The sequence below is a fragment of the Beta vulgaris genome, chromosome 7 (genome assembly GCF_026745355.1).
Source record: "Beta vulgaris subsp. vulgaris cultivar EL10 chromosome 7, EL10.2, whole genome shotgun sequence".
NCBI classification, from domain to species: domain Eukaryota; kingdom Viridiplantae; phylum Streptophyta; class Magnoliopsida; order Caryophyllales; family Amaranthaceae; genus Beta; species Beta vulgaris.
In genome coordinates this window covers 5,712,863-5,823,757 of record NC_079208.1, presented here as the reverse complement: position 1 = coordinate 5,823,757, position 110,895 = coordinate 5,712,863, and the positions used below count along the sequence as shown (strand labels likewise).

General features: G+C 37.0%; 8 protein-coding genes and 1 non-coding gene across 9 annotated transcripts; 5 read left to right on the top strand and 4 right to left on the bottom strand.

The window, feature by feature from the left end:
• Positions 1-11,038: 11,038 nt before the first annotated feature.
• On the bottom strand, positions 11,039-16,074 carry LOC104898486 (GATA transcription factor 8). Its single transcript, XM_010685570.4, has 4 exons — positions 15,794-16,074; positions 15,290-15,343; positions 14,240-14,500; positions 11,039-12,189 (listed from the first exon to the last, which is right to left on the bottom strand). The coding sequence occupies exons 3-4, from the start codon at positions 14,471-14,473 to the stop codon at positions 11,497-11,499; spliced, it is 927 nt and encodes a 308-aa protein (XP_010683872.2). The 5' UTR covers positions 14,474-14,500; positions 15,290-15,343; positions 15,794-16,074; the 3' UTR covers positions 11,039-11,496.
• An 8,904-nt stretch (positions 16,075-24,978) lies between these two features.
• On the bottom strand, positions 24,979-31,089 carry LOC104898485 (hypothetical protein). Its single transcript, XM_010685569.4, has 5 exons — positions 30,869-31,089; positions 30,427-30,627; positions 26,326-26,633; positions 26,058-26,243; positions 24,979-25,305 (listed from the first exon to the last, which is right to left on the bottom strand). Exons 2-5 carry the CDS (start codon positions 30,599-30,601, stop codon positions 25,246-25,248), a joined length of 729 nt encoding a protein of 242 aa, XP_010683871.2. The 5' UTR covers positions 30,602-30,627; positions 30,869-31,089; the 3' UTR covers positions 24,979-25,245.
• Positions 31,090-35,825: 4,736 nt separating this feature from the next.
• Positions 35,826-36,854, bottom strand: LOC125491764 (uncharacterized). Its single transcript, XM_048633851.2, has 2 exons — positions 36,690-36,854; positions 35,826-36,587 (listed from the first exon to the last, which is right to left on the bottom strand). The coding sequence occupies exons 1-2, from the start codon at positions 36,852-36,854 to the stop codon at positions 35,826-35,828; spliced, it is 927 nt and encodes a 308-aa protein (XP_048489808.2).
• Positions 36,855-40,371: 3,517 nt separating this feature from the next.
• LOC104898484 (polyadenylation and cleavage factor homolog 4) lies at positions 40,372-49,346 on the top strand. The gene is made up of 7 exons (XM_010685568.4): positions 40,372-41,192; positions 42,644-42,745; positions 43,323-43,583; positions 44,706-44,825; positions 44,933-45,346; positions 45,983-47,797; positions 48,193-49,346. Exons 1-7 carry the CDS (start codon positions 40,836-40,838, stop codon positions 48,205-48,207), a joined length of 3,084 nt encoding a protein of 1,027 aa, XP_010683870.2. The 5' UTR covers positions 40,372-40,835; the 3' UTR covers positions 48,208-49,346.
• Positions 49,347-57,464: 8,118 nt separating this feature from the next.
• On the top strand, positions 57,465-58,300 carry LOC130589441 (uncharacterized). The gene is made up of 3 exons (XM_057390701.1): positions 57,465-57,608; positions 57,691-57,790; positions 57,860-58,300. The coding sequence occupies exon 3, from the start codon at positions 57,872-57,874 to the stop codon at positions 58,298-58,300; it is 429 nt and encodes a 142-aa protein (XP_057246684.1). The 5' UTR covers positions 57,465-57,608; positions 57,691-57,790; positions 57,860-57,871.
• A 571-nt stretch (positions 58,301-58,871) lies between these two features.
• On the top strand, positions 58,872-60,467 carry LOC125491763 (uncharacterized). The gene is made up of 4 exons (XM_048633850.2): positions 58,872-58,973; positions 59,060-59,183; positions 59,329-59,625; positions 59,694-60,467. The coding sequence occupies exons 2-4, from the start codon at positions 59,088-59,090 to the stop codon at positions 59,868-59,870; spliced, it is 570 nt and encodes a 189-aa protein (XP_048489807.2). The 5' UTR covers positions 58,872-58,973; positions 59,060-59,087; the 3' UTR covers positions 59,871-60,467.
• Positions 60,468-72,224: 11,757 nt separating this feature from the next.
• Positions 72,225-74,418, bottom strand: LOC104898482 (phytosulfokines 5). Its single transcript, XM_048633707.2, has 3 exons — positions 74,196-74,418; positions 72,992-73,044; positions 72,225-72,481 (listed from the first exon to the last, which is right to left on the bottom strand). Exons 1-3 carry the CDS (start codon positions 74,296-74,298, stop codon positions 72,356-72,358), a joined length of 282 nt encoding a protein of 93 aa, XP_048489664.1. The 5' UTR covers positions 74,299-74,418; the 3' UTR covers positions 72,225-72,355.
• A 19,706-nt stretch (positions 74,419-94,124) lies between these two features.
• LOC125492182 (small nucleolar RNA R71) lies at positions 94,125-94,231 on the top strand. The gene has a single exon (XR_007268626.2). It is a non-coding gene; the product is annotated as a small nucleolar RNA R71 (small nucleolar RNA).
• A 13,143-nt stretch (positions 94,232-107,374) lies between these two features.
• Positions 107,375-109,168, top strand: LOC104898480 (PAN domain-containing protein At5g03700). Its single transcript, XM_010685566.4, has one exon. It carries the CDS (start codon positions 107,585-107,587, stop codon positions 109,076-109,078), a length of 1,494 nt encoding a protein of 497 aa, XP_010683868.2. The 5' UTR covers positions 107,375-107,584; the 3' UTR covers positions 109,079-109,168.
• Positions 109,169-110,895: the final 1,727 nt, after the last annotated feature.

Here is a 110,895-nt window from a genome sequence, read left to right as displayed (position 1 = left end):
ATACTCCATTAGACTTTGCTGTTGATACTTCAAACCAACATTCGCTTGTTGATTCTGCTTTGGTACAAGCTGTGTATAAAGAAATGATGAAAATGATCAAAAGTCAAGCTCCAGGATCTCATCCTTTTGATATTAATTCATCTGTGAATTTTGCAGGTATCATCACTACTTCCAATGTTAATTCAGTATCTACTTTTGCTGATAAATTAGCTTGGATAGTTGATACTAGTGCTACAGATCATATGATCTGGGATAAAGTTGTATATGCTTCATACATTACTCTAAATACTCGTATTAAAGTTGGTTTACCTGATGGTACAACCAAACTTGTTACCATATCTGGCACTGTTAATCTTACAGACAAAATAATTCTTCAACATGTTCTTTTGATCCCAGATTTTACTCACAATGTCTTCTCCGTCAGTGAACTTTTGTCTCAAAATAATCTAGTTGCTATATTCACTTCTTCTTCCTATCAATTTCAGGACCTTACAACTAAAGAAATAATCTTCTTTGTTACATACTAGCAATCATGTTAGCATTACTATTCTTACACTTAGTGTTTTACATGCTAGGTTAAGACATGTTCAGAAGATGTCCAAATTGTCCATACCACATAAATATAATAATACATCAGATTTTTCTTGTGAACCATGCATTTTTGCAAAATCACATAATTCTTCATTTCCTATTTCTATCTCTCATGCTGGTGCTATTTTTCAATTAGTACATGTGGATCTTTGGGGTCCCTACAAACATGCTTCTTTATCAGGAGTTCATTATTTTATTCCTATTCTTAATGATTTTTCAAGAACTACTTGGACTCATCTGGTTTCTTCCAAAACTCAAGTCCCTAAACTGATGACAAAATTCATTGTTTATGTTGAAAATCAATTTAATACTTCAATTAAAATTATTAGAAGTGACAATGGTACTGATATTTTTCAAGAAGCTTGCACTACCTTATTTGCTAGCAAAGGTATTCTTCATCAAAGAAGTCTACCCGGTAAACCACAACAGAATGGGAGGGTGGAAAGGAAGCATAATCACCACCTTGAAACAGCGTTATCAAGTTTCATGCTGCTCTTCCTAATAAATTTTGGGGAGAATATTTGTTAGCTTCTACTTATTGATCAATTTGATGCCTTTGTCTGTTCTTCAATGGAAAACACCCTATGAATGTTTGATGCAACAACCACCTTCATATGATCATTTGAGAGTAATTGGTTGCTTATGCTATGCTTCATCTAAAACATCTGATAGATTTGCTCCTAGAGCCAGAAAATGCATTTTTCTAGGCTATCCATATGGTCAAAAAGGTTATAAACTTTTTGATTTAGAATCTCACAAAATCATTCTTAGTAGAGATGTCACATTTCAAGAAATTGTCTTTCCTTATCATGTTTCCTATCTTCTCCTGCTATTGTTTCAGTTTCTTCTCCTAATACTATGGTTAGTCCTTCTCTTCATGATGATGACATCCTTGTTTTTTTCTCTACACCCTCTACTCAACCTTCTATTTCTCATTCTCCTCCTTCACCTTCTATTCCTACTGCCACTACTTCTGATTCACTTATTTCCCCCACATACATCTGATCTTTTTACAGATTCTCATCCTTCTATTCCTTCTCCTATTTCTATTTCTACTCATACTCCTTATGTTACTCCCATTTTAAGAAGGTCTATTAGACCACACATTCCTTCTATAAAGTTTAAAGACTTGTTGTTCCAGCTTCTATCTTACCTTCTATTTCACCTCCCAGTTCTCTTTTTTTCTCTTTTAATGCCTACACTTGCCCTGAATTATCTCATTTACCTACAGCTCATCTTGCTAGCCTAGCTAATGTCTTATCCAATGTTAAGCCTTTTTCTTATGCTCAAGCTAAACATGATCCGAGGTGGGTGGAGGCTATGGATAAAGAGATAGACGCACTTGAAAAAAATGGTACTAGGAAACTTGTTGATTTACCTTCCAATATCAAACCCATTGGCTGTAAATGGGTATTTAAAACTAAATTTAATCCTGGTGGATCTATTAAAAGATGTAAAGGTAGATTGGTTGCTAGGGGAGATAGACAAATAAAAGTCTAAGATTTTAAACATACTTTTAGTCCAGTTGCTAAGTTCACAACTGTCAGGACTATTCTTGCTGTTGCTGCTGCTTATCACATGGGATTACACCAATTGGACATTAATAATGCCTTCTTACATAGCTTTATTGAATAAGATTTGTACATGACTCTTCCCTTGAGATATATGAAGGCTAAACCAGGTCAAGTCTGTAAGTTACAGAGGTATTCATATGGATTGAGACAAGCCTCAGGGCAGTGGAACTTGGAGTTGACTAAGTTTCTTCTCAAGCTTTGTTTTCAGCAATCTAAGTATGATTACTCCATGTTTACTTTGCATTCTGGAGACATTTACACTATAGTTGTAGCTTATGTTGATGATCTTTTAGTTGCTAGTACACATCTTACAGCTATTCAGACATTGAAATCTCAACTTCATGCTTAATTTACAATTAAAGATCTAGGACCTTTGAAATACTTCTTGGGTATTGAGGTTACTAGAGACTCTTATGGTATTTTACTCAACTAAAGGAAGTACATATTGGATCTTCTTCACAATACTTCCATGACTGATTGTAAGATTGCAGTTTGTCCTTTACCTCCAGGATTAAAAAGCTTAGCAAACATGATGGTGATCTAATGACTGACCCTGAGTGTTACAGAAGGATTATTGGCAAATTATATATTATATTTAATCATGACAAGGCTTGACATTTCTTTTGCCGTCCAACAACTTAGTCAATTTCTATGTACTCCTAGAGTGTCACATTTCCTTGCTGCACAACATGTTCTAAGATACCTCAAAGGCACTTTGCATCATGGTATGTTTTACTTTTGTTGATGTAACATTGCAAGTTCATGCTTATTGTGATGCAAATTGGGGTAATTGTATTGATCCTGCTAGATCTTTAACTGGTTATTGTGTTTTTCTTGGTACTTCACTCATTTCTTAGAAGACTAAGAAACAAAAAGTTGTTTCTAAAAGCTCTACAGAGGCTGTATGGAAACATGAGTCACACAACTAACTAGTGAACTCACTTGGGTTACTAATTTATTATCTGATCTTAAGGTTATTGTTCCTACTCCTGTTCCTTTATTTTGTGACAACAAAGCAGCCCAACACATTGCAGCCAACCCTTATTTGCATGAGAGAACAAAACATCTACACATAGAGGTTCATCATTATATCAGGAAAAATGTAGAATTTGGTTTCATTGCCACTCATCATGTCAGTTCTCATATGCCACACATAGATGTTCATTATATCATGTCAGTTCTCATAAGTTAGTAGCCTTCAAGCTTGGTCTTGTTGTTTCTCCTTCTTCCCCAAATCCAGCTTTAGGGGGGGGGGGGGGTTGTAGCTCAGGGAGCTTCTGTTATGAATCATTGATTCATTGTTGTCTGTTATTACTTATTGATGTCTGTTAGCTCAGTGATGAGCTGGCACAAGTTGTTTAGAAGTTAGTTTTAGTTTGTTACATATAGCTTCTTATACAGTCTTGTATTTTCTGCTTGTATATATAGTTTTCTTAAGGCTGTAATTCAATTGAGATTCAATAAAATTAGATTTGTTCTACAGAATTCTTTTTTTTCCTCCCTGAGATAATATGATTATCTCCACAACCCGCAATATAATTAATGGTGTTGAGATTAATTTTGCTTAATAACAAAGATTTATACAAATATTTTATTTGAGTATAGATTGTGAAAAGTGACGTAGATGACCGAGTGGACTAGAGAGAAAATCGGATAGGGGTGATTTACTATTCACACCAGAGTCAACTCAAAACTCACCCGTGAAGCTGAAACCATGCACCAAGGACCACGCTGCTCCGGTGGTCTCAGGCTGACGCGTTATGACACATGCTAGCATGTGGTTCATGTGCATTCAACGCAGCAGCGTGCACGGTGTGTGCAAACAGCATAAGCACACTCACTCACTATGATTATAGTATTTTTTATTTCAAGTGCATAGAATTGGACTATTGTAGTATTATTGCCACGCACATCAACGCATTCACCTTCACAATCACACCCTTCTATGCTAAGAAACGCCACAATAAAAATGGGCCAAATCCAAACCTCCCACCCCCAAGTCAATGACCCCAAAAGCATGGTTGAAAAAGGAAGTTAACTATGATAGCCCATTTATGAATTAGGGGGCATTTCTTAAAATAATTACTACTATTTTACTTATCAATTTTTTTTTAAAAAAAGGAATTTAAATATTTAATCTTGTAGGAGTGAGATCTTGTGTTTTAGATTGATATAATAATCACAATTGCTTCCCTTTCGATAACAAACTTGAACTTGTAATCTAAATATATAAGTGAAAGTATTATGTCAGACCGTCTGACACAATACATTTGGTTGTCCGACCACTCCTCTCTCTCAATGATGCGCTAAACTCAAACTCAAATTTTTCTTTGTTCGACAAAAACAACAACGAATTTCGGCAAAACATAAAACTTTGAATCAACAAGATCCACCAATAAATCAGATAAAATCAAAAGTTAAAAAACACACACACACAAACTTACTCAGAAAAATCGTCGGTTCCTAACTGAGGCAGCGATGATGATGATTGTGAAGAGGAATGAGGTTGTTTGGTATGGCCCACTAAAGACGGCCATATAGTTGGAAGAGCAGTGAAGGTAAAAAGAGCAGTAAAAGCGAGCCACAAACGACGAGCACCGAAACCGGGTGGAGCAGGCCAGAAGAAATTGAGCTTGCTTTGAAGGCCAAGAGATATTAGACCAGTCCAACGAGGTCGCCATGACCAGCCGATCACCAACCCAATCGTAACGATGGCGACATAGGTTGTGGTGGTGGTGTTGTTTCTTTCATTTCTTTTGTTTATTGTTTGAGTTGAATGTTTTCAGTTGGTTTTATTTTTCTTTCATTTAGTCGAATTTTCCTTTTCAGTTAGTCCAATTATTCTTTCACTTTGTTGGTCTATTCTTTCAGTTGGTTGGTTTATCCTTTCAGTTGGTTACTTTATTCTTTCAGTTGGTTATTTTATTCTTTCTGTTGGTTCCTTTATTCTTTCAGTTGGTTCCTTTATTCTTTCAGTTGGTTCCTTTATTCTTTCAGTTGGTTGTTGGTTAGACTAGTCTGACCACTTCCATTGTATTAGACAAGTCTGACACAATACCTTCTCAATATATAAACTGAGATTCGTGGCAAATTTTCATTAACTTTCACGATAAAATAAAAGATAACAACAAATTCTATGTCACTGGTATAAATAATATGTGCTAAACAAGCACTTATGACACCAATTTCTTTACGTTTATAATTTCATGGCAATCCTAACTTGTGCCATCCTTTATGCTAGGGGTAAACTTGTCATGCAAAAAAACACTAAGCTGTGACCAATTTATATAAATAAGAAATATTTTATTGAAATAAGAGGAACACTACAAGAGAAAGGAAAGGGTGATTAGTATGTTACTAATGAGCTTTTTTTTTTTTGAAATTATAAAAACAATGAAAGGAACAAAGAAAATGCAAGAGTGATTTTTACAAGGAAAATGATATGGGCCCAACAGAAAGAAAAATTTCGACCCTAAAGGACTTTAATCGAACTCTTCTCACTATAGGCCAACAACCTACTATTAACTCAGACTTCTTCTTGAGTTCCTATACAAATTCAAGTTCCCAATAACAATTACCTCCACTTAGGAATGGCAACGGGTCGGACTTGGACCGGATTATGCATAATCCGACTCCGACCCTACAGAAAGTCGGATTTTAAATCCGAGTCCGAGATCCGACTTTGAAAATCCGAATCCGAATCCGACCTAAAATCCGAACATCCGACTCCGAGATCCGACCCGACTTAAAATCCGGACATCCGACTTAAAATCCGAACATCCGACTCCGAACCTGATTCGACTTATTTTTCTTCCAATTGTTTAATCATTTTTTCTGTGGGAAAAGCCTATATAATACAATTGGCTGAAAGTCGAAGTCAGATTATACATAAATAATACATTACATAAATAAGAAAAAAAGATTGATTGACTCAAAGTCGGAGTCGGATTCGGATGTCGGATTATTTTATGAGATCCGACTCCGACCCTCCTCCGACTCGGAGTCGGATTTTTTAAACGGAGTCGGAGTCGGATTCCTTTTTTGTCGGAGTCAACTCGGATTTTTTCCTTCGGATCGGAGCGGGCTAGGGTCGGATTCGGATTGGATTGCCATTCCTCCACTGTTGTCCTACTCGACTTCACTCGAAGCTCCTTATCTTCTCTCTTTACTTCACTCAATATCTCACTTATGTAGGAGTTCACTCAAACCTCCCTTAATCCCAAACCCGAAATAAAGAATAGTACTAATTGGAACAATCACAAGTATGGTAAATGAAAATGGAACTTGTGGAATCGATGTAGTATTGACCCAATTTTTGAAACTAAGATATTAGCTTTATATTATTTTCACTAAGCCAAACACATTTACATTGGAATATTAGGTTCTATTTATAAGGAGAAGACAACATTGGATACTCCTCTAATAACTAGCCATAACACTTACTTCATAAACTAGGAGTCTAGGACATACATCCCATGGTCTTTAACTTGGAAACCAAGCCTACATAACCGAATTATAATAACTGGTGAATGGTGATCGTGATACTTAGAACTTGGCTATGTGCAATAGTGGCTGGCAGTTGTTCTTATCCAGTTTCATGGTGGTACAGCGCCAATGACGTCGACAACAGTGGTGGTGGTACGGCGGCGATGATGGAGTTCGGTAGTGGTGTGGAAGAAGGGGAAAGGGGAAAGTGAAGTGGGGGAAGGGAGGAGAGAGCAAAGAAATGGAAGTATAATGATATATGTATTAAGTATAAAATATTGTATTTAGTAGGAAAATTTTAGGTCGTTAAATAGCAAAATCCAATATTTAACCCTAGATTAAATATAAGCAGTTGATGAAAACACCATCATACATGTCGCCTATCCACATAATGTGGTATAACTATTTTTTTAGATTGAGCGGGGCATCAAGTGAGAGAGAAGAACATAATTAAGTTCTACGTATGCGTACTAGATAATACAATAATCTCAGCCTCTTAGGCGTACACCAAGACATATAAATAAAAAGTCCAAAACCCAAAACCTATACTCTTACAAGTTGTCAATTCCTTTTTTTTTTACATCGAGAAATCGTACATAATTAAAAGAGAAAGTACATCCTAATACTAATACAATCCAAACTAAACAAACAAACAAACCTATAAAAGCCTTAGTAGCTCGTACATACCACCTGAAAACAAAAAAAAAAGTAAAACTGATACAAAGTCGCGTAGAAAGGGGGGTGTCGCTGGTCAGTGCATGTGATGGTAAATGCAAATCTCGGATGGCTGCTGATGGAAGTGAAAGATGAAGCGGATGACAAATACGATCCGGACAATGAACAGCTAACGACAAGCGTCGCGTCTCGCCGCATGAGCAATCCCAACGATTTGCCATCGATTAGAATTCTGCGCTGATGATCATGTGAGGAGTCACGTTCCATTGTGATTCATTACTCTCGATCGAGAGTATTTCAGGTTTCTCCATGAAGTAGGAGAAATGTCGATGAGTGGGCATGCTGAAAACCCCCAAATGCAACTAGGATGCCGCCTGTAGAATTGAAATTTTCAAGGCAAAGACCATTAAGATCAATCCCAAGCTAAAAAGAGAGCTAAACAAGTACTCCCTCCATCCTAGTTGAGCCCTCGAACACACCTACGGTTTTCAAAACCGAAAAAGATATGTTCCAATCATGAAATATCATCGCCTTGTCCCTCAGCACATATTCCCAAAAACCGACATACTCTACTATAACTACCTTGAACCACCAATAATCTTGACCCAACTGATAATTAATTGTCGATGGCCACAACTGACTACCACTGACAACTTTATCAACTCGAACACAACGCACTCCTTTTATTAGGAGATTAAACGCACTTTTTAAGAAAAAACCAACACACTAACATCCATCATAACTAGTTGGAGAGCCAAACAACCTAGGGGAGGGGTAGGAGATGTCAGACACTAACAGAGGGGAAGGGGAGCTCAACACAAATAGGGGGGGAGGGAAAAGGGGAGCCTAAAACAAATACGGGGGAGGGGGAAGGCCAAAACAAACACAATACTATGAGAATGGGGACAAGGACCATGGACGTCGGAACAAACAGACAGCGACTGGGAGTGAAACTGATCAACACGCAAACCAGAGACAAAGGACTCCAAAAATCGACAAAACAATGGATGTGAGAGAGGTGACCAACAAATCGGGGGAAGGGGAAAACTGAAACCCTAACAAGAGAGGATGTCCATAAGAGGGACGACGGCGAGTCAAGGGTGGGGCGGGGGACACGCGGGGATTGGGGAAGAACACGAGGAGCGAACACGGGGAGGGGAGAACGACTACTATTAACAGGCCAGGGGAGGGGGAAGGGGAGTCCGACGACGGTGATCGGGGGAAGGGGACGCGACTATTGCTAATAGGGGAGGAGAAGGGTAGGCCAACAACGGTGATCGGGGGAGGGGGAAGCTGAAAGACGAATGAAACGAACATACTGACCATAAAGAGCAGGACAAACGATGGGCACTAGCCATAAACGAAACGACGAACGAAGGGCAGGCTCACTGGTGATTGGGGGTGGCGCAGCGCTCTGGCAGGCCACCAGCGAGCCTGCGTTGGGCGGCGGGATGAGGACTTGTAGGGTTTTGGGGAGTTTTAGAGAGAGGCGGAAGAATTTTTAGAATTGACAAATTAGGAGGTTCCCCATTTATTCTTGAGTGGGATGTTATAACTACCTAGAAACACGAGTTAAACCTCTAGGATATTCCATTTCATGGCTCACGATTCACATGGAAAATTAATAGAGAGGGCAATGATTTAGTTATGGAACGTCTCGACCGAGCCTATGCTTCACCATCTGGGTTATTCGAATTTCCCTCAACACATCTTAAAAACTTCCCGATTATTCATTCTGATCATGCTCCTATCCTCCTATCTACTGATTTTATTGAAGACCGTCATACCAGAACCTACCAATTTGAAAATTGGTATTTGCGCTCCCACCAATTATGGATATTATCCGTAATGTGTGGTTCATTCCCATCCACGGATCTCCTATGTATACCTTATCCTGTCGAATTGGGCTAGCTGACAAGCGGCTTAAACACTGGTGTTTGGATAGACGATTATTTTGGGGTATTAATTGGAAACAATTGATGAGCCATCTCCATGATCAAAGCACTAGTGTCACATCCATTCACATGAAAAATTCCAATATGACTCAAAGACGGTCACTGATTCTTGAGACTCGGCTTGCTCATGATTATTGGACCCAGCGCGTTAAGGAACATAAAATACAATTGGCTGATCTTCCTTCCAAGTACTTGTTCAATAGAATGAAACAACGACAAGTCCACAACATGTTGTATATTCTCCGCAACAAGGATGGCGACTGAGTGGATACACCTACGGATATAGCCGATATTGTGCTCCACCACTGTTCGGACATTTTCAAGGTTTCATACCTGCAAGACCTCTTCAATACGGCAAATGGTGAAGCTATATTGACCTAGTACTCCGAGAAATGGATTTACCTAAAATCACTGCAGTTCAACAAGCTTCGCTTGTTTGTCCTTTTTCGGCTTAGGAAATCAAGCAGGGTATGTTTAGCATTGGTAATTTGAAATCCCCGGGAATGGATGGTTCTTTAGCAAAAATTCTTCAAAACTCATTAGGACCCTAGGAGACTCTCTAGCATTATTGTAATAACTAAATCTTCTTGTCAATGTTAAAGTCCTTCTACGACATATCTAGTTCATGGAAGTTGTAGATCTTGAACTCACATGGAGCATACAATGAGTAGTGATAAAACGTTCATAATGAGCGGTCAATCATTACCACTCACAGGGGTAAATGCGTAATTTAACAATTAAAAAAAGGATAAAGTGATAATTTAACAATTAAATGAAGTCAATATAGTATTAGGGAATTGACTAGGGAATGGAAGGGGGAAAGGGATACACAAACAGAAGTTGAGTTAACAAAAATATGGGTTGCAAACACACAAACAGAGGTTGATTTATCAATAACTAGGGTTTCAAATAAACAAACAGCAATTCATATCAAAAATCAATTTTACTTTTGGGGGGGGGGGGAAAGCAGAATGGAACATGCAAATCAATGTAACTTTTTGCTTTATGACAGAGATCACATGTTTACTTTTTCACAAATAGGGTTGAGTTAACAAAAACATGAATTTCAAATACACACACAGTTTACCAAAAAAAAAACACACAAACAGAGATTGATTTAACAATAATCAAGATTTCAAATACATACAAACATGGATTCTTAATTGTATTGTTTGGGAGAAACGTTCTCATTGTCACTTTTTGACTTAATATTATGTTAATACTTCCCACAATATTTTATTGATATTAATCTGTTTTTTTCCTGACAGAAGTGTCACACGCACCTTCTTTAATAATATATGATTGTGAGTAGTTATAGATTGCCGCTCATGATGAACGTTTTATCGCTCCTCACATACAATAGGGAAGACGAAGTAATTACTATCAAAAGCAAGTCAATTCTTACTCATGTAGTATTACCGACAGTGCTATAGTGCTATAAATCCCGACGACTATATATTGAGTGCGAAAGGCTGAGAACACCGTCGGTTATTAGATAGTGACAAAATTCCTTCGAATAGCTATTATGATTTATACAAGCCTCCTAATTCAACTACGAGTAAGAATAATTTGGGTAAACTACAAACATCAAGCCACTCTCATAATCATGATTATGTTGGCTAATTATGAGCGGTAAAGAATGTGCATTGCCTCTAAAGGAAAGCAACATCTCAATAACATATCACAATCATCACTCAAACTCATCATCAACACTACAAAATGGTGGGAGCCAGAAGATATAACTTCAAATACAAAACAAACAAAAAAAAATTAAGATTTTCATTTCAGAAATTTCCTGGCTGACAAATATTAACTGCAAAAAGAATATCCGTACAAATGGTAAATAAAAAGATGAATAAAATGGGAAGGTAAACAAGTAGAGACTCATACTTAATACCTAATGACCCTGAAAAACTAATTAAAATTTACCTACACCTAAAAAAAAAAAACCTTAAGAGGTCTACAAACTTTGTATTTTGCTGATCTCTCAACTCCTTAATTCCTCCTTTTTTTTCTTAAACTCCTCTTCTACTTAAGCTAAAAAATATGGTCATCTATTGCTGCTATTTCATCACATTGCTCCTCTGTACAAAAAAACCAATGAACCAAGATATATGTAGTGATACTAATAACTGAGAAACAATAACAAATGACACTAGAACGCGACCATTCCAGCAACGAAATAATGCAATGATCTCTACCTTCTTGATCACAATTCACATGTATGCGGTAGTTACCAAAGGTTTCTCCTCGGTGATCTTGGTTCTCATCTCGACGACTTTCTTGTGTGAGTTAGAGTGCAAGGACGGAACAAATGTGGGGCTTGCTGCAGGCCTATACTCTGGGAAGAGACGGCCTGACTTGTACCGGACACCACATGCATTGCAAAGGGTTTTGGGACCCATTGGTCCCGCCCTCCATTGTGGAGTCTTTGTGATCTCGCAATGCATGCACTTCCTCAGTGCCTGTGAGGTGGTGTTTGCATTAGGATTTTCATTCTGATTCTGACTTATTCCACCAGAGGGAGGTAGAATCTTGATCTTCTTTTTCTTCTTCAGGGGAAGAGACTCAGCAAAACTCCCTGACATCGGAGCATTAAAGGCGAGCAATCGATGAGGTGTTTGCAAGATGGAGGATGCTGGTGAGATCAAGTGAGCGCGAGGGTTGAAAGTAGCAGGACGAGGGCGCTTACTACGAGCACGTTTTTCATGACTGGCGGGGAGTGTCTTTCCTCTCGAGCAAGCGCTGCTACTCTCAAGGACCGAAATAGGACTGGAAGTCTGAAACTGATTTCGTGGGGAGTCCTTGGAGGAGGAAGTACACTGACTTTTCTCAAGCGTCAGGCCTCCACTGGCGAAGGAATCTTCCACAAAAGTCGATAGCCACTCGAGCTGAACAATGTCCTCATACTGCACCATAAGAATAGAAACCACTCGTTACAGAACAGAACCAAACAGATATTTTGGCACAAAATATCAACTACAGTAGCAAATCTAACACATACTGTAGTACTGTACGAGCAACAGACAACTAGTCCTGCACAAAATTACCAGCATACATAATTGCACTCTCACATTAAAGTTATCAACCAATGTAAATCCAAACTGTCAACGGACCAACTCAACCAAAAATAAAATTCCATAAGCTGATGGTTGAGGCCCCATGAATAGATCTATACTCTATCACAAACCTTCCAAGGGTGTATACTCTTCACTTAAATTACAAAATTCCAAATGTCAATCACGTCTAATCAAAGTTGATCCGGTTTAATCACGTGTAAACATAAAGTGTTATTAGTTTCGATTTAAAGTCGACTTTAGGTTAGAAAACACATTATTATGATCTAAATAGAAAGAGTAAACTTTTTTCTTACAAACATATTTGTGAACATGTAACATGATCATCCACTACATTAGCGCTGGCACGATCATAAGTCACAACTAACCTAATAATAATAATTGCTCAAACTATTTTTCCACTGTTATGAACACGACATCTTTTTTCTTTTTCTTTTTCTTTTTCTTTTTCTTTATAATAAATAAATGATAGGTAGTAGAGTGATATAAATGAAAGAAAGTACATCAACTGTTTTCATGTTACATGTATCCCCCAGGCCCCACCCACGTCTTTCGTAATTTCGTGGCGGCAAAGATGCGGAGACGAAGAGGGCTCACACAAAATTATTAATAATAATAATAAATTATTTCAAAGTGACAGCTGGCAACGTAAGCATATAGTAAAATTAAATTTTATATAAAAAAAAACAAAAACACCACTACGTGACAGCTAAGTTGGAAAAATAATGCCGTCGGTGGAATAGCATCCTCACATGATGTACCAAATTTTAAATTCCGAAATATCCTCCTACCACGTGACCATACTAAATACTCTATTATTGCGATTTATGTTATTATTAATATTAAACTAACAATATTTTATAGTGATTCTCGTTACTCTTCCTAGTACTTCATACTTTAATTAATAAGAATATACAAGAATAATCAATCACTAATACTTTTGATTTTTCTAGCCCAATTCCTAATTAGCTAAATTCATAACTGAGTATTCTATCTGTTTTAAAATATAAAACATTCACGCTTTACGAAAATTTATTTTGATCACAAATATCTCTTATAATATGATAAATGAAAATTATACTGTTTTCGACCTTGAACTCGTGACATGCCTTATATTTTGAAACAGAAGAAGTAACATTTTACCATTTTCGTACCACTCAAGGAAAAAAGAAAATTACCACTTTAGTAAATAAAAAAGCGAAGATGATTTATTTATTTTAAAAGATGTCAACTTTCAAATTACAAAATCCTTTCAAAAAAACACTTTCAAATTACAAAAGGTTTTTCACCTTCCAATTAATTTGAAATGGTCCTAATTTTTATGATTTTTTCAAAAACAATGACTCACTAATAACATTTACGACCAATAAAATCATGCCACGTGACACTTTTAAACGGTTTACCAAGTCATTTTAAGTTGTACACCATTACTAATTTACTAGAAACTATAACCTTAAAGTTAGGACCATTTCCACGTTAATGAAAAAGCAAAACGACTATAACACAAAGACTAGTAGTGTCAATGTCAATTTTTCCAATGATGGAAGTAGAACAAACCACGACCAATATTTGGTTCTGAGGTTGTAGAATATGCCGTAATTATTTCACACAACTCCCTCTAATTTACCTTAATTGTCTAATTAATACTTCAAAAAACCATACTTTTTATATCAGCCACGAAGGCGGTACAAAGTACAAAAAAGGGAAGAGGATTTGAACCTATGACCTATCGTTCACAGCACTTCAAAAACCATACTGACACAGCAAATAATCTTAATAATACAAATCTGGTTTACATCACTATACTTAACTGCGCTTAGTCGTTCATTTACACGAAATAATAAACAATACCAATTCATTAAAAAAGAAGAAAGGGACTCACAGGAACAGAGAGTTCAGCAGAGAGGTCAGACGCGCTGTTACTATTCGCCGCAGAAAAAACCGGCGAATTTTCCGACCAAAAAACCGGTGGAAAATCATTATACTGATGTTCAACTCCAACTCCATTATCAATCAAACCTTTCTCAACGTCGTCGTTTGGGAACTCAAGAAGGTCATCAATTTGGTCAAAGAAGTTCCCACAATCTATCTCCTCCATCAACTTTGTCCCACTCATTTTTGTTTTTATAATTAATTTCTAACTCTGTAAATTTCAAAATAACAATTATTATTATTACGTGCAGAATATTTGTGATTATACGAACTATACTTTGTGAGAAATTAAAACATTTCACATGAAATGAAATGGAAGCTTTTTTTTTATTTTTATATTATAAAGTTTTGAAATTTAACGTGACTTTATTGCTAAAATACGCGGTGTGTATTAACAGTCACAGAAATATTGTGATTGGTTGTAGTGACGTATCTTTAATTATATTGGCCAATAAGTTGACGCCACAGGCGCACTTTAGTCCTAGCTGGATTCTCATTTTATTTTTCCTTTTTATTTTGGGAAACTTAATAAATAAATTCAAGATAAAGCTCCCTTCTTTTAAAAAAATAAATAAATAAAAGTGACTCATTTAAGAAAAAAAATCCGTCATATCCAGAATGTAATAATTCCATCATTTCGTTTTAAATGCAAGAAATAAATATTTTATATATAATCAATAATACCTTTGTTGTATTTAAAATGAAATGGGGGAAGTAAGATTTTATATAAAAATTAATAATTATTTTTAAAAAAAAAAAGTTAATGACACTTTAAATAAGAGTGTTAGTAAAAAGAAAAACAAACAGTCCATGTGACGTTAGATAAAAGAAGATGATACTGCAAGTGCAAGCTGGTTCCCATGATTACTACTCTTTACTAAATTTCTTATTTATTTTTTTGTCTGAAAATATTCCACTGTAAAATTTATAATTTTCATTTTTTAAAGATAATTCCACAATTCAATAATTATGCATTATATTCAAAATTAAAGAAGCTAACCTTGTATTCGTCGAAGAAGTGAATTTCTGAGCTAAATTAAACTAATTTAACTACCTGCAAAATAAGAGAATGATTCAAATTCATTAATCCCAAAATTGAGAAATGATATAACTGTAATTAATGACATTAAATTAAAGTAAAGTATTACCCAAATTTTACATAAAAATGAATGAAAGTGCTACCGACAAATTAATGGCGAGACTTTCAAGAAAAAAATGGAACAATCACACAAAAACAGGCGCCAAAAAAAAGACAAAATTCATCCACAGTTTTTTTTTTCAAATTGAACAACGATTTTCAAACAAAATTAGTCACAAAAATGGAAAGTGAGCAAGAGTGACTATGGTGTAGTCATCGTATGACTTTAAATCAATGAATTAACGAATGAATAAGAAATAAGAGAAGGTATTGTGTCAGACCGTCTCTACTATTGTAGACGTCGTATGACTTTAAATCAATGAATTAACGAACGAATAAGAAAATAAATGGAATGAAAATACCAACCTGCTGGTGTTGCAAGGAAGAGAGGAGAGAGAGAAAATGAAATAATAGTGGAAGAAGAGTACTAACGTTAGAAAGAGAGGGGAGTTGTGTAGTGTTCCTTAATAAGAGAAATAAAGAAAAAAAAAAAACAAAGGAAGAGAGAGAAAATAAAGAGAAGGGTGAAGTGGGGAAGAGGAAGGTAGGTGTGAGACTTCGTTTCTACTCCTACTCTTTATATTTTTGCTAGCTGTTTTTTTTTATTTTTTTACCAATTTGCATTCTATTCTATCTTTGGTTGGCTTGATGTTGAAGTCTCTCTAACAATGGAGTACTTTTCTTGTTAATTAATATTTGTAGTAGTAGTAGTACTCCTCCACCCATAAGAAAAAAAAAGTTAGTAGTACTACTCTATTAGAAAATAAATGTAGGAAAATGATATATGCAGCTTTTATCCGTTTGTTTAAAAATGAAAATGTAAATATTTTTTTATTTTTTACTTGCAATTTTTTGATTTTTATATTGTTCTTGGACTTATTTTGTCGAGAATTTGTGAATAATATATGATATAAATTTTAGTATTTAAGATGGTGTTGAAATTTATCTCGGTGTATGTTTACAGGATTTGAACTTTTTAATAATTTTGACGAAATAAATTTTAGAGATTTTAATGGTCAAAATTGTATATTGGCAAAACATTGTAAGTAAAAAAAAAATGGAGGAAGTATTAATTAAATTGATTGTATGTTTACCGGATTTCAACTTTTTAGTAACTTTCACAAAATATTTTTAGAGATCTTAATGATCAAAATTGTATATTGGCAAACATGAAAGTTAAAACGTTATAAGTAAAAAAAAAAAACATTGAGCAAGTATTGATTAAATTGATTGTATGATAACAAGATTTCAACTTTTAATAATTTTGACAAAATATTTTTATAGATCCTTAATGATCAAAATTTTATATTGGCAAACATGAAAGTCAAAATGTTGTAAATAAGAAAAACACGGAGGAAATGTTGATTAAATCGATTGACGCATGATCATATTGTATATTCTTAAATTATGTATAATTTTAGAAAATGTATTTAGCTACTCCCATTTAAGTGCATTTTGAGAATTCAGTCAAAAATATAGTCACATAGGATTTTTTTTAGATTAATTCGAGATTTAGTTCTAAAATACCAACTTTTAAATTTATTTTACAAAATCAAAGATATCAATAATTAAAGTTATGAGATAACAAGTATGTCAAAAAAAAAGATTTCATATTAATAATATCAAATGAAAGAAGTATATACAACCTTAAAAATTGCAAAAATCGCTTAAAGAGTCACTCAAAAAAATCCTATAACGTAGAAAAACAGCCTTTCTACTCTCTAATCGCGTTATTCTTGTTTCCTCGTTGCCAAAAAAAAAAGTTGCAAAAAATCAGAAGCCATAGAAAATAAAAACAAAAGTTAGGGAGAGGTGAAGAAATTTATATTAGTCCAAAGTCTAAAGAGGACACAACTCAGAATTCATGAACATTGGACGGAGATCCATAAGTGGGACCCACAACCCATGCGACTAATCTATCTCATCTCTATCTGTCTTTGTTCCACCGCTCTTTTCAATTTTTTAAAAAATGGGCGCACATATTACTTCCTTCGTTTCATAATACTCATTACATTTTTTTGTTATTGAAAGTTTCACATTATTATGTTACACTTTCTTTTTTAATAATAAATTCTGTTTATCTCTTTACTTTTACATTGGTCCCTTTTATTTTTACTTTCTATCTCTCTCGTTCCAAAATTGAGAAGTGTAACGAGTAATATGAATCGGAGAAAGTATACTGTATTACATTATTATGGTCACCGTCAACGGGGTGTAAATGTAATGTAATGGATGTTCACCCGAATGCTATCTGTTGCCTTGCCGGAACCAACGCTTTTTTCTAGTACTAGTTTTTGTGTCCAAAAATATCTTAATGGAAAAAAAATAAGTGGAGTAATTGACGGAATTTTAACCCATCTTCATATTTGACTAACCGACAATTTGCCTCTCTTAGCTTCGATTTTTTCTTTGCTTGATTGACAATTAAGAAAAGCAAATTTTAGTTTCAGATTTTTTTTATATCACATTTTTTAAATAATAACCTTTTGTACATTACATTTTTTAAATTTAACTACTCTGGTTAACTTTCTAGTAATTTAACTATTTTTTTTCCAAATTATTAGATTTTTTACATTTAAATAAAATTATATTTTCATTGTAGTAGAGGTGATTATGAGCGAGCTTGAACGAGAAACGAGTCAGGTTTATTTTGAAAATTTTGTCTAACAGGTCGAGAATTGCAAAGCCATATACGTATTTTTTGTTGCAACATGCCCTTTCATTAGCACATGGACCCACGCGGGTAAACAAGCTTCAAAAGACTTATTTTAGGGGGGAAAGACACACGATTGTCTAATAAGCGGAACATATACACATCTCAATAAGAAATTAAACTTTTAAGGCAATGAAAATTAATGTTGAAAAATTATGTAATGTTCAATCATCAATAAGCATAAAAAAGATTATGAAAAAATATACTACCTCCGTACTTTTTTAGTTGCACCATTTGGTTTTGTGGCACTATTCATCAATCAACTTTGTTAAGCTATCTCGCATTATTATATAAGAAAAAACATAGTCAAGTGGGGTCTTGTTAGATTCGTCTCAATGCGAGGATTCCAAATATGAAATTTTTATATTTTTTACTTGCACCTAATAAGAGATATTAACGTTCAAAGAATCGTCTCGGCAAGTGTGAAAAAGCAAATGGTGCAACTAAAAGAATACAGAGGTAGTATTGATTAAAGTGAAAGGGAAGACATAAGAATGGAATTAAAATTTAAATTACACTCGGATGAACTTCAAGTAATGGAATTCAAATTATGCTTTAACACATGTCAACTAACTGTAATTGTAATGGTAGTAATATTTAACATAATTCATGAAAAAATATAATATTAAAAAGTTAATGGGTCGGGCTGGCTTGTCCGTTGGGGTGTTTTATTGCCGCTATTCGCCCATTAATGTTAACGGACGGGCTTTGCAGGTCCAAAATTTTTTATTTTTTAAAAAAAATCTATCAAAATATCTGATTTTGCGCACTGAATGAGTGAACCTAGTTGGCTATCTCGTCCATATCAAGCTCCAACTTCCTTGGTACAATTGTGCCTTTTATCATGGAATTGAAAATATGAAATTTCAAGTGTCATTGTAGTCATTATTTGGCATCTGCCTATGTAAATGCAAACATTGGGCACACTTTGTTCATTTTTCTTAGTAGAAGTAAAAGAACAGAGATTTCAATTTGAGAGATGTAGTTGGCCGGGCTGGTAAAAGTTGACTCAACTTGAGAACCCGACTCGAACTTAACCCAATATAAGCGGGTTTAGGATGAAATTTTCGACCCGTTTAACTAAATGGACCAACCTGAACTCGACCTGAAAACTAAACAGGTTAGTTTCGGGTTTGAAAATTTCAACCCGAAAATAGCCCGCATAATCCGTTTAAATTAATTGTAAAGCCATACTCACGAAGAAATAGAGTGTGAGAAAGAGAGAGTGGGAAGAAAAAACTCATAAATTAGCCTAATTCATATAATTGAAAATATAAGTCATTGTTTCACCTTCAAGTACTAAAGAAATCGAAGAAGTGACATATAGATTATACAAAAGGGTTATATTTTCAATAATTTGTTGCGTCCTTTTGTACAAAAGGATTATACAAAAGAAGTTATTGGAGAGAGAAAATTATGAGGTTTAGAATGTCACTTATGGAGGATAGTGGGAGGAAAGAGAGAAATAGAGAAAAAGTTAAAGACGTTAGGGTTGCGTTAAGAGTAAGGGTATTTTGAGCACAAACACAAACCTCAAGGGTATACGAGGAATTCCCTAAATGTGGGGTAATTTGGAAATTACGCCAAACCTCAGGGGTACTTGAGGAATTTTCCCGAAATTTTTTTCTTACATAATTCTCACCATAGAAAATTTGTCCTCCTATTCTTGAACCTCAGAAGAAAATTTTTTAAATCAGGTTTAACGGGTCGGATTCAGGTCAACCCGTTTATAAACAGGTTGGTTCGAATTGGAATTTCTTACCTGTTTAGGTAAACGAGTCGGGTTCGAGATTAGTGGTGTTGACTCGTTTATGTAAACAGGTCAACCTAAATTTGACCTGACCCGACCCGATTGTCAACCCGAATTCAGGCAAGCTTTGTGAATAATGAAGATTGATTTGAAGAACATGGAAAAATCTGTTTAAAATTAATAAAAGGGATGACAAGCTGAAAAATTGAGGTAGTTTAATCAATAAAACATTATGAAAGGTAGAAAAAAATGTGGTATAAGAAAGTTAGTTAAAACCAAAATTTTCTTACAAAAATGGGAATTGAAAATTAACAAGAAATGAAAAATTGAAGAGTAATTTAGTTGACATAGATATATGAATTCACATTTCGTAAATACTTCTCATGAAATGTATAAATTAACCCTAGCCTACCGTAAGTAAGTAGTACTTCCTTCGTCCCATATTATAGTGTATGATTCTATTTTTGCACAGGTATTAAGGTCTATATAATATGATAGGAAGGTAAATAGTGTTTGTGTACTGGAAATAAATTTTAAGGGGAAAAAGCTGATTTTAGGAGAGAGAATGACAATAAGTGGTGAAAAAACATTAAATATATGACTAATTCAACCCTTGGGTTGAATAATCAAAGCAAAAAACTATTTCCAATAAGCAAATAAATGACGGTGGTACAATTTTTCAAGGAAAATCATGAAAAAGCGTAGAATCAAAAAAAGAAACCAGATTTACATTTTGGGACACTTTAAAAGGAAAGAAGCACTATAATATAAGACAGAGGGAGTATTTATCATGGGTAATTTTATTTTCAGTATTCCGCCAAACAATTTTTCATACTTCTCATAAACTTTAATGTATGTGGCTTTGAAGTTTCTACATTTAACCAAACGATCACGTAGAGTATGCTCTCCTTACCTCAATTATTATATCAACTAATCTAACCCTTTATCGACTTTATCAAAACCTTCAATCTTCAAACCCACGACGACTCTAGTAACGATTTGGAAAAGTAGAAAGAAATGTATGGTCATCAATTACATAAGAAAACAAAATCTAATTAATTAGAAAAGAAACAATTAAAAACTACAATCACAAAGAATATATTTAATCAGCATTGAAAAAAAAACCATGAAAAATTATGTAAAATAAATTTAGAAAGGAAACAATTAAAATTGTAATAGGAATGGATATATTGAAGTCAAATCACCATTATTATTAGCTAGCTAGTTTAGACCAATATTTGATGATGCCAAATGATGAGTGGAGTATGGTTATGACGCAAATTAGATCCTACACTAAGGTGTAGGATGAGCATCATATACCTTGCCCATGTGGTTGGCTTTTGGCAGTATTTTTGAAAGTGGGCCAGCTTTTTCTCTCTCATCACCTGAAACAATTTTTTTGATGTACAAATGCATATGGTTTGGTGTACAATAATATACGAGCTAGTGTACATTTGGGGATTTTCAGTGATCAAAGTAATGACCATCAGTGTACATTGTGATTTATTGAATTTCGGTATGAGACTGTAATTGTACATATTGAATTTCATTAGTGAACAAACATCAATACACCAGTGTACAAAGATTAGAAATTACTCACTTGACAGATTTCAGTATGGGACTGTAATTGTACATATTGAATTTCATTAGTGGACAAACATCAACACACCCAGTGTACAAAGATTGCAAATTACTCACTTGACATCAGGTTCAGGAATTGGGTTACTTTCAGCTGGGGGGTTGTCATTGTACATTTTGATTTTGTTAATGAACAACCAGAAAGCCAAGGATGCACAAGGAGGTTGAGTGTGGAAAAGAGAGAAGTGGTGAACAGTATATGGGGGGAAATGATAGCAGTTGACATCAAATCAGTTATTAAATGGTGGACAGTAACTGTCAAATCAGTTACTTTTTGAATTTTCGACATGTACATTAGATGTAATGGGAATGTACATTGGCTGTCAAATCAATTACTTTTTGCATGTTGGAGCTGGTGCGTTTCATTCTTCTTGCCTTGCGTTTTGGAGCTGTTGTAGGATGGTCATCCTACACCTCATAACACCATCTACTAATTGTGGTTATGGAGCCTTCTTCTTCGACGTCTGGCTAGTGGACGATTATATGGGGGTGTTAAAGTGCTACCTAGGTTTAAGTTATTCGCATGGAGAGCGTGTCTCGAGGCCCTTCCTACACATAGTGGGTTACATATTCAAGTGTCAGCTATAGGGGAGAGTTTTGGGGGTGTGTAGGGCTGCAAAAGAGACGGGGTTGCATGCAAAACATCAATGTGAACTAGAGTAGTATATGGAAGCTAAGATTAGCTTGCTGGCGAGCTAGGTTTCGGAAGGGTGCAACAATGTGGTGGAGGGGTGGGATGTTGTCTCAATCATTTGGATGGGGAGCAAATGGATGTGTTCCTTATGTTGAGTTGGGTAATTTGGGGTGCATGATGTAAGGCAACAATGGAGAGTGAGTATAGGTGCACTGAAGAGTATTCTTGCTTATGCGCTCAAGATGGTGAAGGAGGTGAAAGAGGCTGCGAGTGGGAAGGCGAGGGGAGGGGAGGGGAGGCATTGGTTGTTGCCCATCCGGTTGATTGAACGATGCCTCTTGCGGGTTGGTTAAAGATTAATGTTGATGCTGGCCGGTTAGGGGAGTGGGGTATTGGGCTGGGGATTGTGTGTAGGGACGAGAAGGGTGATGTGTTAGAATGTGTTGCGGTGCAACATGGGGTGAGCTGGAAGGTGTGAATAGCAGAAGCTAAGACAATATCGAAGTTGGTGGTGGAGAGCGATTGTTTAATGATAATTCAAACTTTTAGAAGAGGTGTTTTAGGGTCTAGTGACTTTTTCGTGGTTATTGAAGATATTATTTTTTTGTTTTCTCGCTTTCAATATATTATTTGGTCTTTTATAAAACGGTCTGGCAACAAAGTTGCTCATTTTCTATCCCATTTCCAACCTGTGGAACTTTGTTGGCATATTGGGTGGACGATATTCCAGATAGCATTGTCAACATTGCTTATTATGATATAATAGTGTTGTTCTCTTATGGGTTTTTCCCCTTAAAAAAAGAACTTATTCTAGGCATAAGTTTTTTTTTATCTAATTAGGATTCTTTAATTAATTTGTTTAATTAAATCAGTTTAATAGTAGAACCACGTTTGGTTTACTATGCACATTCACACATTCAGCTAGTTATGATTAGTGGAGTAATGGTTGTTCTTTAGTGTTGTCTTGTTCCCAAATTATAATCATGTTTGTTTTAAAGCACATTTAAATTTGTTAGGTCATCTTTTCACGTTCAATATATATTTTCCCACGTTCATCAGTTAGTGGTCTTTGGTCATGTATGCTTGCTTCTCAAGTAAAGGATCATGGAGTAAATGTCCTAGTTTATAGGAGTTAGAGTCAATTATTGGAAGAGTATCCAATATTGTCTTTGTATATAAATTGAACTTCATATTCTTGTTAAAAAGTGTCTAACTAAATGGTAATTGGTTTACAAAGGGTTTAATTTGAGTTCCACTTATATTGAGTCAGCACCATATCATTTCCACAAGTTCAATTGTTTCTCCATTATACTTGTGATTGTTCCAACTAGTGAAGTAGTGATACTATTAATTCAAGTTTGGGTGAAAGGGTTGAGTGAACTTTTGTACTGGGGTGAGAAGTTGAGTGAGTTCTTGTATTGAGTGAAACTTGAGAGAGAGAGAGAGACAAAGAGTGGCATTGAGTGAAGCATAAAGTCAAGAGAGAGAACTCAGAGAGTTTGAGAGTTACAACTGTTAGAGGGAACAATTGTTGCAATTTTGAAAACTTGAGCTTGTAAAGGAACTCAAGTAAGACCGAGACTGTAATAAGTTTGTAAGAAAGACGTTTCCCTAGTATAATGAAGCATTTGAGTAAAAATCTCTTAGAGTCGAGGTTTTCACTTCCTATTAAGCTACGAAATTTTCCTCGAAAAACTATCTCTTGCATTATATTTGTTCCTTTCGTTGTTTTTACAATTCCTCAATTAAAACGCTCACTACTCACCCAATAATTCAACCCCTCCTCTCGTAATGTTCCTCATATTCCAACATACAAAAAAGTATACAATCCATCAAATTGTGTAAATCCAGTGCAACTTATTGATAGAGTAAGCCATTAGATTATTGTTGACCTATCCAACCATTTGGGGAATCACCCAAACCAAAAACAGATCATTATAAGTAAGAACAAATTATCACAAGACTTTCCCTACTCATAATATCTCGATCATGCTTCATCTCTCAATTCAGTTAGCGTGTACAACAACTCCTTTAACTAATAGTAATATCCTCCTCCATTGCTAGTTTGCTACTGACGAATGTGAGAGAGCATGCTGAGTGCTGAGATGCGATCTCAGAGAAAGGAGAGTTGTGGTCTTTTATCTTTCCTTACACGTGCTGCCAGCTATATTCTTTGACTACTAACATGATATACAGAGCAAAAATTCAAGCAACACTTTGATCTTTTGCTCCAAGTGCTTGATAGAGGAGAACGTGTGGGTTGGAAACTTTCTTTCTAGGAAATAGTTTTTAAATTTTGTGCTGTGTATGAGTTGAAAACAAGAAGATAGCTACTACTTTTTATTGTAGATCAAATGATGTATGCAAAATTAAGCATTGTGCGAGGAAATGTCACACAAAATCATATTAATAATTTGTTGAAGCAAAAACAACTATGTTACTTCGACACCTTCATTTACCTAAAAAACTAGGTATCGTGTATGTATCGTGTCCAAACACGATACTTTACTGGAATACTTCATTTTTTTACTATAACTTGACTTTTTTATACAAAGTAACTGAGCCGGACGCTTAGAACCCGTATCCGAGTAGACACTTGATCCGTGTCTAAGTAACATAGAAAAACAATGCATCAAAAAAGATTGATTGCTTCAAGACTTCCAGTTATACGATCACATTGATATGTTAGACAAGAAAATGACTATAAATTCTCATTTCTCATATCAAATGTCCAAAATGTTGGTTCTTGTATACCATATTCCAGGTAACGGAAGCAAATTTAATAGACATTAGAAGCAAAATAGTAAACATCGATATCCAAACAGAAAAATGCTGAAACACCTTCATTAAGCTTTTTCAGAAAGAGAAATTACATTTCGAATTTCTTTGTAGATTATTTCTGCAAAATGAAACAGATTTTTCCACAAGAACAAAGTTTTCACAAAAGATATGAAGCTTTAAGTCAGAGATGCCCCATTATTCAGCTATTTATTCATAATGTTAAGCATCTAAGCAGCTCCAACCGAGATTTTCTGTCTAGGATGGATACAGTCCGTTCCTCAGCAAGATTAGGTTTTTAGCAATTATGAAGCTCTTTGCTCGACATACGAACCAGAAATTCCAGAAGTTCCAAGGACTGTGACCTACATTTAGGAAAGGGTAATAAAGATAAAGATTGAATGGAATGTATAATGAGAAAAAAAGGTGTAGTTAAATCATCGCAAAAAAATCTTATCTTCTAAGTTTCGGCTCTTTAATCTATGTATCCATTTATAGTTTACACATCTTTCCTGCATTCAGACAACGATATGAAAACTCTCTTTTTTTTTTAATTGGTCAACACTTTCATTTACCTAAATTCCATATATATTTCCAGACTTGATAAAAGATGTTTAGAAACAGCAACTGCAACCTTAAAAGTTCTACCTTCAGTGACGCCTGCCACTATCACACACATCCCTCATTAGCAAAGTCATTACTACATAAAAACATGAAAGTTGTGCTTTGCGGTTAAATCCTTAATGTCAAGGACTAGCTTCAGAAAATAGAGGGACAATCACGCAGTTATAGACAGGCAAAGCACATGCAACATTGTCATAAAGTATAAGCCTCAGCAGTCACAATTTTTTTTTTGTGATTTTTTTAACTAACTTAACTTAATCCCACTTCCAACTTCTCGACTAGCAATAACATAGGACTCTAACTTTATGTGTTAGCCTATATTGAACAATTGTATTCTGTGATCAAATATTTATGTCCTTGACTCATGAGCAACACCTTATGTGTACTTCAACTATGTAAATCACTCCAGACAGCAAAAATATGGCCAACAGATATCCGATCCTACATAACACTTCAAGAATCTAACAGTAAAATTAAAGAGAGTATTTCGTACCTTTCCCCATTCAGAATTAAGACCACCGCATCTCATTTTTAAATGAATCATCCTCCTTCCCAACTCTGACTCCACTTTCTTCTTCAGATATACTTCATTAGGCCCAAATGAATCCAAATACTTGCTATAGCGATCATAGGCTGTTCTTAATGCTTGGGCATAGTGTTCAGGAAGCGGCTTCACATTCTACGCAATCAAATTGGAAATTAGAAGAAAGGAACCTCAACTCAAAACAAACCTGAATTAAATTTAATGCAATGCATAATACCTCGCCACTCAAACCAACAAGGTCATCGATGGCCATTTTTAAGGTCTCAAGAGTGCCAATGAACTCTTCCGCCGCCACAGCTGCACGAAAAACATTTTTCAAGGCCTCCTTACCAGCTTTGTCGTCGGAATCTTTAGACAATACCCCTGATGCATCACGTATGAGAGACTGTGGGAGTTCCCCCCAGTCTGCAGCAATGAAATTCTTCAATGCAACTTTTATTTCTGAGTCTTTGATGTCAGGCAACGGAGCTACATCTTGGCTAAAAGCACGAATGCTTCCAATCAACCTAAAGGGGGACCTGCCATCTGTCCGAAGCAAAGTAAGAACCTAAGTGAAAGGCATAGCTTCAAAACGAGAACTTAGCCATCATAAATTCATCACTGTAAGGATTATGGCATAGACAAAAAGGATAACTGGCTGTCATCTTTCAATTTTAGTTTCCCTGAAATCCCAGAACCTGTTATCTAGTTTCTAACACAATCCCCCCCCCCCAGTTTCTCTATCAACTTCTCCACAACCCAACCCCTGGAAACCACCGTCATATGCCCACAAACACCTCCACGACCCAACTATGCAGCCACCCAAACCCAACATGTTCCAACCCTCTGACCACCAAGAACTACAACCTAGACTCCACTAGTGTCAACCCTCTTGCACGAGACCACAACCTACCCACCCCCATATCCACAACCGAAAACCACCAAGCCCCAACCACACCACTACCTTAGCCTCATCAACAATAACAACAACATGAGCCTGACTACCAAGAGAAGAGAGAGAGAGTGAGAGCAGAAAAAGAAAACTTACAAAGATAGAGGATGAGAGCGAGGTAAGAAGAAAGAGAGAAAGAAAACTCACAAAAATTTAACATGAGCCTAACCCCTCCTTTCAATTTTAGAACTTTTGGTTTGGGGTTTTATGTAAGGTTTTACTAAAGGACTGACTACAAAAACACACCACGATGGTTGGATATTAGAAGGCATGTCAAAGGTTCATATTATGAAGTTTTGGATATGAAACTGCAAAGGAATGGAAACAAACTATGTAATTCAATCAAACCTGTATGTAGAAGCCAGAACGCCTCTAGCATGACTTCACTGAAGGGACAATTTCTTAATATAATAGGTAGTAAGATTCCAAGTTTCACTCCTTGATTGCAAGATTTTGGTGGGGTGCGAAAGATGAGGAGAGGAAGATACACTGGGTCTCATGGGACAAAATGTGTAACTCTAAAGGTGATGGTGGATTGGTGGTTTAGGTTTCCGCCATTTTGAATGCTTTAATGATGCGTTGCTAACAAAGCAAATTTGGCGGCTTCAAAAAATGCCAAACAGCATTGCTGCACAAGTTCTTAAAGCTCGCTATTTCCCACGAACCTCGGTGTTGGACGCAAAGGTGGGCTATAACCCAAGCTATATGTGGAGTATGGTGAGGGTTAAATGGGTCATTACAAACGGGAGCCTATGGAGGGTAGGGAATGGGTCTACTATTGCGGTTTGGTCTGATACATGGATTCCTATGGGTCCATCTTTGAAAGTAATAAGTAATAACTGCTAGAGGTATGCATGATGAACCTATGAAGGTGGAAGTGTTGATTGATTGGATGAAAGGTGGCTGGGATGAAGATAAAGTGAAGGAAATTCTTCTGGATTTTGAAGCAGATCGAATTTTGCAAATCCCCTTGAGTGAGTCCCCCTCCTTGGATAATTTGGTTTGGCATTATCCGAAGGATGGTGACTATTCTTCTAGGACAGGCGCTACCACTTCATTAGATGGTGCACAACGAATAAGAGACAAGGGTCTACCTCCTCAAGTAACTCACGGTGGAAGAAGTTGTGGGCACTCCTATTACCTCCTAAGGTATTTGGAGAGCATGTTCGCGTGCCTTGCCAACATGTAAAAGCCTTGCTCATCGAATACCACAAGTGGATGAAATCTGTAAGGGTTGTGATGGATGCGTAGAAGATGAGCTGCATGCTCTCATTTACTGTGCGCGTGTTCAAGCTGTGTGGGAGAAAATGGAGCTGGAGAATGGTGTGTTTAGAGAACGCAGATTGGATTCTTTCGCGGATTGGTGGTGTAGTGTGGCTATGATCTATAAAGGTGAAGACTTGTGTCGAATAGCAATGGTGTGCTGGGGTATGTGGAGGGCAAGAAACGAGGCTCTCTTTCGTAGCTCTATGAACGTGAGATTGTTGCTGGGGCTCTCACTTATTACGAAGCCTTCAAGAATGCAAATGAGCAATATGAAGATGATGAGAGGCAGCTTCCCTCTTCGTGGTCACCTCCCTCGCCGGGTTTGGTTAAGATAAATTGTAACGCGGCAGTTAGGAGAGAAAGGGTGGTGAGCTTGGGGGTCGTTGTGCGGGATGAAGATGTATGGTGTTGGCTGCAGCTATGATAGCTGGAGCAAGAAAAGTCAGATGCGTCTTTAGCAGAGGCGAAGGAGATGCTCTTTGCAGTGAAGGTGGTGCTCAATTGTGACTTCAATGAGGTGCTATTTGAGAGTGATTGTTTGGGAGTCATTAGTCATTTGAAAAGAGGTGTCTCAAACTTATCTTCGTTCTGAGTAGTGTGTAATGATATTTTTAAGCTTTGTTCAAGTTTTCTGTTGATTGGAGTCAACATAAGCGGGATGGCAATGTAGTTGCCCATCTCTAGCTAAGTCTCTCCTATTGAGGTTGGGGAAATATGCTCGTTGGGGAGTGGTCCAGACTTTATTGCTGATGCTGTAGCTTCGGATATTTGTGATGTGTTTGCTTAATAATATAAGTTCTCTTTTCCCTTAAAAAAAAAGATACCAAGTTTCTAACCACCTACTATCCAGAAAGAAAATCAACCTTGTAACCAAATTTTGACATGTGACATATAAGTGTGACTCCTTTAGTGAAAAAGGATCGTTTAGATCCGATCTGTCTGAAGTTACTCCATAGCCAGATCTTGGTTACACAATGTTGGTAAGGAAGTAGGCCGGTCTCTACCATCTCAATTCTCAAATCTGGGTCAAAATCCAATCTTTGGCTTTTGAAACCTTTGAGGTGTTCCAAGGAGAATATAGAACTGCAATTAGGTCTAGCACTAACCCATGGTCTAATGGCGGTTAGAATATACTTCCTCCATTTCATAATAGTTGCACCATTTGGCATTTGGTCACTATTCATCAACCAATTTTGACAAGCTTTCTCTCACTATTATATAAGAAAAAACATAGTCAAATGGGATATTGTTAAATTGGTCTTAATACGAGGATTTCAAAGATAATTTTTTTATAATTTAACTAATACGCAATTAGATATTAACATTCAAAAAAACGTCTCGGCAAACGTGGAAAGAAAATGGTGCAACTATTTTAAAGCCAAGGAAGTAGAACACAACTAAATGTCTGCTCTAACACTATGTTGGATAGGAAGAATTGGAGAGGAAAGGATGGAAGAGACGGTAGGGGATTTATTTTCTCTTGTTTAGACTTTAGAGATGACATAGGGTAAGGTAAGATAAAGAAATTGTTGGATCATCTTGCCCTTGAAATAAATCACATCCCCTCCACTACCGAAAAGATTTGGAATAAAATTGGGAGCTCCATCTTTCCCTCCTCTCACCTCCCTTTTCTCCCTTTTTCTCCCTGCCCTCCCTTTCTCTTCCCTCTTTTTACCTCCCTACACAAATGCTAACCAAACACACTATAATTAATAAAGTATATAACGTTGTACACATAATTCTGTTAGTATAATTTAGCAGGCTATATGGTCTTTTAATTTTCCTATTCCTATCCGAATTACTTGTATCTTCTCTAAATTCTTTCAAACACGAAAGAATCTAAAAATGTAGGCTCTTCAGGTACAGATTATATATGCTACGGCATGAGCGACCTTAAAATGCTACTGCTATTCTAATAATTTTCAAGAATTTGCACCAACCAATGCCTAACCAATAGACAAGCAAGTGCCGCAATACATTTCTTCTATAATTGAAAAAAATGCCACCAATACTGATACTGGAACTAGAGCTTCTCATGGAAATGAAATTTAAAACGAGCGAAAGTGGGTGAACAAACACTTTGGAAAGGGGAGTTAATATAAATAAATGATGGAAAGCAACCTGAACAAAGACGATTCGATGAAGCTGGTGAATTGCAGGGAGAAAGACTGAACAACGAACGAGACGATTGATGCTTGAAACCAGAACCATTAAGAATCCGATTACCCACAACTGCATAGTAAACGGATGATTCGGAGCTCGACAAAGAGCGGTAGAGGGACCTCATCAATGCCATTGCTTATCTCTTTTACCCAAATTGCACTGCACAAATATATATATTGGAGTTCCTTTAGCATATAAAAAACCTTGTATCTATGAGAAATCATATCATCATTTTTATTCGTATAAATTATATGCTATTCAGCTAGCTAAAAATTTGCAATTGTACTCCACATATAAGCATACTAGTGAATAAAATTAACAAAGGTCTTACTCAAATAGTAAACTAGAAGATTTAATTCTTGAGACTTATGATATACCGTAAGATCAGTCCTAAACAAACCTTCAATTTTTTGGAATCGTCGAAAGGAAAACTGGAATGAAATCTGTAATCTGCAACCTGTGATCTGCAATCTGATAAGAGAAATGAATTTCCCTTGTAATCGCAGGGGATGAGATGACAGAGTTAGAGCAAATTCTACGGATCGGAATTTGGAGTGTTAGGGTTATAAACTTCTTCTTCTCGAATTATGTTTCATCTTTTCTATTGTTTTTCTTTAACATCCTCACAATTTTTAAATATTGATTCATATAATTTTGTCAAATAACTTAAAGCTTAGATGGTGCACACGCTGTTATATAGACTATGGTATGCATATCAGTGTATGTACATGAATAACGAGTCAATAGAATACATGTATATGGATAACAAGTCAAATGAACATATGTATATGTGTGTCGGTACATGTTCATTGGTATTAGTCTTTGTGTTCATAATCTAGTCTTTCATATTCATCGTGTGTATGATTATTATCCTATGGACGTGTGTATGTACTAATTTGGGCGAATAAGGTAGATCTCAATTACTTCTTCAATTATTTTTTATCGCAACAATGAGATTTTTACACTATACACTTACCATCCTTTTAATTATGTATTGTGATTTTTACATGAGGAAGGATATAATCATGTGGGGACTTGCTAGATTTGTCTCGATATATACTTTCAAAATATCAAATTTGAAAGATAATGGAAGATACTAATAGTTGAAGTCATGTATTGGCATACTTAGTAACTCAATTGTTGCAATAGAAAAAGAACGGAGGAAATATATATGTTGATTAAAATTTAGGGGACTACTCAAAGGTTTTATATTAACAAATTATCTTTCGTAATCGACCATACAACAAAAAAACTATCATTTTGATGTTAAACTCTATTAAAGTTTTCTATCAAAAGAGAAAATTTATAATAGTTATTAAAAGTTACCTAAAATCTGCTCTAGAGTTTTCATAATTGACAAAATAAAAAATACTCCAATATATGGTTACATTGTGAAAATGAATTACTACAGTTCGTTGATCAGTATTATTATTTAAAAATGAATCCTAACGCAACACTTGAATATTGTCTAAGTTCCTCATTTGTTTAAATTGATCATTTTTTAAAAAAGCGATCATCAAATAAAAGTCGCTTAGCACTTATAGTTGCCCCTTACACAATCTGATATCTTAATACAAATATGAAGCACTTTTCTACTGATAACATATCTTTCGATATACTATGGAGTTATTTTAAATGTCTCTAAATCGTTCTTGATAGAGCTCCAACAACGATGTATAGTTGCAGAGGTCATAAGACATGATTAATCATTAATTCACATCAACATATTTGTAATATTTGTGTTTCAAATATGCTCCTTATGCTAACAAATTTTTAGTTCCACAAATCTACAAGATGAATCTTCGGTTACATCATTGCACACATAAAAGCAACAATAGAAAAAAAATCTCACAAGAAATGGGGAATTCTCGGCTCGGAGTGCGTACTACATGGAGCTTTCGAGGAGAAGATGCAAGCAAGCCTCGACATCAAATGATCATGCCGTCGCGCAGGTTTGGAGGAATCTATGGCAAGCACAAGTCCCAACCAAAATCCGCCATTTTGGATGGAAAGCTCTTCACCATGGCCTTCGCATGCGTGAATATATTTTTAGAAGGGGATGTGATGTTGAAAGGACATGTCCTATGTGTGAAGAAGAAAATGAAACGATTCTTCATGCGTTGGTTTTGTGCCCCGAAACAAAGATTGTGTGGAAATTTTCAAGGTGATTAGATGTGATCATGAAAAGGATGAAGTAGTGATAAAGAGGATAACCTTGTGTTGGAAAGAATAAAAAAGAATGAATATGAGAATTGTTACCCTCATTATGGGTAATTGTTACCCACCAGTCCATCACCCCTAATGGTACTTGTTACTAGAGATGGCAATGGGTCATGGCCGACCCAGACCTAATAGGACCCGACCTAGACCCACTAGGACACGACCCATTTATAAGGGTCTGAGTCTAGAAATTTTAGACGCAATGGGTTCAGATCCCGAAGATTATGGGTCAGGTCTGAGTCCGGGTCCACATATACTAGACCCAGACCCTCCCCATGGACCCATTTACATATTAGAACTTTTTTTACCTAAACTAAGGTTTCATGAGTTGTGATTTTGTGAACTCGTTAATGTTGTAACTCCATCTGAGACTTGTAACTTTGTAAGTTGTAACATTTTAATATTTTATGAGGTAATTCTTAAAATTTTGTTTAGAGAATGCTTTAACCATGGATACAGGAACCTATATATATAGGGCGAAAATTTTCAATTACATATATTCAAAAATGTGATGAAAACTTAAAATTAAGAAGGACCCATTTAGGACCTATGGATCTGCTAGACCCAGCGGATCTGGGCCTGGGTTTGAAAAATTTAGACGCAACAGATCTAGGGCGGGTCTGGGTCTGTGAAAAATGAACGGGCCTGGGTCCAGCGGACACGTTCCAGACCCGCCCCATTGCCATCCTTACTTGTTACCTTCATTTGGAGGCTAATAACTTCTTCTTTCCTACCTTCTCACTAATACAATACTACATCATTTTATGAGTCACAAATCGGTCGAGTTAAGTAGGGACTGTAGGGTTGATGTTCGGCTCAACGTACAATAAATGAGTCAAGAATCCCTTAACCCAAACCTAACCCATTTAATAAACGGGTTGAAAAAATTAACCTTGACCCGACCTGTTTATTAAAGAGGTTATCGTTGTAACCCGTTTAACCCATTTAATCATAGTAATTATTATTGTTTAGAAAAAATAATTGTTTTCTTTAAAAGCTAATTGAACCATTTCACTATTGAAAGTATGCATGTTTTAAGTTTAGGATTATTTGCCCAGAAAGGGCTCAACTATTACCCATTTGCTTTAATAAGTCCCACCTTTTGATTATTCCCTGTAGGTCCCATGTTTTATATTTAGTTTCCCCTATAAGACCTAGCAGGTCACTTACCTACTGCAGCAGGTTTAATGAGGCACGTGCTTTCAAATTAATGAAAACACGTGATTTCCCCTTCCCTTCTTCATTTACCCTTCACCCCTGCTCAATTTTTCTTCATTTTCCCTCCTTCTTCATTTCCCCTTCACCCCTACTCAACCATGGCTGCTCATCATCAACACTCTGGAGGTTCTTCGAATTCAAGACATTCAGGAGGTGCGCAATTGGATGTGTTATGTAACCATAACATTCCTTCGAAGCTGAGGGCTGTCAAAAGCGGAGCAAATCAAGGGAGGAAGTTTTATGGGTGTGCGTTGTGGCCTGTAAGTGTGAATTAGTGTTAAAATTGCTTAATTTGAACCTTCCCTCTTTGTTATTGGGGCTTTGTTAATGCTACTGAAATACCAAAAATAGGAAATAAGGGCTTACATGAATCCTTTGAAATTAGGGTTCGTAAAATTCAAAATTAGGGCTTTGGTAATGCAATTGAGATACTAATATTTTTTTGTTTTGTTATTAGGCTGAGGACTACAATTTTTTTAGATGGGAATGCAAGGACTCTGACTGCCCCAAGTGTAGTGACCTTCAGTCAACACTGTTGGAGCAGTATACTTCAATTGCTGAACTGGAGCTCTTGTATAAGACTGTGGAGGAGAAATTAAACAAATTAAAGCTGAAGAAAGAGAAGTTGTGTGAAGAGCTTGCTTAATGAGGACTGAGTTGGCTAGGTCTTCAGGAGAAGCTGATAAGAGTGCAAAGGGGGAAAAATTTGCTCTTGTTGGGTTGTTTATTTCATGGGTTTTGTTTGTTATTGTGCTGGTTTTCATTAAGTAGTTGGGTTGTTTAGTAGGGCAGTTGGTATGGTTATGGGGAATGTTTTGTACTAGGGGGTTAGTAAGTACTAGGGATTTTGTAATGGAGGTTACATACTCCTATTTTGCCTAATGTAATGGAGGTTACATACTCCTATTTTGCCTAATGTAATGGAGGTTACATACTCCTATTTTGCCTAATCAATGAAGAATGATGTATTCCTACAGATGAATGAATTGACCAACATAATTTTGTGTCCAAAAGTAGTTAAAAATTGACATTGCTGTAAAAATACAATGTTGTGAATACACCCCAAATAACAAAGTTGCAATTGTTACTGCCTTAACAAAATACATTAATCTTGCAAATGTTTCAGTTCATAAAGAGCTAAAAAAATGTGAAATCCAAGTGTCACATGAGCTGAATCAGCCAAAGGTGGCTTGTCTTCATGAATGGTTGGTTGATGCTTGACTACTTAATGGACAGCCTGATGTTGTTGTAACAGAAGGTTGAGACACCAACCTTGGACCTCCAATCTGTCCAGGAGCCTGTAGAACATAAGTGGTAAGAATGTAAAAGCGTGGTAGCCAGAAAAAGTATGGAAAAAATAAACTCAAATCAAGAAAAAAAACTCACATATGATCATTGTTGATCCATCTTCAAATTAAAACACCAACTCCTTTTGGCATCTGCTACACCATAATGAAACTAAACAAGTTACTTCATGGTCAAAATGTTGATGAACAGAAAAAAAAGCTATTCAGTTGCACTTACATTTTTTCCTCTTCCACCCCTTCCAGCACTTCTTCCACCCCTTCCAGCACTTCTTCCACCCCTGCCAACACCAGACCCACCCCTGCCAACACCAGACCCACCCTTCTTGATAACTCTTCCATTCTTTCCAGTTCTACTTGGTTCTGCAGTGGGTGTCAAGTTATCAATTTGTGGTCCTCTAGATGATGCAGCTGTTGACTTGCATCTCTTTGATGGAGGTTGTGGAGGTGCACTGGTAGTAGTGTCCTTATTAGGACATGTTCTTTTATTGTGGGTCTTTGATTTACATATGCTGCAGGTCATTTGAATTCCATGTTTTGTTAACCTTCCAGGCTTATTGGGGTTTTCATGGGGGTCTTTCCTTCTATTTTTCCTTGGCCTCCCAGGACCTATCTTTATTGGGGTGGGTTCAGAGGGGAGTTGATCTTTGGCCAATGTCTATCACCAACAACAGGTGGGATTGAACCTCCATAAGACTGCAAATATATGTCCCTGGTGTAGTAGCCAGAAACATAATCTTCTGCATCCTTGTGGCAGAAGAAAATGCATGAAACTGCATGGCAACAAGGGATGCCAGTTAAGTCCCACTTCTTGCAAGTGCAAGACCTTGCTTGCAGATCTACAGTTAAGCTATCCATGCCATGGTTCACTTGGAAAACTGTATTGGTGGATGGTATGGGAGTGCAGTTGGCAGCCCATTCTTTCTCTTTTTCCAACCTTGATGTTATTCTAGGGCATAATTGTGCAGAACTACCCTCCATGGCTTGTCTTTTAACAACCAATCTCTGCATCAAACCTACCCTAATGTCTTCTAATAAATATATCAAGTGTTTGGTCCTGGCATTTATTATGTAGCCATTAAAAGTCTCAGATAAGTTGCTAGTAATGACATCCACTTTGGTTGTAGTATCTAAAAATGCCCTACAAAATACTTTAGAGTTGTGAGCTTTGAAATCAGTCACAGCATTAGGGTTTTCTGCCTCCATTTCTGCTAAAGCTTCATTGTAATCTGCTAAAGAATATGCTTTAGCAGCCTTCCAAAACATGAGTTTCATGTCATCTCCTTTGTGTACCTTGTGCCAATGGGCAAAAATATGCCTGGCACAGTGCCTATGCTCACAGTTTGGAAAGACTGCCTTCACACTACTTAGTATGACCTATGTTGCATGAAACAAAGTGCATTGGTAAGAAACAAAGTACATATTAAGCTAAAAAAATCAAATGCATAAGCAATAATAGATGAGATGAAGAATATATACCAGATGCTCATCTGAAACAATGGTGAGACCATCTCCTTCACCTAAGCTGAGAGCCTCCCTCACCTGGGTCAGAAACCACTCCCAAGAGGAGTTGTTCTCTCCTTCCATAATAGCCCATGCAACAGGGTACATCTGGTCATTTGCATCCCTGCCAACTGCTGCCATGAGTTGTCCCCACAAGAAAGTCTTCAAAAAACAGGCATCAATGCTCAAGAATCTCCTACACCCATCCATCCATCCTTTTCTAATCCCTTCAAAACAAATGAATAACCTTTGAAATACTGGTGTAGCACTCTTCCTGTAGTGAACAAGGTGATACATGTGTTAGGACTGCTGTCCTTTATAGCTTGCAAGTACCCTCCTAACTTGAAATAATGCTCCTTCATTGAGCCATGTAACAACCTATGGGCCTTGTACTTGACCTTGTAAGCCATAGACCTTTTAACGACTACTCTGTAGGACCTCCTCACAGCTTCCATTATGTCTTTGGCTGACCAATGAGGTCTTGCTTTAAAAATCTCTAAAAACTGCTTAGCAAGCCAACTGGATTTCATCTGCTTATTAGCCTTCATATTCCTAGTGCATTTGTGCTCACCATCAATTGACTTCACCACAAAACATTCCCTCCTTGAGTCCCAGCTTCCAAACAATCTGAATGGACAACCTTTTTTACACCTCACTTCAATTCTCTGCTGCCTTTTAGTATTACTTGCACAAATGTACAAGTCTCTCCCACATTGAATTGCAAAGTGTGCAACTGCACTCCTGAAAGCCTCTCTGTTAGGAAACCTTTGTCCTACTTTCCAGACAAACTTTGCCTAATCTGTGTCTTCAGGCACCAACATCCCCCTACCCTTTCTTCTTCTACCACTGTACTCTTCATCTTCACTATCCTCTGGTGTATCAGGATCATCCTCACTATCATAGTAATCACTCACATAGTCTCCCTCATTAGGTACATCATTTTCCCCAGATATGTTACTTGCACCTCCAATCCTACCCTCCTCTGCCTCTTTCTGTAGCTACTGAGCAAGCAGTAACAATTTAACATTTGCTGCTTTCACCCTCCTCCTAGCAGTTTGCAACTCATCATCACTAGTCTCTGGATATTCACCAAACTCAACACCTTCTCCCTCTAATTCTGCAGGTTCTTCTTCCTCCTGACCCTCTAGATTTCTCAACTCCTGCTCATTAATTTCAGGATCATCAACCACCTCCCTTAGATCTTCTTCTTCTGAACTAGCAGTTGAAGGCTCATAACTAGGATCTGTATCATCTGAAAACTCCTGCTCTGAACCTAGTGGGCTATCTGACCTACAGTCATACCATTGGTAATAATCATGTGGGAAGGTCTCTTGGTCATATATGTATGCCTCATCAGGTGTTTCATTTGCTTTGCTAGTTTCACCAGTGTTTTTTGTTGTCCTCTTGGTTGTTTTTTTGCTATTTTTTGTATTCACAGTGGGATGGGATGGTTGTTTTTTTTGTCTTCTTGCTGTTCTGTGATGGTGTTTTGTCAACAGTGGGTTGGGATGGTTGTTTTTTTGTCTTCTTGTTGTTCTTTGATGGTGTTTTGTCAACAGTGGAAGGTGGGGAGGGCTGGTCTGTTGTAGGAGGTGGGGAGGGCTGGTCTCTTGTGGGAGGTGGGGAGGGCTGGTCTGATGTGGCTTTGTTTTGCTCAGCAGTTGGGGTCTTAATAACAGGTATTGAAAAGGCAGGGTCATATGGGGGAGGTAGATCTGTAGGTAAAATAAGTTGGCATTCCTTCAACCTTTGACTTGACCTAATTGGGGTCAACTTTTTGGGTGGAGTCCTTTTCCTTGAAATTGCTACTTTGGGTGGGGCCTCATCCCTTTTGGCTGACTCAATTACATTTGCTACTGTTGTGTCTGTGTGGATGGGTGGGAGAGGTTGGGGGATTCCATCATATAACATTGCAGGCTTATCTACTCCATGTAATACATACAGATCAATAAACTTGGTTTTCATCACAATTGCACCCATTTGAAGCACCTCAGTGTCATTGTAAACCATCCTCAACCCATCATTTAGTGTTTTCCCAGGAATCAAGTAAAAAATCTTATCAATTGCCCTATAAGTACCACATTTCTTAGCCATATCCTCCAAAAACCACCAACAGTTCATCAGGATCCACTGCAAATGTCCTACCAGCCCCACCAATGTACTCCATTTTCCCTCCTTTCTCCTTAAACAAACCACCATGCCAGAAACGCAAACAAACACTTTCCATGGACTACAACATTCACACAACAATGACAAACCAGAGCAGCAATTTAATTAGAACTACATTATCATTTGGGGATGGGGGCCATGCGCAGACAACAAACAAAGAACCCATAATTCAGACAACAATGAAAACAAATTAAAACCCTAAATTGGTTTAGGAAAGATAACCAAAGGTCACTGAAAAGCTAAATACATGCTCCTACTTAGTTAACATTAACATTAGTAAAATAAAAATTCAATTTGGGAAGGGAGGGAGAAGATGAGTAGAGAAAACTTACTTGAAGAAGACAAACTCCTCAACTTCCCTACTGAAGAATCGACTCCAATTGAATGAATGAAAAAAAAAATTTCTTGCGCACCTTCGTTAATGGTGGTAGCAGAAGAAGCTTTAGTGGGGAAGAAGACAATGGAAGTTTTAGGGGGGAAGGTGAAAATTTTGTCAACTCACCTTTTCTCAAAGTAATAAAGTCAGCACCTGTAAAAAAAATTAAAACCGGTTGTGGGTCCCGCTTTTAAAATTTTTGTTTACCTTCTCAACAGGTTATAAGTTACCTAAGACTTATAGGGGAAACTAAATATAAAACATGGGACCTACAGGGAATAATCAAAAGGTGGGACTTATTAAAGTAAATGGGTAATAGTTGAGCCTTTCTGGGCAAATAATCCTTAAGTTTATAAGAATAACTACGACCTATGTAGATATACTTTATTTTCTTTTATCAGAATTTGAGATTTACCAATATCTTTTTCCCAAAAAAAAAAATCATATATGTAAGTCAATCAAGTCGAAACACGATCGTTTTGGGGTTGAAAATGTCAACCCGAACCTAATTCGTTTAATTAAACAAGCTAATTGTAGTAAATTGGTTGAAACTTTTAACCATAACCCGTTTATTTTAGGTCAGGTCCAGATTGGATTGCTGGATTGGACCACCTTTTACCAACCCCACAACATCCCATCACAAATTCACAATCATGAATCATCTCAATTCACCTTCATTTTTTCTTTAAAAGTTATTTTTACTTTTATTACTTCTCAAATCCATTACATCAAATCCAAGCATATCAAAATTATAAAACGAAAGGAGTAAAAAATTCATAAAATAAGCGAGTACTCTCACTATATTTTTTTTATCTTTCCTACTTTGACTTTGCATATTTGCCAATACACTTATTATCCATTAAATATCTTTCATTACATATTAGTAAAAATTATAATAATTGAATATTAATAAAGTACTAATTGAGACGAATCAAACAAGACCCCACATGACTATATTTTTTTTCCTATATATTGAGAAAAATCTAAAAGATTATCTCTAATTGTTAATAGTATCAAAATTATAAGTGAGAAAGATAAAAAATACAACAAATCGGGAGTATTTATTATGACCATCATAGAAATGTCGATCCTTAAATTGTAATTAGGGGTAAGTTGAAGAAAAAATCGAGCTTCCTCATTTCATCTTGAGTAGCAAAATCCCCATCTTTCTTACATTCCCTTTCTCTCTCTCTCCCTCTTTCCTCACTCTCACTTTCATCTTCGTGTCACTCATTTCTCTCTTCATCTTCTTAATTCAATCTCGATTCACATTTCTGAAGCTAGATTTTTGGTGTTAAATCTTTAGAAATTAGGGTTAGGATTTCGATTTCTTTTTTTTTTTTTTTTTGAAATTTTTAAATCTTACTGTAACAGTTTCTGTTCATATATTCGTGTTACATTTTGTTTAGATTGCAATTCAATTCTATTGTAATATTATTTTGATTTTACGTAATTTGGCAAAATTCAATTTTGTATTTTGTAATAGAGAGGATTATACAGTAATCTAGGTTAGAATTAGGGTTAGGGTTTTGATATCAATAAATTTTGTTAAGTCTTGTATGATTTTGTAATTGGATATGGAGAGTTCTCGTAGACCACCATTTGATAGATCAAGAGAATTGATTGCGAAGAAGCCGCGATTAAATGAAGACCAGACCCTCCGGCAATTTCAACAACCGATGCAAAGATCGGCGATTGGTTCGGGTTCGACTCGATTTCGAGCGAATGAGAGAGATAAAGAACCGGACGATCCGGTTCGTGGGGCTTTACAGCAGTTTCAGCAGCATCAGGAGCTGGTTAATCAGTATAAGACTGCTTTAGCTGAGCTAACGTTTAATTCGAAGCCTATTATTACGAATTTGTCGATTATAGCGGGCGAGAATTTGCAGGCTGCCAAGGCCATTGCGGCCACCATTTGTTCTAACATTCTTGAGGTGAATTTGAAATTCGGCTTAATATCAATGGTTTAGTTGCTTTTTAGTATTGTGTATTTGTAATAGTTGTATGTAGATAGTGTTCAATTGCAGCATTGCTAGGTAGGTTAATTCGGTTGTACATTGGGGGCAATCATGATGAGTAAATACGCGTTCTTCCATTTCTTGCCAATTCAATTCAGTCATTGTAAAAGAAAAGATGGGATTAATGAATTGGAAGTGTTTCTGGATTATATAGGCACCTTTCAACATAATTACTGTGTAGCAACTAATAACTGATTTCAGTTTTATGCACTTGTTGTAATTTTGATTTTCGAGTACGAATGATAGTTGTAGGACATTAAAGACTATCATGTGTGCGTGAGTTCTAAATGCTGTTACTTTGTTGGGATGTGAATGTGAAACTAACAAACACAAATATTTTGTTAACATCATAATTTGGATTTGGGAGCTATCCGCTTCAGGGTTGTCCAATTCTTGGAATTTATCCTTCAGTGCTAATACTCGGAGAATTTCATCATGATCCTGAATTTAACACGTTGCATCAGCTTTCCGTCCTTCCCCCTATGTGACCATCTCAATGCAGAAAGTGCTGTTGCTGAAAGTCATTATATCTCATCAAATTAATTTGGAACTGCTGAATGATGCAACTCCAAATATGCTATGTAGTGTGTATAGATTGTCCATCTTGTTTGACAGGATATAAAGGGGTTCTACTTTAAATGATGGTGTTGATCCCTCTGCATAAGAGTACAGGACTTGTTGTCATTTCTACTGTGGTACTTTTAATTTAAGAAGAAATGTGAAGCAGGGAAATTTTTCATTGTATGAAGTAGCTCATCACCATCATTGCGGCATTTATCTGAAAGCGAATTGCAATGCTTGATGTATAATTGATTGTCTATTTGGGCTCAGACATTTCTTTTATCTCATCAGGACTGACTGCTAGAATAGAAATGTCATTGACACGTTGCTGTCCTTGAAAATTATAGTATTTGCCTTTTGAATTTGTCAAGTTCTTGATGTGTATTATTGGACATCTAGTTTTCTTACATTGTAATTGTAGTCTTTTAAGATGTTGTGCATCATAGAGGTGGATCATATGATTGGACATCAAGGTTGTTATAAGGATTTTTAGCTTGATATCATAGATGTCTAGATGAGCTGCATGTTTACTTGGTGTAGCCTTATTTGCTCTCTTTGGCAAGCAAGTAGAAACTGTTGTAGATAAGGAGTGTCATAGTATATTCAGTTTGCTGCTCTTGGAATTTATGTATTAGAAAATCGGGAATATTTTAGTAACTGGGGAGATAGTTGACCTGTAATGGGTGTTATGATGCTCTATCATCGCTAAGAAAGTTGCTTTGTTGTATTCTTAAGAGATGTTTAGTTTAGTATTTCCATCTCGGTGAGGTTTGATTTTGAATATGATATTGATATTCAATCTGCAGGTTCCTACTGAACAGAAGCTGCCCTCACTTTATCTACTGGATAGTATTGTGAAGAATATTGGTAGAGATTACATCAAGTACTTTGCAACAAGATTACCTGAGGTTAGATTGAACACTTTTTAGTGCTTTGTTTTAGTTATACCTTCTGATTTTTATGGTTACACCTTCATGAACCCCCCCCCCCCAAAGTCCTGCTTGTCATGGGAAATATTTGGATGAGATGAGTTGCTTGCTGGTTGTTTTTCTCTTTCCATCTATTTAAAATGTATTGATGGAAATTATGAACTTCTGATAATTTTGATTGTGGTGATGTGTTGTATTTTGACTTGTAAGGCCTCAAACTATGTTTACTTCTGTAAGTTTTTTTATGCAATCTTAGAAATTAACTGATCCTTCTACGCCAGATGAGTGGCTTTTTTTCTTGAGGGATAAGAATGTCTGTGATCTTGATAGTCGATAACTTTTTGCATATCAGGCGATCAGCTAAATTTCTTCGGCTGTATCACCATTTAATAGCTAGTTTTCCTATCTCCCAGTGAAGTGAAAACAATATATCTTTTCATTATGTTACGTGCTTTCTTCTTCCCCTAGACTATCTTTCTTCTTCTTGTTATTGTTATCTAGTATATTCTTTGTCACCATTCTATAAGTTTTTAATTTCCTCCCCTGGATTATCTAGGTATTTTGCAAGGCATACAGGCAAGTGGATCCTGCATTACATTCTAATATGAGACATTTATTTGGGACTTGGAAAGGTGTTTTCCCTCCTCATTCGCTGCAAATTATTGAGAAGGAACTCGGATTCCAGGTAGCTGCCAATGGCACACCATCCGGAACTACGACTTCTAAGTCTGATTCACAGTCTCCGCGTCAGCCACATAGTATTCATGTGAATCCCAAGTATTTGGAAGCAAGACAGCGTCTTCAGCAGTCTAGTAAGGTAAGATCTGCAGCTGGTTCCTGATGGCCTTTACATTCTTGGATTATGCTGAAGGAGAAGTCTTGTTTTGTTCTTGGTTTGAATTCCATCTGTTCAATATTCATGCTTACAGCTGTGTGCAACCAGTATCTTGATGGTTGTATTTGGCTGAGATGCAAGGTGTTGGTGTAGATAGTATTGCACTTCAGTTCTTTTAACAAGAACAAGGTGCATATTGAATTCTAAATGGTGAAAACTATTGGCAGTAGGTATATGCATAATCATATTAAGCATGATTAACCTAAATATGGGAGTTACATGATGTGGTAGATGAACTACAAGTTAAGTATTTTTGTGTCTCTGTAGCAGATTCTGTGTTACTGATATTTATATTGTGTAATTGTGATCAAACTGAGAAGCATAAATATTCCCTTAAATTGGGGGTATGTGTGATGTTCATGAAATTGCGTAAGAAGTAGAAGTCTATATAATGGTACTGTTTGGAGGAAACTGAGTTCTTTGATATGGAGACCCTTGAGATATGGTGGCAACGAGAACAGGGTTGGGGAGCGGGGAAATGGGTGGATTAGGGAAAGTAGAAATTTTTAATTAGCATAAAAACTTGTCATTTGAAATTGGATAGTGCTGCTTCTATTGTGGATTTGACTCAGTTTTTGAAAGCAATATTCTAGTTGTATAAGAGGAGTTGGGCTGTATCTGGACATTACAATCAAATCCAAAAATCAGAAACGCTCATGTGCTTCTGGTTTCTGTTTGCTGCTTGTAGTATGCTGGATTGATTTATCTTCTGATTGATGTCATCATTGATATCAGCTACCTTTATGATATGAAAATATCGTTTGCACATTAATCACCATTAAGTAGTTTAATATCTAGTCATGGTCTTTGTAGCATCTAAATCTAGTGGGAAAAGCCGCAGGGAAATGATAATATTTGGTGAAATTCTGGTACAAAAAAGCTGTAGCTGAACCACTTGTATAGTTGAGCCCAGGCTCTATATCTGATGAACAGCTGTTTTTCCCTTCCGCATATTCAGCTCCTGTTTTAAAATTATAATGTAGATACAACCTCAAAGGTCTTACATCTGGTGCCCACTTCTTTTCTACTTTTCAACTTATGTAGATAAAAGGAACAGATATTGGCCTCGCAGATGTTGGATCTTCTGACGATGTGGAGAGGCGAGAGAGAACTGCTGGTGCAGGAATTGAAAGGCCTTGGATGGATCCTTCAACAAAGATGCAGGTATCATCAGTGCTCATTGTCATCTTATTAGACATCCAATAATCTTATTACTGTATTCTCTTTATTTTTTTCCATTAATGTTTCTAATGGATCCTCCTCCCTGTCAGAATACACGCCTTCAAAGAGAACCACTTAGAGAATCCGGTCTTCAAAAGCAGGTTGGTGCAATCTATGGAGATTACGAATTCCCATCTGGTCTTTCAAGACCTATAAACACATCAGGTGGTAAACCTAGTGGACAGAGATGGCTTGGTGCTGGCAGAGAGGGGGAAGAGTCGGTTTCTGGTGAAAGGAATGGATATGATATTAAGCGTGGGATTCCGAAGTATGCAGTTGCCAGGCCAGCAAGTAGTAGTATTCCGTCAGTGCAGAATCAGCCAAGTGCTGGTGAGATGTCTGGGAGCTGGAAACACTCCGAAGAGGAGGAGTACATGTGGGATGACTTGGGCACCAAGGCAATGGATCCTGGTGCTACAGCTGTCATAAAGAAAGAAATTTGGTCTGAGGATCTCGAGAAAGTGGTAAGATATCCAAAGATCAATCACCATAGTAGCTTTAATACTATAGGTCCTTGTTGAATGAGCTTTATGCTTGATTGTGAAAATGACTGGATGGAGACCGGATAGAACATGCGATGTTAAGGACTTGTCTTTTTGGATGAGTGAATATCTTTCTTGTTAATTTGGTATATGATATTCTTTTCTTTTCAATATATCAGACTGCTTCCGAGTGATGAATATCTGGTGGTTACAATGGTCCTATATCCTTTCTGTCTGGTGGTCTGCTAAAGGACCTTAAGAAAATGGAGCTTGAGTTATTTATATTTGCTTCTATAATCCGATATCATAGTTTACTGCCGTATTGTGAAAGCTCTTTTGTGCATGCTTAACTGTGATGCTGTTGTGTATTTATCCATATGCAGTAGCATGCTAGATATTTCAGATAGAAGCAGTAATCGAAGGAGCATTCATTTTAGCATTTTATCATGTATAAGAGTGCATTTAATAGATGTTTATAGCACTAATTCCTCTACTTGCCAATTAGAAAGGTTTCTCTTTCCAAAAATTCTGCTGCTTGTCTCAATTCTTTTTGTTTCAGATATTTGTGTGCTAGATTATACATTCACAGTCTTTCTCTCTGTGGATCACAATCTACAGGAACCAGGTGGGTACCATCCTAAATGGCAAAGCCGGACTGAAGTCAGGTCCAATTTTGAGAGAGAACATTCCGCCGATACTCTTTCTTCTGAACTGAAAGAACAAGTGCCATTTGGACACTCAAGGTCTTCCCAGTGGAAGATGCAAGAATCTCACCAGGGCGATAGTACAAGTTCTTTGTTACAGCAAGCGGGAACCCACTCCGTGATTGGTCCATCTTCAGCTAAAGTCTCTAGTTTTGGTCTCCCTACTACTGTGTCAGCATCTGCAGGATCTATGGCGCGTCATCCATCTCTTGGGCAATCTGTGATGAATCAGCGTCCACCTTCTCCTTCTTTATCTAAAAGGGATCCTCGTCAAAATCTTGCTGAGAAAGATCATTTGAGATCTTATCCCTTGGTTCGATCTGATCCCAGAACAGCTTCGTTCTCAGGGCAGTTAAACACAGGTGTTCGTGATAAAAGTATTCAGGACTCTGCACCCAGTCGGCATCAGAATATTAATGTGCAAAAAATGCAAGCACAAACTCTGCAGAAAACACCTTCTCCTACACCTTTTCAACAAAGGCATCATGTTCCATCTTCTGAACAGGTGTCAAATTCAAAGGCTGAGCTTTCTGATATAGTTCAGAAAGCTCAGAAGCTGCTTGGTTCCTCCTCATTGAAGAAAGGTTCCTCATCAGATAGTATGAATCCAGCTGCTGTTAATATGCAAGGGCAGGCAAATGTGAGTAGTTTACTGGCTGCTGTAATGAAAAGTGGGTTGCTTTCTGGTAGCTCTCTTTCTGGGCAGAGTAAGATTCAACCTCCGGATTCTCTCACTCCACAAGCCGCTCTTATTAGTTCCAAGGATGGTTCCACATCTTCACATCCTCGTGATTCTACTGTTGCTGTCTCTCAGAATATGGTAAAAAAGCCTTTGCTGGTGCCTCCAGTCTCTTCATCTCCTATGAGTAGTACATTAGCACAAACTTCGAATGCTGCAGCTGCCAAGTCAAACCCTCTTTCTATTTTAAGCACATTGATATCAAAGGGATTAATATCTGCACCAAAAACTGAAGCACCTGCTGCTGTTCCTCTGAAGTCTGAGGACCTGCTTCAAGAAAAAAGTCTTACTGTTGTTACTGTAACTAAGGATACATGTCCATCAGTTTCCAAAGTTCCTGCAGCTCTATCTGAATCTTCTTCTGAGAAGATTTCATCCTTGGAACTTGACAGAAAGAAATCTGACTCAGTTCAAAGCACAAAAGAAGAGGCTGAAGATCTCATAGGATTTGAATTTAGGCCCCGTGTGCTCCGGGATCTGCATCCTGCTGTAATTGACAGACTCTCTGATAACATGCCACACAAGTGCACTGCATGTGGTGTCGAATTCAAACTGCAAGAAGGGCTTGCTAGACATTCTAAGTGGCATGCCTTTAAAAATTCGATACAAAATCGCTTGAATAAGCCGTCAAGGAGATGGTATTCAAAACCTTCTGACTGGATTGCTGGGAAGGCTGAATTTCCATTTGGTTACAACTCCACTAGTCTCGTGGAAGGGTCCAGCAGGGTCAGAGAAGAAAATGAGAAATTGGTTCCTGCAGATGAAAGTCAATGCGTGTGTCTCTTATGTGGTGAGCTTTTTGAAGATTTCTACAGTCAAGAGAGGGATGAGTGGATGTTCAAAGGAGCAGTTTACTTGTGTACCCCATCTGGAAGCACTGAGGAAGGAGGATCTTGTAATGAGAGTGGTTCGCAAAAATTGATTGTGCATGCCAACTGTATGTCAGGTGATTCAGGTTTTGGCTTGGCATCTATCAGGGGTATTAAAGTGGTAAGTTTAATCTATAAACTGAACTTAGCAAACATGTATGTTTTTCTTAAAATATATTTTAATTGACTATCTACCTCATGAGTTGATTGGACGAGTATCTTATAGTGCCTTCCTGAAAAGGCGTTGGTTCTAGTTACCATGTGAATCTTGGATAACTTTGAGAACTTTTTTTGTCCTCGAACCTTGTTTCAGTCATATAGGAGCAAGGGTTTTAACTGCGAGTAGCTTTCTGTTTGTCTTCAGGATCAATGCGTAACCTAGTATTAAATATGCCATATGTGTGTTTATCTTCAGGATTGACTCGTAACCTAATATCAAATCAGCATACATGTGTTTATTGTACAATTGAAAAATTTCTTCCTCTGATTAATTTATTTGAAATTTCTATGTTACAGGAAAAGGTTACCTAATTTTGTTAGACAACCTTACCTGCAGACTACAGTAATCCCAAAAGGTCCTTCTGGGATGTGAGGAAGAGGGTGGTGGCCTCAATCGGTTCAGGGAGCTGGTGACAAAAGGACAAAGGTACAGGAATACCTTTTGAATAGCTTTGCACCATGTATCTGCCTTCTCTATTTTTGCAGAGGAAGTTATGCAATGGGATGTTGGTGTGAGAGCTTCTACCTTGTTTCCTCTGAATTTGTCTGGTTTTGATAGTTGTGACTTGTTAGAGTTCCATTGAAGTAAATATATGGAAGAGCTAATAGCGCGCATATCATCTATTTGGATTGAACTTTCCCCCATGGATATTTTGGCACGGTTGAAGTGAGACTGCTACCTTCAGCACTCAGTGTCCATATTTTAGTGCTAGCACAACAAACTGAAGGTAGCTCATCTCAACCTGTCACCGGAGCTGTTGGCATGTGATAGATTGTTTTGACTGTGGAATGAGCTAAATTTTGCCCGTATGTTTTCTCCCCCTTTTTACAGACTTGTTTTTGTTCCTTCTCTTTGTGTTTCTTTTTTTTCGGGGGGTGGGTGGGTGGGGAGGGTGGTTCGTTGTTGTAGTCTGACGTAGACGTGGAGGCGTAAAGTTTGCTTTCTTAGCTTTTGAGGACTCTGTTTTGGAATTTGTAGTTTACAGAACCATGTAACATTTATAACCCCATACCCCTCAAAAAAAAAAAAAAAAAAAGGAAAAAGAAGAGAACAAGAAAAAAAGAAGAGGAGAAATAGCTCTTCAACAATAGATAGGACGTTTTACTTTCACTGATGCATGCTGGTTATCATGTTTGTGTCAACTGATATGCTTTTGTTTTGCTCGACTTTGAATTTGTTTTTATTTGGTGGGTTTCGGTCTATTATAAGTAATTTATCATATATCCTGATGTATCTTGAGTATGTCACACTTAAGGCTATTTTTTACTCGTATTGCTCATTTGAAATAATCCAAATGTACTAAAAATGAGAGTTTAAATGAGCAAACGAGCAAAAATTAGTCTTACCGGATGTATGATGAATCAACTTAGTCTATCATAGAAGAGATGAACTCAGCTGCAACTGCAAGTGGAATGTTGCTGCATTTATAATGTTATTGCTGTCTTGCTGACGTGCTTGCATGTTGTAACTTTCTGTTTTGGGGCTTGTCTTTATTTTCCGTCCTTCATCTATTATACCCAACAACAAAAACAACTTAATCCAAATAATTATGTTATTGTTATAATAATCTATTCTTAAGTGACAGGAGATGTATTTTCTTGACCGTAATGGGACCATAATGAGTATCATAATTGATATCAAAGCAAAGTATAAGAGGGAGTGAGGGATGTTGAGAAAAGTTCATGATTAATCGAGGGTGACTATTAAGTAAAAAATTGTCTTAGATGGTTATGTTTTCTCCGAAAAAGAAGTACCATGGTGTTGTGTAATTTCAAGAGCAAGTTCTAGGTACTATGCGAATTTGGCTAGCTCACTAGTCAGTAGTAACTAGTAACACATCCATCCATTGCAAATATGATCTTTGAGCAGTATACAGTTGCGTCATAGTCTATGTGCTCAAATCATTAGTAAAAATGGTTATTTTTCAATTTTGAAACTGGATTTTGGCTTGTTTGAGATTCAGAAAATCATTTGAAATTTCATCCTCTCTTTCTAACTCTTTCTCCTTTTTTATGATTTTATTCCCTCTGTCCCAAAATGTAGTTTTCATTTCTAATTTGGAAGTTAAATTTTAAAAACTTTGACCAAATATTCTTACTAATGTATACAAAAAACATATTCACGAGGGGTCTGTCAAGATTCGTCTCAATGAATAAATTTGTAATATCAACTTTTTTATATTTTTTACTAATAAGAAATATAAGATATTGTAGGTTAAAGCTACGTTTTGGAGACTGTAAAATAAAATGGGAATTATATTTTGGGACGGAGGGAGTATTAATTTCCCCCTCCACTGTTGCTTTTAGTTGAATATGTTAAAGTATTGATATCACTTATTGCAATTATTATTTCCATTTCATTAGAAAAGCTTATAGCAAATTCTTATAAAAGATGGTTTTACATTAATCTTAAATTCAAACCCGTTATTCATTATGCATTATCCATTACTTTGACATTACCCAATTTTCTTCTTGCACTCCACACTTCTTTTCATTTTTCTTCTACGCCTCTTCAAGAACATCCTCATTTCTTTAGCTTTCATTCCCCATTTCAAATCAGAGTACAACTTTTGCCTTTTTCGACTAAGATCTCTTTCGATATTCCAATTTTGCTTCTACTTTCCTATGTTCTTCAATTTACATTCCTATAGAACCATCAAAATTCAATTCTAAAAAAAAAAAAACTATCTTCTTCGTATCTTTTTCTTGGCCACCTCACGCGCTCTTTCTGATCTTCTCACCACATTCACCAACAATGCAAACGACACATTTGTTGATTTAACTTTATTTTGTATACGTTTGTGGGTAGATGAACAGGGGTGAAAAACAGAGGAAGATGAGAGAGAATTTGGGGTTTTCAGCATGAGATGCCACAAAACTTTTTCATTTGATGGAACTGGATTTTAATGGCAATGAATTTTTTGCTTTCAACTATGCAACTTTATTAGAGGTTCATTTATATAGGAAGATTTGCTTGAGATATATTTGAACATATTCTCATTGGTAATTAAGGGTTACTAGGTATTGGTTTTTAGGCTACTAGTTATAGTTTTGGGTTAATAGTAAAAGTTTTGAGATGATATTAATGATTTTCTAGTTCTTTATGGTATTTGGATAATTAGTTATGATTATTAGGTTAGTAGTTTTTTTTAATTATAACTTATGGTTTTCAGGTATTTGGCTATAATTTTCATCGTAATATATGATTTTGGGTAAATACTTATGGTATTCTGGTTATTAGCTATAAGTTCTTGGTTAATAATTATGGTTTTTGGTAAATTGTTATATTTATAAGGTTAAGAGTTATGATTTTTTTAATTAAAGTAATTGTTTACACGTAATTAATTATAGTTTTCATGTTATTAATTATAGTAATGGTTTTCTTGTTTTTTTTTTTTTTTTTTTATGGTTTTCGGGTTCAATTATTGTTTTGGATTATTAGTCATAGGTTTGGGTACAAAGTTGTTATTTTGGGTTTATAGATATGGGATTTTATCTGATTTTATGATTTTGGGTTGAGAATTATGATTTTTTGGTTAATAGTTATAATTTTTGGGTTAACAGTAACGATTATATGATAGTTATGAATTAAAATTATGGGGTTAAAAATCACGATTTTTGGTCAATAGTTAAGGTTTTCTAATGGTTATTGTTTTGAGGGAAAAGTTATGATTTCTTCATATATGACATCAATTCATCAACCATCTAACAATTAATAAACTATTATCAGGCAGTCTGACCAAAGACAACTCAAAGTTCTTTATTAATATCATGTTCTTCATCTTCTATCATTAAACCAAGCACTAAACATCATCCTGCACCAATTTCTTGTGAAAAAGATCCAATCTAATCATTTTGCAAAACCTAATGTTAGCACAACTCCTAAATGTCGATTCTAGTGTTGGCCAATCCAGTTTAACCCGCCTCTTGGACCGTGTGGGGTGAGCCCACGAAAAGCCCCGTCCAGTCTGGCTCGAACAATGAAATTGGTGGCTAGACTGTGGACCAGATTTTTTAAGTTCATCCCACAAAAATCCGCTACTAAAACCGCTTAAAAATGTCTCACGAGACTGGTCCTGCCCGGCTCATGAACCTAACCAACCTAATTCAAGTAATTTATTCAATCAAATTGTGTATATTTTAATCAAATTGTATATATTTTAATCAAATTGCATATTATAATTCAATCAAATTCAAAAATAATGAAATTATTCATTAATATTAATAATTTTATATATTTTTAATTAATTTTAAAGGTTTTATGTAATAATAATAAATGATTTCAATAATTAAATAATTTTGAAAAAAAAATTCTCATACCGGCCTGACAACCTGGTCCAGCTTGATAGGCACACGAAACATCAAAATCAGTAACAGAACGGCGTGGGTCAAGATTTTTCAAAACATTGACCAGCCCGCCCAAACCATGAATTTCACGATCCGGTCCTATGTCGTGAAATCTCAGCTCGACCCGATAGGGACTGTATACCAGCCCGCACTAGTGGCCATCTCTAGTCGATTAAAGATTCCTTAGATTGTGAAGAGGAGCTTGGAACTTTCACCTCAAGTTTCAAATTTACTCAAAATTGTTAGGTTTCTGGTTTTAGGATTCTTTTTTAGTTTAGATTGAGATGTTTTTAGGGTTGTAAATGTTCATGAATGAGTGCTCGAAAAGAACTATTGAAATAATGTTTTAAGAAATATGGTTGAACTAAACATTTGAGGATGTTAATTTCATTAGAAAGAGGGTTTCTTTTATAGGAAATTCAAGTTGGCTGTTAGGAGTTTCGTGATTGAACTCATTTTTTTTATTATCAATGTGACATTTACATATATTTTGCGCTATACATAATAGTTTAGATAATACCAAATTTTGCAAGTTCCTTAGCATTTTAATTTTGCAAGTTCCTTAGCATTTTAATTTTGCAAGTTCCTTAGCATTTTAATTTTGCAAGCTACATATATTATCATATTTTTAATTTTTATTGTCTTGTTCAATGTCCAGTAGAAAATTCCAATTCTTAAAATCCAAATTCTACAATGGAATCGAACTTGTGAAATTCAAACTTTCTCTATTTTCCAAACAATAGATTTGGAATTTTATTGTCACATTTCAAAATTTGAAATTTGAATTCCACTATTTGAAATATCAGTATCCAAAACACTAATGGCATAATTCTCAAACGAAAAGGTCAAAACAATTAAACTAATATATAAACCTTTCATATCTTAATACTCATAGGATGTGCACGCATTTTAGTGAAAAGTCTGAACAAAGTAAAACTTTAATAATTTTTTTTTACATTACAAAAATTTGCATTAATTAAAAACGAAATTACAACCTAATGATATTACAGGTAAATATACATGCAATATAAAGCAAACAAACATTAAGGTGAACTTTACTTGCTCTAACATACTCTATTAAGAAAAACCAACTTATTGCTGATCCAATCCAAATGCACCTTATCTTGGGTGACTTTTAGTGGTTTTGGGTAATATGGCTTGTCGAAAAAGAGCTAATATGATGAGAGAAAGGTTGTTGAGTAGCTGAACTCAAACAATCTTCAGAGATTGATATAGATCCCAATGTCCTTGTGGAATTTTCTTCCTGGTGTTCTATTGATTGAGTTAAAAAAAAGCCACATCCTTTGGTGATTTTGACCCTACTTCAAGGTTACTTAGAGTTTTGCCCTGTAAGGTTGAAACTCCAAATACATGAAGGTCGAAACGTTCCCCAAATCAAATTAAAATGCATGCCTACCACAAGATGAATTTTTCACAACAAGAATCCGCGTATTTAGCGTCTGACCTTCGCGTCAGCCTAACAAAACAGACGATATCCGCGAAAATAGCGTCCGTATTACAGTCAGACGGTAAATAGCGTCCGCTCTAGCGTCCGATTGTTCTGCAGACGGCAATTAGCGTCCGCCTCTGCCTATCAGCGTCTGATTTTTTGGCAGACGCAAAGTAGCGTCCGTCAAGCGGACGGTAAAGTCCATTGGCGGACGCTATTTGGGCGGATATACCAAGCACTCATCGACCCCTCCCCAGAAATTTTCGACCACACTTCCCAAATCTACGAAAACTGCCTATCAGTCCTCACTCTCTCATTTTCGCCGGCCACTGCTTTGTCTCTCTCTTCGCCGGACACTTCTACCGCCGCGACTCGCGACTTTGCCGCCGGACACTCCTACCCCTGCCGCTGCTTTCTTTCTCTCTTCGCGTGGCTCTCTCTTTACGTGGCGCCGCAGCTCTCTCTTCTACGGCTGATACGCCGCCGCCGCGGAGCCGCCGAGCCGCCGCCGAGCCGCCGCCTCCTTTTCTCTCCCTTCTACAGTTGTTTAAGGTATGGATTTATACTTTAATTTTGTTGATTTTTTGCTTGAATTTCTTCTTGTTAATTAGGGTTTTTGGAATTTTTGATGTATAGTTGTTCATAGTTGTTGCTCATAGTTGTTGTTGTTGTTGTGTGTGATGATTGTTGTTGTTTTTAATTGTATTGTTGTTGTTGTTTTTAATTGTATTGTTGTTGTTGTTTAATGAATTTGTTGTTGTTTTTAATTGTATTGTTGTTGTTGTTTAGTGAATTTGTTGTTGTTTTTAATTGTATTGTTGTTGTTTAGTGAATTTGTTGTTGATAATTGAACATGTTAAGTGTTGTTGTTGTTGATAATTAAATATGTTAAGTGTTGTTGTTGATAATTGAATATGTTAAGTGTTGTTGATAAAAGAACATGTTTAGTATTGGTGTTGTTCATCAACTTGTTTAATTTATTCATAATAATTAGTGAAGTAATGTTATTAATGTTACATGCTTTAGATAAATTGAGTGATTAATTTATTACACTTATATTTAGTTGTATCGAATTGAATTGATTGTTTAGTATAATAAACTTAGTGTATATTTAATATATGTGCACTATATATTTGTGAATTTATTTATTATATAGTGTTGTTAATCTTTTGGATTTGTTTAGTAATTCTTAATTATTCATAAATTGTCTACTATTTGTCCACTACATATCTTACGTACTTCCATTAACAAGTAGTGAATATAGTGAATTGATACTTGCTAGTTGTATGTAGAGTTTTAAATTATGAAAAGGAAGGAACGTAGCTGGATGTATGAAAGACTTGATGGGCGTGCCCTTAGAACTGAGTATGTGAAAGGAGTTGATAAGTTCATTGAGTTTTGTTTACAACATCCTCATTTAAATGACGGTGATAAGATAAAATGTCCATGCATGAGGTGTAATAACTTGCGTTATTTGGATGTGGACACGGTCAAAGTACATTTGTACAGTAAGGGTTTTAAACCGAATTACTTTGAACGGTTATGTCATGGTGAACGTGCTACGGGGTCCTCCTCATCTTCTGCTCAGTCAAATCCATATGTGGATATGGTTGTGGATGCTTTAGGGAATACTGAAGATCATGCCATGCTTGCCGGTTCAAACTCAGTTGAAGAAGAACCAAATGGTGAAGCAAAGAAGTTTTTTGACCTTCTTAAGGCGGCCGAGAATCCCTTGTATGAAGGGAGCAAGATGTCCGTGCTGGAGATGGCTTCTAGAATCATAAGTTTAAAGTGTGAGTATAACCTACCACACAGGTGTGTTGATGGTTTTCTTAGTTTATTGAATGAGGTGATACCCCAGAACAACAACATGGGAAGAACTTTCTACGACACAAAGAAAGTTCTAAAGGGTTTGGAGCTTCCTCATGAGAGGATACATGCATGTCCTAAAGGTTGTATGTTGTTTTGGAAGGGCGATGCTCACTTAGATAAATGTAGTGTATGCGGTAGTGATCGGTACAAGAAAACTTCTAAGGGCAAACTTATTCCTGCAAAAGTGTTAATGTACTTTCCAATCACACCGAGGTTGCAGAGGTTGTTTGCAACTAAGAATATCTCTGAGAAAATGACATGGCATGCCGACAATCCTCGAATGCAGGTACCTTAGCACATCCAAGTGACAGTGAAGCATGGAAACACTTTGATAGAACCTTTCCCGATTTCGCCGCGAGGCTCGAAATGTTAGACTCGGGCTGTGCACCGATGGATTTTCTCCATATGGTAAGTTTGGAGGGCAATATTCATGCTGGCCAGTTATCCTCACACCATACAATTTGCCTCCATCCATGTGCATGAAGAAACCATTCATGTTTCTTTCTTTGCTCGTTCCGGGACCTAAAAATCCCAAAGGAAACTTGGATGTGTTTATGCAGCCTCTAGTTGAAGATTGAAGCAGTTGTGGCATATTGGGGCTACGACCTATGATGTTTCAAGGAAGCAAAATTTCAACCTTCGAGCATCGTTGCTTTGGACAATTAGTGACTTTCCTGCGTATGGTATGTTGTCCGGATGGTCTACTGCTGGAAAGAAGGCATGTCCTTATTGCATGGAGAAAAAAGGCATTCTGGCTTGAACATGGGGGTAAAGTGACATGGTTCGATTGTCATCGACAATTTCTTCATTCTGACCACCCATTTCGAAGGAATAAGACTGCTTTTTGTAAGAATAGGGTTGAGAATGGCGTAGCTCCTCACATAATGTCTGGAGAGGAACTGTGGCAGTGCGTGAAGGACTTACCTAAAGCAACTGATGGTCCCGAGGCGCTGAACCGATTGAAGAAGGATAAAAAAGGTTGGTTGAAACAGAATATTTTGTGGGAGCTTCCATATTGGAAAGATTTGATTATCCGTCACAACTTAGATGTCATGCATGTTGAGAAGAATTTTTTCGACCAACTCATTAACACTGTGATGGATGTGAAGGGTCAAACTTCAGACACCCTTAGTGCAAGAAAGGATATGGCACGTGTTTGCAAACGCGGGAACTGGAGCTTGTTGATGATGGTGTGGGGAATTTGGCCAAGCCTAAAGCACCTTACACACTCGACAAGGCTCAGAAAAAGGTATTTTGTGAGTGGGTACGTGACTTGAAGTTTCCAGATGGCTTTGCATCGAACTTGAGTAGATGCGTGGATCTTAGTTGTAGTAAATTGCAAGGATTGAAGAGCCATGACTGTCATGTATTCATGGAGAGGCTGTTGCCGGTTGGTCTAAAAGAATTGCTTCCTTTGCATGTTTGGAAGGCGATAACCGAAATAAGTCAATTCTTTCGAGACTTGTGTGCGTCCACAATCAAAGTCAGTGAGATGAAGCGCTTAGAGAACAACATCGCTGAGATCTTATGCAAGTTGGAAAAAATCTTTCCTCCATCATTTTTTAATTCAATGGAGCACTTGCCGGTTCACTTGCCTTATGAAGCAAAAGTTGGTGGCCCCGTCCAGTATAGATGGATGTACCCTTTCGAAAGGTAATTGAATTTGTTTTAAGTGTCATACAATACTGAATTCATACATAAATGCTAATCCTCACCTTACTGACAGGTTGCTTAACCACTTAAAACGTAAAGTGGGAAACAAAGCACGTGTTGAAGGTTCAATATGCAATGCCTACGTAACTGAGGAGATAGCGAACTTCTGCTCCAACTACTTTCAACCCGGGGTTGACACAAAATCAAGGGACTTAGGAAGAAATTAATCCTGATGTCGTAGCACACATGGTCTTGGTGTCCCCGAGTTGTTCAGGGAAGACTGCGGTCGACCGGGAACAGATGGACGTTTGCGATGGTTGCAAGACAAGGAGTACGATCGAGCACATCTTTACGTACTTGCAAACAGTGGCATCTTAAGTGATTATGAAAGGTAATTTCGTGAGAAGTTGTAGACCCATTGTGTTACATTCTACTTGTCCTTTGCCTAACGTGTGTGACATTACTTACTCAAGGCGATTCGAGGATTATATTGTCAATTCAAGACCGAACATTGCTAAGGATGATGTGTGGAGCAAATGCGAAGCCGAGTTCCCTAGTTGGTTCAAGACAAATGTGAGTTTCGTACATTATTTGTTATAACCATTGAGATTCCTTCATGAACTAACTTAGTCCTAAAATCAGGTCCTTGGTGCCATGACAAGTGACGATGTCACTCGAGCTCTTGCTATGGGTCCTTCCAGACAAGTGAGAACGTGGAATCAGTTCTTTGTGAATGGATATAACTTTCATACACAGGAATATGGCAAGAATAAGTCAACTATGAACTATGGTGTATGTGTACAAGCTGCTGATAGAGCTGATTACTTTGGCATTTTGGAGGAGGTTATTGAACTGGTGTACCATGGTAATTTGGCTGTTTATAAGACAATTTTGTTCAAGTGCAATTGGATGGACTCGGACAAGGGTATGAACATTCATGAACAGTACAAACTTGTGGAAGTCAATCACACCAAGAAATACCCAAAATATGATCCGTTTGTATTGTCGTACCAAGTTAGCCAAGTATACTACGCGCCGTATCCCAGTCTTAGGAGGGATAAAGTCAATGTGGGCTGTGGTTAAAAACGAAGGCAAGGTCCGAAGTTGATGCCCCGGTTGATTTGGATGTTCTCCAGGAGGAAAGAGTTGATACCGCTGCAGTTCTTTGTGCTCCGGATGAGATACCAGATTATGATGCTGGTGACGACAACAATAATGATGAGATCATGGAATTTGAGGCGCCGAATGAACAAGGAGAACCAAGTGATTATGAAAGCAGCGACGAGACTGGTGATTTGAGTGACGATGATGATGACGAGGATGATTTGTTTGATGACGTTTAGTGTATTTTGTTACCTTATGTAGTTTGCTTTTGTTGTAAGACAATATGTTTGTCATTTTATCGCTAGTGCAGACCTCTATGTGTAAGACATATTATTTATTTTTATTATATGTGTTTTAGTCATTTAATATGTTTTTAATTTGAAGCTTTTTCCAAATTGATTAATTATGTGATTTTCAATATTTTGTACTACGGTTTTATAATTTGTTTATGATTAATTTCATAGTTTATTGATTATAATATGTGATTACTTTCAAGCTTTTGCAGATGTCATCGGTACCGGATCCGGAGGTGGTCCTCGTGATGGGGTAGTGAGCCTCAGCCTGAGCGTGATGGCGAGTTGGAGAGGGACGAGGATAATCATGAGGCTGGGGTAGGTGACAAGAAAAAGGAGTTGGATCCCAATGGACTTTGGTAAGTTATATTATGAGCGTAATACTTTATTACTTTTAATAGATTTTATTGGTGTTATTCACTTGGTTTTAATTGCTTTTTATCAGGTTTGAAGACAATGGAGTCATTCGCAACATGACTAAATGCTTCAAGCAACATTTCCATCATCCATGGAGGAACTATTCGCAGGTTGATGACGATACAAAAAACCTTTGGTTCTCTATTTTCAAGGTGAAATCATATTTGTTAAGTTTATAATATGTAAAAATATTAACTCGTTGTGCTTAGTTTTCTTATATATGTATACTAACCCTTTATACTTAAGTTTATAATATGTAAACTAACCCTTTGTGATTGGTTTCTTATATGCATGTAGGGCTCATATAAATGGAGGGAGGAGCTTCAATCCCAAGTGAGGTCTACATACGACAGGAAAATGGCCAAAAGATTGAAAGATAATCACCACTCGATAGTAAAGAAGAAGGGTGGTGTTTGTCCGACATGGTTGTCTCTGAGCATTCACGAGCAGATGATGAAGAATGCTCAAGACAAGGATTTCAAAGCACGATCTCAGAAGGCTAGCAAGAACCGGCGAGGAGGTGACTTGACCAGCAGCGTACCTCCTTCTCATGTCCAGGGTTCTATTTCCTCAGCAGAGCGCGCCAAGAGATTGGTAAGTGTAACTTGTTTGAATACATTTAATACAAAAACTTGATTTAATTAATGTCTTTGAACGTGTAGGCCGCACAGCGTGGAGGGATGCTGCCTTCCGTTGTGGACTTGTTCATGGACACACACATGAGGGATGAGTCCGGAAAGAAGGTGCCGATCAACGACAAAGTCCAAAAAATCAAGATAAGTGTCTTAAACTTGCTTAGAATCATACAACTAAGTAGTAGAAAGTTTAAAGGAACATGAAACCCAAAAAAGGGCTCGAAATGGCTTAGTTTCTCTCATTTTCATTGGCTACGTGTATTTATCTTGCTTAGAATCATACAACCAAGTAGTAGAAAGTTTAAATGAGTATTCTAGGACTTGCATGAGCCATTAGAACTTGGAATAGGCATAGAAGTAGGATTATAGGAACATGAAACCCAAAAAAGGGCTCGAAATGGCTTAGTTTCTATCATTTTCATTGGCTACGTGTATTAAACTTGCTTAGAATCATAAAACCAAGTAGTAGAAAGTTTAAATGAGTATGCTAGGACTTGCATGAGCCATTAGAACTTGGGATAGGCATAGAAGTAGGATTATAGGAACATGAAACCCAAAAAAGGGCTCGAAATGGCTTAGTTTCTCTCATTTTCATTGGCTACGTGTATTAAACTTGCTTAGAATCATACAACCAAGTAGTAGAAAGTTTAAATAAGTATTCTAGGACTTGCATGAGCCATTAGAACTTGGAATAGGCATAGATGTAGGATTATAGGAACATGAAACCCAAAAAAGGGCTCGAAATGGCTTAGTTTCTCTCATTTTTATTGGCTACGTGTATTAAACTTGCTTAGAATCATACAACCAAGTAGTAGAAAGTTTAAATGAGTATTTTAGGACTTGCATGAGCCATTAGAACTTGGAATAGGCATAGAGGTAGGATTATAGGAACATGAAACCCAAAAAAGGCTCGAAATGGCTTAGTTTTTCTCATATTGATTGGCTAAGTGTCTTAAACTTGCTTAGAATCATACAACCAAGTAGTAGAAAGTTTAAATGAGTATTCTAGGACTTGCATGAGCAATAAGAACTTGAAATAGACATAGAGGTAGGATTATAGGAACATGAAACCCAAAAAAGGCTCGAAATGGCTTAGTTTTTCTCATATTGATTGGCTAAGTGTCTTAAACTTGCTTAGAATCATACAACTAAGTAGTAGAAAGTTTAAAGGAACATGAAACCCAAAAAAAAGGTTGAAATGACTTAGTTTATCTCATTTTCATTGGCTACGTGTATTAAACTTGCTTAGAATCATACAACCAAGTAGTAGAAAGTTTGAATGAGTATTCTAGGAATTGCATGAGCCATTAGAACTTTGAATAGGCATAGATGTAGGATTATAGGAACATGAAACCCAAAAAAGGGCTTGAAATGGCTTAGTTTCTATCATTTTCATTGGCTACGTGTATTAAACTTGCTTAGAATCATACAAGCAAGTAGTAGAAAGTTTAAATGAGTATTCTAGGACTTGCATGAGCAATAAGAACTTGAAATAGACATAGAGGTAGGATTATAGGAACATGAAACCCAAAAAGGACTCGAAATGGCTTAGTTTTTCTCATATTGATTGGCTAAGTGTCTTAAACTTGCTTAGAATCATACAACCAAGTAGTAGAAAGTTTAAATGAGTATTCTAGGACTTGCATGAGCAATAAGAAATTGAAATAGACATAGAGGTAGGATTATAGGAACATGAAACCCAAAAAAGGCTCGAAATGGCTTAGTTTTTCTCATATTGATTGGCTAAGTGTCTTAAACTTGCTTAATCTATTCTTGCAGGAAAGTTATGACAAAACTCTTGCTCATGTGAAGAAAGAGGTGAAACCAAGGCCCCGAACCAGATTTTCTTTGAGACTGTTGGTGGCAGAAAGAAAGGGTGGGTTCCTGGTTTGGGGACGAGTGCAGACCTCTATTTTGAGAGGTCTTCGAGGGGAGGAGGTAGTTCATCCTCCAGTTGCACTCCTTCCATGTATTCTCAGTTGTCTGCGATGTTTGAGGAAGAGAGAGCCGAGATGCAAAGAGAACGTGAGCGGATGAAGAAGGTGATAGAAGAGGAACGCATCGTCAGGCAAAAGGAGAGAGAGGAGGATCGCAGGGTGTATGATGAGTACCTGACGCAGATGAGGGCCACTATGGAGACATACAGCCATATGATGAGCCAGTATGGTGGTTCATCCCCCCCTCCCGGGCCTCGAGACCCCCCCACCGGCGGTGGTGATGCGTGTGCGACTTAGGATCCTACATTAGCTTGCACTATCTATCTTGTTTATATTTCGGAACGTGAAAACATATAATTTAGTTAAAACCGTTAACTTATTTTTATGTATGTATGAATTTATATGAGTGTATTTATGAATTTATATTTAATGCAAACAGGTCACTAGTGCAGAATTCGACGCATTAGCGGACAACTTGAGTATATATTTGATTGGAAAACGAAACTGGTTAAAAACTATTCAATTACAATTATTAAAAAAAAAAAAAGAAATTAGCGTCCGCCATTGGAGATTAACGTCCGCTAAAAGTCATTGGACCTATAGAAAAGGTGGAGGCATTATCGACCGTCTGGTATAGTTAGCGTCCGATAAGCAGACGCCAACTCGCGTCCGCTTATGGCAGCGGACGGTAATTTGCGTCCGCCAGAGCCGACGCTAATTTGCGTCCGCCACTATAAACGGACGCTAGTTGGCGTCAGACACGGAAACGGACGTTAAGTGTTCAAAAGCGGTCGTTAAAATTTAGCGTCCGTCTAGTGGACGCTAAGCTAGCCATTAGCGACCAGGTGTTTTGCATCAGCTTTTTAGCGTCCGTTATCGGACGCTAATTAGTTTAGCGTCCGACTCCGCATTTTTACCGTCCAATTTGGTCGGACGCTAAACCCTAACATTCTTGTTGTGTTTGATGTATGATGATACATGAAGTCATCACATGAACTTGGGGTAAATCAACTTGAAGGAATTCTCCCATTCTTCGGATATGAAGATCTGACGCTGCAATCCTGAAAGTAGAAGATCGAGCCACAACATACATGATTCCTATCCTATAATAAGAAATACCTCTCATCTTACCCAACACTGGAACTCCTAAAGTTAATTGAATAAACAATGCCAAACTCCAGGAGAAACGACACTGCCGATCAGATTTTCTAGATCATCCCTCGTCATAGGAAACCCAGATCTGTCGATTATCCATCTAGTACTACTAAATATCACCCTAGCACAACCATAATCAAAGGATAATTGGATTTGGATATGACTAGAATAAGACTAAAACAAAAAACACAACCAAACGAAACCAAACCAAACTGAAGAAACGAGCACCATAACAAAAAAACAATCGTCAATTACGAGCCTTCACTACGTGAAGAGGTGAAGAGAGAGAAGAACCTTGCAACTTTGCCGGCCCTTTTCCGGTGAATCAGCCACACCTAAGCCACAACAACAACACCAAATGGGGGAGGAGAGAGGGGAGACACGGGGGAACGAGAAGGGGAAACTAACCTATACACTTTAAAACCAGGAATCGAGTAACGGGGGAAGGGAAACCTAATCTAAACACTTAAACATGGAAGGGGGAAACACGAATCCAAAATGGGGGAGGAGAGAGGGGAGACACGGGGACACGTGACAGAGGAAGGGAGACTCACGACAGCTAGGGGAGGGGGAGATGCGCGAAGCAGGGGACTTGGAACAGGGGAAGGGGATCGTAAACTACACTACGACTAGAGGACGAGGGGGGAACGACTAGTCGGGGAATAGGGATGACAATTGGGCGGGGCGGGTGCGGAGGATGGTATCCCCACACCCGCACCCGCATTGAATTCTCATCCCCATCCCCGCCCCATCACCCATTGCGGGGAAAGATTCCATCCCCATCCCCGCCCCACCACCCATTGCGGGGGAAAATTCTAGATCCACCCCCGCCCTGCCCCCGCATCCGTGTTGTACCCGCGTCATACCCAATTCATTCCCACAAAAAATCCACCAAAAAATCTGCCATAAGTCCATTATAGTTGTCTACTTCACAAAATCACAATATAATATAGTAAAAGAAAAGTTAAAATACATTAACAAAGGCAAATGTTTTATTACATTTCAAAAGTGTCTTCAAATACGTTAGTAATATATGTATATAACTAGAATTTTAATAATAAATATGCGGGGCGGGGGCGGGGCGGGGGCGGGGCGGGGATGGAGCGGGTATAACATAAAATTCACACCCGCTCCACCATCCATTGCGGGTACAATTTTAATTCCCATCCCCGCCAAACCTAGACCCATCCCTGCCCCACTGCCATCCCTATCGGGGAAATCTAAAGCGAAGGTGGGGGGAGTCGCGAAAACTGGGGAAAAGGGGAGGGGGAGACACGACGGGGGACGGGGAAGTGCAAAAGAGCCTATAGTACGACTAGAGGACGGGGGCAGGGTCGTAGGCGACTGGTGGAGCGACGCGCGATGAGGCCGTCCACCAGCTAGCCTGCTAGATCGGCGGACGTTTAGGGTTTTCTTAGGGTTTTTTTTTTGGAAAATAATGTTTATATAGAAGCCGCTTGCGATTTGCAAATTTCAGCTCTAGGTTTTTTTGGAAGATTTTTTTCTACTTTAAATTAATATCTTTCAAAGCTATTTATTTTGACCATATTAGTGCAAGTCTGATCTCCCTTTTTTTTTTCTCTTTGCAATATATGAGTTTTCACGCTTGTCAATGTAAAACTTTAATATCTTTAACTATCTTTTGCTAAAAATATATAATGTTATACTTCTCCATTTTTTTAGATGTTACACTTTTCAAATTACGAACTTCTAGGTAATTTTTGGAGAGGAGAGAGATAGAGAGAATGAAAAACAAAAGGGTCACATGTGAACATGTGATAGGAGAGAGATAGAGAGAAGTTATTATCCAAAATAAAGTGTAACATCTAATTTAAAAACTTCCTAAATTAGAAAGTGTAACATCTAAAAAGAAATGGAGAGAGTATTTTGAATGTATATATAGAGATGAATCTTGCAAGATTCTACATGATTATAGCTTATTTTAATAAAAATTATACTCATTGATGAAAGAGTATTATGTAAATATTGTAAAAAGAAATATAATGAAGTATAATATCAATTTTAAGAACTTCACGTTATTTTCTCAAAATCAGTGTCATTGCATGAGGCGTCATTTTTATGTCAAATGGTCAATGACATAAATCAAGCGTTTTGTGCCAAATGGTCAATGAGTTTGAGGGTTGATATGAAAGTGATTTGCATGATATATAAAAAAAGCATCACAATATGGGTCCAAATATTGTAACACGTCCAAAATTAACATTATCTTGGGTCGCAATAAAATTGCGTAAAAGTATGATACTCCATATAAGTTATGATAGCATCCTCAAGGCTCAAAGTATTGGCATTCTTGATGTCGCTTAAGGGAGGTCTCGAGTTCGAGCCTCACCGTATGCAGAAACTCTTGTTGGGAGACTCACCCACCAAAGCCAAGTGTGCGACCCGGGTCGGACTCGGATGTAGTCGGGGCAAAGCTCCGGTGAACCGGGTGGGCAACAAAAAAAAAATTCACCAAAAAAAAAAAAGTATTGGCATTCTGTCTTCTACTTAATTGCACTAATCATCGATCAGTTTACCATTTCATGGTTAATACTTATCTCATTTCAAAATTTTAGTAACTTATTTGATACACGACTTTAAAAGATGATAGATGGTGTTTATGCCAAAAATCGCCAAGGTGACAATCTTTGGTCGGGACGACGACTAGATTAGATAAGAAAAATAGATGGCATAATTTAAAGGGAAAAAGTAAAGAGAGAAGAGACACAAGAAAATGGTGACGCGGAAAACCCATGAAAAGGGACAAAACCGCGGGTGGCAATGAGTCCACCAATCCACTATAATTTGGGCATTAAAGCCTTTGAATACAAGTATAATATTTCGAACACATGAATGAAAGATAGCTGAATTTATCTAAGTATGACTATGAAAGTATACGTAAATAGCATAGGTATTTTCTCCTCCCTTTGGTCTTGCTTACGAGCCACTATTTATAATAGTAGGGCTGGTGGAGTTAGCCTTAAACAACCCCCTAAAAATGAGGAATTAGTTACTAGAATCTTGGACTCCACTTCTGGCAGCAGTTACTGGCTATGTGAATTGGTCTTCCTACTTTTTAGGCACGTAAAGAGTGATGCTTGAGCACACTTCTCTTTAGACTTAGTCTCCTTGATTTTAGGAACCGATTTCCTTGACTTTAGCTGAGATATTTTACCTTCTACTGCTGTACTATTGTCGTCACCTGGTAGCTGCTAGCTGCTAGCTGCATACTACTGCTATAGCTGGGCGCGTCTTGGCTAGCTGTTCCTGCTTAAAGAATCTGATTAACCATAGCTGCTTATAAGCTGGTGTTGCCTACTGAAGCTGTATTGAGTGCTTAGGAAATAGAGGCATAACAATAGCCCCCATTTTTCTAATCGAAGCTTGTCGTAGACTAGGAAAATGAACTACAGCTTCGCATCATGTCAATTGCTCTTTTCATGCCCGCTTGCTTTGCAACTAGTGTCTTGCTTGGTCGCTATACATGGCTTTGTCTCTAGATAGCTTAGTTATCACCTCCGTGCTGATACCTTGATTGTCTTTGATAAACCTGCACTTAGCTTTGGTGGCTTCGAAAACATTCAATATATAACACACAGCTTGAGAACAATTTCGAGTAATTCTTTGAAAACGTATGATAATACTTTGACAACTTGAGATAGTACTTTGAAAACTTAGGATGCACAATAAACTTAAGATATACAATATTATGGTAGCCAGGCACTTCAACAGCTCATTGCTTTGCTTTTGTGCTTTTTCAGCGCTTCATAGCTTGGTTGGCTCGCAACAGGTTGCGGGTAGCCATTAACATTTGAAACTTTAGACAATTCATACGATTATAGCTAGCTAGATGACTATCTAGCCGGCTGGCTAGCTAGCACCAACACTTAGGTCCTGACGCTTAGGCCCTTTAGAAGTAACTTTGTATCTATAATTCAAGAGGACTTGTGTGTTAGTTTCATGCAGCCAATCATCCATTGAATTCACGTTTATGCTGTCTTGCGTCTTTGCACGTTGTCCTTAGCTTACTTTGTTTGCTTAAGTTGCTCTGACTCTTTGAACTTTGCTTTTGATCTTTGGATCTTTTGAACTTTTGACTTTTGATCTTTGGATCTTTTGAACTTTTGACTTTTGATTTTAAGAAACATCTCTTTTGTATGCACGCTTATATTTGCTAGCTTTGGTGATGTTCTTACTTGGTGTACTCGAGTTTTCCTTTGGTTGGGCCCGTTTCCTTGGTGCTACGACCATATAGCTAAACTCAGGTGCTTCGACCTTTAGCTTGTGACTAGGCGCTTCGACCTTTATCTGAGACTAGGCGCTTCGACCTTTAGCTCGCGACTAGGTGCTGCGACCCTCTTGCGTTACCTGGTGAACCAATGTGGTTACCTTTGTTTGGTATTCTGGCGTTTGCACCCGGTCGACAACATGGTTCTTAACCTAGGTTAAAAATAATACAACTTGAGATGCGAAGCGTTCTAGCTTCTAGGTACGACTTTTCCTTCCTTGGTAACTAGGCAATACGCACCTTTTCCAACCACTCGTTCAATTAGACAAGGACCCTCCCAGCTACTCTCTAGCTTGCCAGCATTCAGCTCTTGGGTGCTCTGGAATACCTTCCTAATAACCTAGTCTCTTACCTTAAACACTTTGGCTTTTACATTTTTGTTGAAGTTGCGGGCCACTATTTGATGGTTTAGCGTTGGCACTTACATTTTGATGTGTAGGTCACTTAATGAGATTCTGGTTGATTTAATTAACTTGGCAATTGAATTGGTTTTTTCAAGCCGGCACCTAGGCCATTTCATAGGCTGGCGCTTGAGCCATTTCGTTTTTGCTTTGATTTATTTCGGATTTGCCTTGTGCTTCTGGCATGTGGGCCTTTAGTTATTTGTCAATTTGAACTTAGTGTTAGGACCACCTTTGAGTAGCTGGCGACAGACAGGACCCTTTTGTAAGCTGGCGTCAGGGGCACGTATGTAAGCTGGCGTCAGGGGCACGTATGTAAGCTGGCGTCAGGGCCGCATTTGCAAGCTGACGCTAGACCATATTGTAAGTTACCATTTAGCGATTTCACCTTGTTAGAACTTGGTGAAGATATAATGTCATAGAATATAAAGCAAGTATGCATATCTTTGTACAAGTAGACACTTCGAGAGTTTGATCATGTGTGTCCTAACTTAGGTGAATGAATAGATAAACATAAGTGAACATTGATGTGCACATTAAGCTTAGAAGTCTTGGTAAATGATGTATTTTTAAATTTGGGAGTATATACCTTTGTACGTTGATATGTTACAATAGTAAACAATGCCTATCAACGCCAACTAGTGTTACTTACTTGACGTTTGCTCATCATTACGAAGCTTTGTATTCCTGATCTTTGCGAACTTAAGATGTTGTGAGCACTGTGCACTTGCGACTTCTCCAATTAGCAAGATAACGGTCATATTCGCCAATGTTACGCCTTATGACGAACATTTGATGGATAGCTCGTGTATTCGATGCTCAGCAGCTTACTTGTGATGTTCTACGGCTTGCGCTAGTGGTCAATAGGTTACCTATGTTCTGGACAGCTTGTGCTAGACACTCGGCAGCTTGCTTTCGCACTTGTCAGCTTGCATTGAACATGTAACAGCTTACACCTTACACAAAAGATCATGCATGCGTACAACTTAATTTTGTTAGAACAATTCTTATAAGCCCAAACATCACGAATGCAATTGTTGTATGATTGACTTGTGAAGAAAAATCATGAAACAAAGTTTGATGTTTGCAATGTATATGTTGGACTTGATAAGAAAGTCATTATGCATAAGCGCATATTTTGAACGAATAGATAGTAATAATTGTTAGCTATGCTGGCTATGTGGATGAGAAGTTGAATAAACAATATAGGTTAGAAGTCACTTAGCATTTTAGTTAACTCCTTGGCTTCCACTCTGGTCTTATGGTGTTAGGAACTTGACAACTGTTGTCAGCTACCCTTGTTGTGGTTGTAGGACACGTTGTAACTTGATGTAGCTTCGTCGTGTCATGTGATCTTCAGCTACACATTGGTATCAATCTTGTTTTCATGTTGTACGTCACGTTAGTGTACGAAGAAGTAATAATAAATGTATTTGCTTCTCATTGACATGGAAGGTTGATAATTAGCTTTATGGAAATAGCGATGACTACTAATGTATATTATTCGAAGACGACTTTCTAAAAAATTTAGCTACTAAGTGTATACTCTACGTCATGTTAACTGCGATAATAGTTAGAGAAATGAATCTTCGAAAGAGTATTAGAGCGTACCTATGAATCATATTGACAACAATAATCTAGAGCTTACTTGCCATGACTTGTGGTTGAAGATAACTCATTGTGCAAACCAGATAAGCTGGTGTCAGCTTCTCATGCTGTCTCGCTTTTATTGTTGGTTTTAACGTGTATGACAATAAACTTGTTTCTTTTGATTTATTTTATACGTCTCATATAAATTCCTGCAAATGACTTAGAAAGCAAGATGTTACCAAAGACAAGTAATGTAGCTGATACTAAGGTTACCTTCTTTGCCTTTTTACTTAGACATATTTCATGTTGCTGAGAATTTCAACTGTGATATCTTCCACTTATCTTCATGTATAGTCAACTTCTTCACTTTAAAGGTTGCTAGTAGCACCGAGGTTTGTATAATTTTTTAAGCCCCTTGAGATCTCCAACTCCTTTCAGATTGTGTTGACATTAAGCCCCAGGATGCTTTAGTTTTGACTAGCATTGTTCCTGTATTCACATGCTACATACTTGTTATGTATTTTTGAAAATACAACAATAAAAAGCCTTGTGTAATATAAAGGAGTCGCATTATTAAAGTCAATATATAAGCCATATACTCTTGCCCCCTTGTGGCTACTTCAGGAAAAAAAGTTAGAGTTCACTTATCTGACTGGATGCTTTTCTTCCATAAGATGTCGACTCCTTTAGCTACTAGAAGCAGCTGGGTTGTGTGCCAATTCTTGTCATATTGACATCTTAGACTTTTGACTGAAGTTAGCCACAAAAATCGATGAATTTGTGACTTTAATGTTGCCCTTTGATAAAAACGGATGCTGCATGATAGCTTAATCTATACACACTACACTCAAGTTATCTCAAAACAAAGTTGAGATAAGTTGTTAACCATTATCAGTTGCTAAAATTTTGAAATGACAAGAGAAAGTCGATTGTAACTAGTAAGCTAACTCAAGTAATCTTAAAGAAGGTTACCTGGTTATTTGCGTCTACTAAAAGACTTACGTAGTATATGTGTGAAGATTGCTAGTAATGTGAGGTGGCTAACACATAGGCGACGCTGGTAGCACTTGACGGGTTAATGAAGGCGTTGACAGGTTCCGGAAGGTGTTGATGGGTTACTGGCGGTGTCTACAGGTTACAGAAGACGTCTACAGTTGCTGAAAGCGTCTACAAGTTGCTGATGGTGTGACAGGTTCTAGATGGCGTCTGAGACGCTGAGGTGATTCTGCTATGTAAGTGTTTGCTATTTAGCTGTGACGGCATTGAGATTTGTACCTGAAACATCTTCCACGAAACTGAACAGAATAGTTTAGATTTAAAAACTTAAAGACACTGCCGCATGTTTGTCGTAGCTGATAAATCATTTACGTATCTCCATCTTCTGTTTCAGTTGTAGGATTTATTTCATCAATTTGTTAGCTAGCAGCATCTGCACCTGGTGCCAACTATGCTTTGGCCGTACCTACAATCAAAGTCTCGCATTTGCTTTATTATTAGTAATCTTAGAATTACAAGTAATAATAAACTGTATTATCATGTTCCCTGTGGTGACTTTGGCGCTATACTGAGGTAAGCTCCTCTGAAACTAGAAGAGTCATACAGCTTCCATACACCCTTACCTGTTACACGGTTACCTGTTGAATTCTCCTTCTTATGCCATAGTTGTGTGGAAAATTACCATTTTTCAATCGTCCTGAATTCCTAGTTTCCTTAGAACAAACTTAATAAAATAGTTAGTCATAAGAGTAGTAAGACTTTTCAAGGTAATGTCTCGACTTTTTAGATGTTGTAAACTTGTAACTAGTGCTACAACAAGTTTTTAAAAAGAAAGATGTCTAGTTTCAATAACTAGGAAGGACTTCTTGGTCTTATAAGTAGGTACCTGTGAGCTTTCAGCTTCCATAGCTAATATAAAACTAAAAACTTGTTGCTTACAGCTAAGTATAAATATAAATCTTACTTGGTCTCGACTTCGACAGGAGGGAAGGTGTCGATAATAGTTCAGCTCTTGAAGAGCAACTTCATGATCATCAGTACATTCATTTATATTATACTTAAAACATCATAAAAGATGACACTTATCTGATGATGTCGAAGTGAAACAGTTTGAAGCAGCTGCCATTTCCTGTCAGCTTTAAACCTCCTTCAGGTTTACAGATTGGATGCTTGGATGCTGGTGACACCCGTAACCTGATTTGGGTATTCTTCTACTCCTCGCTGATTACTAGATAGCCCAGGTTCTTACCTGACAATCCAAAGGTGTGGACACCTTGCAAGCTGCTCCAACAACCGAAAGAGCTGCAATAACAGACCACACAGGGTGGATTGATTTTTTTTGTGTCAAAGGGGGGATTTTGCGGATATGTGTTTAGATGGAGGATCTAGCCATCGGCCCCACGGTGGGCGCCAAACTGTTTATGCCAAAAATCGCCAAGGTGACAATCTTTGGTCGGGACGACGACTAGATTAGATAAGAAAAATAGATGGCATAATTTAAAGGGAAAAAGTAAAGAGAGAAGAGACACAAGAAAATGGTGACGCGGAAAACCCATGAAAAGGGACAAAACCGCGGGTGGCAATGAGTCCACCAATCCACTATAATTTGGGCATTAAAGCCTTTGAATACAAGTATAATATTTCGAACAATGAATGAAAGATAGCTGAATTTATCTAAGTATGACTATGAAAGTATAGTAAATAGCATAGGTATATTCTCCTCCCTTTGGTCTTGCTTACGAGCCACTATTTATAATAGTAGGGCTGGTGGAGTTAGCCTTAAACAACCCCCTAAAAATGAGGAATTAGTTACTAGAATCTTGGACTCCACTTCTGGCAGCAGTTACTGGCTATGTGAATTGGTCTTCCTACTTTTTAGGCACGTAAAGAGTGATGCTTGAGCATACTTCTCTTTAGACTTAGTCTCCTTGATTTTAGGAACCGATTTCCTTGACTTTAGCTGAGATATTTTACCTTCTACTGCTGTACTATTGTCGTCACCTGGTAGCTGTAGCTGCTAGCTGCATACTACTGCTATAGCTGGGCGCGTCTTGGCTAGCTGTTCCTGCTTAAAGAATCTGATTAACCATAGCTGCTTATAAGCTGGTGTTGCCTACTGAAGCTGTATTGAGTGCTTAGGAAATAGAGGCATAACAGATGGGTACTGTGTTATAATAATAAAAAGACTTAATAATCCAATAACTCCTCAAACTGCTGTTTAATTTATTTTAGTTAACTCGTTTGTGTAGGTTTACTTTAAAAAAAAAGCTTCGTTACAAGTCTAACGGAAGAAATATGTAATATGAGCCATATATCCATTAATTAAGGCTTGTTAAGTTTTTGGGTGTAGATATAATCCAAATGAGCCTCTGCAAGAAGTTTCCTTTCGTTGGTGCAATCTTCTCCTTCTTTAGTCCCACATACTTCAATTTCATCTAATCCCATCAACTGCGCCGCACAGAAAAATCAAGAGAATTTGTCAGCCAATTGAAAACGCTAGAAGAAAATGTATATTTTGCGACCGCCTTTAAACTGTCCAACCAGTAGCAAAAAATGTAAAAAGAAGGATAAATTATTTTCCATTAATTAATAGAAAAATTGGGTAAAACTTGAATGAAGGGTTCATAATAACTTATTGTGCATCAGGAATTATATGATATATAGTAGTCAATTTTGATTTGATATTGTCAGTTTTCGTATGTTATAAATCACCTTTTATCTGGTCAGTTTTTGTAATGATATAATCATCTTTTATCTAGTAATTTTTTTATGCGATATAATCTATTTTCTCATATAATCAGTTTTCGTATGATATATTCGATTTTTTTCTTCTTCTAATAAAGTCCGTTTTTATGTGATAAAGTCGATATGGATTCACAATAAATTATTGTGAACCTTGTCCACAAAAGACATTTTGAGATATTTTTCAACTTGTTGGCTAAAAGAGAAAAGGCTCACATTGGATATATCCTCATGATTAGCAGCATCTTTAATCTTCAAATCTCGGTTACCTGTGTCATTGTTACGTAAAGATATAAAAGGTAAGAATCAAAATCTATATCCACAAAAATATTCAAATAAGTAAAGAAACTATGCAATGGATCGGTAAAGATAACCATTGTAATAGAGTAATTACATACAAATGTAGGCAGGTTTTCCCTATCTGATATTCAATTCAATTGCAATCAGTTCAGTATCTAATTTATTTATTTATTATCACTACTATATACGTTATAATTTCGTTCAGTTTAGTTGCAATTCGTTCAGTTCATTTTAGTTGTTTTATGCCAAAAGAACAAACCCGTCATCCAAAAAAACTTAAATGGACCTGGTTCACAATGACATTATGATAGTCAATTTTCGTTTGATATAGTCAATTTTCGTTTGATATAGTCACCTTTTAATTTTTATATAGTTAGTTTTTGTATGAAATAGTCATTTATCTGCTATAGTCATTCCCAATATGAATAACAGTCGATTTTTTTTTAATATAGGTAGTTTTTGTATGATAATAAAGTTAGTTTGTATGCGCAATAAATTATTGTAAACTCGTCCACCAAAGATGTTTTGACTATAATCGTGCAGAAACTGCAGAGTTTATGAAGTCCGAAAACTTTCAAGACCTGAGGTTTTCATGTTTCAAAATGTTTCCGTTGACGAAAATGGCTGGAACATCAGGGTTTCATGCTTTCAAAACCCTGACCTGCAACCATTTCAGTGCTTCATAGTTCATACCCTACGGTCTATAACAGACATAACAGTAATGTCCACCTTTTCCCAAATTCATGCAAAAACTTGCAACTTTACGGTATCCAATGCATTACTTGACTATAATGCATTTAATTATGTATTGGTAAAAATTATAAAAATTTAATATTTTTTTATAGGAAAAAGTTTCGATATTTAAAACTACATTGACGTAAACCTAACAAGATTTCATATGAATATTTGTTTTTTCGTTTAATGGTGATGAAAACTTATGGTCAAAGTTTATAAACTTTAACCTTAAAACAGTGTTGTGTGGATTGTGGCACGAAAAAAGTAAGAATTAGGCAACACTTGAATATTTTTGGTTGCTTATTAGTTAGTTCGTCGGAATACAAACGACCATCATTATTCATAATATAAATAAACATAATGATTTGGGATTAAAGAGGAATACCTTGTTCGACTTTTGGTTGTAGGACACGAGCAGATGCTATGTGCGATAGAACAAGAAAAGTAAACAATAATACCACAAACAAACTTACTGAAATTTTCTTCATTTTTAGAGAGGAGAAAGAAATGGACGAATTAAAGTGTGTGTGTGAGAGAGAAAAGACTAAAGAGTTTGGAAGGGAATAGAAGGTAGTTTTGTACTTGGTGAGAAGTGTGGTGTGGTGGGGATGTATATAAATACTGCTCCTTATATGACAGATGGTTGGTGCGGTTCAAACACTTGGGTCTTAGGATTATGAAACGTCTTTTATTATTAGAGTCTGTTACTTATTGGTTGTGGTACCACATTGTTTTAGTCAAACCTTTTAAACCCTTGAAGTGCTCACTTTAGAGGAACGGTTATTACTATAGAGGTTAAATGTGACATATGTCAACTGATTAATTATTACTCCATCCGTTTCAAAATATAAGTCGTTTAAGGTTTTTGCACATAGATTAAGAATTTAGTTAATTTTAGTTAGATTTGCATGGGTAATAAGAATTGACATTAAATATTGTATTGATAATACAAAATAACCTATAAGCTTATCTTGATAATATAAAGTTGCATTTAATCTTACATTGGTATTGTAGAATGCCTTATATTTTGAAACAAATTCTTTTAGCTAAAATGCCTTATAATTTGAAACAGAGGGAGTAATATCTTTAATTACAAGTAAGTAACAATTTGAAAACTTGATATGTTTATCTCTATCAATATATCTATCTCTTTTAGGAAAATCGGATAGGAGTAATTTCACATTTGTCCGATCTCTCAAAAATAATCTCACCTTTGGATTATTTTGGAATAATCCCACCTTTACTTACTAAATCGATTTTTTGGTCCCATGAACATAATGACCATTAACAACGCAAGTTAGATATGACATATATCTGGCTTTCCCTTTCATGTTCATCTATTTCATCTCTCCCACCCCCACCCCCACCCCCACCCCTACACTAGCCCACTGCAAAACCTATCCCCCACTACCCCAGTTTGCTACTACCTGCCGCCACACCACAACCCCGCTCCTCCCCGCCCCCGCCCGCCCCACCCCTACCCACCCACCCTCCCCCTCCTCGGCCCACTGCAAAATCTAACCACTACTCCAATCCCCTGCTACCCCAACCCAAAACCCACCCCATCCTCCCACGTGGTTCCCCTGCAAACCCTTGACCCTTCGCATGTAGCCAACACCGCCACTAGAGGTGTTAAAAAATTCCGATCCGAAAATCCACCGATCCGATCCGAAACTTTGGATATCTGATTCGATTTTAAGATTTTGGATCGAATATCCGGAAAAAATTTCGGGTTTTCGGATCGGATACAGATCAGGATTTTTCAAAAATGGCAACTACCCAATCCGAAAACCCGGTGATCCGATCCAAAAACATAGTGACCCGATCCGAAAAGCTTGGATATCCGAAAATTTCGGATCGGACCCGGATCACAATTCCTCTTATCCGAAATTTTCGGATCCAATCCGATATCCGACATCGAAAACCCCTACCCGCCACCCCTCCCCCTTCTCCCCTTCGCCCCATGATCTCGTCACTCCTCCCCCTCTCCTTTCTCTTCGTATCTTTTTACCACCTCTCCTTTCCTCTCTCCGAGCTTTCTCGGCACCATCATTGTTGACGAGGACCACCACCACCACAGACAACCATTGCTCGAAGAGAGAGAGATCGTACAACCACCACAACATATAAACGCGATTTGAGATCGAGAGAGGGGGTGGAGGCCTAGTGGCTGGTGCGGGGTCTGGTGGCTGGAGTGGAGTCCAAATCAGTTGGGTAAAGGTTGAATAAAAAATTAACTTGGTTTACCGGTTTGCAAAGTTACAAGTTTCTGGGACCAAAAAATCGATTTAGTCAACAAAGGTGGGATCATTCTAGAATAATCCAAAGGTGGGATTATTTTTGGCATACCAGGCAAAGGCGAGATTTTTCCTGTCCAATTTTCCTCTCTTTTATCCTCTTTAGCATTTCTCCCATATTGTGTAATTTATACGGAACAAAGAAAATATATCATTATAGAGATTGAGCCATTGAGGGACTTTGCTAGATTTATCAATACGTGTAAATTAATAATATATCAAATTTATATTAATATGTGATCAAATATATTTAGGAAAATTTACCAAAAAAAACCTTTAAAAGGTTAAGTTTTGCAAAAAAAAATCTTATAAAGCATTCTTTGCGAGAAAAAACCAAAAAGTAAATTATTTTTGTAAGATGAAACCTAAACTCATTTTCCGGTGTTGGCCAAAGATTTTAAGGCGTTGACCACTTCTATTTTCCTTCTTCCTCCCTAATCACCACCTAGCCACCACTACCAATACCTGCCACCAGCTTCAGCCCCCCACCCACCCGGTCACACCTGCAGCCCCCACTTTACCCCCACCCCAGCCACCACCACCTGCAGCCCTCCATCCCAACAAGCAGCCCCAACCCTCCTTCCACCCCCTCAGGCGACACCATAGCCTCCATCCCACCTTTTTCGCCCCTACGTATCATCTTTCCTCTCCCTTCTTCCCTCCCCCCTCTCCTTTCCCTTTGTCCACCCCCTCCCACCGTGAACCCCCTCTATCTCCATTTTTGTTATTTGCTACTCTCTCTCTCCTATCTTTATGCTTTAGGGCATCGGAAAAACCTTAGCTGGGTGGGAGGGGGAGCTGCGAGGGGATGGGGTTGCGGAGGGGGGGGGGAGTTCTTGGTGGCGCAACGATGAACGAAGGGAGATGAGAGGGGGAGCGGTGAGGGAGGGAAGAATAAGGGAGAGGAGATAGGGTAGGGGTGAAGGGGGGGTGGGGGCTTCTGCCTTAATTAGGGGGTGGAGGGAGGGGTTAGGGGCTGCTGATGGAGGTGGGCTGCAGGTGATGAGGGCTAGGTTGGGGGTGAAGTGAGGCTGCAGGGGTGGTTGGGGGGGGGGGGTAGCAAAAGGTGTTGGTAGTGGTGGCTAGGTGGGGATTATGGAGGAAAAGGGAAATAGAAATGGTCAATGCCCGAAAATCTTTGGTCAACACCGGAAAATGACATTAGGTTTCATCTTGCAAAATTAATTTACTTTTTGGTTTGTTCTCGCAAAAAATGATTTATAAGGTTTTTTGTCGCAAATTTGAACCTTTAAAAGGTTTTTTTTGACAAATTTTCCATATATTTATGATTAGATGTGTGCAATGAATACCTTGCAAATTCTAAGTCTTATATAAAACAATGGAGGTGATATTAATAAGTTAATAGAAGTTTTATCTTACAAAATTTTGTTAAAATTATAAAGCTACAATTTCTATGCAAAAACAACTTTTTTTTCCCCGAAAACATTTTGGCTTCGTGTGATTCAACTTATTTTGTCTTATCTTATTTGATCCGATTATATCTTATCTTATTTTTCTGAAATAAGTAAAGATAAATTGAACCGTTATTTTATTTTTCTAAAAATAAGTTGAACAGTGAATTCAACAAAAGCAAAACGATGACGACGATGGAGTCTGATCTTTTCTGGAATTGTGATGTTGGCATGCAATGGGACCATAGATTTCAAAGGTTTTAGTAATGTCATACTGGCATACATTGACTGGAAGTAAATCCACAAAGCAGGTTCTGGATGCATGGGTGGGCTTGGAAGGGGATTCTGGCGGCGGACAGGGGTCCAAGAATGGCTTCGGTGGGGAAGGGACTTTCTGTCACTAAAGTCTCTCATAGCTCCCTTCAAAAGTTCATATATCTTCCAAACTACATATCACTTGGAAGTGGTTCAAGTCGAAAACTTTCTGACAATGAATACACACCCAATTTAATAAGAAACGAAAGTTATATATGACCATATGAAGTTGGACTATATGTGCTAACTAAACGGGTTTCCCACCGAGATATCAGTTGCTCGCTTGAGCACAATTTTTTCTCGTTTAGCTCACATGTCATGAGGAACATCAGAGCAACATTTAAACTAGTCAGTTGTTTATGAAGTGGTAGCCTTCATTAGTTTTAATTTGTGATAGAAGACCTCAAATCCAGTTGAAAAAGAGATTAAGCCTTAAGGTAAACATTTAAACTAGTCAGTTGTTTGGTGACTCATGAGAACGAGGTGTTGAGTCCGGATTTTGTAGATTGACATTGTGCTTATCTTTTGATTGTATGTTTGAGACCATAAAAATAGCTTAATTATGTGGTAAATTAACGTAGATTTATAAGTATATGTATCATTGAGAGAGGGACCAGGACTAAAAAAGTGAATCACCTCAATAGACAATTTATTCATCTTTTCCTTTATTTAATCCCCTTGCATGCCTTAATCACGCATTAATTGGTGTTTTATCCAACTTTATTTTGATCAAATTAGAGTTAACTAAACGTATTTGTTAGTTATTAGCACTAGGGGAAAAAAGGAAGGGTTGCGCTGGAAGGGTTGCGCTGGAAGGATTGCGTATTCTTCAAAATGCAGCCCTTCTTTTATGTAGGGCTGCGGTTTTAAATAAAGCGCAGCCCTTCTTTACAGTAGGGCTGCGGTTTAAAATAAAACGCAGCGCCCTTCTTTACAGTGGCTGCGGTTTTAAATAAAACGCAGCCCTTCTTTACAGTAGGGCTGCGTTTTATTTTAAAGAAAAGTGCAGCCCTTTGGATAAAGGGTTGCGCTTGTCTAAAAAACGCAGCCCTTCTTACAGTTAGAAGGGTTGCATTTTTAAGTCAAGCGCAACCCTTTATAGTGAAGGGGTGTGCTTGACTAAAAAATGCAGCCCTTCTAACTGTAAGAAGGGCTTGTTTTTTAGACAAGTGCAACCCTTTAAATCATAAAGGGCTGCGTTTTTAAAAAAAACGCAGCCGTTTATGGGCTTTTTTTTTAAAAAAATGACTTTAATTTAAAAGAGATTACAAGGCTTTAGGGTTTTGTTATTTGAGATTGGCCTCTCTTTCTCTCTCCTCTCATCCTCACGCCTCTCTTCTCTCTCTCCTCTCATCTTCACTCCTTTCTTCTTCTCTCAACCTTCGAACGCCTTTCTCCTCCTCTCCTCTCATCGCCTCTCAACCTTCGATCTTCGTAACAACACCAACAACGGTGGTCGACACCCTCGCTCCATTATTATCTTCGTTACAAACCTGATTACACGAGTCAAGTGTTTCAATCAGAACGGTGGTCGGCACTAACGTTTGGTATTCTGACAGCAACAACAACCGCCGCGAGAGTAACACCAACAGTCGCGAGAGCAACGGTCGGGAGAACGACACCAACAGCCGCGACACCAACAAATGTCGGGTTTTTTTTTTCAGATCTAGGTTTGAGTTTGAGTTTTGTTTAATTTTTATTTTTGTTCTTTTTTTTTCATTTTCTGTCATTCTGAATTTGTGTGTTTGTAATTTTTGAGTTTAATTTTCATTTTCGTTTGAGTATTATGTATTTATGTGATTTTGAATTTGTTTGTTTGATTTTTTTTTTCATTTTCTGTTTCGTTTTTTCCATATTGGTTCATTTTTTCATTTTCGGATTATTTTTTTTTGGTTTCAACGAAACTGTCTCCATTGAGCACTGTTGTTCATGGAACTATCACAGGTTTTCTTCTTCTCTCTCTATATCCATGTCTTTTGTTTGCTTACATTTCAGTTTCCGTTTTTCGTCTTGTAAAGCGCCGTTTTAGGGTTTTGTTAAACCTCTCGACTCTCGAGTGATTTCTTGCTTAACTCTTCACGATTAATGTTCACTATATATGTAAAACACAATTAATGGTATTATTCGAGGCGATTTCTGTTAAACTTCTCCAATGATTTACGTTGCGTGCATTCTTGTTTTATGTTGATGGTCTTGGTTAGTCGAGGTGGTTGCTAGATGATTATTACGTTCCTTTTTCTTTTCATTTTCGTTATTTTTTTTCGATCTATAAATTTCGACTTTTAAAAAATTTAAAAAAGAAACATTTTTTTTATTATTTTATGGGTAGAAAGGGCTGCGTTTTTGTGCCAAAAACGCAGCCCTTCTACTTTAAAGGGCTGCAACCCTTCACCTTAAGAAGGGATGCGTTTTCTAAAAACGCAGTCCTTTTAAGCATGAAGGGCTGCGTTTGTTGTTAAAAACGCAGCCCTTCATTGTGAAGGGCTGCGTTTAAAAAGCGCAACCCTACTTAAAAAGTGAAGGGCTGCTGTCAAAATACGCAGTCCTAAGGACCTTTTTTAGCGCAGCCCTTCCTTATTTTTCCACTAGTGTAGATTAGTTGTTTCAAGTTGCATTTTTTATGGTACGTTTCATAGTGAAATGCTTTGTCCTAGCTCCTAATAATTAACACTTTTTGGTGGTCGCTACCCCTTGTGGAATAATAACGATTCTTTGTTATCACTTTACTTAGTTGTTAGTTAAATAGTTTGATTAAAGAGTTGTGTTCAATAGCAGGAAATTCTTTATCGAAATGGCACCATTAACACGTGCCATAAAGTTGACTAGATTGTCTAAGTCATTATGTAATATCTTTTGTTATCTTTAATTTGATATTAGTATGTTGATATTTTTGTTCATTTTCTTCTTTCCCAGTTTAAAAAATTCTAAAAGAAAAATTGTCAATCTTCTCCCTTTTTCGATACGAGCATGAAGTGTTCTCGAGATATTTTGAAGGACTGAAAACTCTCTTTATTGTGACCATAGGTTGAACAATGGGTAAATTGTGATGTGATATTTGAAGGTCTTTGTGAAAACAATTAAAAGGGCCGTATGTAGAGTTCATGTCTAATGGTGGACTTCATGTTCAATCGTTGGACGAGGCTTGGAGTCTATTTGAGTGATTGGCTAGAGAAACCTATGGCCAGAACATGTCTATGCATGCATGCTATCAAAATTTCGGGAACTTTTATAGACTAAAGTCGGGATTTTCTTTTCTCCCTCGCTTATGTTCAAAATTTGTTTATTTTTGGGTTGGTCTTTAGGCATGACATCTGATTAATGAGTTTTTTTTTTGTCAGCTCTACTTAATTACTGATAGAGTATAAATCTATTCCTGGGGCCTCAACCAGTCAACCATCAGCTTAAATAGAGTATAAATCTATTCCTGGGGCCTCAACTACCACTTAACCTTTTGGTGGAGTTGATCCTTTGACAATCACAATTAAAAGGATAAGATTTTTTTCCATTTTATTATAAGTTGACAAAGTCGAATTTGCTGAATCTTTATTGATTTCGAGCTTGACTACCTTTTTAATTTGATTCATTTGTAGCCATGCTGAGATCTTATAGATTCTGGAAGGTATTCACATTTGGCGGAAAGGGGAACTGCACGCCACCTTCACCTAATTAGTGGATGTTTTATGGCCTCTATGATGACTATCATGGTGGCCTAGTGGGGTGTTAAGAGGCAGCTTAACCAAACCATAATACTCATTAGGACTAGAAGAAGAGCTTCTTACTTAAAGATTGTAAGAGTAACTTTTTTTGTCTAGACTAGGCTGCGTAGCAATTAATAAATAAAGGTAGATAAACAGTGGTGCGTATCACTGGTAGATTTATGAGACGTAGGATTCCCACTTGTGGCGCAGAAAGTATATAAAAAATGTTCAAGACATAGCATACGTGAAAGAGTTGTTAACTTTCCACTACTAGAATGGCTCATAAGTTAATTATTACCTTTATCCTAATCAGTTATCACCGTAAATTTCGTGGTTTGGTGGCTTGTATGCTATTCGCTAATTTGCATAGCACCCATAAAAGTTAAGATGTGAGTATGTGACGCTGCATAAAAGTAAAATTTGCACTATACAGTCAGTTAGTAGCTAGTGTATGATGAAGTAAAGCAAATTTGCTTCCACGAGTATGTCGCTTTCTGTTGGAATAAAAATTTAGGAAGATTGGCTTAAGATACAAAGAGTCAAAGACTACTGTGTGTAACATATCAAGTGTTAAAAGACTACTGTGTGTAATATATCAAGTGTTACTAAACAAACTAGGAAAAATGGATGAGAATATCCTCAACTTTGAAGCATTCATTTTTAATACCTTTAATTATGGATTATTTTTAAATACTCTAACTATTGAGCTAGACAGCCAAAAATACTCCACTTAATTAACTCTTATCATCGAATGAACTGGTAAACAATAGCACGTGCTTTACTTTTGACATTATTTGCCTCGTTATTCACCTAACTGCCTTTATATTTAATTTTTTTTACAGTTGAACCCCCAATTAAAACGACCCCCGCCCCTGCTCATCTCTCTCCTTATCTCTCCTCGTCTCTTTCTTCCTTCTTCAATGGCGTCAAACACCATAACTGGTTCTTCTTCTTGTAGGTCTAGGTCCACAAGGTCCAACAGTGGTGCTTACACGGTGTGTTACCATCAAGAAATTGCGCATGTGAGGGTTGTTAGGATAGAAGGGCCAACGAAAGGCAAACACTTTTATGGATGTGCTTATTGGCATGTAAGTATGGATGGCTAATTTTGTGGCTTTTGTTTTTAATTAGGTTTGCTAAATCTTAATTTTTTGTTTAATTTTGCAGCAAACTTGTGGGTTCTTCAAGTGGGCAAACGAGGTGGATGATGTGCGTGAACTCCAACATGGGATCTTTGTAAAGGATGGCTTAATTTTTGAACTTGAAGAGCAGAATATTTTGCTAAGAGAGAAAATAAAGAAGTTGAAATTGAAGAAGGAGAAGTTGGTGGATGAGGTTGAGGAAATGGGTATGGCAACAACCGAAACTCTGTATGAGTTGAAGTCCAACACCATTGAGAATAAGTTTTTGTTTGCTTTGTTCATGTCTTGGTTTTTTTTGCAATCATGTTCTTGTTGAAGTAGTGTATGTGAAGTTGTAGGAGAAGGCTTGGGGTAGGAATTTGCTTGGGGTATGAAGCATAAGATTGTAGTTAGTAACAGTGGTGTAGATGTTGCTCTTTTGGCCCCTTTTGTGTGTAATTTGCAGCTAAAACAATGGTGTAATGGTTTAATGGTTTGCTCTAATTGAATGATCTTGGAACCTTTTATGTCAATTCTTTTTGCTATTTTTCTAATTCACAGTTTTAAAAGAAACACAAATAGCAAACACAAATAACCAAAACCAAGCATACCAAAACAATACCGAATATGTCATTCATAAAACATAAGTTCAATACACAACCAAAACAAAATAAAACCATACCATAACTTGTATAATCTCATGTTAAACCCAAAAATAGAAGTAAAAACATGGGGTACATGACAATTTTACTTCCTAAATTCTAGAGTGTTGTAGTGCTTGAAGCTTGACTTCCTTGAGTTAATTGTGCAAATGTTGCCATCTGGGACACTACTCTTGGTCCACCTCTCTGTCCAGGACCTGATTTAGAGTACAGTTATGGTTAGTTAAGTTGGCCTAAACACAAAATATACTGAAAATTAAATCAGTTTCCAAAAACACACATTGATGAGAGTGTTGCCATGGCAATCAATTAGGATACCATGACCATGTCCTTGTGGCAACTACACAAACATAAGTAGAGTTAATCTAAATAATGTAGGTTTATTTAAGACAAAGACTTAATTGAGTCACTCACCTTTTTTTTTTGTGAAGAACCACTGTTTTTCTTTCTTCCCTTGCGAACCACCTTGCCATTTTTACCAATCCTTGATGGCTGTGCAGTTGTTTCATGGTGTGAAGGAGTATGGGTAGAACTGATAATGTTTATTGGGGGTTTGTTTATTGGCCGAGTGTTGTCTTTCCTAGGTCTGCCACATAGCTTTTTTGGTGTTGGTTCCACTGTCTTACCCTTGTTGGGGCATGTTCTTTTGTTGTGGCCCTTGTTCTTGCACACACTATAGGATCGGATATCTCCACTCCATGCTTAGTCAATTTACTAGAATTTTTAGGGCCTTCATGAGGATCTTTGATCTTGTTCTTCTTTGGTCTTCATGGACCAATCTTAATGGGAGGAGGGTCCAAAGGCATATCCACTTTAGGCCAATGCCTCTCTCTAGTCAATGTACTAATTCCCTCAGAGTACATCTTAAAATAAGCTTCTCTTTTGCAGTCATGAACATAGTCTTCCACTTCATGATGGAGCAACAAAAATATAAGCAACCCCATGACAGCAAGGCAACCCACTTAAATCCCATTTTCTACAAATACATGATTTTGCTTTTCCAAATCCACATTTAAGGTGTCCATTTTTCGAGCTACTTGGAATAAAGTAGAACTAGATGGCAGTGGGGTGCAATTTGTTGCCTCATCTTTCTCCTTTTCTAGCCTACTTTGTATCCTAGGTTAAAACTTAGCTTTACTCTTCTCCATCTCCTGTCTTTTAATAACCATCCTTTGTATAAAAACAGTCCTAATATTCTCAAGTATGAAAATAATGTGTTTGCTCTAGCATGGATAATATAGCCATTGAAAGTTTCAGCCATGTTGTTAACAATGACATCACATTTTGTCTTTGTCTTAACCTGTGCTCTACAAAACACCTTAGGGTTATATTTCTTGAATGCAACAACATATTCAGGGTTTACCTTCTCCATCTCTGCCAGAGCATCTCCTAAATCAACCTCATTGTAGGACTTTGTTGCTTTCCAAACTAGCTGCTTCATTTCATCACCCTTGTATATATGTCTTATGCCAGTGGGCATACACATGCCTAGCATAGTGTTTGTGCTCTATTTGTGGGAATATTCTAGCAACACCTCCTACTATAGTCTATTAAATAAGTAGCAAACATATTAGTCTTAGGTAATACGACTACTATTAGGGATGGGCATGGGTCCAGGACCCTACCTGGACCCTGTTGGACCCGACCCTAATTTAAGGGTTTGGGTCCAACTTTTTCAGACCCTAAGGGTCCGGGTCCGGGTCTGGGTCCAAGTGAATTTTTTAGGGTCCGGGTCCGGGTCTTAAAATTTTGGACCCAGACCCTACCCAGACCCGACCCTTAGACCCTAAACTTATTTAATATATACATTTTTATATCTTTCTTAAAAAAATAAATTGATTTTCTAAAAGACTAAAACCTAAATTAAACACCAAAACACCCATTCTGAACTCTTATGTAAGTTATATTTGTTTCGTTTTTTTTTTCAGTTTGTATGTCTGTGTTTGTTTCGTTTTTTTTCAGTTTATATGTTTGTGAATTGTGTTTGTTTCGTTTTTTTTTTCAGTTTATAAGTTTGTGTTTGTTTCGCTTTTTTCAATTTTTGTGTTTGTTTCGTTTTTTTCAATTTTTGTGTTTGTTTCATGCGAATTTCAGATGATTATTGATATATAATAATGCTGAAAATTTGGCAAAATAAAGAATTTAGGCCTGGACCCTCCAGACCCTCTAGACCCTCCAGACCCTAAGGGTCTGGGTCTGGGTCCAATTTTTTCAGACCCTTAGGGTCCGGGTCTACAAAAAAATTTAGGGTCCGGGTCTAGGGTCCACCTGGACCCGACCCAGACCCTACCCTTGCCCATCCCTAACTACTATAATACAGCTGGGTAGGGACAAAATGAACTTATACTTGAGCCTCATCTGAAATAATTGTCAAATGCGACCCATCTCCACCACCTACCACTTTCTTCAGCTCATAAAAACCACTCTCAACGGCAGTGTTCTCACCTTCAACCACTGCCCATGCCAGTGGGTACATCTGATCATTAGAGTCCCTACCTACTGCTGAAAGGAGCATCCCTCCTAAAAATGTATTGATAAAACAACGATCGACACATAATTCCTTCCTTCCATCAGCCAACCAACCTTGTCTAATTCCATCGAAACACAAAATAAACCTCTGGAAAACTGGAGGCAACACATGCTTTCTTGGATCAGTAGTTATCTTGTAGATGCTTTGGTTTGCTTGACACAAAGCCTTTAAATACCTATCTAATTTAGTATAATGTTGCTTCATGCTACCATAGAGCTTCCTATGTGCATGAACCTTAACTTTGTAGGCATAATCACTCTTTGCAAGCACTTTGTAGGCCCTCCTGACTGTTTCCACAATCTTCTTTGCAGGCCAATGAGGTCTTGTTTTGAAAACCTCTAAGAACTGGGTTGTAACCCAAGAAGCTTTCAACTGTCTATTGAGCTTCATGTTCCTGTTACAAGTATGTTCCCCAACTACTATTTTAACCACAAATCAAGCCCTCCTACTGTCCCAACTAGCATACAACCTAGAAGGACATTTATCAACACATTTAACACCCAACCTCTACTGCCTACTCTTGTGACTGATACAAATCTTTAAGATTCTCCCCTGTGCAATAGCAAACCTCACAACAACATCCCTAAATTTCTCTTTTTTTTTCAGACCTCAACCCCACCTTCCATACTAGTTTACTAAAATCTATGTTTGCATCAACAACTAGAAGCCTCGCCTTCCTCTTCCTAAATAGAATGTCATCTTATCCATCTTCATCTGGGTTGTGTCATTTTCATCCTCAGAAGCTTCATACTCACTCAGAACGTCCTTGTCAGCATCATGTATTGGATCAGATGGTTGTCCTCCCCCCTAAGTAGATAATATACCTACAACAACATCCCTCTGTAACTGATTTGCTAGGCGAATAATTTTTTCAGTCCACCCACTTACTCTCTTTCTTGACTTCCAATACTCATCATCACTGGTGTCATTCCCAAATCCCTCAAGCTGCTTCATAAGGCACTCAAGAATCTCAAAGTCATTTATTGATGCCTCACTATCATCATTAAGTTCAATATGCTCCTCCTTTACTTCATCTTCTTCAAGCTCAGTGTCAGTTTCATCATTGATAGAATAATATTGTGTATCTTTGTTGCACTCATCATCTGTATCATACCCCTCTAACAACTGACTCCAGTTCAACGGGCTGTCAAGTCTCTCATCATATCATACATGGTAATCAGATGGTTCAATAGTTGGTTCAGGTTGTGTACTAGGTTCAGATTGGGGTGTATTTATGTTGGAGGTTGTTGTTGTCCAAGGAGATGGGTTGGAAGAGTAGGGGAAGGTGTAGTCAAAGGAGTAAATGAGGGAGTATGTAGAGGAATAAATGAAGGAGGATCAGTGGGTGTAGATTTTTTGGTGTTTTCTAAACATTCATTAACTGGTGGAGGCTATAGCTGTTGTGAGGTGGATAAATATGCTGATAAACTTTTTCCTTTCTTGATGTTTTCAGCCTTTTTTGGGTCAGTCTTACCCGCAGTTTATGTGGGCCAGATTTAAGCCTCCTAGGAGTCAATTTATTGGGCCTAATATTTTTGATTATTGCGGGGCCAGTTTGTGGTCCAACACTACTAGAATCAGGCTTGGTCGTGTCTACATATGTCATCCCACTAGGTTGTGCTCCACGCTCTAACAACAAAACAACATCAAGTACATCAACTGCATAGACCATATAACAGTCAATACATATACTTCTCAGTAGAATTTACACTTCATCATCAAATTTAACCCTTTCCAAACCTTCCTAAAAAAACTACTACCAAGTACAAGATAGTATATTTCATCAACCCTTGAATACTTTCTACAATTCTGTGCTAATTTCTCCAAGTAAAACCAACACAACTCATCTGCATCTACTAGAAATGTTCTACCTTCACCCTCAACATATTGCGTTACTCCTAATCTATTCTTAGAAAAGTCCCACCATGTCAAATAATTACAGTAACAATAGAGTCATCAATAACTATTTTTTTCATGGTACCTAATGTAATACAAGGACACATTATCAACAAAAATCCAATAAACAACAACAAAACAAATAGAATCACCAAATTACACCAAATTTAAACCACTTTAAACCGAATATCAAAAATTAAAAAATTGAAAGAAGGAAAAATCCAAGATTCAGCAACAAAGATGAAAAATTTACCTTTCACACAAACTTATTAGGTTGCACAATTTTCTCCCAAAAGTCAAAAATTGATCTTGATGAAGAATGCCCAAATAAACTTGGTTGAGGAGATTAATAGTTTGTATAGTAAAACGCAGATGAGAGAGAGATAATGAAAACTTAATTTTCGAAAAAAAATGGCATTAATGGGTTTAATGGGGGTGGGTGACTGCAATAGGAGGGAAACTAATTTTTTTATCGAAACAACAAGTTAAAAGTAAAAGTGGAGTATTTTTTGTGGTCTAGTCCAATAGTTGGGGGTATTTTAAATATCCCATAATTGGCCCATAATTGGAGGTATTAAAAGCAAACGCTCCAAAGTTAGAGGTATTAATAACATCCATTTTTCCAACAAACTATAAGCCAAACAGGTGTCTCTCTCTTCCTTCTCCCTCCTCCCTCCTCTTCAATTAACAAGTTGGAGGCTCACAACATCCTTCATATTAGTGGTAAAGCCCTAATTATTTCTACTTATATTACTAGTTTATTTTTATTTTTAACAATCCTTGTTTTTTTTTTCTTCTCTTTTTCAGAGTTTTAAACCCTATTATATTTTGTCTCATCTAACAAGAATTTAGAGTTTGAGCTCTTTCTCCCCTTTATGAGAGTTTAAAACTTGGTATTCATATTTTATTCCAAAGATGCAGTTCATTGATTGTTAATCACAGTGGCGGGTTGTTAGGATTATATAAGTTAAATTTTATTAAAAAAATATATTTCCTATGTTTTTTTTTAACATTGCAATATTTTGACTTTTATATTTGCTAGGATACGATTTTGACCATTATAACTAATATTAGTATTTATTAGTTAAACTGTAAAGATTTTGTTTTAAAAGTATACGTTAAAAAAATTTAATAACATTTTACATATATAGTTAATATTTCCTTTTACACAACAAAAAACCCGTGCTCTTAGCGTCTGAATTTACCGTCCGGCACCGTAAGCGGACGGTAAATTTAACATTACCGTCGAATAACAATCAGACGCACATTAGAGTCCGTTATTCTAAAATTAGCGTCCGTCTATGGAGCAGACGCAAATTACCATCCGTTTTTCTAAAATTAGCGTCTGACTTTTAACTGGACGGTAATTAGCGTCTGAAACTGCAGACACTAACTATAATTGGTAGGCGTGTCGCGCACCTATCAAAAGTAATTACCTAACCAACTACCCAACTATGTAGCAGAGCAAGTCAGGGTCGAATCCACAGGGACAAACGTATCAAACACTAGATATCTTTACTCAATTTAACTAAACGAGTGACAAACAATGATGAAAAGGGTGTTGACTAAGACTAACACTAAACTATGACAATTACTAGGAACACACAAGATATAATCAATTAATTAAAACATCTAGAATTAATCATCACCACTAGCATGACCAATACATGAATAAATTCCATCCCAAATAACATAATCAAGAATCAAAGAGGAGTAATGCACCCTATAATTACCAAAGATCTCTCCCGAGTACCAATGGCTACTCTAAACAAGCAATCAAACCTATTCCCATAGAATCATGCAAGAAAGAGGCATTAAGCATAGCATCACAATTAAATTCCAAGCAATCCCATCTAACTATTCCCATAGAAGATATTCATACCATTGATTGGATCAACAAAACCATCTAGATTCAATTCCCATTGAAAATAAAATATACGGAGTCAAATCAAAATCACCTATCCCTAGTATGATAATGAGCATAAGAACAATCTAATCAAACAAGAACAATTGATCATATAAACTTGGGATTAATGGAAGAATTCATATATTAAATCATTGCTAGGGTTTTACTTAACCCTAGATTAATGGACTACTCACACATAATTGAAATAGCAAAACAAATAATGAACAAATTAAAAGACATGATAAAAATGAAAAGAAAGAAGAGATTAAGAAAACTTAGTCTTTACTTGAAGGAATCAAAGCGTAGTAATCAATGTTCAACAAAGGAGTAAACTCAAAAGCTCTCTAAAAAGTTATAAAATGTATTCCCTAGTAAAAAGGCGTAGTTTTTAACTCTAAGAAAATAGTATTTATATGTCTCGTAAATACGGCGCAACACGCGCTCAAAACAGCCCATAAATCGTCTCGCCCGACCGGTCGGGCGGATTTCGCCCGGTCGGGCGGTTGTCAGGTATTTTGGTTTCTTCGTCGCGCCTGACCGGGCGCCATTCAACAGCATTCTCGTGATAATTTTCGTCTCGCCCGACCGCCCCGGGCGGATTTCGCCCGATCGGGCCCGCAGGTAATACTCTTTTGGCTGCTTTAATCTTCTGAAAATTGGCTAAGTAGCATTCGCCCGACCGCCCGGGCGGATTTCGCCCGGTCGGGCGGTCGTCAGACTGCACAAAATCTCAATCTTTAAAACGCCATAACTTCTTCGTTACTCGTCGGAATTAGGCAAATGACCACTCGTTGGAAAGCTCTTGAAATGTAGAATCTAACACAATTGAAATCACTCTATTTGGATTTGTATAACTTGAGATATAATAAAAGAGTGGACTGAAGTTATTTTCCTACTTCCTTTATTATTCGCTTTGCTTCAAAACTCTTCCAACTCAATGCTCGTGCTCTCGAAAGTACATCATCTCTTGTAGTGATATAAATGAGTATGAAATGCACTAAAACGTGCAAATTCCTACAATGATCAATCTGAAAATACAAACACACTACAAGGAGCACATTAGTAGTAAAAATGGCTCCGAAGAGCGCAGTTAAGACCAATAATGAATGAGAGACGGAGGTAAAATCTCTATATAAAATAGACATATCAAACTCCCCCAAGCTAAACTAATGCTTGTCCACAAGCATTCCAACATGAAACATAGGGGAAAGTAAGAAAAAAACTCTTCAAACACACACACACAACACGGTTTTCAAATCAATCTTCAATGTGAAATAAGACCATGAAGGGAATAAACACAAAACTATTCAATCTAAATCCTAAATCTCATAGTTGTGACTTGACAACTAATACTACCACTTTGCTCCCCAAGCTTGCCTTGACCATACATGATACCTCACTTCTAGTCGTGCACACAACACTCATGTGTATAAAAGGGTCAAATAGTCGCTCAAAGCTCCATTCCATTGACTATATCCTACCATAAGCTTGCATATCTTCTCACTCTCCACCGCTTCGGGACTATGTTATATGCAAAGAATCATGAGGCTTTATATAGGTTGTAATGAAGGCTTAAGGTATGGGTGTGGAAAGTTCTAGAAAAGTGGTGCTCAAAGGGGAAAGTGAAGCTCTTTTTTCATTTTTTCATACACCCTTGACAACAATTAATAACTTCACACACATTTTAATTTCACTTCATTTTCTCTTTTTCATTGGCTACTTCATAACTCCTCGATCAACTATTAACTCCAATTTCCTTTTATTACGCACTAAAGACATAAATCACAGTCTTTTTTTTTTCTTCTGTTTTCTCTTTTTTTTTCTATAAAGGATTTAACAAATTCTCTACAGAGGAAATCGATAGGAGTTTTAAAGAAAGCAGCTATGAGGAGGTGAACTCAATATAATCAAACACCACAAAATATCCTAATGTCACGTTTAACCTCATCAACATAGCTTCACAATTCCCTAGGTAGGACAAGGTAAAGGGCTAAAGATGTAGTTAATCAAGAAAAACAGGCTAGGCAGAGGGTGACAAAAAGAGAGTAATCAATGTAGGTGGCATTTGGTTATGTAGCTCAGAAATAACAGATGCCTCAATCATATTCAATGCAAAAACAAGTCAATGCGGTCTCAAGGAGTATCAATGCAAGTTCTAGAGGATAATAATCAAGGAAGAGCATCACACATGAAAAGAAAGACTAAAAAAATGTTAGTCCATTAGGCTCAAATAACCTCACTAGGTAGATTTTTGGCTAACAAGCATAGTCAAGTCTCCCTTGGGAGGATCAAACCGTCTTACCACAAACCATTCAAATCACAACGAGCAAGGAGAGATCAAAAATAGTTCAGAGTTATTCAAATCATGCTTAGACTTCACATAGAGATGAGCATAAAACCAAGCTTAGTGTGTACTATCAGCAGTGATCGATCCTAAATGCAACCTAAAATGCAACTTAATAATGAAACTATATGCAAAAAACAGAAAGTAAAAATGCCTAAATGATGAATATGTACAGATGATGTGGTAAATCCCTCCCCCAAGCTAGCATGTCACAATGTCCGCAGTGTGACAAAGGTAAAGAGTAGACACAAAGAAAGGGGCAGGGTACTCACAAATCCTCACTAAGGAGGGAGAGCGAAGGGATCAGAAACCCTGGTGACTGCATCCAAGTATTGAGGTTTTCCAACATTGTGAATATGGATGACAAGTTCTTCTGAATAATGCACTGCTCTGCCTTAATCTCAGCAACTGAATGTTGGATTTTTGCAAGTGATCTCTCAATCGACATAGAAGAAGGAGTGCTAGATTTAACCGGGGTATCCTCATTGAGAACATCCACTATATCAACAATTTCTCCCATAGATGGAGAAGCCTTGGAGTTTGTGAGTGTGTACTCCATCTTCTCATCACCTATTTCAAAGGTGATTTTTCCCTTTTTCATATCAATTATGGCTTCAGCAGTGGCCAAAAAGGGTCTCCCAAGAATAATGGGAACGTTTGCATCTTCTTCCATTTCCATAACAACAAAATCACATGGAATTAAAAATTTTCCGACTCTAAGAGGAACATCTTCAAGGATGCCAAGGGGGAACTTGACTGTTCTATCTGCTAGTTGTAAGGAGATGCGTGTGGGTTTCAGTTCACCCATATTGAGCTTCTTGCAGATTGACAAGGGCATGAGACTGACACTTGCCCCAAGATCACATAAGGCATTCTTGATCTCAATATCACCAAGCTTAACAGGAATAGAATAACTGCCTGGATCTCCTAGCTTCTTTGGAAGCTTGTTCTGCAAAATGGCACTACACTCAGCTGTTAGTGAAACAGTGACATTCTCTTCAATTTTTCTTTTGTTGGAAAGCATGTCTTTCAAAAACTTAGCATAAGAAGGCATCTCTGAGATAGCATCCAAGAAAGGGATGTTAATGTGCAACTTCTTCAAAATATCAAGGAACTTCCCATACTTCTTCTCTAGCTTTGCTTGTGCCAATCTTTGAGGGAATGGAACAGGTGGCTTGTATGGTGCAATAGGTGTGACAATAGGTTCCTTTTTCTCAGTCTCCTTAGCTTCCTCTTCCAAACCCGTCTTCCCTTGAACTTCCTCACTCAACTCTATAACCTCTTTTGCAGTGTTCTTTTGCTCAGTTACCCTCCTTGTAGGCTCTGGCAGTTCTTTACCGCTCCTCAATGAAATGGCATTGATATGCCCCTTAGGATTTGGTTCAGTTTGCCCAGGAAGTTGGCCTGAAGGTTTAGAGAGGTGGCTTATTTGTTGGGCTAGTTGTGTCATCTGATTCTCCATCATTTTATTATGAGCATGAATTTGTTGAAGGGAGTTGTTGAAGAAGTCATTCTGCTTCGCTTGATATTCAATTTGCTTTGCTTGAGAAGAAGCTAAATTCTCTATGATGGTTTCAAGATTGGATGTTGAAGATGAGGAGGAGCTGAAGTGGCGCTTTGTTGGAAACCGGGTGGTTGGGAGTAGTTTGTGGGTGGAGGTTGAGGTTGGTTATTTTTGTAAGAGAAATTTGGATGATTCTTCCAACCTGGGTTATATGTGTTTGAGTATGGGTTGTTTTGTGGTCTTGTGTTTGTGTTTAGGAGGGCATTAGCTTGCTCAGTTACCGCTCCCATGGTATTGTATTGACACTCATTAAAGAGTGACCTTGCACTTCACAAATCTCACAAACAGGTGCTATGATCTGCTACTCAATTGGTCAACCTTAGCTGCCAAAACCTGCACAGTGTTAGATAAAGTAGCAATAGCATCAACCTCATACTTACCTCCCTTTTTAGGGGCTCCACGAGATATACTCCAGTCATTCAGTAATTGTTGGCAGCCATATCATCCAACAATGTCTTCGCGGCTTCTGGAGTTTTGCCATGAAAGTACCGCCAGATGCGGCATCAATAGAACTTCGAACTTCATGCTTCAGACCATTGTAGAATGTCTGAATCAGCAGCCACTCAGGAATGCCGTGGTGTGGACACTGCCTTTGCAAAGCCTTGTATCTCTGCCATGCTTCATAGAGAGACTCCAATTCATGTTGTTGAAAGCCAGATATCTCGTTTCTGAACTTGGAAGTTCTCATAGGAGGGAAGAACTTGTAAAGAAAAGCCTTCTTCAGTTCTGGCCATGTGGCAATCTTCCTCACTTCTTCTTCCTTAAACCATTCCTTTGCTTCGTCCCTGAGAGAAAAAGGAAAAGCACAATACCGAATTAAATCATCAGAAACATTAGTTAATTTCAAAGTATTGCATTTTTCTAAAAAGTTAGCCAAATGATCAGTAGGGCTCTCTTTGGGTGTTCCCGCATAGGAATCCTGTGAGATAAACTGGATGAATTGTGGCTTGAGCTCGAAATGATTGGCAGCGGTTGTCGGTCTGTTTATGGTGGTGGTGGTCTCATCGGGCATAGCATATTCCCGTAGAGACTTTGGTGGTGCTTCGTCTCCCATTGTTGGTTCTTGTTGTTGTTTTCTTCTTCGACCTCCTAATCTCCTTGCTGTAGCTTCGATCTCGCGATCAAGAGTAATCAGATCTTGTGAACCCTTGCTACGAGTGCGCATGCAACAAAAAGACTGAAAGAAAAGAGATCAAACAGCAAATAGAGTGACAATGATCGAACAAAGACAGTTTAGCTAAATAAATCAAAGATAAACTAATCTAATACCGTTAGTCCCCGGCAACGGCGCCAAAATTTGGTAGGCGTGTCGCGCACCTATCAAAAGTAATTACCTAACTAACTCCTAACTATGTAGCAGAGCAAGTCAGGGTCGAATCCACAGGGACAAACGTATCAAACACTAGATATCTTGACTCAATTTAACTAAACGAGTGACAAACAATGATGAAAAGGGTGTTGACTAAGACTAACACTAAACTATGACAATTACTAGAACACACAAGATATAATCAATTAATTAAAACATCTAGAATTAAGCATCACCACTAGCATGACCAATACATGAATAATTTCCATCCCAAATAACATAATCAAGAATTCAAGAGGAGTAATGCACCCTATAATTACCAAAGATCTCTCCCGAGTACCAATGGCTACTCTAAACAAGCAATCAAACCTATTCCCATAGAATCATGCAAGAAAGAGGCATTAAGCATAGCATCACAATTAAATTCCTAGCAATCCCATCTAACTATTCCCATAGAAGATATTCATACCATTGATTGGATCAACAAAACCATCTAGATTCAATTCCCATTGAAAATAAGATATACGGAGTCAAATCAAAATCACCTATCCCTAGTATGATAATGAGCATAAGAACAATCCAATCAAACAAGAACAATTGATCATATAAACTTGGGATTAATGGAAGAATTCATATATTAAATCATTGCTAGGGTTTTACTTAACCCTAGATTAATGGACTACTCACACATAATTGAAATAGCAAAACAAATAATGAACAAATTAAAAGACATGATAATAATGAAAGGAAAGAAGAGATTAAGAAAACTTAGTCTTTACTTGAAGGAATCAAAGCGTAGTAATCAATGTTCAACAAAGGAGTAAACTCAAAAGCTCTCTAAAAAGTTATAAAATGTATTCCTAGTAAAAAGGCGTAGTTTTTAATTCTAAGAAAATAGTATTTATATGTCTCGTAAATCGGCGCAACACGCGCTTAAAACGCCAAAATCGTCTCGCCCGACCGGTCGGCGGATTTCGCCCGGTCGGGCGGTTGTCAGGTATTTTTCTTCGTCGCGCCTGACCGGGCGCCTTTCACAGCTTTCGTATTCGCTCGCCCGACCGCCCGGGCGGATTTCGCCCGGTCGGGCCCGCAGTAAATCCTTTGGCTGCTTTAATCTTCTGAAAATTGGCTAAGTAGCATTCGCCCGACCGCCCGGGCGGATTTCGCCCGGTCGGCGGTCGTCAGACTGCACAAAACTCAATCTTTAAAACGCCATAACTTCTTCGTTACTCGTCGGAATTAGGCAAATGACCACTCGTTGGAAAGCTCTTGAAATGTAGAATCTAACAAATTGAAATCACTCTATTTGGATTTGTATAACTTGAGATATAATAAAAAGAGTGGACTGAAGTCATTTTCTACTTCCTTTATTATTCGCTTTGCTTCAAAACTCTTCTAACTCAATGCTCGTGCTCTCGAAAGTACATCATCTCTTGTAGTGATATAAATGAGTATGAAATGCACTAAAACGTGCAAATTCCTATAATGATCTATCTGAAAATACAAACACACTACAAGGAGCACATTAGTAGTAAAAATGGCTCCGAAGAGCGCAGTTAAGACCAATAATGAATGAGAGACGGAGATAAAATCTCTATATAAAATAGACATATCAATAATCCATATTAAAATAGAATCGACCATATAACCGTTCAAACACGTGGCAGCCCTTTGCTTTCAATCTCCTCATATAAGCCGCTTTTGGAAATCTGCTCACTCAAACCCTAACTCCCTCCTCTTTCACCTGTCAAACCCCCATTCTCCCTCTCTCACTTACGCGGCCCTCCTTCCCCTCTCTCTCCTCTTTAGACCACCTACTCATACCCTCTAACCCTAAATCCCCTCTCCGGATCTCCTGAACCACCATGTGAACAAAGCCTCAACCGCCAACAAACCATTGTCGAACTCCGCACGATCCATCGTTTTTGTCGCGTTCATTGAAACTGTTTGTCGCCGCCGAAAGTGTTCGTCGCGTTCATCGAAGAACTCCGCTCAGCATCGAAGATCCGGTGGGTTTTCTGGTTTTTTGGTTCGTGGGGTGGGTGGGTTTTCTGGGTGGGTGGGGTTTTTATTTAAAATGTTTTTTTTATATTTTTTTCGATATTTTTTTGTTTTTAGGGGTTAGTATTGTGGTAGATCTAAGTTTTTTAAGAACATCTTTGTTCTTTTTTTTTTAAAAAAAAATTCGGTCTTCTGCTATAAAGTATTTGTATATATTTCAGTTTGATTTTTTTTTAAAAAAAAATTTGGGTTTTGTGGTTTTTTAATTTCGTTTTTTAATTTGAATTTCGTTTTCTGTTTTTTTTTTTAATTTATTTTCTATTTTGATTTTTCGTACTTATTTTTTGTCATTCCGATTTTTGATTATGAGTTTCGGGTTTGTGGGTTATGGGGTTCAGATTTGATTAATTTTTTAGTTAATCTTTAGTTAAGTTTCTGGTTAATCTAATTTAAATTTGGTTAATATTTGGTTATTTTTCTTGTTAATTTCATTTAATTTTGGTTAATCTCATTTAATTATGCTTGGATTAAATTTTGGTGTTAATGTTTTGTTGCTTTAATTCTATGGTTGCAGATCTTGGTGGTTGCAGATAAGATGTGTTCAAGGATTATTTGAAGAGATTGAATCCAAATATTAGTTGAATAGATGTATTTTTTTATAGGTGAATAGAAGTATTTTTGAAATACTGTCTTCCATATGAGAAGAGATTGGTTTTGTTTCATACTGTAGTTGATGTAATTTTTTTATTTAACATTATTTTAGTTAAAGTAATTTTGTTCTAGATATTACTGAGGGATGTAAAATATGTTGCATTTACCATAATAATTAATACGAAGTACTTCCATTTATGTTTGATTTTTATGTTTCAATTCCAATGTTTTTTCTTTTCATTTTTGTGTTTACAGTATTAAGAAAAAAATAATAAAGTAATATTTGACTTTTTCATTTGATTGTACTGGGAATTTACCGTCCGCCTTTTTCCATTTAGCGTCTGAAATTCAGACGCTAATTAGGGTCTGAATATCAGACGCTAAATGGAAAAATCGGACGTTAAATCTTTAGCGTCCGCCTGTCGGATGTTAATTCAAGTATTAGCGACCAGGGGTTTTGCATCAGACTTTTAGCGTCCGTTGACGGACGCTAATTCTTTTAGCGTCCGATTCCGCGTTTTTAGCGTCTGATTTTTGCGGACGCTAAAGGCTGACATTCTTGTTATGTTTAGTAATGGTACTCCTATTTTCTAAACAACATCCCTTCCTTGTATAAAGGGCTGCAATTTTTGCTAAAGCCCGCAACCCTTGTCACCCAAAAATTTTGTTTTTTTTGTTTGTGATGATTTATCTTTTGGATACATTTAGTAAGAGTTGCAGTTTTGGGCCTAAACAACATCCCCTCCTTATATAAAGGGTTGCAGTTTTTGCTAAAGCCCGCAACTCTTGTCACCCAAAAATTTTGTTTTTTTTTTTGTTTTTGCATTTTATAGTTCTAAATGTATCCAAAAGATAGATCATCACAAACAAAATCCGAAACAAAATATAAAATATGAAACTAAAACCCAACAACTAAACCTAAAATATCACAAGTACAAAATATCGAAAACAACAAGCAAAAGCTAGCACTATTAAACTGCTAGAATATTGAAATTCTTCTGGTAATTTTTACACTTTGAGCAATATTGGCAATTTGGCAATTTTAGGGTTTTGGATTCCTTGTTGAATTTTATTGAATCAACTGAAACTTTTCTTTTTGATTTTATATTGATAATTTAGTTTAGACTGCTAATCAGAAAAATGAAGCGAAAGCGTGGGCATTACAAGGGGGAAAGTAAGAAAAAAAAAACCATTGCAATCTCCCACATCTGCAACAATTGCTGAAGAAACTTTTGATAAGAATGTTGAAAGTGGAAACTGATGATCAGATGAACCCCAGATTCCGGTGACGAGAGGAGTGTTGTTGTGCTCGGAGCCATGAAGATAACATCAAATTAACGCAAAAACCTCACCAAAACCCTAATTTATTTTATCTAGTTAACATGAATTATAGTCGTATTCGGGACAATCATAAACAAATCGGTTGAGCCGGATATTTATTGGGTCTAGTCGGGTTTTGTGTTAATATCTGGTTGTGTTACAGTCAGGTTCTGATTTGAATTCAGGTATGTGTGGTCATGTCAGAATATGATCTTGTCGAGTGTTGGTCAGGTATGGGTAATCCCAGGTTAGATTTCGGTCAGGTTTGGAGACTGACCCTCACAAGTCGAACCAATTTCAAGTCATGTCAATATCAGGTTTACCCAACGGTTAGATTTGTTTCTTACAACATTACGTCCAACTCGGTGCACACTAAATTTGTGTACAACGGATCCATTTAACTTTTTTATGCCGCCTTATTAATATACAAGTGGATGCATATTGCTGATAGAGACATCTTTTTCTATTTGATAGTTTAGGTTTTACCATCATAAGAACTCAGTAATCAGTATGGGGTGTTCATAAATATCCCTCCGAAAAATCGGATATCCGATACGATTTTTTAGTTTTAGGATCCATTTAACTTTTTTATGCCGCCTTATTAATATACAAGTGGATGCATATTGCTGATAGAGACATCTTTTTCTATTTGATAGTTTAGGTTTTACCATCATAAGAACTCAGTATGGGGTGTTCATAAATATCCCTCCGAAAAATCGGATATCCGATACGTTTTTTTAGTTTTAGGATATTTAGGATCAGATATCCAAAATTTTTCGAATCGAATACGAATCGGAAATTTTCATTTCCGCATATCCAAAAATATAAGATTCATTGGATTTTTTCGGATAGTTTTGAATTTTTTCGGATACCCGATCTGAAATATCCGAAAATATACGTTTTCGAGACTGAATATCCGAAATACCCGATGATACAATCCAAAACTTATTTTATGAACTTTTCCTTTGAAAAATGTAAATTTTTAGCTTTCGTATCCGATTAAGATTACATTTTTTCAGATCGAATATTCGAAATGAGCACCCTATTAAAAAGGCTAATCTGTTTTTTCTCGAATCTTTATAAAATCTTATAAAATCAAATGCATCCTCATTGGTAGTGTTGGGTGACCAATTTTGTGCCTGGTATAGATACCAAAGCTCCCAAGTGTTTACATTATATTTCTCTTTCTTAAGTTATTTTCAATTCTTTTGACCAAATAAAACTTTTGCATTTCTTAGAAATATCTTTCTATTTATAGTATTTTTTCATGTACCTTAATCTTTTCATCAGGTGTTCTCATCTGCTTTAGAATGGTTGATTTTGTCTGATTATGTTTACATACGAAATTGTTGACTATGGATATAGCCAAGGTTTCGATATGCATGTCAAACCAACTGAAACCTAACGGAAGTTGGAAATGCAATAAAGTCAGACACAATAAGAGGAAGTAAACTGTTATTGTATGGATCTTTATATTGCGGATTGTAACAGACATTAAACTTCTATTTTAGTACTTCTTTTCACCAAAAAAAAAAAAAACTGTTTTTTTTTTTCCTTAGCTTTGCTTTTTATTTTTCGTTTGCGATAAGTCCTTGCTGATCCAAAATTTCTAAACTTTGCCTAAAGTTACATTTTGGGACTCAAGTTGCAAAAGGTACGGCCTAGTTACTCAAATCAAACTTGCTTTACTTTTAATGTTAACTTGTTAGAGTATGGGCAAGGCCCATTAGGTTAAATTTATTAGGTTAAGTTTAAGTTATATTCTCTATATAAGTAATGTAATTGTAGTTATTAAAGGCACACTAATACACCAGCTCTTCTCTCTAACTTAACATAACTCTAATTAAATATAAAATAAAGTACTTCTTGTCCAAAATTTTGACTTCTTTTTCAAAAAAATATTATGTCTTTCTCTTTCCTCCCCCTCAAAACCAGATCCACCACCCCCAACCACAACTCCACCTCATGTCATTATTTCTTCCTACCAGACTACCACCTCTCTACCTCCTTAAGCCATTTTCTCCCCCTCTCTTTCTTTCTCTCTATCTCACAACAATTTTCTCATAATGGCCACACGAGATTTCGGATCCCTCGAGTTGTTATAAGAAGTGAAGCCATGAATCTCGAGTGCAAAGGAAGAGCTTGAAAGATCTAGATTGTTGCGGGTGGATAGTTTGATTTTGATGACGTGTTGAGCATGAGTCGAGCCACATGAGTGAACCCGAATTTGACCTTTGTGGAACAGACGTTGACGAAAGAGAGAGCTCGAGAAAGAGGAAGGTGCAGCTATGGATCACCATTGATGGAATTGGAGAAAAGGGGGAATATAATTTGGAGGTGAAATTTATTGTATTGATCGTGTCTTAGTTGTAGGTATGAATTTGGAATGGAAGGAATTTTTAAGCTAATGAAGTGAATTGGGTAATTACGATCGATTTGAATTTATGGTGGTTAGAGATGGCAATGGATCTTGGACCCGATTCAGATCCATTTTTTAGGATAATGGTCTCAAAATTTTAGACCCGTTGGATGTGGGTCGTATTTGGATCCGCTGGTCAAAATATGGATTGAATATGATTCATGGACCCGGACACACATCTGATCCCTGGACCTAGACCTTGATCCCTAGATCTTTTTTTTTTTAAAATATAATATTCAACTCCCCTTTCTCTATCCTCCAACAACCCACTACACATTGAACCATCTCCGACCACCACTGCGCACCAGCCCTTCAGCCGCCTTCTCTCTTGATCTCTTGCCTACCATCTCTTGTCTCTTGGTCCTCCCCGTCAATCTCTCAGTCAACCGACCCCCTTTATTATCTTACTATCTTCTTCTCTGGCGTCAGCTCACGACCACTGTCGCACCACCGATCTACTAGCTAACCACGATTGTAACTGTGCGACCTCCACCAGCCTCTCATTCTCGTCACTTGTCAGCCTCCTCTATCGCCTACTCTGTTCTCATCCCACGACCAACAACCTCACCAGCCGCACCACTGACCTCGATTAAAAAGAAAGTCAACAAGTAGTTTTTTAACCAGTCAACCAGGTAACTGGTTCAAATGGCCCAATTTAAGAAGTCATGGGTAACTGTTCGGATAAGTGGCAAATTTTTTAAAAAATATGACTATTTTAAGTACATCGAAAAAAGGTAAGATAAACGCAGGGGTAGAAGTTGTGACATAAATTTATCTCTCTTGGCGGGTCTTTCTAGCGTTTTTGCTAGTCGCCATGGGAAGACCTCGAGGGTCGACGAATTCCAAAAGCGTTGCAGAAGGCAAAGCACATGAACCCTCCTCTTCTCATGCTAAGAAAACAAAATCAATGGAGGAAGTTTTGGGCGTGGAAATGTTAGAGATGGCTGATTCTGCCCCAAGCGAGCTGAGGAAGAAGGTGAGATTCTCTCTCCTCGTTCTTCTTTACATGCTTTATAGAAGCAATCTGCAGATAAGCAATTGTTTTCGGAATGGTTGGGGGTGATAGTGGGTCAAAAAACTCTAATCGGGTTTATTGGGATCAAGAAATTGAGAAAACAATTGAGGTTAATAATGGTGGAAATTTTCACTTGATGATGTGCAATTGAATGATAATACTATTACTGAAATTGCTCAATTGAATGTTGCCAATGTTCAATCGCATGAAGTTCCGTAAAAATTACATGATGATTTATCTGAAATTGACTTAGAGGATATTCAGGGGGAAGTTTCGTTTTGGAAATGTTCGGTTGTTTGTCATGTTTTGGGGAAAAATCCGCCATGATCGGTGTTCAAAGGTTTTATTAGGAGGACTTGGGGGAAGTTTGGAGTTGATAAAGTGGCAACAATTGGGAGGGGTTTCTATATGGTTCGTTGTACCTCGATTGAGAATAAAGATCTGATTATGAATGCGCGATATCAATTTTTTGATGGGAAACCTCTAATGGTGCAAATTTAGGAACCAAAAATATGGATTTGAATTCCAAGAATATCAAGAACCTGCTTGTATGGGTTGAGTTACATGCTTTAGATTTGAAGTATTAGGGTTAAAGGAGTTTGCCTAAGATTATGAGCAAGATAGAAAATTCCTAGAAGTTGATCAAGCAACTCAAAATAGGGATAGATTGCAAATTGCAAAAATCTTAATTGAAGTTGTTATTGATCAGGATTTCCCTAAAAAAATTCAAATCATGGAATGAAGAAGGGTTAATTGTTGATCAAAGTGTTGTCTATGATTTGAAACATGTATTATGTACCAAATGTAATGGATATGGTCATAAACAGGATATGTGTGTGAAGAAAAAGCAAATCAAGAAGGTTTGGGTTGCTAAGCAAGCTACAACATCAGTAACAGGTGGTACAAACAATGGTTCCAAGGAGATTACAACAACATCAAGTGGGCTTAACACCTCTAAAGAAGCTTCTCAGAAGAATAATATCTCTAAGGATACTGGTCTTAGAGTTGTGGCAGGGGGCCAAGGCAGGCCGACAAAGAGGCAATAGCTCCTACTCCTATTAAGAATACATTTGATGTGTTGGATAATACTACTACTACTGCCGAATTGTTCTATGATGTTGATCAACCTATTGAGAGTGACGTGCAGGGGTGGAAGTCCCCTGACAAAAATGGATAATATACTAGTTTGGAATGTCACGGGATTAAATAGGAGAGATAAACAGCTTGAGATTAGGAAATTTATTTCTGATCATAATGTTAAACTATATAGTATCCTGGAAACCAAGGTAAAGATTCCTAGAATGGGAGTGCTTTACCAAAGTTTTTTGTGTGATAGTTGGTGTTTTACCACTAATAGATGTGTGGTAGATAAGGGTAGAATCATTGTTGCCTGGAGACCTGAAGCCTTTTTTGTTTCAATTCTTCTTGTTACGTACTACTCAACTCATCCACTGTAAAGTGGAGCCAGTTGGCCCTTGTCCAACTTTTATCTATTCCTTTGTCTACAGCTGGAATGATAGAAGGGAGAGAGAAGAATTATGGGTAGATTTGAGCAAGGTGAAAAATGATGATCTTTGGGTTGTTCTGGGTGATTTCAACTATGTGTTGAATTTGGATGAAAGAATTGGAATCCCTATAAGATTGAATGAGGTTCAGGCTTTTAGAGATTGTGTAGCTCTGTGTAAATTGGTTGATATGAAGCATTCTGGGAGATTTTTCACTTGGACAAACAAGCAGGAGGGAGAAAATAGAGTGTTTTCCAAGATTGATCGAGCGTTGGTGAATGAGAAATGGGTTGAGCTATATGAAAATGCTGAAGTATCCTATCTTCCTGAAGGAGATTTTGACCATTGTCCTAGCTTGCTGTGTGTTTATAATGATAATGGGGGTAGGAAAAAAAACCCTTTAGATTTTTTTTAATATGCGGGTGCAAGACCCTGGGTTTATGGAAGTTGTGCACCAGGCTTGAAATGTTCAGATCAGGGGCTGCAAGATGTATCAAGTTCTTCAGAAATTGAAAGCTCTTAAAGGTGGTTTGAGCAATTGAACAGAGCTGGCTTTTCAGATGTGCAAGTGAGAGCTAGTCTAGCTTATAAAAAATTGCTGGAAGTGCAACAGATGATGCATAATCAACCTGATAACATGGAGTATAGCAAACAAAAGAAAATATATCAACTGATGTCTACAAAGAAGCTTATTGGAGATATATTAGTTTTTTGAAGCAAAAATCTAAATTGCAGTGGATCGATAAAGGTGATGATAACACTAAGTTATTTCACCAATCAATAAAAGCAAGAAGAATTACTAATAAAATTCACTCCATTCAAGATGGGCAAGGACAATGGGTCAACTGTGAAGACAAGATTCAGGCAGCCTTAGTAAGTTTTTATAAAGATCTGCTTGGGAAGGAGATTTTACAGAGATGTAAGGTGAGGGGCTTGGTGTTAGTAGAGGGGGCAAAGTTAACTGATGCTCAACACAGGTTATTGGAGTGCAATTTCATTATATCTGATGTTAAGAGAGTGCTCTGGTCAATTCCCAATGATAAGGCGCCTGGTTTTGATGGCTTTAATAGCTATTTTTTAAAACAATCTTAGGACATATTTGGTGAAGATATTGCTGCTTCCCTCATTGATTTCTTTCAAACTGGAAAGCTCTTGAAATGTATCAATGTTACTGTTGTCACTTTGATACATAAGGTCAAATGTCCTACTCATGTTAGTGACTATCGACCAATTGCTTGTTGCTCAATCATTTACAAATGCATAACTAAACTTTTATGTGAGAAATTAAGAGTGGTCATTCCCTCTATTGTCTCACAAACTCAAGGATCATTTGTTTCTGGCAGAAGCATTCTCCATAATATTCTTCTCTATCAACTTGTTAAGATATTGTCAAGATGTACAAAAGGGGTCAACAACAAATGGGATGCCTTATGAAAATAGACATCCAGAAGGCTTATGACACTGTTTCCTGGGAATTCCTTGAGGATATAATGCTCATGCTTAATTTCCCTCCTTAGTTTGTGAAACTTGTGATGGTGTGTGTTTCTAGCCCTACATTCACTCTCATGTTGAATGGTGCTGCAACATAATTTTTTAATTCAAAAAAGGGACTGAGGCAAGGTAACCCTATGTCACCTTTGCCTTTTGTCCTTTGCATGGAATATTTCACAAGAATCATGACTTGTGTGGGGAAACAACCTCAGTTTAAGTTTCATCCCATGCGTAAGTCTCTTGGCTTAAATCATCTCTGTTTTGCAGATGATTTAATCTTATTTTGCAAAGGTGATTTTCCCTCTGTGTTGATGCTGCTTCAAGGTTTAAAATTGTTCTCTGCCTCAACTGGTTTAGTGGCTAGCCCTGCCAAATCAGCTGTTTATGGTTGTGGGATAAGCTCTCAGGATGTGCAAAGAATTGTTGATAGTTCTAGTTACAAACAAGGACGCTTGCCTTTTAGGTATTTGGGGGTTCCTATAAGTACTAAGAAGTTGTCAGCTGCTGATTGTGAGCAATTGGTTGAAAAGATGGTTTGTAGAATACGCATTTGGAGTTCAAGTAACATCTCCTTTGCAGGTAGAAGGCAGTTAGTTAATTCTGGTATGCTTAGCATATGTGTCTATTGGGGCCAAATCTTCTTGCTGCCAAAGAAGATTATAAAGCAGTTTAATGCTATTTGTCGTTCTTTTTTATGGACTGGTACTTGCAATTCTTCTCAACCTGGGTATATTAATTAGGATGAGGTTTGTAGACCTAAGAGCAACGGTGGCTTAGGTTTTAGGTCATTAAGTTACTGGAATATGGCTATGATGGGGAAGCAAGCTTGGAGTATAGCAATGAAGGAGGATAATTTGTGGGTGAAGTGGGTGCATGTGATGTATGTAGATCAAGATTGGAGTCAGTATAATACTCCAAATTCTGCTAGCCGGGCCTTGAAGTTCATCTGTAAGGTTAAGTAGAATATAACATCTATTTGTGGCATTGGCTGGTTACAAGATCCTCAGTTCAGAATAGCAAATTTGTATTGCCAGCTGCATAACTCAGGAGAAAAATTAAGGTGGTGCAAGGATGTTTGGGATCATCATAATACACTGAAGCATAGCTTTATTAGTTGGCTAGCTATGAGACAAAGATTACGCACAAGGGGTAGGTTGCATCACTTGGGTGTATGTTCTACATATCAATGTCTACTATGTGGTAGTGAGATTGAAGATCATATGCATCTATTTTTCAGGTGTACTTACAGCGAACAATGTCTTCAAGCTGTAAAAAGATGGCGTGGTGTTAATACAACTTCCGATAACTTAGCTCATTTCGTGGCTTGGACCAAGAGAAGATGCACTAGAAGTAAGTTCAAGAAGCAAAGAAATTCAATACATTGTAAAAAAAAAAAAAGGAATGAATCTAGATTACCAAAGCAAATGAAAGCTGTAGATATAACGTGGTGGACTAGTTTGTACTAGTTTTGTTTTTTTGTTGTATTTGGATATTGGGTACTCTGATTATATCTAGAGGGTTTGTACAGTTTTTTTTTAACTTGGTTGTGTTGATTTTCAATTAATACAAAAGTTCTTTCTTATCAAAAAAAAAAAAAAAAAAAGGTAAGATTATTTCTATTAATTTTTCCTTCGTATTTTAAAACCAGTGGAATGATACTATAATAAGTAGGATTTAAAAGACTTTTTAGATAATCCACTGATAGATAATACTTGTACTTACTCTTAGACGACCTACCAACAACTTGAGAATGAACTACGAAGTCAAAGATCATAATTCTACAAAGTTCATTGATTATATACTACATCTTTACTTTATACTTCCTCCGTTTAGAAATAGTTGCACCGTTTCTATTTTGTGCACTATTCACATCTTACACTTAGATTGTCTTTAGTGATTTATATTTTAGGAAAAACATAGTCATGTGGGATCTTGTTAGATTCATTTCGATGTAAAAAATTTTAATATAAACTTTTTATAATTTTTACTTATTGATAATTAAAGATATTAATAGTTGAAATCATACATCGGCATGCGTGAAAAGTAGAAATGGTGCAACTATTTCTAAACAGAGGAAGTATATCCTCATAAAGTGAAAGTCGAGAATTCAATTTTTATACCCACCCCTGCCTAACAAAATAACAATATATACCACACAAATTACAAATATATAGCTATATAGATATCACTAAATAACACTTTCAAGTTCAGCAAAAACACCTTGGTGTGTGTATCCATCCTCACATGGCTACTCTCCCTTCTAATCCCTCAATCATTACATTTTCTTTCTCCTCTCTTTAAAATCTTCATTAAAAAACATGAAGATCATACACATCACTGTAAAATCTCCATTTCTTCTCTTCATTGCAGCCCTACTAATCACCCATCTATCTAAATCAACGGCCATCATTCCTCAACAGCTTGTTCGAGGCTTTACAGCAAATCCAAATCCAACGGTCACAAATTTCCAGCCACTTCTCAACGATTCAACTGGCAACTTCTCACTCAGTTTCCTCCGAGTCAACCAGGACCAACTCGCCCTTGCTATAGTCCACGTGGCGTCAGGTGAACCCCTTTGGCAGGCTAACTCGGCCGAGTTGGCTCAGTGGGGTGAACACACTCAGCTCGTTTTCAATGGCAGTTTTGTAATAAGTGATCATGGTTCAAGGGTATTATGGTCCACTAACACGGATGGTGATCGTGTTGTTTTAACTAGTGCTCCTAATTTACAAATTCTCAAAGGAGAGAAATCTCCCTCTCTTTTATGGCAAAGTTTTGACTTTCCCTCAAATACCCTCGTGGAAAATCAGAATTTCACTTCTGACATGTCATTAGTTTCGTCGAATGGGGTCTATACGATGCGTTTAGGACCGGATTTTATTGGGTTGTACGCTAAGTTTAAACATATAGGTTCGGACCCTAGCCAAATTTATTACAGGCACCGAGCTATGCAAGCTAAGGTTAATATAGTAGAAGGACGTGGTCCAATTTTGGTTCGTATAAGTTCGGACGGTTTTTTGGGTATGTACCAAAATGGGTCTACCCCGGCTGACATACAATCCTTTAATAGTTATCAGAGGTCCGCACCCGCTCCTAGACGGGTTCGGATTGAAGACGATGGGAATTTAAAGGGTTATTATTGGTCCGGGTCTAGTTGGGTGTTGGACTATCAAGCAATATCTGAAACATGTGAGTTACCGAGCTTGTGTGGTTTATACGGGCTTTGTAGGTCTGGGGTTGGTTGTTCGTGTTTAGACAACCAAACCCAAACCCAAACCCAAACCCAAAACCAAACGCAAAGCCAGCAGTGTTATCCGAACCAAGAGATTGGGGACCTTTGTAGTGTTAAAGGTAACAAGTTTTGGGAGCTTCGGAAGACAGGTGTGGAACTACCATATAAAGAGCTAATGTCCTACGTCGAAACGGCGTCGTATGAGCAATGTGAGAAGTCATGTCACATGAATTGCACGTGCTGGGGAATATTGTATAACAATGCCTCAAAGTTTTGTTACAATGTGGACTACCCTATACAAACTATACTAGAGGTAGGACATGAAAGTAAGATGGGTTATTTTAAGGTGTGGGAAGGTGCAAAAAAGAAAAAGGATAAAAGATTGTGGATTGGTATTGGACTTTTATGTGGGGCCATGATTTTGGTTGGTTTAGTTGTTGGATTTGGAGGCTACAAGTTATGGAAGAGAAAGAAAAGGGTTAACAATAGGATATTGGAGGAAGAGCATATTAATGCTCCGGGACCCTATAAAGATTTGGGATCATCTAGTTTTGGATCGATTGAATTAAGTAATAGATAATACAATTTGATTAAGTGCCCTAATTGTAATGTTTTTGCTATAATTTTTTCACTTAAAATATCTATACAATTAATAGTAGTTTACATAGAAGATCTAAATTTTTGCAATTCTATTTTTAACATTGTTGTTTGATATAATAAAAGAGTTTGTCTTGTAAGAGGCCGCCTACTTTTAAATTAAAATTAGGTAATAATAAGCCCAAATTAAAGAAAAGAATTATCCCAATTGTGACTAGTTTAATTCATTTAGTAACTAGGTCTACTTTTATATTAAAATTAGACCGTCTTTTTTAATAATTTTTGATGATAAAATATGATTAATTTTGATCAGAAACTCTAGACTAGTATATAAATTAAATTGTAGTATTTAAGATGTTATTGGACTTACATAATGTATATTTACAAAATATTAATTTTTATTATTTTCATAAATAAATAATTAAATATATTAATGATTAAAGTCACGTTGTGTGGCAATCGTAAAAGTCAAAAGATTTAAACTAATAAAAATAAAGAAAGTAGTCTAGTAGATGTCGAATTATTTGACTAAATATATTAGGGGTAGTAGAAGCTTGAAGTAAATCTGATCTACACAATTGCTTTTTTATAACCATCTATGCAAAGCTTGTAATAGTGTTATTATGTTCCGCCTTGGGTATATACTTGGGTTAGTACAAAATCTAAAGTATAATAGATCGGTAAAGTACAGTGTTGACGATTCATTGTTAGAGTTCAAAAGAGGTATTTTAGAATTTTTATAGGCTAGATGTACCAAAGTAAAGTGTAAACTAGTACCAAAATGCAGGTAAATTGATACTAAAGTGTAACTTCAATATCAAAAATGTATTCAATACCAAGTAAAATTAATTACTTTAATATTAGTATCACAATGACTATTTTAATATCAATTTTATAACAATTTAGTTATAATTTACATTTACTTTCAGTACTCAAACCTTATAAATTATTTTATACCCTACAAGCTCCAATGGGTCATATCAAATTTATAAATGTGTTTAAATGTCCAACTTGGGATAGACTTAATTTACAACAAACACCTACATACAGTATATCGCCGTTTTATGACCACTGAGATGCAACTATGCAAGTTGTACTGAGAAGACTTTTACTTGAGAACTGAGACTGAGATAGTAGTCTATTTGTTAACATTCTTATCAAGTTTGAATGCACGAGGTTTTAGTTGAATTTTGTCTTATCAAGTTGCAAACTTGCAACAATCCAACTTTGTGTATGTACAAATTAAATGAGTTTGACATTGCAAAGCTTGTATTTATATTCAATGCTTGTAATTTGTAAATTGACTTCATATAATATGTTGTACCATCTTCCAAAAAATTAGGTAATAATAAGAAATCTTCTAGGATGTTTTCACACAGACCTCTATCTATAAGCTCATTACAATTATACACCCCCAACTTCTAAATTTCAATCAAATAATTAAGGAAAAATTAAACTCTATACCGTGGTAGAGAAGAGGAAAAGACTCACCACTTAAGCAACGTCAAATTGATATGACTTGTTGTTATCAATCATTTGTTTAATTATCATCCTCAAATTACATACAAATTTTAGAAAAATTATCTTCCGTACTATGTTTTAAGTTACATATATAAGTCACAAATTAACAATAAAATTTTGGATAAATTACATCTTACCACCTAGACTTTTCACGTTTTTAGAAACTCCCACCTTAATGAATTTTTTTTATAAATTTCCACCTACCTTTTTCAATTTTATTAAAAACTCCCACCACTTAACGATTTTTGTTAAATTTCATTAATAAAACCGTTAAGTGGG

Coding starts and splice junctions, on each gene's coding strand:
- LOC104898486 (XM_010685570.4), bottom strand. CDS start 14,473: ATGAGTGGGACAAAGTTGATGGAGGAGATAGATTGTGGGAACTTCTTT. Junction 12,190..14,239: donor CTGCTGAACTCTCTGTTCCT/GTGAGTCCCTTT, acceptor CTTATGGTGCAG/TATGAGGACATTGTTCAGCT.
- LOC104898485 (XM_010685569.4), bottom strand. CDS start 30,601: ATGGCATTGATGAGGTCCCTCTACCGCTCTTTGTCGAGCTCCGAATCA. Junction 26,634..30,426: donor ATCGAATCGTCTTTGTTCAG/GTTGCTTTCCAT, acceptor TGCTTCGGACAG/ATGGCAGGTCCCCCTTTAGG. Junction 26,244..26,325: donor TTGTTGGTTTGAGTGGCGAG/GTATTATGCATT, acceptor TTGATTGCGTAG/AATGTGAAGCCGCTTCCTGA.
- LOC125491764 (XM_048633851.2), bottom strand. CDS start 36,854: ATGGCAGCAGTTGGCAGGGATGCAAATGACCAGATGTACCCTGTTGCA. Junction 36,588..36,689: donor TTGTTTCAGATGAGCATCTG/GTATATATTCTT, acceptor CATGCAACATAG/GTCATACTAAGTAGTGTGAA.
- LOC104898484 (XM_010685568.4), top strand. CDS start 40,836: ATGGAGAGTTCTCGTAGACCACCATTTGATAGATCAAGAGAATTGATT. Junction 42,746..43,322: donor TTGCAACAAGATTACCTGAG/GTTAGATTGAAC, acceptor TGGATTATCTAG/GTATTTTGCAAGGCATACAG. Junction 43,584..44,705: donor GTCTTCAGCAGTCTAGTAAG/GTAAGATCTGCA, acceptor CAACTTATGTAG/ATAAAAGGAACAGATATTGG.
- LOC130589441 (XM_057390701.1), top strand. CDS start 57,872: ATGACAAGTGACGATGTCACTCGAGCTCTTGCTATGGGTCCTTCCAGA.
- LOC125491763 (XM_048633850.2), top strand. CDS start 59,088: ATGACTAAATGCTTCAAGCAACATTTCCATCATCCATGGAGGAACTAT. Junction 59,184..59,328: donor TTTGGTTCTCTATTTTCAAG/GTGAAATCATAT, acceptor ATATGCATGTAG/GGCTCATATAAATGGAGGGA. Junction 59,626..59,693: donor CAGAGCGCGCCAAGAGATTG/GTAAGTGTAACT, acceptor TTGAACGTGTAG/GCCGCACAGCGTGGAGGGAT.
- LOC104898482 (XM_048633707.2), bottom strand. CDS start 74,298: ATGAAGAAAATTTCAGTAAGTTTGTTTGTGGTATTATTGTTTACTTTT. Junction 73,045..74,195: donor ACAACCAAAAGTCGAACAAG/GTATTCCTCTTT, acceptor ACAATGACACAG/GTAACCGAGATTTGAAGATT. Junction 72,482..72,991: donor ATCATGAGGATATATCCAAT/GTGAGCCTTTTC, acceptor TGTGCGGCGCAG/TTGATGGGATTAGATGAAAT.
- LOC104898480 (XM_010685566.4), top strand. CDS start 107,585: ATGAAGATCATACACATCACTGTAAAATCTCCATTTCTTCTCTTCATT.